This window comes from Aquila chrysaetos, chromosome 1 (genome assembly GCF_900496995.4).
Source record: "Aquila chrysaetos chrysaetos chromosome 1, bAquChr1.4, whole genome shotgun sequence".
Lineage (NCBI taxonomy): Eukaryota > Metazoa > Chordata > Aves > Accipitriformes > Accipitridae > Aquila > Aquila chrysaetos.
This window is the reverse complement of record NC_044004.1, coordinates 16,908,670-17,012,588: the sequence shown is the minus strand read 5'-3', so window position 1 is coordinate 17,012,588 and position 103,919 is coordinate 16,908,670. Positions and strand designations below refer to the sequence as shown.

General features: G+C 39.7%; 1 protein-coding gene across 26 annotated transcripts; it reads left to right on the top strand.

Annotated features, from left to right (window-relative positions):
• Positions 1–23,543: 23,543 nt before the first annotated feature.
• On the top strand, positions 23,544–99,350 carry PROM1 (prominin 1). Of its 26 annotated transcripts, none has more exons than XM_030009874.1 (31): positions 29,107–29,282; positions 35,681–36,094; positions 52,330–52,388; positions 56,451–56,477; positions 58,028–58,233; positions 64,597–64,717; positions 68,060–68,123; positions 70,443–70,532; positions 71,203–71,226; positions 71,849–72,066; positions 72,481–72,555; positions 73,819–73,882; positions 74,496–74,504; positions 75,706–75,865; positions 77,924–78,076; positions 78,908–79,031; positions 79,455–79,558; positions 79,979–80,063; positions 81,425–81,571; positions 81,849–81,920; positions 84,598–84,690; positions 85,433–85,459; positions 85,825–85,878; positions 87,380–87,460; positions 87,553–87,621; positions 88,177–88,269; positions 89,806–89,921; positions 90,351–90,641; positions 91,021–91,089; positions 93,194–93,234; positions 93,459–94,912. In XM_030009874.1, the coding sequence occupies exons 2-28, from the start codon at positions 35,875–35,877 to the stop codon at positions 90,385–90,387; spliced, it is 2,592 nt and encodes an 863-aa protein (XP_029865734.1). In that variant the 5' UTR covers positions 29,107–29,282; positions 35,681–35,874; the 3' UTR covers positions 90,388–90,641; positions 91,021–91,089; positions 93,194–93,234; positions 93,459–94,912. The 26 variants fall into 26 exon arrangements, with proteins under 26 accessions (XP_029865798.1, XP_029865837.1, XP_029865939.1 ...); XM_030009919.1 differs by adding an exon at positions 30,898–30,990 and having other exon boundaries at positions 90,351–91,089; XM_030009938.1 differs by lacking the exon at positions 29,107–29,282 and adding an exon at positions 23,544–23,687 and having other exon boundaries at positions 90,351–91,089.
• The last annotated feature ends 4,569 nt before the right edge of the window (positions 99,351–103,919 follow it).

Here is a 103,919-nt window from a genome sequence, read left to right as displayed (position 1 = left end):
AGCTGTAAGAGGAATCATAAATATATAACACCAAAAAAACACTCTTTAGTAAGCTCGCAGCTCTGATAACAGAAAAATCCAAAATTATAATAGGTTTTAAAAATATTTCTCAATTTTGACTAAAACACTGTTATCATGTTTGCGATGAAGTAAACTCAGATTTTAAAATGTGCCCTTATTGTAAATATGCTGCCCACCTGTACCTCACAGGTACTATTTTAGGCTCTGTAGACTGTCATTTCTTCCATTCATTACTACTTTGTAGGAGAGTAATGCTGTCAAGCAGAGCCAAGGTTTCACTCTTAATTGGAGGCAGTTTTGTCTTACAGCCAAACTGCAGAAAGTGTTGAGCATCCGGGGAAGAGGGAGAAAGAGGAGTCAGTTCTTTGTGAGTACAAAGATGTGGGTTGCAGCAGCACTACCTTGGGTTCTAATTTTTTTAGGGTGAGTGGTGCAGTTCTATTGTAAACTTTGCTAAATAAATCCTGTATTGAATAGGCAAACACATTGCATGTATTATACATTGTATTGCATTTACTACTTTCACATTTTTATATCAAAAATTACTTACTAGTCTTAGATTGGTGGTATGAGAGGGATGTTGCAAGGTAAGTATATTTTTAATAGAGCAATTTTTGGTGTTCAAGAAAGGTTTAGGTTTTATGTTGGTGTTGCTTCTTGCTGTCCATGCTCAGTTTGTTGGACAAAAGCAGTAATAAGTTTGTTGACTACTTTGAGTATCAGGAAGAGTGTGTTCCTGTGATGCCCAGTCCTGACAGATGCTTATATCTGCTGTTCCTGTTGAAAGTAAATTTAAGTATCAAGGTAGCTCAGGAATGACTTGTTTGATGCTGACAGTTTAAAATAGGTAATTCAGAGAAGCGGAATTGTGTCGTGATGGGAATGCCTTTGATTTACTGAGAAGTATGGCAATGAAACTTAAAATCCCACATTGGACAGCACATTCTTGGGCTCGGTACACCAAATCAAAACGGGAGGGTGTTTGAGTTGATGCTCTTAAGTACAATCTTGGTCACAGGACTGACTGTCAGTCCAGAATTTTCCTGCAGATTTGATTTGAGCTTGACATTCTTGTTAAAGGCAGCAATATAGCCATCAGCCAACTTCTTTCTATAGCCAAGGCAGCAGGAGCTGTGCTAAACTAGTCTCTTCTGGAAACAGTTCTTGAAGTATTGTGTATATATATATATATGTATGTATGTATCTAACCTCGAAGCTATGGGACGTTGTTTTCAGGTCAGTTAACACTTTGTGCCCTTTGGGCTCCTGCAAGGCATAGCTGTAATGAAAATGAATCTTGTATGGAGGCTTGGCACTAGCTACTGATTTGAGGGAATGTCCTTAATAGGGTAGCAGAGAACCCGCCTATTAGGCTGATCTAAAAATTTGAGTTGCCTTTAGTCACTTAAAATTACTTTGACATTGGAGAAGGAAAGCGAATTCTGCTCCATCTGAGGTAATGGTTTATGGTGCTTGTTTAGCCATTTAGTGACCACATGCTATTTTGCCTCCATGTGGGCAAGCGTAAATTCTCTAGCTAGTTTTTGTGCTAGACCCTCATTTCTTAAAAGCAAGGACTGATGCCCCAGTATATATTTAATAAGTGATTCTCTACAGTAGATGTTCTGCTAATAGCATCAGAGTCATTTTGTGGAATTGATTTACCTGCTTTGTACATCTTATCTTCAAAGTGGAAAATTGTGCGAGGCAAGTTTCAGCTTTTGATCTGAATACACATCATTTCTTTTATTGCTATTTATTTAATTGATTTACAAGTCTAGTTTCTAAAACATTAAAATTCCAGTAGTCCCGATTTTCAGTAACGTGGATTTTTGTCCCAAGGGGCCTGAGGGCAGTAGGTGTACTAATCTCTTGATATGGTAACCAAACTGCAAACTCTAAGAAACAAAAATACAAGCTCCATAGTTTCATATAACCACTGTAAGGAGCAAGGTAATCTCTAGTTTATGTCTGGTATGAGCAGTCCGTGAGAGCAGGAGAGCACAGTGAGTAAGAGAGCAATACACAGTATACTCAGTTTGCAGGTCTTACAGTTTACCTTTAAATTCTTGTTATAGTTTAAACACCAAGGAAATGAGCTAGATCTTAAATCTGTTCTCCTTGCTGTCATTTTGGATATGTCAAATTTTCATTGGTTATTCTAGTGTTCAAGGCGATAATCTGCAGCTGCTTTTTTTTTTTTTTTTTTTTTTTTTTTAAGACAAAAGACTGACTAAATCTTGTCTGTAGAGGAAGATATTCTCACTGGAATTTAACTTGAGAAGGGAAGGGCTCTTGGACTATTAAAAAATGTTGGTTGTCTTATTTTTATAGTAATTACCTTTTCTTCCTCTAAAGACAACTACTGGCTTTGGGTTTACCATAATGTTCCAAGTAGCTGTCAGCAGCCTGTGGTGAATAGTGAGATGGGTATCAAATTATCAGCATTATGATTTCACTAGTGGATTATATGAGTACGAGAACACCTGGTAACCTTCAAATACAATCCTGCAATGGCTATAAACCAGAGCTCCCTAATTAATGAGAAGCTGTGGCCTAAAAGCCACATGAAACCTGTTAATTCTGTTTAGCATATTGTGGAGCATTTGAAAGTCTTTCCTAGTGTCTTGAAGAGAAATTGTTCAGGATAATGTTTTTCACAGAAAAAATAATCGGTGATTTTTCTCCGTCTCCCTACCGTGGGGTAATGCTCAGCAGACTGGGGCTTTGAAATCCTGTGTCATTTGTATGGTTGCTAATGATCTACAAAGAGTATATATATGACTTTCATTATAAAATAAAGGAGGGAGGGGGCTGATAAATAACTTCGACCACTGGAAAAAAAATGAAATGTTTGAAAATAGCCTCTGCAAATGCAGAACTTCGTACATGAGGTATAACCGTAGGAGTGACGTGCATTTGGGTGCATGTTTTCAGAGGTGCGTTTGTATATGTTCCCAGGGTGGGGACAAAGCACAGGGTAATATCTTCTTTCGTTGTCATTCCACGCTCCTAAGCTGTGCCATTTTGTCACTTTGACTGTCAGCCTAGCCCCTTCAAATCAACCGAACGGTCCCTGAATGAAATTCAGCTGTAACACTAGTTACTGGGTGCTTTTGTTCCCCTGGCTGGACAACAGGTCTTCAACACATGTAGTTCCCTCTGCAAAGGGACTTGCTCAGGACTTGGGGAAGGTCTTCCTTTGAGCAGCATTTTCTGAGATACCAGACGAGAAGCCCTTGCAGAGCAAGATCTGAGTATGTAGATGAGAACAAACTCCCTTGTTCATGGATTGGTGTAATCCTTGACTCACTGAGCTGAGGGGAAGGGAGGGACCTGACTTTGGGCGCTTTATAAGAGCAGATATTTCCTCTCCTTTGTTACCCTGCTCAGGAATTTGGCCAGGTACAGTTTCCCTCTGCTGATGGGTGCCAAGGTGAGGCTATGGCCTGATGTGAACTCCGACAGGCTCTCCTGGATGTAGATTGACATAGAGAACAGAGGAGAAAATGGAGGCCTTTGTCAAAGCCCCCTTTGTAACTGTAAATAATGCACCTTTGTATCACGGCAGAGAAGTTTCCTATTTGACTTCATGTTTTAATAAGTAAATGGTACACTTGCATCCAGAGAGAATCATTTAGAGAGACTTCTGCATCTCAAAGCTGACGGCTGAGCACCCAGGGGAGGGGTGAGGGATGGTGCTGTGGTGATGATGATGATGGCGTGATTTGACTGACGCAGGAAGAAGGCAGATGGGCTCTGTTCCACTTGCCCCACGTAAAACGGGGTGGGTTTGCGTGCAGGAGTGTAGCAGCCTGGCATACGCTGTCGGAGGTGGGGGTACAAACTTCTGAGCTCCAGCCAGCACCTCGTAGAAGACAAAGGAGGCATTTTTAAGAGTTATCCTAAAAGTACGGTAGCTCCAGCCCTTCCACTACTGGAGTTTTTAAGCTACTTGCCTTATGAGGCCATACATTGGCCCAATACTTCAGCCATGCATGCACGCAACAGTCACAGCTTTTAAACAATCAGGGGAGAGTCTAGGCTAGAGCAGCTGCTGGTATTTTGGGGGGGCGGTGTCCTAATTTGGGCCTTTCTGGTTTTATTCTGCTGCCTTTTCCTCCTTGTTCCTCTGTGTTGGCGCTCATCACGTAGTCTAGCACTGGTGGCTGGGTTCCCTGCCACGAGAGCAGCGGAGAGCAGCTTGAGGTTTGTCCTCAGAGCTGTCCAGCTGGTTTCTGCCTGTTTTTTTCCAGAACTCACCACTGCCCTTGCTTGTTTTACTTTGTCTACTTTTTTTAACTTTGTCAATCAAGCCTGTTTTGTGGTATCGGAAGCTGGATAGGGCTACTTGTTCTAGCTCAGGTCCTGTCCAATGCAGTGTTCAATTCATGTACCTCCTGATAAATATTTGCTTAACGTCTTCCTCAGTCTTAAATGACAGATTCCACAACCTGTAGAAAGCTTCCTACTGTCTGATTTAAATCTTCCTGAAATTTAACCCCCCCTACTTTTTATCTATCCTGGGGATGGAGAATAAATTTCACCTCTCCCTCTCCTCTCTCTTTTTCCCTTACATCCTTGGCAGCTGAGACTGATTCATGTTTCCCTTCAGGCTCCTTTGCTAAACAACCCCAGTGAGTTCAGCTTCCCTTTGTGCAGACAGCTTGTCCCATGCTCGTCCTGGGCACACAACTCCAGCTGATGCCTTCCTACCCAGCTGAGCCGAGCCTGAGGATTACATCAGTTGGCTTTTACTTGCCATATCCTGGTATGGCATTTACTTCTTAAAAACAGGATACCACTTCTGACCCAGGAGAGTTTGAATGCACTGAGCACACCATATACTTTCTATGGAACTGCCTAATTGTTCCCAAGCCTGCACTTGGGCTGTAGTGTAGTGCTGCCAAAATGTAAAATCCTGCATTAGAGCGGCTTCGGTTTAATATTTTTACCATCTGTTTCTGTGGTTAGTCAAGTTTGTTTTGAACTCCTGTCGCGTAGTGTATCCACAGCCCTTCCTTTACCTTTCTCTGGCACCAGCACAATGCTACTGATTAAAAACACTGAATGGTAACGGAGCATGAAAAGACCTCTGCAGAATCTTACTGCTGTGTTATGATGAACTAATGATAAATACTCCCTAAGCAGGATTTCCCAACAAGCTTTGTCAACTGCTCCAAGCAATTTTAATCTGTACTATGTTTCCTTAGTTTGAGAATATCACGTGAGAGAGTATCAAAAGCCTCATGAAAATCGACATGTGATTATCTGCTTCTTCTCACCTTATGGTGTATTACGCTGTTGAAAGGAAATGCACTGGTTTGAAATGATCTGACAAATTTATGCTGGTTTTCATTCATCATCATGTTACTCTTCAAGCACTAAAAAGAACAAAACCCAAATCTGATTACTTGCCCAGAAAAATTCTGGAAGACTGCAGTTGGTTTGATCTATCTTTTCCTTTTTCCCTGTTCTAAAGATTGCTCTTTTAAATCACAAGAAAACCGTTAACAACTCTGTTAGCTACTTTTTGGAAATTTTTTTGGTTTGGTGCCCAGGATAAGACCCAAGCTGAGTGAAAAATCTCACATACGTCAGTACTGATGTGGCAGGATCCATGAGTTCCCATGAAACTGCCAGTGGTATATTTGGTAGGGAGAATGGTGGGTTTGTACTGCTGTGTTTAGTCTTCATGTGGTGTTCCCACAAAGAAGATTGATAAGAATCTGGTAAGCAGCTCTCATAATATGTTGTGCAAAGCCTTAGTAATGTGCCTTCAAGTACCTATAGGCATAAAAGGAGGAAAGTGCTAACCTATCACCGGAATCCATGTTTATTGAAGGATCTTAAGGAGAAATAGGGAAGAAATGAGATAAACCTCTGAAGTGTCTTGTGATGTCCTAATGTCCAGTGATGAGAAACAAGAAAGCAGTCCTGTCAAAGTCAGCCAGGCAAGGCAGTGTCCCACCATGACCCTCAAACACAGGGTGAAGGCTGCAGCTCTGCCCCGTCCCTGTCCTTTGCTGGCTGGCGGAGAGGGAGCAGCGTGCAGCTCAGACAGTATTCAGGCATCTAAAATGTTCGGTGGAGGGATTCCCCCATATTCCTTCCTGTCCTTCCCTTGGATTCACAGTAAATACCTGATTTCTTCTGGTCCCTAGACTTGAGTCCAGGTCGAGCTGTTACTGCTTACCAATGGGCTCCTGTTACTCTCTTCCTCCCAAATCTTTCTTAAAGCCTCCTCATCTTGGGAAGTTGGCAGGCAAAGAGGCTTTCCTTGTCAAGAGGATTCCCATCTTCCTCAGCAGCTCATGCAACATCATCCTGTGACTGAGGGTGACAAAGCCATCTTGGAAACATCACCTGTGCGCCTGTCTCCAGGAAGCATCTGGCTGCATCTGATCCTTGAGCAGAAGTATTAGGATTCACAAGCGCAGAGCAACATCACTGCTGCTTTCTCTCCTGTTCAGGCCTGTCTTGAACGTATCTTAGTTGAGCAGCCAGGGTCACTTGGTGCGTGACTCTTGGCTGTCTTTGTGCCTCTCCAGTGCCTTTGAGGCTTGGGTGCTGACAGAGAGCCCATCTCCTGGGCAGGAGCCCTTCTATCATGCCCAGCTGAAAGTCCAGCGGTCCCTGCTGCTTTTTCCTTGCAGTGATGAGCGTGAAATGGTTTTTCGGCAAGGCATTTGTTATTTTCCACAACAAGGAGCGAATCATCACTTGTTGGCAGGATATTGGAGCAGCAATTTAAACCGTCTTTAATCTGGTGGCTACCTCTTAGGAGTGGAAACAGAGGAAGCCTGCAATATGTTCATTTCCTTTCTCCTTACCCTAGCAGGTAGAGCGAGCAATGAATCACTTTCTTCGTAACAATATTTTTAGTGGAAGACTCTTGTCATACCTCTTCTTGATCATCTTTTTTTCTAGATTGAAGTTGCTTAATGTTCTCTCCTCTAGACTCTCCGTAATTTGTCTGCATCTTTGAAGTGTCATCCCCAAACGTGGAGGTAGTCCTTCTGTCGAGCCTTCACTGGGAACAAAACCAACACAATAATGATTTCCTTTCCATGTTATGCTCCTATTAATGTATCTTATAGTTGATAAAGCGAATCTTTAATTAAGTTGTCTCTGTCAGCATAAACTTTGGACATTTCCCATGTAGTGGCACGGCTAACTGCACCAAGTCTGGGCTAGACTTTAAAAGGATTTAGATGCTAATTAATTTTATTTAGGCACCTGAATACTTTTAGAAAACTGATCTCTTGCATATTATGTTGAGATTGTCATTTCTCTTTATTAAGGTGTAAAGCCATAAATATGGATTAATGGTTTTGCTTTGGGACCCCGATGCCTTGATTACAGATAACCAAAAGTCACTTTTTTCAAGGCCTGAAGCAGGCAATTAAGATGCCAATATCGGCTCCACTTACAATGTCACTATCTTGACATGAAACCTAGATGTAGCACTGTAAAGGAGACAGGAAAGATGCAAGCTTTGCCTGGTTTCCTTTGCACTTCAATAATCTTTACATTTACACTTCCAGTGAGGTGTCAAAGATTTGGATGTTATATTTTTGGACGAGAATTGAAATAAAATACTTCAGGCAAGAAGTTAAGTCCCTGAGCCCGTACTCTCAGTGGAAAAACAGCAGACCACAAAGAATCCGAGAGACATACTTCACCCTGACAGGTTTTCTGTGTGATGAATGTATTTTATACAGTGCTAATTTAGTGTGAAGACTGGGGTCTATAACATCTAATGAAAAAACCTAAAGTCAAATACTTGTTTAAAAAACAAAACAAAACCCAAACAAAAACCCGAAACAAAACCAAAACCCCACAAAACCCACCCCACACTGTCTTTTTAAGGCAAATTATAGCAATTGCCATGGCATTGCAGTTTACAAAAATCTTCAAAATTATGTGGGGCAGCTCCTCAGTTCTAGCTGACTTTTCCTAATTAAAACAAATTCAATTAGTAATTCCTAGGTTGTAAGTTGAAAGCACCAATATAGCTTGTCCTTCGATGCAGTAACATTTAAAGATACCTTTAATCTGAAGTACTTAATTAGGAAATATACTATAGTTCCCCCTAGGCAACTCCCCTAGCAAACAACTGGCACTACTTAAAAGCTTGTGTGTGCTTGAAAGTGATACACATATGAAAACGTATACCTGAAATTCTGTAAGAGCTCTCACTTCGGCCACAATCCTTTCTGTGTTTTGAAATGTGCAATAAATCCCTGTGCAAATATAATATCATGCTTTCACATTTCAGCCAATAATCTCAAAAACAATAAATCTCAATTAAGCTTCACAGCAGCACATTCTCCCGCAGTGGGACATAAAAGACTATTTCCACTTAAGAAATTCATGAAATGAAGTACAGGGAATCTAGCTTGCTGGCCCAAAATCTGTCTCATAGTAAGGAACAAGGCCAGAAGGAGCTATAGTGCTGGTCCCTGAAGCGAAGGCAACTTTGTTTTACTGTCATTGTGTTGGGCTTCATCAAGGGAATGTGCAAGGGTATTTCAAGCCTAGGCTTCAGGATTATCCATCCTCCATGGATAAAATTCTGAGCAGGTTCGCCCCTCTCTGAAGCACCATGATTGATACACACCATGAGATTTGAAAAACAAAAAGGTTTGGATACCACTTTCTTTTCTTGGACCTCCAGGACATTATTTTTTCCTGGGGGAGGGGGAGGGGAAGCTTTTGTCTGTAACCCTAAGAGCTGGAGGCTTTTTCTCTAAAATAAATACATAAATTGCGGATTGTCGTACAATCAGAACACCCCAGGAGTTCTAGCCTTAGGAAATACAGCAAGTGTGAGTATTGTGAGACTGGCAGGACTGCAGCGCAAAAATGAGGCTTGCTACCTTAACTAAATGTTTTCTCTCAGGGTGAAATGCTCTTCTACTGCACAGAACCCACAGAAGAAGTTTTGCATCGTATTACCATATAATTATGCGGGCTTCTTAAGAGCGATCATAGTAAGAACTGAACAACGCCTAATTCCCATCTCTGTCATGCGCACACTAGTGAGTGTTGCCTGGGCTGCACATGCAGCTGCCTTTCAAGGCAACTATTAGAGCAGACCCTTTTATGAACAGGGTTAGCTGATATTTGGCTTGCAGAACAATTTACTTAGACTGAAAAGTTGCCACAAGTTGTTTGTTGTGTTTACAGTCACATACAGCTCTCCAGAGCTAATAGTAATCTGATAATGCAGTGAACGCTTTTTCTTTTTCTTTCTTTCTTTAATGTATATCTGAGAATTCTTAAATTTAAGTTTTTTTCATTAAAGAATATGTCTTCCTCTTTCCTGATCTCATGATTTCTCAGCATCCTTGAATGGTGCAATTAGAGGTGTGAAGGCAGGTCTGCTCCAGATCTGATGTTCCATTGGGCCAAATTTGGTATGGTAGTCTAAAAAACAGTTTTACTGCTTCAGTGAGGTGAAGTATACATTAATCATACCTACCAGTTAAGTTCTGACTGTGGCAGCAGTAGTCTACTGGAGCTCCTCAGTTCATCTGGCAGAAGCGTCGTTGGCTGTAGTGGAAAGGTAACAGTAGTATTCAGATTGGGTAAGTTCTGAAAAAGCATCTTTTCTCTATTTTCATTCCATTCGGGCGACATCCTCCAAAACACATCAATCTGTATGTCTGTTGCCCAGTCCTGGCCTAGAAATTGTTCTTAAAAATGTAATGAAATTCAGCGCTCGTCACATGCGTGGAGGATGTGCTCTGAATGCATTTTGCTCACTAGCAGGAGTATTTGTTATTTGATAACTATAACTGTACTGAGTTGAGGCCAACCACTGTGCTACAGTTCAGGTCACATTGTGTTAGAGAAGCTATAAATGTGTTGGGAATGACCATCACTGTGTAGACAGTGGACGATGGTAACTGATGATCTGGGAACTTGGCTTGAGCGAGTACCATTTGCTTCTAGCAGTATTCACCTGCAGAAGTTGAATGGGAGCATGAAAATAAAACAACACGGCCATGTCTCTTGTGCTAAACCAGGCAGTTTTCATCTGTTCATTACTCTATTGAAAAATAAGTTGAAACTATCTAACTCAGCTTTAGGTTGGTGTTTTGATAGGCCGATTCTCTTCAATGAACTCTTTGAGTAAGTTGTAGTTCAAATTTATTTGTTTGCAGCTGAAAGCAGACTAATGCTCGTCTTCATTGTCTTGTTCGTGATAATGCAATGACAAGCCCTAGAGCAGCAGAGGTCATTGTGCAAATTTCATATGGGAATTACTTCGCATGTTTCACTCTGGATTGCTGCACAGCTGAACCAAGACAGTGAAAGATCAGAAAGGTCTTTCAAACTGTTTTAACTGCAGCAGGAAACTGAACATGGATGCATCTTTAAGGTGATGCTGCTTGTTGACAAAGACTCTGGTGTTGTTTAGCGGAGCCTGAGAAAGATCAAACAGGACGGCGTTTCCTTTCTAACATCTCATCAGCCTTACAGCCAGCACCCTGGCCCAGAGCCCTGTCTTTGTAGACTTTCTTTTAGGGTCCTGCTACATGTGCTTTTGCAGCTGTACCCACGGCAGTCCCCACTGGCTTCCTCTGAGTTCTTTTTCCATCTCTTGTGCTCATACCTATGCCTACTGAAGCAATACCCAAGTGAGCTTTGTGGCTTGGCCTTGCCCTTAATAAGATTCATGGAGCGTTTCCTCTTTAAACAGATACCACTTCTGAAGACACATTCTCTTTACTATAGCAGTCCTCTTCCCTTGTTGGGTACAGTTTATATGGGGTAAATCCTGGTAACTGATGGAAAGAAATGAGTTTGAATTAGACTGCCAAGGCTTGCTGTGAGGCTTCATACACACTATCCTTCCTAAACTGTGACCCTCCTTTTAACATCGTCCCCTCACCTCAGTGTGTTTGTTTCCCGTTACAAGGCCATTCTAACACCTGAATAATCTCATTTAATCTAATGGTGTCTTATTTAACCCAGTGGTTTCCACTGTGGGTTTACAGGAGAACCAGCCATGGCAGAGCACAATGATCATCAGAGAAAGGGACAGTGCCCGAGTGTACCAAACAGCAGCTGCCTTTCTGAAGAAGACCCTGTTTCACTGGCAATAGTGAAGAGATGGAGATAAATGCAGCTGTGAATTAGTGTGCAAGCAGGGTTGTCAAGAATTTCTCATTTCCAGTCACTTAGGACCGCTTTTTCCAGAACATCTGGTGTTGATACCAATAATCCCTCCCTCTTTGATCTTCCCATTTCTTTACTGCTTATTTCTCTCTCACACAATTAGTGCAAGTTGTTTGTGCCCTTTTATGGCCACCATATGTTGGAAACCTGAACTCTGCAGGGAGACTCAGGCAGCGCTGCACAAGCTGTTGCAGTGTTTGAACGGAGCTGCTGGAGTTCTGCCAGGGAAGGTTGCTCTGGACCCATCCTGCCGGCTTTGTCTCCGACTGTTTCCCAGACCCTGTAATATTCCTGATAGTTCTGCTGATCAGGGAAGACACTTGTACACACACAAGCAAGAGGTAGTTCATATAATCCCCACAGATTTTTCAACAATTGAGAGACTGAGCTGGAATTTGATATCTGTGAAGGACTCCTGGGAGAAATTTTCCAAGTTTACGTGCTGCTCTGTCCAGTTGTTGTTTGATGTCCAACTCAGAAATATAAAACACTGTTGTCACCAGAAATTCTTTTGATGAATATCTGAGAGTTATTTCTAGTAGGGTCACTATTTCCTCTGAGGTTTCTATTTTTTTTTTTTTTAAAAAAAGTCAAGTTACTCAGAAAACAAAGTAAACCTCTTGCATGTTGTTTTGACAAGAAGCTCAGTCAATTCCCAATGTTTTCGTATGTACTCTGTCCTGAAAAGAAATTTGACTCTTTGCATCTGGATGTATAATTTTCTGCCAGGTAACTTGTCTGTTTTCAAGCTACAGATGCCCTACAGGTGATTTCAGTGTAACTCTGCACAGCCAGAAGTCTCTGAATGAGAGTCTTGGATTCCTTCAAAAAACAGGGACTGTAGCCCTGCACAAGCAAAGGCTGTATCTTAGATGCTTGACAAAGGTACAGGTGGAGAACTGGGCTGACAATTTTTGGATGTCAGACATCCCTTTGTGTGGATCTTTTTTATGACGAGTGCTGGCAAATAAAGGGTAGCGCAATGTGGCAGTCTAACAGTGGTGTTGACACTGCTTCATTCAGTGATCTTGCTTAGAGGTGTCCTTACTTTTGCTTTGGCTATTAGCATGAATAGGCTTGGAGAGTCTGGTATGTAAAAATGTTGTGTAGAACACGGTTGTATACAAAGAAAGGGTTCCTTTGATTTTGAGAGCATGAAGGAGCTCTCCCTCACCAATGAATGCGGTAAGGAAGGCAATATTCACCCTTTATGGGTAATGGAGGGATGTTGAGTGGTGAAGGCATGGTATGATATGGACTATCACATTGAGTGGAAGTATCACGTGAGTGCAGATAAAACTCAAACTTCTCCAGTCAACCAAACTGCAGGTAGAGAGAAAGAAATGGGCATAGAGGACAAGATGCCAAATATTATAAATCCCCCTTTTTTTTTTTTTCATCGCATAAGTGTAACTGGGTGCACCCAGAAAATACTGAGAGAATGCTCCGGGTTGAACAAAAATATCTCTGCAACTGGAAATTAAAAAACTGATTTTTTTTATGCCTTCAGGGTGCATGTTGCTCCAAACCACAGGAGGGAGGATGTCATATTCCCCCTTTAAGCTGCCTACAGACTGGACTGTGAACACCATGGATGCTGAAAATAAGACTGTTGCAGCATGATCCAGCTGCAAGCTGGAGGATGGAGCTTTTTTTTTTTTTCATGTTCTTCCAAACAGGTAATGGGAGAGGTTTTAGCACTGTCATTTTCTTGGAGAAGTTCTTCCTGCTCAGGAAGAATTCTTGGGGAATTGCATGAGTGACACTTATTCCTTTGGGTTTTTTTTTTCCTTTTAAACATTGTTATTTCTGTGCCTTTAAGTGGCTTTGCCCCATGAATCGCATCTATTTTGAAACCTAGAGACTAAGTTTTTTATGAATACCAGTTACAGAACCTGAATCCTTATTAGCAAGACTCAAATCCCATTAGTATTGCTTTTTGCATAAAATATTCAAAATGAATTATATATATTTGTAGGGTAAGGGAGGAGTAAATTAGTAAATAGAAAAAAAAAAATTTTATGCAGGAAACATGGCCTGAAGTGCATACCTGAGACTTGGGAAATTACACATAATCAATAGGTAAGTGTGCTGTTGAATTTGGATATTTTCTGTAGGTGGATGATGGAAATTGTGCAGCACTGATGTGTAAATAATGCACATACACTTAGTAACTCTGACCCGTTGTTTCTGAAACAGAAGAGAATGTACCAGGAAGAGCCTGACAATAACGCTTAGAATAAGTCTCTAAGCCACATGAACACATACAGCTCCCAGCAGCCATTACAAAGGCAGTCTGACAATTTGGGAACTGTATTTTGATGATTCCTTCTCCCCTCTTGCCCTCACTCATCACGAGGGGGTTTTTGCGACTATATGGATGGGGGCTTCCAGTGCATGACTTCTTCAAATACTGAATTTTTCAGTCACTAGAGAGTAAATCCACATAAAATGTGTGTCCTCTTTGTGTGCTACTGAAAACAAATACATAGATCGTCTAATTTGTTTATAAAATCTCAGAGACAGACATGTGCTGCTGTAGATGAATATAAAGAACAGCTGGCTCAAGCTAGATGCTGTGGATTGGAAATACTAATTAATGTTTTTCTAAAGGCTGTATCTCATACTGCAATTCACCCCCGGACTAGGGAAAAAAAGATATTCACAGCAAGAGACCAAGCATTGCAAGTGTTTGTATGCTACTGAAACCTTCGCTTAAAAGCAGCACAAATTTACCCTGAGCTCTTCCTCTGCTTCCACACCCCTAAATGGCTCTTTGCAATAGATCACAGTGTTTGTGTTTGGGGAAAAATTATCGTAAATACAGAAGGCAATACACAACCAGTTTTTCTACATCCCGATATCTTATCTACTGCCTTTCTGCTCTGGTAATTGCCGTGGTCTTGGCAGTGGAGGGAGGAAGCCCGAGGTAAGCCTGCCCGGCGGGAGCATGAAGAACTGTGCCTTCTCAAAGCGGGGCCGCACGCTGGGGCGTTTTTCTTCAGAACCACGCGTAATGTTTTGGTAGGTAAAAGTAACCAAGTCTTGTGAAATGCAGAGAAAATATCTCCTCTGCATATTTTTCCAATTACAGAGGACAAGAAAACCTCATTTGCCTTGTCTTTGATCTCCACAGATTAACTGGGGGGACTTAGTTGAAGGCCTGGGTCTTCCTCCAGTTGACAGCAGTGTTCTGGTCTTTATTTCACCCTCCAGCCTCCGAGGCACCAGGACTCCTGCTGTCCTGGCAAACCTCTCCCAAATAAAATAATGCTGTGGCTTTGGTAGCCTCCCATTAGGCTTTTTTATTACCTCACTGGCAGTGTCCCTTCCTTGCTGTTTGTTGAGAGAGCTTCAACAGCCTTTCTCTTACTGCATGTTAGTAAGACCGATGGAAGATCTTTCCACAGTACAGAACCCAGAGCTCTGTCCCTGTCTGAAATGCTGTCTAACAAAATTGATAAAGGAATTAAATCTCCCAGCAAGCATCTCAAACAGATGTGATATTTGTGTTTGGAGGTGATGTATGTTCTCCTCCACATATGGAAAACTAGCTCCCGTCCACTGCATTCAGAATGGATAAACAAGTTGTCACGCATAATTTTAATGGTGAAAATAACTTCGTGTGGGTGACAGAATGAGGATAAATGCATTTAATATGAAATCCTGTTTTATATATGGACACATAGGCTGTATTTCTCATACATGATAGCATAATTTCTAAAGCATTTTTAAGGTTTTTATAGCTCCAGTTCTGCTCAAAAGATAATTCACCAGACCACGTGGAAACTCTCCCCCTCCTTTAAGTGGCTTAATACCTGAGCAAAACAGGCCGTTGCTGAAGACAGAAGCCTGACAGGGACAGCAAAAACCCTACAAGAGGCAGCCACTGCCTCCTTTGCCTACAAGAAGGGGAATTGCTGCTGGTGGTGAGGGTTTCGGCTGTGTGGGGCACGGCTGCTCCGATGGCAGGGCAGAAGCAGCTCTGCCCGCATTCTTCAGTGGGAGCTGTGTTGGGGAGGTGTTCACAGCTAAGAAACAGAAGTTCAGCTTTGTCTGCTCCATTAAGAAGACTTGCATTGGCCTTGTCCCATCCTGACCCGTGTGAAGTTGAACCTCTGTGCAGGATGCGAGCCTCTGTTTGTAGCACAACATTTTGATCTCAGCTGAGCTTCTCCAGTATTGCGGGGGAAGCATATAAAAGCATGAAATGGTGGCTAATACATATTTGGAGTCTTCTGCCCTGATGCCAATGGCCATGATAGCTGCAAGGTGTCATGCTGAAGGCAGGCTTTCTCTCAATCAAAATATGACAAAAGGAAAAAGCTCTTGATGCTGATGCTGTAATTTCATTTCTAATGAGCATTCTACTATCTGAAGCAAAAGCTCAGCACTGCCGGAGGGCTCTTGCATGGTTATGACTAATATAAACAAGTATTCAAAAGTCATTCTTCCTGTGCAAGCTGATCCCATGGTGTACTTACCTAAGCCATTCTCTTCTGGGGCTAGCTTGGTGGCACACTTCAAGCATAAGAATCACTAAACTAGATTTAGTCATGCATACTTGAGTCACAGTCTGGTGTTACTTAATTTAGTACAGGGCATTAAATATTTTTACCTCTGTATTAGGGTCAGGACAGGAGAACTAATCAAGTGAGATTCACTGAGGCTTTGTATGTCATACAAAGTACTCAAGCTAATCTTCCACACTCAAACTTACTCCCCACTACATGTGACTGAGACAGAAATACATGGGGGTCGCATATTTCACGTATGTACACACATGTTTACTTGTGAGTTTGGTGAGACTAGTATGTATGTGTGCAAGGACAATATTAAACATTAAAACCATCTTCTTGCAAAAGCAAAGCGTTTCAAGGTGAGAATGAAGATGTTCAAGGTGACAGCCAGAGCAGAAGTACAGAATCCCCAGCCTGGTCTGACCCGAAGATGTTTTGCTGGTACAGACACACCATGGATGCACTGCAGTGGCACAAAATACTGCTTACTTCAGCATGGCTACCTTGGTGCAGGATGTGTTCATCGGGGTTTCAAAGCACAAGATTTATTAATATATTAAGAGATAGTTACACTGGTGGAAACATCCTTGTTACACAGAGGCCTGAAGTAAAAAGACACATTTGGCACAATCATTTTAGAAATCTTAATCTATTTAGCCTCTTTAGTATTCGTCTTGTTAAACATGTACAGCACTAAATAAATTGGTGCTACTTAAATATTTATCAGATATCTCTCTGCATGTTTAAATAGCAAGCAGGCAGCTAGTCATAAACATCAACATATTTTTTTTTACTATCCCTCCAGGATCATCTACACTTCTTTTCCCCTCAAAGGCTCAGCATCACGGTCACCCCCGTGCCACTGAGCAGGGAGAAGCCGGGCAGGGTCTGGCAGGCTGCTTGGGAGCGGGCTGGGATGCTGGGATGGAGACCGGGACCCCCCTCGGGGCTGAAACCCAAGTCCCTGGCACAGCAGTGTGTCCCTGTCCCCCAGGCTGCAGCCCCCGGGGCTGCACGGCCAGTGCTCAACTCGGCCACCTCCATCAGTTATCCGGTGCTGTTCGTGGCCCTGGGCAGGCATTTCAGCGCGTTTTTATTTGGAACAAGTTTTGTTTACACACGCGATTCCAAATCTCACTGCGGCTTCAAATTGTTGTATTATTATAACCTTTTGCTGCAAATAAGCTTTAAAAAACTGGTTTGCATCATCGCCAGGAAGCTTAAAAGCAGAGAGGAAAGAAGTCAACTATTTTAATATAAATTACAAAATCATAGCAACAACCATTAACACCGACTCATCCCACACCCCTTTTCCACTGGTGACTGGTACATTCTAATGGTGTGAAAGTTTGTGCCAGGTGCACACAGGGAATTGTAATTAGAATTTGTTTCCAGCCACGTTTCACACAGCACTGGTGCCAGCCAAGCACAAACACGCGTCCTGCTGCCGAACGCTAGAAGAGGAAATCACAGCAAACAGCCCTGACGAGACCATAGCACGGTACAGACCAGGGTTCTGATACCAAGAGTGTAAGTCCTACAGATTCACTGGGTTCAGCAATAGTAGTTTGAACTAGGATGAGTGATGACAGGGCGAGACATACAACCATTTATATTCTGCACTTCAATAGCGTCTTCCCCCTGAGGAACCATGCACTTCACAAGCATCTTCGTTTCCCTTTTACAGACAAGGAAATCAATGAAAAGAGAGGTTATAGTAACTTTCTAACATATGTATTAAAAGTTGGGGACAAAATGAACAAAAAAAATCAAAACTCTCTGACTCCTAGTTTTGTGCTATTACCACAAAACCATGCTTAACCCTGCTCTGCGTGCATCCAAGAAAACTGATGGTGTGTCAATCTTTTCATTGTATGCAACAGGGTGGTTAGACATCAATGGTTCAGTGACAACCTCTGAAGGCATTTCAAGTGAGGTCTTTTGGGACCCAGTTCTGTGCATTCCAATACTTTCCTCAATGATAGAGATAAGGGAGTGGAGGGTGTCCTTATAAAATCTGCAACTGATGCCAATTTGAGAGGCACAGTAAGCATTTTGGAGACAGGATTATTCAAAATAATCTTTATAAACTCAGAAAGTCCTAAATCAAATATATGAAGTTAAAGAAAGCAAAGTGAAAAGGAGGAAAAAAAATCAAACACACGAAAAAACCCCAGGAAATACTTGCCTGGGCAGCAGTACTGCATAAGAGATTCTGGATATTGCAAGGACCGACACACACACTGAGTATGCACCAAGGATGGGATGCTCTTACCAAGAAGGCAGATTCAGCAGTGTGTGAAGAAGAGGCTATGTATGGCATTGGACGTCATTAGGTTGCTTTCGTCAGGAAGGGAACCCTCAGCTAGAGTCGCATGTTTACACAGGGGAACTATACGTTTTAAAGGACATATGCAAATTGGAGAGAGGTCACAAGACAGAAATGAAAACGTGACTCAGGATAGCTTTGAAGAACTGGGCTTTGATCCAGAAAACAGAAGACCAGGGGAAGGACATGGTAACATGTTCCTGTGCATGTTGCAGTATTTATTTCAAACACTGTTATAAAAACAGCGACAATCAATTACTCTCCACGTCCACTGAGGGAAGGATGAGCAGAAATGAACCTAATTTGCAGCAAAGAATATTTAGGTTAGATATCAGGAAAACTTTCTAATTATGAGCATAATTAAGCGTTGGACCAGCCTGCCTGAGGGACACAGCGAATCTGCCTTCACTGGAGGTGCTGGAGTGCAGGTTGGGCAATTGCCTCTAGATGCTCTGGGCAGACTTTGCAGCTGGGAGAGGGAACTAGGGACCCTTCCTACTCTGTTTCTATGCCTATGTGGTATTTCTAAAGTTCTGAGATCCAGTGCCCAAATGAAATGTAATATTCCTGACACTACTATCTGTCTTACCATTCATCTGGTCTTCGTAGCAGCTTCTGGAGCAGAAAAGAGAGGCTAAAAGTTTCCTCCAACTGATTAAGCAACTCAATTGATAAGACTAAGTAAAAGTGCTCCAGAGAAATTTTTTTGGCCACAAATAAGTTCAAAATTACTTCATACTACGATCAAAGCACTGCTAAATCTGTGCTAAACCTCTTCCTGCCCACTGAGAAGAACTGACATTCTGCAGATTTGAAATACAGCAACTGAGGAAGCCTAGATACAAAGGTTAACCTAGACAGATTAATATGAGCTCGTATAAAGCTCTTAATGCTATTCCAAATGCTAATAGTGACTGACATTATAGGGTTTCCTGGAACTGATTTAGAAAGACGAGAACTGTTTGCAATAAAAAGTCTGTTTATCTAATAAGAGCAAAAATTCCTTAATTACCCAGCAATTTAACCAATTATGATCTCATTTAACAGACAAATCATTTCTAAACATAGCATACATCTGTCTGATTTCCCAAGACATTGTACTGTACTACCATACAGTGCTCTTCAAACAGGGCTCCAGAGGCACTTCCAAAATATATGCTGACAGAAAGCTGTGAAAAAAAAGCAAGTTTTATTATAACCATTTTGCCAACCAGTAAAGTGAACTGCAGTAAGTCCAGTGTTTTTCTCAAGGTGAGAGAGAGGGGGACAAGACAGATTCATAGAGAGAGGTTTTGGTTTCACAATGTCCATCCCCTAGTCTTTTGTTCCAATCCTTGGCATACACAGCTCCTGCTTAAGCAGTAAATGATCCTCAATGCTCTTCAGCACATAGGTGCTCTACAGAGATGCTTTTGAAGCTTTTCAGCCATGCACATGCTTTTCCTTTTTATTTCAGCCATGCACATACTTTTCCTTTTTTTTTTCTTTTTAGTGAAATAACAAATGTGAGACTATTGTGAGTCTGGCAAAGGCATAACGGGAATTTTGAGAACCTCGAGGAGCTGAGCCATTTCACTGAGCGTAATCTTAGCTCACAAATAGAACAGCATTCCCTGGTAGTATTGCAAATCCTGCTTCAGCAGCAAAAATGTCTTAGAAGATTTTTTTTTTTCCCCTCTCTAAAATTGGTGAGAAAATGTGTTCTTAAAATCTTTTAGTGCTTTTGCTAAGAAAGGTTAGACCAGATGATCCTTGAGATCCCTTCCAACCCGGTATTCTATGATTCTATGATTTAAGCATCCAATTATAAAAATACCATCCCCCCTCCTCCATTGCAGAACTTCAATATTAAAAAAGAATTGGGCTTCTCAGTCAAAATCAAAAGACAAGATATTTAATTTACTGTCTTTCAGATGTTGCGACGTGACTGCAGAAAATAAATAAATATCAGAATTGTTATAATATACACAAACTTAGGCTGGAAATTCAACTGGGAGGATTTTTCAAGTGTACGTGAAAAATAGAATACATGGTATTCTGTGTCACTAAGTACAAACTAGTAACATTTGATGTATACCAAAATTCAGATTTGGCTGACAGCTACACACACGTATATCTCCTCTTGTTGGGTTCAATGTAAACTGCATTCCCATCCCAGGGCAGATTTTGTTTCCTAGACTTTCTGGGAATTTTCACAGATTTCACATAGGCAGGAAATATTTTTCATGTGATCTCTCTGCTCTTGCTTTGGCAACTCTCGGGCGGAATTACTATGCACACTTTTTATAATGTTTTGCTGGGTTTTGCTCTGCGTATTGAGATATTCTGCAAGCTACTTAAATCCAATTACAAAACCACTGCAATGTGCATGTTTGGTAATATGAAACAGCTGCTAAAGAAAGCTCAAAATACATCTGATGTGCACTTCTTAATTGCATGCCTTTACTGTACCAACTCAGCTCATATAGAATATATAAACTAATGTTTTACTGCAGTGAATTGTGGATTACATTTTATAGGATGATTGCTTCTACAACTACAGCATGATTTGGGAATTTATTTATTTTCCTTACTACAAATAGCAGAGGGTAAAAACTACAAACCTGCAAAAGCAAATATTCAAGCCTGTACAGAGGCAAATGCTAGGATGAGCAAGGTGCAACAGAAACGGAGAACTGGTAGCATTGAGAAAGCTTTACCAAAATATGGTGAAAATTACTATTGTTTGGACTTGTAAAGTTAAATACAACAAAACAACACAAAGACCCTAAGTTTGTGGGAATAATCTGCCTGGCAGGTAGCTGCCATTGATTGTCCTGTAAGGCCTGTCTGTGACTGCCTCTTCAGATAGGCAGGATGAAATGCAGAGGAATTCAATGAAGTGTCCATTTAGCGAGAGGAGTGGGAAAAGGAGTTTGCAATCTCAGCTCAAGTCTGTTAGACCTCCAGCTCTCCAAATGTCTGTAACTCAGTGTTCAGGGAATTAAAGAGCAGAAAGACTGCCACAATATAAGTCGGGCTCAGATTTATAGACAAAGAATTAGAGTAATAAACAATGGCTTCCAGATTTGTCAAAAGACCTTTTCTACCTTAGCAGCTGTGTAGAATTTGCAGGCTTTATAAGCTGAAGAGAATAATGCTCCTTTCAAGTTGGAATTGGCACCAAAATCCCAATCTTCTATCTGTCATGTCCACTTTTGACCACTGCCTCTTCCAAGCACAGACCCTCTTTTTCCACACTGTATATAGCTTGTACCATACTTGATGGCAGGGAAAGCCAACAATCTTCAATCACAGGCACTAGTTTAATCAAGTGACCAGGCAATACCAGTGCTGGTGGGTGTTAAAACATATTCTTTAACATGGTTCTTTCTAATATTTAGGTCAGAAAAGGAGAGAAAAGCATCAAGGTTCTACTTATTGAAGATTCTCTTCAAGAATGGTGCTACACTGTTATAGCAGCTTTAATTTGTCAAAGGAAAAGACTAAAAGAATCTCATAAAGGTCAAATGACACCAAACAGTGTTGGGCCAAGATGTAGAGGTTAGACTTGAAGACTAGTATCACCACTGAGTGGCACCACACCTAATTCTTTTGTACTGCTTGGTCCTGTGGAGCCACTGCATTGGTAATCACCATTATGAGGCTGTTCAAAAGAGTAGAAAAGAAATTGGAAACTGAAACTAGACAAGTCAGGTGAAGGCTAAAATTTTGATCTTTAATAATGAGAGAAGATGGTCCTTCAGACAGTTCACAATACAGCCAAGGTCTACTGTCATCTGAAGCCTAGGTACCTCTCTCCAGGAGTCTGCCGTACCTGATGAGCTTGATGTTGAAACTAGTATGTAAGTCTTCATGGCTTCATGTATGTTGTGCATACGAATCACATGCAAGGTAATCAATCAGAACAGTCCTCTCTGACTTAAAAGAAAAACCGTATGAAACAAAAAGCTTATGAAAAAACACTTGATGATTCATTTCTTCACCGGATGCTGTGCAGACCAAAGAGTGCATGACTTGCTGCAGTCCCTTTTATGAAAGCAGGTGATGAGTACGATGATGAAAGTTAGTCTTTGTTTTGCCCAGATTATGTGTGCAATGTCTCTGTTTTCTGTGCCTGTGTGGGCCTCCATTCCCAGGCCAAAGGGTGCAGACTGCAGGACGTCCTCAATTGAACGACCTGCACCCCAGACTTCACTGTTCCCTGAACTGTGCCAGTCTGGAGACTACACCTGAACTAATACTTACGCAACCAGAGACTGGAAACCTGAGCAAAGAGCAAACCAGCATGACAACATGGATGCGGCCCTGCTGTACACATCAGCTCGACTGTGAACTCAAGCACAGAGGGAGGGAAGCCGTAGCCTGCAGCAGGGCAGAACCAAGAGGCACACTGCGGCTCTTGGAGCATGAGGCTGATTCTTGCTCTGCTGCCTGCACTAATATAGCTATGTGCTGCTGCTTACTCAGGCTAGATTTTAAGACTGCAGATTGACTTTAAAGCAAGAAACCTCAGGTGTCCTCGGACAGTATAAATGTTCCCTGTTCTCAAACGCTTAGTGTTGCCATGGAATACTTATAATATGGAAAATCATTTGACATTCTGCAGTGCAAAAAGGCAAAGGAGCAGAGTTAAAGGTCAGCTTCTCTTTTTTATGTCTTGCATGCTTCAACAGCAGAAATACTTTTCCCTTTCTTGGTCTCTCATAGTTTAATCAGCAGGGAGGGAGAATACAGGAAATAATAAATTAATGGGAACATTAGGGAAAGAAAAAGCCAATCTCCTCCATCAAATTCTGAAAACAGCTTCCTTGACCAAAAAAACCAATTACATTATAGAGGAGAAAATGGCATTTTGCTTGGAGCATGTTATTATCAGGGCTGCAGTCTTTTGCTCAGCCGTAATGAGCATTTTTGTACCAAACTTCAGAAGACAAAGGAGGGAGCTGGAGCTGTGAGGTGGCAAAGGGGAGAAGCCGCACTTTTGTTTTGCATCATAACAGCTTGTGGATAGTAGGCTGCTGTCCCAACCATTCAGTGGAAAGTGGGAGCTTGGGATGGGGAGGGACAGAAATGGTATTTTTTTGGAAGTGTGCAGTTTAACATGAGGAGAGGGAGGGAAAACTTCACCACCTAGACCAGAAGCGTGGATAAGGTAACAATAAAAATTGTTCTCTACCCACACTGCAAGAAACTTAGGGATCAGATGCTCAGCACGCCTCTGAGAAGGGCTTATAAAATGCAGGTCTCTTACTATCCTGGTAATAAATTTTCAGCTGAGGTACAGCCTGTGTAAGATAAATCATTATACCTCATATAGTTCATTTGAGGAGACTTGCACTAGGTGTAAAGTTAATAATAGAAACTAGAGCGAAGGGGCCCTGTCAGGTTAATCCTGCGATGTGTGTTGTTTATGCGCTTCCTGCAAGATGTTGTAGGTGGTGGTGTCATTCTCCCTGAAAACATAATGAACGGATGCCTTCCTTTCTTGTATTTTGTTGTGCTACAGATTATTTTATACTGATATTAAAAATAACCTTCTTCCAATCTTCTTTACTCACGTCAGACAGAATTTACTCCTGAGCAAGCAGACAAAAGAAGGTCACTGCAGCAGCTAAGCTCCTAAGGTAGGATTACATTTTGTGGGAAGCATGGGATAGTTATCCTGTGCTGAGGGGTCTTCTGCTTATCACAGGGTCACAAACAGAGACGAAAACTGATCTTCTTTTTTCCTGACAACTCGCTATTGAGATCAATGACTTTGCTTCTGTGCTAGCTTTCATGAGTGTACTTGGTTTGGCTGATTAATTATTTCTGTAGAGTTTTGTTCTTTCTGACATACAGATACTCTTATTAGATGAATAGCTTGTTTAAACCATATATTACAGCCTCTCTTGCCTCTGTCCAACCAGTCCAGTTCAGGTCCTAGCTTTCAGCAGAGATAAATAAATGCATTGATTAAACTGAAATCAAATCAAATAAGCCACAAGAGAGGGCAAAGAATCTATCAGTCCTAATCTCCAGGTGTCCATGACTGTAGCCAGAGGTGAGGCAGCAGGCTAGGCTGGGTGCTGTACCACATACAGCTGCATCATGTGTACAGGTGACTTCCTTAGCCAGGACTCAACTTTGTGACTGTGCCTGTGGGACCCAGCCTGGCTGAAGCCCGTATGTGCCTCCACAAGATACCAGTATACCACAAGAAACAGCCATAGTGGTAAGCAGCGATTAACTGGACACAAGCAAGGAACTACCAGGAGCTGACAACAGACATTCCCCATGGCCATACCCTCATTTCTGAGGGGAAAGGCAGCAAACTGTGTGTGCGAGTTTGGTAAACAGGAGCATCCTTATTTAAAATCTTTTTTTCTATAAGGTGAAATTACACTTATGCAGGAAGTTTTCAGGACTTCATCTGAAAGCATTTATTTAAGGCCATAAGTTGCTTTCTAACAAACTGCAATGCCCTTGCTGATGGGGCCACATCCTCTGTCAGGCGGCTCGTTACGTACAGTTCCCACAGAGAGAACCTGAGAGCTGCTGTTCAGAACATTTATGTCACCAGAGAAGCATAAGGTGCTGGAGCTGGAACCAAAATCTGGGGTGGTAGTCGGCCGTTGTTATCAATTGTTATCCCCAATCTGTTATCAAATGGCATCAGAACCAAGTCATGCTCCTTTTGTTCCAGTGTCAAAAAGACATGTGCCTTTCCCATTTTAATTTCAAGCATGCCTGACATGGTAATTTATCATGATGTCAAGTGTCAAAGCTTGTGAGCAGAAATAAAACACAGAGATGATGGAAAAACAGAGTAGGGGGGAGCTCATAAAAGAAGCTACAAGCTCCAAGTACATGCCTCGTAATCCCTGTCATTCTGTATCTTTGTTTAGCTGTGAAATCTGTTATAGCAGCTACTAGTGGTTTCCTCAGATGAAAAGCAATGAATATAATTTTTAAGTTCCTTGACGAGTTGTCATGCAGACCTATCACAGTCACGAGAAGGGAGCACAGCAGAGTGTAATGGCAAGACATGTGTAGCTGACAAAACATCAACTCTCTGAAGGCATCCTAAAGTGATATACAGCAGGGTAAATCTTCCGTTCAAATGAAGGCAACCCTCACTGAAATCATATCCTAAACTGGCGTGACTCAAAGGTGTACAATGAAATGTCATGTTGTTTTCTAAGTTTGAGAATGAATGTGAGTAAGATTGTCCATTTCCTTTTTTTTATTTTCCCTCAGGAGTAAGAAATTAAGCGAATACATGGCAGGCTATAGCACACAGCAATTGTGCTGTTTCCCACCATTTTTATGGTTCCTAATCATTCTTTCAAATTTTATGTGTTTTCTGTCTAATACAGCAACACGTTCCTCCTGCCTGCTATAACCCCAGTTCCCTGCTCTCCCAGAGCCTGGCTCCAGCCTGGAAGAGTTCACAGCTCAGAGTTCGGGCTGTGAACTCACACAGACCATAATCCCTTAAGCCTCACATCCCACAGGAGAATTAAGGATGAGGAGGGATGCAGCTGTGGGTGTCGGAGAGGGGAGAAACAGTGCCTATGGGCACTGGGGAGCCGAGCAGGAGGGCATGGGGTACGTGGGTAGCTGGTGGGTGCTGCCGGGCAGCATTAGCTAACTGGGAGGGCTGGCAGAATCCAAAGGGCTAAGCCAGACCCGAAGGTTAGGGTGGCATTGGACGGCAGGAGGGAGGGCAGAGCTAGGCAGAGTGCATGATGGCAGAGGGCAGGGAAGGACTCGGAGGATATAACCCACAGAAAGCTGGGCAAAGTGGGCAAGCATCAGGCTAAAGGCAACAGCTGACAAGAGGGATAGGTAGACTGGTTGGATTTTGAGGTGTTGGCAGAATTCACTCTTCGGCGTGTTCTTGGCAAAGGGTGTAATCACTTTTCTCCATAGCCCTGGTGCAGGGAAGGCACGCTGCTCTTCTCCCCAACTTCCACACACCCTTCTCTCCCTGAACACACGCTCAGGGAACAGCCAGAGGAAGACTAAACACAATATAAGAGGTTTTCTACCGTGACCTTTTTCTTTTGGGGAGGTGGAAAGGTTGGAGTTATAATTTTAGAACTCTTCAGGCAATGCTATGCCTAGCTTAACTCCAACTAATGAAAAAGGCTATTTATCTAATAGACCTTTAATCACAAGCTCTACTTAAAAATCAATTACATGATACAACCATTATAGTTAAGCTCTAAATCTCATGTATCTTCCTGTTATCTGAGGATTTTCCTCTGAGATAACAGAAATGATTGATACGCAGCCAGATTTTCAAATGCTTACCACAGAGTACGGGCCAGGTTTTTTCATCCAGCTGTTCCTGTTTTGGATGCTTATAAAGCAGGTTTTCAAAGGCCTTAGCACCTACTGCGCTGTGGTTTGAAAGACCGCTTCCTCATTATGTGAGCAATTAGGGGTTTAGCTGTCTCAGGAACCTGACCGCAGCTCTGAGTGCTGAGATCATTTAAAATTTTTGGCCACAAAGAATAAAGCTAGAAGGCATCTTGATTAATTTTAGCCCAATCGCCCTAAGGCACAAAGGACCACAGATAAAAGATGGTGCAGTCCCTGGAGGACAAGTTTTCTGGATGCTCTATGAGCCTGCTAAGACTCCACACCGCATTTACGCGTTCCACTTCTCTAACATGACTGCATTACACCGTGCATGGAAACCACATACCAGCACATCGTTCGTGGTGCCCACAGCCAAACGTCAGGCGGGTAAGTGTGCAGCTAAGCAAGCCCGGACACAGTTGTGATTTGGATGGCAGGGAGACAGGGAATGAAGGAAAGGGCTGCAAACTGGTGCAGTATTTCCCACTTTACAGTTGTCCGCCTCTACCTGACATGCAGTTAGCGGAGAAGAAACATCAAGGAAAGGTCAACAGCTGCTTAGAGCACTTTCAGGTCAGGCATATACTTGGGGTTGCCAGCAGTGTAATGGGAGGCAGCTGAAGAGGTCATGCTTCCATTTACCATCTCACAGTGACAAGCTCTGACGTTTTAACTAGGTGCTACTCAGAGAACACATTTTCAGTACCTAATACAATATAAATTATCTTAACCCAGTCACTTCCAGACACCTTAGGCAAACTCTTTGTATCAGGCTAGATACCAATAGTACAAAGAATCTCAGATGTGACTGGAAAGCTTTCTTATATCGATGGCATCATCCACAAAAAAGCAGGAAATCTGTTATACATGGATAATAGTGATCAGAAAATAGGTGTTGGCTTAGTCTGCTGAAGGAATGCATCCATTAATAGTGTTGGTCTTGATTTATTTTCAGTTCTTCTCTGAAAGCTAATATCTTTTTCCTGTAACTCTAGTTGCATGTCCGTGTTTATGCAAACTACAGACATTTCTCACCTAGAAGTCCTGTCTGAGGTAGCCTACCATGAATGGTAGTAAACCTATAACTTTTATTAATTAGTAATCCAAAAGACAATCTTAGTGGCTCTGGCTCCTGCAAGGCAAGATTTCCTGAAACTTCATTCCATGCTGGTCTCTTCCACATTTCCACATTTCCTTCAAGTTCCTACAGATTATTCCACCCTTGCAGTTATTTATCGCTGTAGCCATATGCCTTCGCTCTGCAGTTTAAAATCAGTCAATGAGGCCAGTGAGATTTGGCCTTTCTGCTTTAACCCTGTATGGAAGCAAGGGAATCAAATCTCATTAATAGTGTTGGGCGCTCACAGCCCATTATTTGGAAGGAATATTCTCTTGTACTTAGAACAATTTTCATCCAAAGCTTAAGACAGGAGCTGTACTTCTGGATTTGAGGGCTAGCTGGCTAATTTAACACGTTCTTCTTTTTGACAAGGTGTTCTGTGTTTTCCCCAAGACTACAGCATTGCCCCTCTTTGACACATGGCTTAGGGTGCATATGAGACCTATAACAAGAACTAGGTCAAGAGCCTCTCTTTGAGCTCTGTGCTACTCCATTTTGGGTTGTACCACTGCGTATCCTCCTGCTGAAGAAGTCTGGGATTAGCTGTGGTCAGAATAATTGTTCTTTCCACATGCAGCCACTGTGGCAGCTTGTTCTTTGACGTGCATTGCTGGCAAATGCCCTGAGCTGAAATACAGGTAGAGTTCAGCAACACCAAATACCATCCGTGGGGAAACCGTTCGATGTTTGGCCCAACTCGCATTAGCAATGCAGACTGCTGCCATAGCCGTAGCCTTGGTTTCTTTTTGCCTGCCAAAAAGGAGACTAACTGCCTTCTCCATCAGTGTTTTAAGGACTTCCAGGGAACCGGCATGACCTTGGATCTCCAGCACAAGTTCTTTCTTTGCCTTGATCTGTGCTGCTGAGTAATGGAGGGTCTAGTAAGAGAGGTAAGAATCGTGTTTGTTTTAATATTGCAATGGGGGAACTATATTAGAATATCAAAGCTGCAAATAAAAATCACAAAGGGCAGAAGGAGGCAAGTGCAGGAGCCTTTGAAAGTGCGTGTTACTGTATTGCAATCAGTAAGAAAAGTACTTCTTGTCTTAACCAATAAATCACTGGCCCTCAGAAACAAAAACCACTCAGGATACCAACCCTAAAAGAAATGATAGGCTCATCAGGAAATAAGGACACCCCTCGGGAAGGGTGAAACAAGATTTTTTCCAAAAGCTAATGGGGTAAGTCACCTTGACAGGAAAAAGCAAACCCGCCTGAACTCAAACCAAGCCCTGGGAGGAATCCCCGAAGAGGGCTGCTGGCACGGCCACACTTGGGGGCGAAAGGAAGACGTGCCTCGGCGGAGCCCGGCCGTTGGTCCCGGGGCACCTTCCCGGCCGGGAGGAGAGCGCGGGCCGGCTCCCGCCTCGCAGCCTGCCCGGCCTGGGGAGCAACAGGTCGCGGCGTGCTCCCTCCCGTACGAGCGCGGGGTCAGCCTGACCCGCTCGGCCGCGCTTAAATAGCCGCGGCACGAAGCCCTTCCCGCCTCCCCAGCTCCCGCTCTCCCGGCGGGCCGCTCCGGGATTAAAACCCTCATGCTCCTCCTCTTCCTCCCCCCTCCAGCCCCAGCCTGCCGGGGTGGTCCCGCAGCCCCGGCCCGGGGCAGAGCCCGCCCTCCATAATCCATGCGCGGGCGGCACCGCCGCCACCACCACCACCACCACCACCACCGCCGCCGCGGCGCTCTGAGGCGGCAGGCGGAGCGGGCCGTGCCGTGCCCCGCCGCCTCCGTGCTTTCCCCACTTGGCCGGTGAGTGCCGCCGGGCGGGCGGTACGTGAGGAGGGGTCCCGGGGCAGCGCTCTCCCGCCGCCGGTGCCGCTCTGCCCGCGGTGGGGCCGGGGGAGGCAGCAGGTGGGGGCGGGGCTCCGCCGCCTTCCCCGGCTGCTCCCGCTGCGGGCGGCAGAAGGTCCTGGCCGGGGGAGTGCGGCCGCGGGGGAGGAGAGGTGTCGGCGGGCGGGGGGCAGCTGTGGGAAGCCGGGTGAGGGGGGGCGGCTGGCCGTCGAGGGAGGCTGGTGCTCGAGGGAGAGGGGCTGCCTGCGGGGGGGGGGGGCAGTCGGGCTGGGAGAGCGACCTGTGGGAGCGGGGAGTGGCGGGATGGAGGCACTGAGGGAGGGAGCCCCGGCCCTGAAAGCGCGGGCTGAGGCGGGGGGCAGAGGGGCAGGTCTGTGCTGAGGGGAGCCGGGGAAGCGAGCGTGCTTGCGGGCAGGGGCCCTGCGGGAGGGACGGGTTTGGCCGGGGGGAAGGGGCTGCGGCACGGCGGGGCGGTGTGTGCCGGTCCGCGGGGAGCGAGGGCGGATCCGCCCGCTGAGGAGGAGAGCGGGGCGGCGGGCGCGGCCGCTGCGAGTGAAGCGGCTTTCCTCCCCGGAGGGCCGTATGTGGCGGGGACGGCTGAGGAGAGGTCGGGGGCCAGCTGAGGAGGGGGGGGTCGGGGGCCGGCGGCCGGCTGTGAGTCTCCCGCCGCTGAAGAGAGAGGAGTGGCGGGAGCGGGGCGGGGAGAGCGCCGGAGGTCTCCGGGGAGAGGGGGAGCCGCTCCGCGGGGAGGAGAGGGCACCTGCCCGGGGCCGAGGAGGGGGGAGGCGGGCGGTGGGGCCTGAGCGGCGCCGGGGAGGGGGACAGGGACACCGCGGTGGCCTCGAAATCGGCTCGTCAGGGGCGGAGGAGGCACGGGAGGCAAACCCCTGCCGTGGCTCTGCGGTGAAACCGCGGATGTGAGCGGGGAGAAGGGCCCGTCCGCTCCCGCCGGGGGTCCCCGCTCGGTACGGCAGCGCGCTGCGGCGAATGCCGCCTCGGAGGAGTTACTTGAGGCGGTGCTGCTGGTAGCTTGCTGCTCAGCGCATACCTGGGCAGATCGCGCCAGCCCACCCCGGGTGGTCAGACGTTTTTCTCGGCAGGGGTGAGCTCTGCTGTGAGCTGGGGACCTCATCCGAGAGCGGGGGGAAAGGGGCAGCTGCGGTAGTAAACATGGGCTGTGTCTTCCTCTGCACACAGACACGCAGGGGAGCGACTGAAGAAACTACCGAATCGGTCGGTATTCCAGCAGAGGCAGAGCTGCGGTACCCGCAGCGTGGTAGAGGAAGAGGTCTCTACAGTTCTAGTAATTGGACAGAAAGCGAAGGAAAGACTTGGTCTCAGCTGGCAGTGGGAGTACGTGGGGTCTGTCGTCCCAGTCCCTTGGTGTTGGGACACGTATTCAGCCCTCATCAGTCCACGTTTGCCAAAACCCGCTCTGTTTACGGGCTGGCTTTACTGTGTTTTAAAATTTTCTATGTGATGCTGAAAAGTGCTCTCACAAGGAATGCTCTATGAATACTACAGTAAATTCAGCACTTAAAATCAAGTTGGGTTTTTTGTTGTTGTTGTTCAGTTAGTGAAAATATACTTCAAACATTTAGGCGGTCAGTTAAAAATCAGACCTGCTGGTGTCCTGGGGAAGATACCTCATTTGGAATTTTTACAGGTCTGTTTCTGTTGTTTGCAAATGGCTGTGACTTGTAAAACAGCAGGATTTTTTGGTGTTGCTTTTTAAAAATTTATTTGTTTTCAAATTATTAAGTAGCTGGTCAAAGTGAACTGGGTTCTGAATATCCAGCTTTTCCTGACTTGAGCACTTACTCTTTTTCAGCATATAGCAAGCATGTCAGACACATACTGAGGCTACCTTGTGTGGAAGATTCTATTTGTTTGGGTTTTGTCAGTGCTGCCAGACTCAATCCTGCAGTCTCTAGTACTTACTAGGTTTATTTGCTTCCTACTCTTCCTATGGCAACAGGTTGTAATTGTTGGTAGGCTTAGGACGGATTCTGTAACAGAAAACTGTACCTTTTTAACTTGCCAGCATCTAACTTGGCTTGTTGTATTATGTCTCTTGAATGGGAAGGTGGTGGTGTGGGGTTTTTTTCATGCATACTTAGGAGTTTTAGTCGTCTACCTGTAACACTGTGTTTTGTGGCTGTTTTAATTCATTTTGCACTTCTGGTGGTTGCTCTCACTGGAGCAACCTCATGCAAGGGGATTATGGACTTGAATTTTCAAATTACTGGTTAAAAAACGCAACAAACATAGGCAGATCCCTTGTGTGGGCTTCCTACGGACAACTGCATCTTCCACCATCCCATCGTGGTTCACTGCCAGCAGGCTCCCACATTGAGCTTTATCAACCTGGCCTTTGGTTGATTGAATTTCAGTTCACAGGGTTAATCATCGTTGCATTGCTGCACTGCAGTGTTGTATTTGCATGGATTGCAGCGTTAAACAGGAGGAGGCCAGTCTTGTTGAAACAAAGAGCTGGACATCATGCTGTTTCTGAGGTCTGTTATTTAAAGTTGATGTATCATTGAAGCAGTTGCTGAACTAATGCAGCTCTTGCTCTGTCTCTTTTCTTCCTCTTAAACTTACAGTGGAGTTGCTGCAGCTTTATTGGTTTGGGAAAATATTACAATATTTTTAATAACAGGTAGGATATATCAGGGACATGATAATACTGCAGCATACTTGGTAAAAGGGTGATTGTGTTCTCCACAGATAGCATTTAAAACCCCAGGAATTATGTTTAGTGACTTGTACATGTAGAATATTCGTGACAACCACAGGATAAAAAGCAAAAGCCCTAGTCTTTTAAAGATGGACACTTGCAAACCACACAGAAAATTAGTTAAATGCTTTCATTGTTATGTATCTTATTAAGTACTTAACAGGGTTTGTGGTTGGGTTTTTTAAATTGAAACATAGTAATGAAATTGATATCTTATTTGATAATTAATGTAAGCACTTCAAAGGTTCACACAGCTTCTTTTCATTCACTGTACTTGAACTTGGGGAGAGTTGTACTGGCAATTACTGTAGCTCATGGACTGCAGTAATGCCACGCTGTTTCTGAGGAAATGAGATGGCCACATGCTGCAATGAAGAGTACCATAAACTGCTATGCAATTCTCTTTATATGTGTCACTTGTGTATGTCATTCTTGCAGTTCTCAAAATTACAAATTTCATGGATATATTTTTATTCTTCAATGCTGTTAGTCTAGCATATTTAACTAATATGCTCCCAGCTAAGTTTCTTTTAGATATCAAGATAAGGATAACTGCTGGCAGCTTTTTACATCTGAGTTATTTTTAGGTAGGTTGAATACATATTGAATGCTCAGAGGTATCCCAAGTTACAGGTTTAATAATGTTTCTTCGAGTTCCTGATCATTATTAATGTAACCTTGAAAATATATTAGTGTTTTATGTAGTATAGAGAGGATGTGGTGTCAATCTGGAGGAATTGCCCAGTAAGATTATATATACCATGTTTATCGTCATTTATTTGCCAACAAAGGGAGGGGAAGAGAATATGGTCAGAATTCTGCAGATTCTTTGATTTGCAAAAAACTCACCTGCTTTGCTGAAAAATTCTGAACCTTATAAAAGCTTAACTGAAAATTATGTAGAGTTGGAGATTTCAGTAGCGTCTTTGGAATTGAAAGCTGGTTATGTGTCTCCACTTAGTAGAACGTTGTTTGTATCTGCAGTACAGGTAGTGTCCTTGCAATTGCAGTAGTGTCCTTGTCTTAAAACTGCCAACTTTCTGTCTTGGTTAATACATGACTTCGCATTTCTAGCAGGCATAGTGATTATTTTCCTATATTGGGAGGACATTTTGACAGTGCTTTATTTGCCTGTTTGTACAATTAGATGCACTTTAAATTGTCCTTAACCTAAAATCTAACAACAACAACAAAAAGTTGTATGCACTTTCTCTTCTTCTGCTGTCTCTCTAGTATAACAGAATGCACTACAGAGGACATGCCCTGTCTTTTAGCTTTGCCTTAAGACACCAGTTACAGAGGCCATCTTCCTCTCAATTTCATCTTTCACAAACACACCTAACATTTCCCTGTATTGTACACTTTTGTATCGCTTGGAATCAAGGCTCAGTCACTATGTGTGAGCTTTTTCTCCTGCCTTATTGAAGTGTTGCAACTGTACTTGAGAAATCTCCAGAAAACTAAGCTTTACTTAGAAAAAGTGTTCAAACTTTTTTTTTTAAGAAAACTAAGTTGAACTGTACTGTATCAAACTTGCACATCTTCACTGTTCTGTCATTAAGGCAAATTTTTTTTTTCCACTTAGTTCTGGTCTTGTGATATTTTGTCCTGTAGCGTTTTTGTAAATTTGATAATAAACTGCAGCCTAAGCAATTTTTGGTTTCTGACCATTTCTATGTTCAGCCCTAGAGTAATAGGTGCATAAAAGAAAATTCCACTGAAAACTACCTTTTAGACTGAAGAAAATTAGTCTCAAGAAAAAATTAAGGGAGGAAACATAGTATTTTGGAGCTGGACTCTTTTTTTTTTTTTTTTTTTTTTTGATTATTCTTTAACAAATGAGTCTTTTCCAGATAGGAAAATACTCATGGTGCGATGTGTTCTAAGTTCTTATGTTCCTGTGTTGAGCATCATATTTCAGAGTGGTTGCTAACAGAGCCTTTTTTGGAGAAGGCTTGGATAATTCTGCTATTCATAGCATTATTACTGTTCATTCTTCTTGGTTTTTACTAGCCATGAGGGGGAAAGATAGATTTGAGTTTTTCTTCTTAACTTGATTGGACTACAGGGAAACAAATCTGTCTCTAGTTCTTTGATCTGGTCTTGTATTCCTTTGTTCCATATTTTTCTTGATCTCAAGCTATCCTTTGAATGCAGCATGGACTACTAAACAAGCCTGCAACATGTTTTTTTGAAAGTCAATACTGGTTTTCAGAAATGTAGCCTTTGTTTTACCAGAGACTGTAAAGTATGGGAGAGACTTAAGTCTCACCTTACTGCTGATTTTCAAGTCTTTTGTCTACAGCATCTCTTTGACCTGGAAGCACCTTAGAAGTCAAGGTATTGGTGTAGGATTGGGCTGACTGAGGCTGTGAGATGTTTTGCTGACATTCTTGCAAGTGAATCATCTGAACACCAATGTGGAGATTAAAAATATTTCTATTGGGTAGTGCTGCTGAAAAAGGCAATAGAGGCACAACTGTGCTAAGGAAAGGCAGTTTGTGATGGGTGCTCCCCAGTTTGAAGTGGGCGGCTTATCATGAGCAGCGTGTTCTCGGGCATCCCTGCTGGTGGCACTCTGGTAGATCACCAAAGACACTTCAAAGATAAGTCAGTCTGATGGGTGGGAAAGTCAGTGCAGTGATCGCTGGTACACCTGTCAAGTACATGCGGCTTCCAAAGTCAGAAAGGGGCAGAAGTTTTTCTGTTGCCTTTTGTTTGGGTTTTTTTGGTCTGTTTCCTTGGAGGCCACCATGGCCCATGTTGAAGTGAAGGAGTCTTATACCTAGCCCCCAATAGACGGTGATGTGGTCAGTTGTTTTGTTGGAAGCCTGGGGGGCTTCTTCTGTTTACATTTCTTAAGTGGTGGTTGATTGAACTGCTGTGATTTTTCTAGATTCAGAACATTCTTAAACATGTGTAAGCATCCAGAGTCATCTTAATGACACACAGCTTTAGCAAGCTATGAATACAAATTGAGGTGACTTCTCCAGTTCCTAAGAGGAGCCTTGAGATAGTTTGAGTTAATAGAAAGTAATTATTGACACCCATTGTCACCTGTCAGGAGGGTGAAGTTGTGTTTTGTTGGGGTTTGGGGGTTTTTTTTGTTAGCTTTTCACTGATGAATAATTTAATTCCTCAGTCTTGGAGGACGATTAGGAGTAGCTGGTATCTGGAAGATTTTACTGAAAGGTTGAGATTATAGAAGGTACAGGATATGACTTGTAATGATTGCCATCAACTACAGTAACATCAGGTGGCTGATGAAATGCGTTGTGTAACAGTTGTAACATGACATATTGTACTTAGAAGCGCAATTCATACATTGTTCCTTTAGTTTTGTCTCCCTTGGAGCTGTCCCAATGCTCTGCTTTGTTTGTTTTTGAAAACTCACTGACCTGGAACTATGCATAATTGTTTTTTCCCCCTCTTTCAAGTACAGTGTATGTAGTAGGCCATGTTATTCACAAACCTCAATCTTTTTTTTCTTTTCTATCCTATCTAGCTTGCTTTTACCACTATTGATATGTTCGATTTCCGCAGAAGAATGCAGGCTATCTTGCACTTTCCTGTGTGCTTGCACACACCTTAACGAGCTCTTTCTTGTTTTTGCCAGAGATGGTGCGCTGAGTCATTTCCACGAAAGGCTTCTGTACCACTCCGAAGCAAGAGTACATTGAAGAATAAAGGGCCTGAGGGTGCACCAGCATTTTCCTGGCTAGAAAGCTAACCCCCAAGTGAATGTATTGAAGATATCTAGACTTGGTGGGACAAATATCTCTACCTCCAATTTTATGAATACTGCTAGCTATGGCTGTGGAACTCTGTTTGCTGCTGCTGCTGTTTTGTGGAAGTACTATTTCAGAGGTACAGCCTATATACAAACCGCCTCCTGGGACTTTGGATTTTGGATTTGTACCAGCCAAGACGTATGATACAGGTGCATACCATGAACCTGGGCCAATAGGAATTTTGTTTAAAATAGTACATGCATTCCTGTACTTAGTGCAGCCAAATTCTTTTCCTCAAGGTAAGCAGATAAACTACTTTTTTTTTTTTTTAATAAAGATATGTTATTGATATGTTCATCCTATTGCAGATATTAAGACCATAATCTGGAAGTAGTTGATATGAAGGGCTTTGTTAGTAGCACATGTTATGGCCTGGAAACGTGTACGGTTCCACATAAAGCAATGTTTTTCTGCTAAGCATAGTGGGAGGGAGATTGTTAATGAAAATGAAATGTTGATGAAATCTCACAGACCTTTGCTTATATATCTCAAAGCTGTCACTGATGCATTTGAGGCCTTCTTTTTCTTAACTGAAACTTTTTCCTATGTATGCTCAGAAGCATGAGATAGGAGTAAAGCATAAACTGCTTTGTATTTAATATTAAATCCATAAGAGACAGCTCTGAGATTTGCATATTATGATAAACAGTCAAGTGGTTATAATATTATGAGATTTAGCCTAGGAAATGGAAACTTAGCAACTTGAAATAAATTTCATTTGTTTCTGTAGCTGTGCATCCACAGTCAAGTTTTATATAAGGTCAATTCCCTTACACAGCCACGTGTAACTTCTTGTTCCTTTGTAAGCTGTCAAATTAAGACTTGGAACTGCATTTGTTTTATTGAGATTTTTCTTTTTTCCATTCCTTTCCTACTAAGTTGTCCCTTCTTCTAAGGGAAAACTTAAGGTATCAGAGAAGTGTGTGCTTATTGAGGTTGCATTGATTAAAAGGTGCTTTTGGGAATGCTGTGTGTTTGTGGATGTGGTAGTTGTATCAACTTTCCAATGTGTTTTTTGTTTCATTTAGCTCTTAAAAGAAAATGCTAATGTGTCTGTGTAATATCGGCATTTATAGTTATATTGAGGTGAAGCTTTAATAAAATCTAAGAATGGCTTTGGTTTGTTATTGATTTCTTTTGGTGGTTTAGCTGTAGCTGTATAAAAGGCGTTTGTGTTATTTTGTAGTACATCTTTCAATTTATATATTAAAACCCTTAGTAATTTAAAGTCTTAAATAAATTCTTTGGTCATGTACCTGTATGATACCTGTGAACTATTATTTGCTTGTATTTTTGACATTTCTTCAATAGTTGTAGACGAATGAGCTCAAATGAACTTGAATGAATGAATTCTGTTTAGACAAGTGCCCAGAGTCCCAGGTGTTAACCAAGAGAGCAAAATCCTGGCCTATTCCCTGCAGGATTTGTCTTCTGAGCAGGTCTTACACAAAGTGTAATGAGGGCAATTGCATGAAGCTGACAGTAATGTTACCTTTTGGAGGAATTGTTTCCAGATTATCTCTGCTTTTCTATCCTCTTTCTTTCCATTAAATATGCAGATGAACTATTTGCCTCTCTGTGAGACCTGATATGTTAGGATTATCATCTGCATTCAACTCTTAACAGTTCTTTGTTCTGCCTAAAGCCCTGCTTGAATATTTTATTCTCATACTATTGTGGACACTTGATTTCAGCGAGATGTTTACTGTGTCTTTATACTAACAGGAATTTGGTCTGTAACCTTGTATGTCAAATTTAATATTATGTGTCCTAAGCATGTAAATAATTATGGAGTATAGAATTTATGATCAATATTATAGTCCTGTGGGACTGCTTGTAGTAAGTTGTGCATCAAGTAGGTGTTGTGAAATCCAGCATTAAAGAGAAAGGAGACGTCCAGAAGCAAATCACTTGTTCTTAGCTTGTAAGCTTTGAACATCTCATACCTCTCCTTCCTTTCTTGCAGATACTTTTTGCCAAATCAGTTATTTTTAGAAGTTTGGCTTTCATTATTTGCATTAGGTGAAGTCCTTTTCCCATGCCCCCACAGACCTCACTGCAAAATACAGATTTGACGATTGTGTTGGTTTGAGTCATACCATTTAATTGGTTAATCCCCATAATCTCTTTTGCCATATGCTGTTCTATTTTCACATTTGGTGTATTAATGGTGTAGTTACATATTTGAAATGCCTTTTTTTTTTTTTTAAACTGCCAACTGGAAATAGATTTAATTTTGATTCAGAGATGAAAATAAACATAATCACAAATGGGCACAGAAAGCAAGCCTTTTGATGTTTCTAACTCAAAACTGTCATTCGCATTGGGCTGATGCTTCAGAAGAGCTAGGTCCAGGTTGATGCCCCAGTGTATTGCATATAACCATAACATTGAGGAGAAGTGTAATTCATGGGCAGGACTTGGCATTAGTCACCTAGACCTTTGATCTTAGTAGTCTTATTTTTTTTCCTGATTCTTGGAAGTACTTGATGTTTGGTTTTCCAATCTACTGTTAGTGCTATTAGCTGGGAGGGGAAAAAAGTGGCAGGATTGTCCAATTGCATGTAGATATTCTTGCCTTTCCAAGTCATCTTTGTGCTTCCAGTAGTGCTCTGATGGAGCTGAATATGTTACAGTATAACATTCATACTCCTTCAGTCCCAAGTGTGCCTTGCAGGAAGAAGGCTAGTATGAGGTTTATACTGTTATGATAAAGCAAAATATGATGTACATCAGAGTCTTTGGGAAATGTTGTTCTTGAAGTATTTGCATGCTGGTAAGTCTTAACATATATTTAAATGTTCTTATATGTTGCTTAAAAGTCAAAAGGGATCACTTCATTTAAAGAAAAAAAAAAACAGTCAAGAAATATTTTGTAAGGGTTTTTTTGAATTAAATTTAAGTGACTAATTATTTACTCCTTAATTTGTTCATGCCATCCAGTTTGTGGATATGTAACTTAATCTAAGTTTAGATTTAATAGGTAAGTTATTAATGGGATTGAATACAGTGCTCTCAAAGCACAGTAACAGAACCAGGGCAAGGAACTGTAACTCAAGTTTTTTTAAATTGCTGAATTTTTAAGACCAGCACTGTGCTCTTTGGATATGGCAAGAAACTAGTTTAAAAAAAGTGAACTAGGATATCTGATTGCAATGCTTCAGTGAATGTAAATAGATTCTGCTTTCAACTCCACCAGTCAAATACTTCTGTCCTCACTAGGTGATGTACTGGTGTAAATGGGAGTGAATTTTCTCCCAAGCGTAAACTGTTACACAGGGAAGCAGCCTCCACTTTGAGTTAATGACACACTGGAGTGGAAAAGACTGTGTTTGGTCACTGGTTTGCTATGTGAGGCTCAGTAGGTCACTTTAATCTTGCTGTGCCTTGGTTTCTCCATTTGTAAAATGGAGATGATGGTGCTGCTACCTTTGAGGACTGTGTAGGATAGAGCATCATTATTCTTTCCTGTTAATAGCACCACTTACAATAAATAGATGATAATAGGAAAATTACAAGTTGTTTCTATCACTCAGCTAAGAGGACATCTAACAAAACAATTGTCAGTTTTTCTCTTACTTAGAATTTGTCATAAACTGAAGTGTTAATTTATTAACAAAGTTAAGTCAGCTCATGGTTGTGACATGGTACATGTCACCTGTTGTGTTGGAGACCTTGAGATGTGAACTTGGTATAGACAGGGCATGGTCAGTATGATCCTCTGGCTGCTATGAATATCTTATCATGGTTTTGGTTTTGTTCCCATGGAAACCTGTTGTTAGTTGCAGTAAGACGATGTTAATCTGAGATTCCACTTGCCAGCAGGATGTGCACAACAAATCTTTGGTTTCACAGCTTGTGTCTTGTAACAAAAATGTGAAGAGTTCACAGAGGAAACAAGCAGGGAATAAAGCTCCTGCTCCTGTTTTTAGGTGAAATAAGACGAAAACTTACAGGCCTGTTTACCTTACTCTACTGTACCTGAACATATTGCAGGACAACTGTGCCACTTATGTTAAGTTACAACTGCTTTGTTCCAGCTTCTGCTTTTTATTGTGGATAACCCTGTTTCTGCTGAAGTGGGAATAAAACTTTAACGTAAAAATCAACTGTTGAATGCAAGTACTTCCTGGGCAAAACAGTATGAAGAGTTAAATGTACTATTTGCCTGTGGGGTACAACAACAAGCTGTTCTTTAGACTGGTTCTACACCTCTCAATTCTTTCTGTTGGTGGAGTGTCACTTGTTGAACAGTTTTAAGCATAAGATTGAGGATCAGAACTTGACTATTTTAATGCAGAGTCCTGTCTCTGACCCCTTTTGGTCTTCCTTTCTCCTCACCTGGTCAGTCTTCAAAGGAGCTGCAAATTGTAGAGTTCAGCAAGCTAGTCTTGTGTTCCCTATCTCTGCAATTAATATCTCAGATGAGTCTATTCAGCAATTAAAACTTTAATATTAAAAAAAGAATCACATAACTTGATGTGAAAATAAACAATGTATTTGTAGCTAGTATAGCTGTATGCATATGCATATGAAAATGCATATGCAAAACCCTGTTGTTGTAGGTAGGTTTGAGCTCCTAGGATATTGATTTTTTTAATACATTTAATACATTAGCTGTGTTGGATGTGAGTTTCTAAAGCAAATAATCCAAACACTTTATCACCCCCTCAGTTAAAAACTCAGTAAGAATTATTTTTGTGTGTGTGTAAGACTAGCCTCTTTGCCTTTTGTAACTCTTTAGTTCTTGGTTACCCGTTTCTACTTTAGTTTTGCTTCCTGTTAGTAATAAATCTTCCGCGGCTCCCCTACAACAAAAATGCATGTGTGCGGATGTTGCAGCATTGGAGCTAAACTCAGCTACGGGTAGCTGGTAATGCCCCTTCACTTTTTAAACTTGAGACTTTCCCAGGACTGTCGGGCATATCCATGCCAGCATGCGGTGAAAGGACTGTGCTCTGGCTCTAACTTATGTGCAGATGCTGCAGTCCAGGAACATAAGATACTGCTTAGGTACTCCAAGCAATTATGACCTTTTATAAAAAATTAAATTACAGTATCCTTTTTCCAATTGTGCAAAGTCTCAGTTTTTGTTTGGGTATGAAACTGCACTGATGTGATAGACTGCTTTTTTGAGATAGTGCTTCATAGCTACCCCCCTGTGCATGTGAGTTGGTTTTCTTAAAGCTTACATCCTGGAGCTGGGTTTGGGAGCACAGATGCAATTGCTGGTGCAGGAACTAAGAAGGGAAGAAGAGCAAGACCTGCCCTTTAGTAAGTTAGCCGTTAGATTGGCTAGGCTGTGTTGTGAAATGATGATTTTGGTAAGCTGTAGAGTCAGTGCCTTCACCACATCCCTGTAACTGGTTTTTTTTCCAGCACTGTGGCTACAGCTGTGACATGAATTTAGAGTAGTAGCTGAAGTGTTTATACCAAAAATGCAGGTTTCAGTGACAAAGGTTATATATAGCAAGTAGTGGTGGTGTCATTTGGGTAGAACTGGGATAAGAAGGGGGACTTACAGTGCTCCTTTACTTGATAATATGGCATATACATTGAAAGAAATTTCTTGTGTCTAACATTGGAAATACTGGGGGGAAGATGGAGCAGCAGGAAGATACAAGATAAATTAGCCTCTTCTTTTCTCTGCCCACTCGTATACATTTAAGGAAATAGTGTTTAAAAAAATCATTGCTCATTTCTTGCTGGGAAGCAAAGAGATGCTCTACATGATGACATACCCATGTAAACAAGGAACACTCTGAGAACGTTTCTGAAGCAGATTTAAGGCCTGCTTTTTTATTTTCTTAGGCGTCAGAAGAGTAATTTCATTTTCCCTGAACTATTCCAAACTGCAGACTATCTAACAGATTGCTTGTCAAAAGGATTTTTTTTGTGGACAGGGAGGAGACGGAGGTTTTAGGGAGGGGAGGTTTATACAGATTATCTACTACAGGTTACTGCAGAAAACTACAATTGCAGACTTTAACACTTCTCTGATGTCTTCCTGCCCACTTCTTTTGGATTACGTAAACAAGGAATCTCTTGAAGATAGGTATTATGTGGAAAATATGCAAGTCATTTTTCAGTCAGTGTAGCATAGCAGATCATCTGAAAATCTTGCACTATGCACACATCTGGAATCCTTTCTCTACAGTATCCTCAGTGCTTGCCCTGATCTGGTTTAATACTGCCTGCCAGCTGTGCCTAGGAGAAAAAACATGCCTTGACAGAAACTGGAAAATTACAATCCAGCTTCACAATTTCAACACTATTAGGACAGAAGGGAGAAACTAATGAAAATGGACCTCAAGCAGAGTTTGAGGGAGTTGGGTTACTTTATGTGGGGAGGGTGTTTAGAAGTGGCATTACCACAGATGGCTGTGGTAATAGGCTGGAGGGCACCTCAAGCAGTAGTGCCACTTGGAGGCTAGATTATAATAATAAATAAAATGGGCCTGCAGTTGTGTGGTATTGAGACTCAGCTCACATTTCCCAACCTAAACTGCCTTCCATCCCTTCCAAATTAGACAGCTACGTCCTTTCTGTCTGTTGGGAATGTTTCCTGGCAAGTGGGTTGGGCATTTTCTGGGTGAGGTACTGAGTTGGCTGAGGAAACCTGCTAATAGTTACAGTGTGGGCAGTGCCAGGCCTGTGCTTGAAACTGTCCTGACCCTGTTCTGTTTGTCTATGGCCATTAATGGCAGACACAAGGTATAACCAAAGAGCTGATCAGCAGCATTCCCTGCCTTGGTGTGCAGGGGATGAGTTCTGTGGCAGCTAAATCTAGGGGTGCTGACTACAAGGAAGGGAAGGATGGGAGGTACAGGATGGTATTGTGACAGAAGGTGGCCTTGGTGTTTGTTTATCGTTCTAGGTAAAGAAGCTTCATTGATAGGGTTTGTAGATTTTTAAAGAAAAAAGTAAAGGTACCATGTCCTAAAAATGCATTATGTAGACAATCTAGATAATTTCAGGACATGGTTTATTGGGCATGGTGATGTTGGGTTGATGGTTGGACTTGATGATCTTAAAGGTCTTTTCCAACCTAAATGATTCTATGACTCTATAAATTAGTACTACTGTGTGGTATGTGTTTTGGAGGCGGGGCTTATGAAGCATTTTGAGTTAATCATATGAGATACTCTATGGATACTGCCCGTTATTGGAAAAGCAGTCATTTGACTTTCTCTTTTCTTTGTTATAGACCATCAGAATTAGATAACATTAGCCTAGCCCTCTCATTTTTTTGTCTGACAGTTTGCTTAGGTTATCGTTTACAGAGCAACAAACTCCTAGGTCTTGTTCAGTGATGGCTTTTTCTTGAATTATGTCAGCCAAAGTAATAAGAATTTGATAGATCTTTGCAACAAATCTTTCCACACTCCTCAAATTCAATGTTTAATTACATTGACAATTATGAGAATTAGAATTTTTTCCTCTCTTTTTTCTCACTATTTTCTTTTTTTTGCTTCTCAAGATGCTTTCTGTATCTTTTAGATCTTAAAAAAAGTGATGCTTTTTTCTAAGTGAATATGCACTATTCAAAAGTTGCTGGAGCAAAATAAATGTGTAAGTATTAATTTTAGTGGGTTTTGTAATCCTTTTAACAGTATAAAATCTTTCCATATTGTTATTAAAGCTTTTGAGTATACTTCTTTCTTTTCCACAAACCAGCTGCCATGAATGTCAGCTATTGTAGTTTAAGCTGACTAATCTATCAGTATATACATCTTAGTGTAAGCCTACCAGTTACAAAAAAAGCCCACAAACCTGCTTTGACACTTTTTTGCAATACGCAGATCTATTTCTTCTCATCTAACAACAGTTCTGTGATTAAATTATGACCTGTACTGCATTGTAACATAGTCCAGATCTTTTTTCTGAAAATATACCAAATTATTTTATTTTTGTGGACTTTAAATAGTGATTACAGTTGTGAATGTGAATATTCTTACTACTACTAACTACTTTAGTTTAACTCAGCTGAAAGATGCCTGGGTGTACCTGTACAGACCAAACACAAACATGAGGCCTAATTAACTTTCTTCAGAGTAGCAACCTTTACTTTTGCCTTTTTTTTTTTTTTTAAGTGAGGTAGTGATCTCTGTAGTACTTTGCACCAGTATGCATGCCACAGTTATCAAACATATGTGGAATATTGTGGCCCTTGCAGAAATGGGAAAACAGAGGGAGGGAATTCTGTGGAATCTCAGTGAAGCTGCCAGAATGCCAGTCAGTGAGGTAATTAAAAGCTGGTACCAGCAGGGCTCCAGCGTGTCATTCCCAATTATCTGTATTCATGTTTCCAATAATTCAAGTTATGCAATATATGAGAAGATTTTCTGTGCTTTATTCAGTTTACAGCAACTTCATAGGAGAGAAAGGAGTAGGAAAAATGCTGTTGTTCATACAGTCTAAATATTTACTACTTTGATCAAAGTTACGAGTCCAATATGTCTACACAACCCACACTTTCAAGAAGTTGCTCAGTCTCTGCAGCGTGCTAAAACAGACAAGCATATACAGTGCACCAAGTTAAATCTTTGCCCATAATCTGTTGTAAATCCTTACCAGATGGTGGCCTAGGAAGACCTTTAGGTAGCTACTGCAAACAAAGCAAGTGGCAAAAAATAGTTGCTGTGACACAAACAATGTGCTACAGAAATTTTGTTGCCTTCAGAAAATGGGAGAATGCAGTTTGTGTGGAATACTTCTTCAAAGCTTTCTACTTGACTTTGTGTCTGCGTGATACATGCAAATTTATTATAGCCTCCTAAGCAAAGATTTTTCTAAAGGCTTCTCTCTTTTTGTTCTTTTTTCCAAAACTTCAGCAAGAACAGAACTTTCTTTGTAGCAAAGAACAGCTAGGAAGTCCCTGCAAAGGTTATTTTCAAAGGAGAAATCTTTCATTCTAGGTGTCCTGTAACAGTCAATATTGTGGCTATTTCTTTTTTTCTTTAAACCTTTTCCTGACCAGGCTCTTTAATGCTGTCTGTGTGTGTTGATGGAAAGCAGAATGTGCCTAAATGGAAAATGTGACTGCACTAAAGGAATAACCTCAAGTTTGGGGCAGCTCTAAGGTGTGAGGATTTTCAGTGGAAGACTTAAATTACCCATTTAGTCTTCCTGACTAATAACAACCTTGAGGAAGCTAAATTTATAAAACTTCGATTGTTTCATCCATATTTTTGGGAAATTGGGGAACTTTCTGTGTGCATGAATGAGGTTCATTGACTCTTGCTATTATCTGATCCACTGCTGTATAATTTCTTGAGTGGATCAATGCTATTTTCTCTCAGGAAGGGTGCAAAGGGGGTCATCTTAATTTCATGTCCTAGTTCCTTCAGCAGCTGTTGCTGCCCTGCAATTCCTTGTCTTCAGCAATTGCACCATGCTTAGTCCTACGTGCACTTTGGTTAAAGCTCATTCTGTTTAGACCAATCCTACAGTTTCAATCCTGCTCATAGCTGTTCATCTTTTCATTACCTACTTCATATTGCAGCTTTACCCCCCTCTCACATTGCCCCTCACTGCATCCAATATAAGCTAAGACTCATTTCTGGGTGGTCTAGTAGCTTGTCCTTTCAACTGTGAATAAAGCGTATGTGCTTTACAAGTCTGCTGAGATCTTAAAAATATATTTATTATGTTTTTGCTTGTGTCATATTGTGTGTTGCTGGATTTTGAGACTGAGCCAGAGTACTGCAGGATAAGCATATTTCTCTTGCTTTTGATCAGCATGTAATTAAAGAATGTGGAGTCAGAGAATGGAAATGGACAATGTGTTGATGAGAGGAAATAGCATACTGAAGGCAGAAGAGGGTGAAAAGACAGGTTGCCATAGCAGATGAGAAGTTAAAATACTTAAGCAATTTAGTATGTATTTGTCATTTTTTACCTCCATTCAAACAAGTTCTTCTGGCCACTGTAGAATAACAGGTTCTAGGGCTTCATTTAGCATGTCAGTGGTGAGGTACAGCAACAAGGTTCCTTCCTTACTTGCCTTTTTTTCTTAAACCATCAGCCATGCCTTTGGACAAGATTCTAGTTTTTGCCTGTTATTCTTCAGTGCAGGTGAATAAACAGGTGATTGAACAGAGAATTTCCTTTCACCATCTCTGTAGTGTAAGTAGGTGGTCTTGTGTGTGAGCTTCAGAAGCTCGGTGTTACTCATGAGTTGTGCTCGAAGGGAAGAGGGCCAGAATGGCCTCTTGCAAGGAGCAGAAGGGTGGAAGCCAAACCAGCCTGATGTTCCCAGTAACTCAAGGAATAAACCTGGGAATTGTATAGAGAGATAGCTTGCCTAAAAGTTGTGGTGAGAATTTATCTGAGAAGGCTGGGTTTTTTCTTAGTTTGAGGACAAGGGTTATGGCCCAATATCTGAGGGAGACATTGTGAAGAGGGGAGTGAACCTTTTGAATCTGGAGTTGGAAAGGAACGCTCTGGACTATATGAGTGAATGCATGGATTAGACTCCTCATCTGTGGACTAAAGTGGTCTCTTAGTGTGTGGGAAGATCCCGTCACCTGTGAGACTTCCCACCTGGCCTACAGAGTGAATTTTCTTCTTGCTCTGTGGAAAGAGGGCAGACTGCATGGGGCGAGCAATGCGGCAGGACCCTCTCTGCAGTCTCTGCACCAAGGTGCATGGTGGATTCTTTGGCCATCAACATTACTGAACTCTCACCTTGCTCTGCAGTGGAACCAGAGCCAAGTGATCACTGCAGGATTAGGGACAGTAAGAGTAAACAAAGGCGTTAGGTAGCTAGTGGCAGTAAAGGGGACCAAAGGTAAACTTGGGTTACCTGCTGAAGGAGACCTCTTCAGTGGAAGCTGAATCTGACCATAGTAAGGGCTAATGGCTAGAGGCTTTCTAACTTTGGGGAAGCAACCAAAGCTCGACTCAAGTCAAAGCAAGTATTTTAAAATGTCAATAAACTGAACTTGCAGTGAAACTTGCTTTAAGATACTTGAAAGAATTTTATCTCTAAGTCTGAAAGGCTAATATAGCTTTCCTGGTTTTCTTGGACTTGCAAGAGTTATTCATTTGTTTGAGTCGTAATTAGAGAGGAAAAAGCCCAAGCTTGAAGTCATTTTAATTCATTAATTTCAGACTAATTATTGCTACTTACTTATGACACTAAATGTGGTCAAAGTGACCCATATTCAGAGAGATACTGAACTGTTCAGTGTGTGTGTAGTCCATTGACTCTGTCTATTACAGATGAAGAGGAATGGGATGAAATACTGTTTTATGCATTAGAATGAGATAGCATTAAAGCAGTTATTAATTTATCATGTATATTATCTTGTAATTCTCCCCTGTTGTTCTGAAAAATCTCCATTCATTGTGACATGAATGCTTCAGTCATGGTTCTTATTGGTTTGCTTGAAGTCCTTTTCAGAATAGAAGCCTAATATGTTATATTATGCATAAAAAGATAAATTAATTTCTGGCATAATTTGATTAATGCTGGAGTTGCACTATAACTGAACTGGCTCAATGGAATTGTTTGAGTGAAGAAGCATAGCATTCCCGAAGGTTTTACTCCAACTGTTTTCCTGTCACCTAGATTTTGAAAAGCTTTCTTGGCAGAAGAATTTGTAGCTAATTTATGTTGGTACTTAATAGCCAGACAGCTTATTTTTAAATCTATTATTTTTGCTGTCCCTTTCTGTAGAGCAGTTCTAAGAAGCAAGCCTAGTGATAACCTCATTTTCTTGCCTGGGTAATGAGATACTGAGTGTATGTACACAATACTCATGCAATGCAGGAGTTGGTGATTATGTTTTCTTAACTGGAGCTCCTCAGAGGTGCTTAGTATTTCATCACAAATTGCATTGGTAAATTAACAGTTCATCTGGCTAGTTAAATTTACTAGGGCAGATGGCATTTCACATGTGTGATGAGAGCAGGAAGGAGACAGAGCAAAACAGTAATGTAATTAGCTGTGTAAATGAGCCTCACAAGGTAAATCTCTTTAACCCCAGTGATAAAATGTGTTCTGTGCTAAAGCCTTGGATTACTGGTCCTGTGAAACAATGTGTGCAGCTGGTCAAGCCGAGATTTCAGAAGTAATCCTGTTAATTTGAAAATAGGGACACTGCTTTTTATCACACCTTCTTAGCACTTTTTATTTGAAACAGAAATCAGCCTCAAGGTGGTACTCTACCAATAATGCAGAAGAGAGTTGTGTGGAGTTAGTTAGTTCAATTTTAAATAAAAACTTATTTGAATGCTAGAGATGAGATGTTCTAGCTAGGGAGAAAAGATGCTTCATAAAAGCAAAACAAAATCATAGGCTAAATGTGAGCTGAGGTGTCCCTTCACTGTGCTACAATGAGCAGTGTAGCTGTATGTGAAAACATGATGCTTGTGTTTACACAGTACCTGGCACAGGACATTCCCCTGCTTAAGCCTTAAGCACTGCAGTAGTAACTGTGATTACTATCAATGTGCGTAAAACCCAATAGAATCATAGAATAGCTTGGGTTGGAATGGACCTTTAAAGACTGTCTGCTCCAACCCCCCTGCAATGAGCAAGGAGACTCTTGATGCTGCAAAACCACTAAGGCATGTTTTTGTGCTTACAGATGTGTGGGTAAGTAACTGCAGGTAATCTCACATTCAGTTATAGCCAAATTATTTTTTTTATGGGAATATATATGACTTCCACGTTTCATTTGAAATGAATTAACTGGGAATATGTCTAATTCAGTTGATACTGAAGGCTATTGAAATAGTAAATTCATGGCAAAGACTGGTCAATCACTGTGCTGCCTGGTGAGAAAAACACCCTGAAGCATCATGTTACTTCTAAAAACCATTGCAAAGTAATATAAATAGTAAATCTTTATTCAGCAGGGAAATCTCACATTCCAGAAAATTAAGGGGAAAAAATGGGCTGTGTAATAGTGGCCATTGTGCTATGTATGAAACCTGTATTGTTCTCACTATTTAACTTATTCAATCCATGCGGGAACTTTTTGTACCTATTTTCAGGCTTTCTTGTTTATAATAAACCTAAAGGTGTTTTAGTTTCTGAGCAACAGGCTTTAGAGCCTCTAAATTTCAAAAGCACATTGAAAATGCTGATTTTTGCATCAGTTTGTCATAGTGAATTCAGGTTGATTTCTGTCATTTTTTTGACTGGCAGGCTGTGAATTATGGAAAGAGTATAAATAAAAAACTGTGAGTTGGGAACATAGTGAGCAATTTAAGCATATCACAATCAGAGCAGTTTTGGGTTTTTTTTGTTTTGTTTGTCTTTTTTTTTTTTTTTTTTTAAAGTATTGGATGTTCTCCTTGGAGATACTCAAAACCTGACTGGACATGGCCCTGGGTAACCTGCGGTGGGTGACTCTGCACTGACCTGGGTGGTTGGACTGGACGATCTCAGGGGGTCCCTTTCAGCCTCAATCGTCCTCTGTTTCTCTTGAGTAGTTTTACATATGCATACACATACGCATACAGATGGCCATAAATATGTATGTGTGTATAGATGTATGTAAAACTTTGTTAAATGGTTTGGGTTTGGGGTTTTTTTAATTTTAATTTATGATGGGGATAGACACTCAGCTAGAAGAATGGGTAAAAACTTTCAACTTTTATTTAACAGGAAAGGATAATGCTTTTAAAATTTTATCTTGTACCGATTCCCGACAGCAGGAAAAGTATCAAAGAAAGTTTTTGTCAATAATAAAATTTAGCTTTCTTACATGCTTCCTGGCAGTGCTTTCACTCCTCCATTAAATAACTTATCCTACTATCATCCCGACTTTTTATTATAACTTTGGAATAACTCAGATCAGAAGGGACCTCCGGTTGTCATTGGGCCCAACCCTTTTCCAAAGCAAGATGAACCTCCAAGTTAGGAGCAGTCTGGAAGTGAGGGCAGGTTGCTGGGGGCTCTCCTGCTTGGTTTCAGAGTAGCAGCAAGGAGGGTTATGCCACAGCATCCTGGGCAGTCGGCTCCTGCATTTGACTGCCCACACGCAGTCTGTACTGCTTCATGCCACAGAGGATTGCAGAAGCTATTCCTTTTTCTTCCTTCCCATTGCATTCTCATTTAAGTTGGTAGAGGTTTCTCTTTAGTGGCTGTTCTGCAGTGTGTTGTCGCACAATGCTAAATAGTTGCATAAATATGTAAACAAGAGGGTTGATTTAGCCCTTTACTTTTCCTGCTTGCTAAAAGGCATCTAGCTGTAGAGGAAAATTGATTTCATTTATATTTTATGCACCAATATTTCTTAAACTTTTTTTATGTGGTAGGTATGTAAATATAAACAAGAAGAAAGAAATGTTACCTCTGCTGAAGAAGAAAAAATTGTCTAACAGCCTGTGTGAATTACATCTCTGGGGTTTGTGCAGTTCTGCCTCAGGTGGCTGTATACCTCCTTGCTGCTGAAAGTCCCAGAGGAACAGGGATGCTGCCTGGGATGGTCTCAATACAGGACTCTGCTGGTCCCAGTGTGTGAGATTTCTCAGAGCTGCAGGGGTGGATCAGTTGTGTGTTGCCCATGCAGTTGGTGTGTGCCCTTTCCTTCAGTGGTCTCCTGACTGTCAAGATGCAGAGCTTGAAAGGATTTGCAGGGATAGTACCTCTTGTTCTTCCTGGGTGCTTATTCTACATATGTTTTGGGTTTAGTTCTGTTATGGTGGGATTCAGCCTTATTGTCTACCTTATGTATGGTCTGTCCAAAATGAGGTTGTGTCACCACAGCGAGTCCTTGATCATCTACTGCTAGCACTCTTTCTGCATTACAGAATATAATTCCTGTCTGTGAATGATTTGTGGCTTGACACTCCTGTGATATGTTAACAGATTTTTATTCTTTAATTGGCAGTGTTGCTGGCTGCAGCTTCTTGGCAGGGAGTACCTTCCTTAAAATGTAGTTGTTGCCTTGCTCTTGTGTGTTTTCTTTCCTTGGACACAGTTTTCTGAGAGGAACTCTTCAGGATCTCTTCAACTTGCAGATCAGTTGAGTCCAGGTTCCCTCTGCAGGGTGTTGGGGAGAGAGGGCTATGGGCATTGTTTACTTAGGGCTTTGTTTTCCTGAGTCACGTGCAGGATTAGAGAGGAGTGAGATCACATCCCCTGTGACCTCATTGAACATATTTCACAAGTGTTACAATAAGTTCTGAGAGGGCTTGGATTTTTGGGAGGTGAACAGTCAGTTTTGAAGTCAGTTTCAGGTCCTTTATTGATCTCCAGGACAACCTAATTTACTGGAGGTTTTTACCAAGTATGTTCTTTTGTATATGGGGAGACTAACGACAGGGCAGTAGCACCATGAAGTCCAACTCTGTATGAACATGGGGGTCAGAGTGCTCCTCCTTGAGGTGTAGTGTGCTCCTTCCTAATGTGTTTCCTCTTCGTCAGAGGAGACCAGAAGTTCAGTCGGTCATTCCTCCCAAACATCCAAACGCTGTTGCTTTTACACAACCTGCCATGGAACACACCCAGAGCCGCTGATGCCTCACTGAGGCAGAGGGTCTGCAGAGCTGGTGGTGCCCCTCTCGAAGTGCAGGGTGTAACAGAAATGAGCGGGAGCCACAGTTCCCAGCATAGTTTGCATAGGGTTGTTAAAATCTCAATAAGGGTAGGCTGGTGATGTCCCAAAAAGGGGATCCATTCATTGCAGCTGCTGGGCTTTACTGAAAGAAACTGGTGTGGTGAAATGATATTTGTAATGTTAAGTGGCACTATTTGTGTTAAATTCCTACTTTCTCTTTTTGGTGGTTGCTGTATTTTGTTTATATTGTGAATAAGTAAGAAATGAGTGTTAGATGGAGCTGCGTGCACAGTAAGTTGGCATGTGTTAGCCTTTCTGATTTGTTTTGGTGGTGGTGCATACTCTCGTGCAAAGTCTGTTGGTCCAGAGGTGACCTGTGCTGCCTGCCCTCCCTCAACACACCCCCCCCCCCCCCAAAAAAAAAAAAAAAAAACCAAAGAAAAAAGGTTGGGATAATGTTGGCAAGAGAACGCCCTTCTTCCTTTTCTTCCTTCTACCATTCAGTCAAGAAGATATCGTTAGCATGCTTGTTTTGCACATTACGTATCTAATGCTCTGTGTGTATATATATGCGTATGCATGTATGTACTTTGCATAAACATGAAGCAAAGCTGATACCCAGAACATAGTCCAATCAATAAGTTTGTGATTAACTTTTAATAATGATTTTATGGTACAGAGGATGACCTTGGAAAAACCTTCACTGTATTTCAGTAGGAATTGATTAATTGATAGACAACTTGGTTATCTTCCTGTGAGCTCATAAAATATACAGTTGATTAAAAATGTTGTTACTAGACAGGTTTATGGAAACAACTTATGTGCTAGCCTATCCTGTTGACGTCTGTTCTTAATTTCATCTTGCCTACCTAACAGTAGAATTTATATCATCCTCTGTCCCCCATTTTTAAAATTTATCGTGTTTAAAACTCTGGAATATTCTTGCTTATTTTCAGATCTCATCAGAAAACTAGCACAGCAGAAGTTTGGAAATACACAGGGCGATTATCAAAAGGTAAATTGTTTATATGTATCTGCATAAAGTAATGAAACAATGACTTTGAAATTCACTTTTGTTTCTAAAATGGGAAATAGTATTTTAAAGCTATAACAACAGGATTCAAGAATGAAATTTATGAATAACAAGTCTGATGTTTTCATATAAAACCTTTCAGAAAAATATTACAAAGAAAATTTCATAAGCCACTGTAAAGAAGCTACGTGTTTTAAGGCTCACTTGTAAATTCTAGCTGTAATGTGATTGTGGTGTCTGTTGCACAAAGATTGAAGGCTCTTTGTATTGAAAAATATTGCTTTTATTTAAAAACACTTAGAGAGAACCATTACTGCTCAGCCCTCATGTTAGCTTCAACTATTGTCCTCAAAAAGCTGAATTTATATGCTGGTTCTGGTGCCTCTGTAAAACAGTTTCCATAGCCTACTTATAAAGTATATTTTAATTTGTGTAGCGTGCTAAGCATGTCAGGGATGTTTTCCATGCTCTCTGGGTTTGTGGTTATCCTGTAAGAGTTGAAATTCTTAGGGTATCTGGTAGCAAGAGAAGATAGAATGTAATGTGCATCTGATATTAGGCTGTTCTCAAGGACAGTAGCTTATTTTTGAAGCAGTATCACTGGTTGAGTTCCTGCAGTAGGAACCTTAATCATGACCACACAATGGACAAGTTACTTCGTTATGAGCTACTTGCTTGTAGTCCCTGCAGTATGGTGTACCTGTCAGGAAGACATTGTTGTCAGCAATGTGGACAGTGGGATTGAGTGCACCCTCAGCAAGTTTGCCAATGACACCAAGTTGTGTGGTGCAGTCAACACGCTGGAGGGAAGGGATGCTATCCAGAGGGACTTTGACATGCTTGAGAGGTGGGCCCATTACAAACTTCATGAAGTTCAACAAGGCCAAGTGCGAGGTCCTGCACATGGGTCAGGGCAATCCCAAGCACAGATACAGGCTGGGTGATGAGTGGATTGAGAGGAGCCCTGTGGAGAAAGACTTGGGGGAGTTGGTTGATGAGAAGCTCAATGTGACCCAGCAATGTGCGTTTGCAGCCCAGAAACCCAACCGTATCCTGGGCCGCTTCAAAAGAAGCGTGACCAGCAGGTTGAGATTGGTGATTCTCCCCCTCTACTCCACTCTTGTGAGACCCCACCTGGAGTACTGCATTCAGCTCTGGAGTCCCCAACGTAAGAATGACATGGACCTGTTGGAGTGAGTCCAGAGAAGGGCCACAAAGATGATCAGAGGGCTGGAGACCTCTCCTGTGAAGACAGGCTGAGAGAGTTGGGGTTGTTCAGCCTGGAGGAGAGAAGGCTCCAGGAAGACCTTATAGCAGCCTTCCAGTACCTAAAGGGAGCCTGCAAGAAAGCCGGAGAGGAACTTTTTACAAGGGCATGTAGTGATAGGGCAAGGGGTAATGGCTTTAAACTGAAAGAGGATAGGTTTAGATTAGATGTAAGGAAGAAGTTCTTCCCTGTGAGGGTGGTGAGGCACTGGAACAGGTTGCCCAGAGGGGTGGTAGATGGCCCATCCCTGGAAGTGTTCAAGGCCGGGTTGGATGGGGCTTTGAGCAACCTGGTCTAGTGGAAGGTGTCCCTGCCCATGGCAGGGGGGTTGGAACTAGATGATCTTTAAGGTCCCTTCCAAACCAAGCCATTCTATGATTCTATAACATGAGTATGGTACTTGGCATATGGACACTGAGCTATTCCCTTGAATCAGGATGACCTGAACGATCTTGGGATTTGAAGGAGGAAAGCCTTGTGCTTCCACGTCATCCTGACAACGAGCTTATTGCTCCAGTAGCTTGATAACCTCTGCATGACATCCAAGTGTGTGGGTGGTGTTATGCTGCATCAATGATTCTTGCTGATCCCATATGCTTGTTTAGTGAGGCTCTCTGAGAGTGGTGCATCACAGGTTGTGCCTGCATACCCAGGGAGGAACATAGGGTGGACTTGGTTGGCAGTCTTTGGACAAAACTATTAGACCATAGGTGGTATACATGAGCACAGGTGTAGTACTTAGTAACTAGTACATAAGTCATGAGAAATTTGAGACTAATGACAGCTGTAATCCTGCATAGAGGAGGCACTTGTTAAAATACCGTGTGATTATAGGGTGACAAATACAATATTAGGTGTCCTTAAGAAGCAAAACAGATACAGGCCATTTATAGGTCCTAATTGTGATTTAAATACAATGCAAAACTTTAGAACAAATTTGGAAAAGGAAAATTTATCAGGACAGGCAGAGAGTCCCTCAGAAGACAGAAGCATCAGTGAGAGGTAGCTGTGAAGAGACCTGCATGGCTGTAGATGTGCCCCTGGAGGAGTTTCCAATGGGGATAGGGTAGTGTGAATGTCACTGAAGGGTGTGGGTAAGTAGTTAGAAATGTTGCCTGTGGTTTTGATGACTCAAATTCAGGGAGAATGAACTCAAACTAGGATGAGTTCAGAAAGTGTCTATTAAGGTGATCTGGGAAACATGCAGGTCTTCAGAGGAGACTAGAAGAGTTTGCTTTGCTTAGGAAAAGAATTGATAAATGGTGTGATTACTCTTTTTAAATATATATGGAGAGGAAACACAAGGAAGAAACTGCTATTTGGGCAAAAGATGGTGCTATCACAGAAGCAAAGGGCCAGAAATGGGCCATGTGTAAATCCATGTGAGAAGAAGACTCACTCACCAAGTGTTGGGAACAGTCCTTCAGTAGCAAGAACAGGAAATCTGCTTTTCATATTTATCCTGTTGAATTTCTGCTGTCATTCCTCCGTATCTCACCATCTTTTTTTTTTTTTTTAACCTATTTGTTGAATGTGTTAGTGACCCAGGAGGCTCTTCCTGCTTCTGTGCTGTGTGTCTCAGTGTTCCTAGCTGGACTCTTACCATCGACGCATCACTGTCCCCAGTCAGGGACAGCAATCTGCCAGGAGAGCCCAGCAGCTGAGCACAGCTGCTGTGCCTGCTCAGGGGGAGCCAGCTCGCTGCTGCCGCCATTGCTTTACTTCTACTGGGAGACGTGCTTGCCTAAAACATTCAAAATCATATTTGGTACCAGATTTATAAGGGAGGGAAAACATTTGTTTTCCACCCATTAAAAATACAGTTCCAGATACGATTTTGAACATTTTAAGTATATTGTACAGTAGAAGTTTCATAAAGATGTGTGTGATGCTGAAAAATATTTCCTAAAACTTGAGAAAATTTCTGATTCTCACACATCAGACTTTGGGTTGCGGGGTCTTGCTGTTTTTAGCTTGTCTGCTTCCCTTTTCCACTTATGAGAGAGGGGAAAGCGTTACCAGCTGTGAACTTGTCATACAGAGATGGAGGCGAAAAATACAAGAAATTCTATTTCCATTGTGGAAACAAAGAGGAAATTGGGTTCTTCTGAAATTCCTGTCATTGAATACTTACTTTTCAGTATTTTTCTGAAATTACAGATAAGAAAACAGTTAAGAACCTGTCAAGTAGACTTCTTCAGTCTTTCTTGAATGCCTTTTTTACTTTTGAATAATTTAAAATAAACCTCTACATAATTAGTTAAAAGTGAGGGTGAATTTTGTGTGTAATATGTTAAGATCCCCAAGCTCCTATTGAAGCTGCCAAAATAAAATAAGCATTGAAAAGAAAAAGTTAGTTAGGAATATCATATCAGTTGAGACAGGTGGAATTTGTGAAGAAATCACTAAACCACAAAGTAATGCAATCTCTGGCCTCATCTTCTGTGAGATGTGTTGGGAATTATATGAAACAGATGCTCAGTGTGGAAATAACTGGTGTGGTGTTGTTTTAAGATGGAAATACTTGTTGGACGAATTCTAGATTCTTTTCACTTACGAAGGAAACCAGAAATTATCTGCTATGTATTTTATTGTAAATATTTTTCCATAATTATTTAACGGTGCTTCTATGCATTATTTTACTGTAGTGACTTTTTGTTGTTGTTTGTGTCATTAATTGTTTTGGTCATGTTTAATTGTTCATTATTCACATGATTTGTTTTTGTGCATGCTGCCTGTGTGTTATACACATTCTCCATTTGTTTTGACTTCCACAGCCAGAAAATGTTGTCCTGACTCTTCAGGTAATGTCTTATGGTAGATGTACAGCTTTGAAAAGAAACTAACCATGTCTGTATGCACTACTTCTATTAAAATATCCATAAGTACTTCTAATGTTATTTTAAATGGTGTTCTTCCATCTAACCTATTTTAAAACAATTTATGTTGTCAAATAATTTCTGAAGTGTTCAGCTAACTGGAAAAGAAAACAGTAATTCTTTTCCAAAATCTAGCCAAATTCTTCTTCCAAGCATCTAGTTCATATTCTTCAGAAGGGATAATTGCTTTTAGCCAGCAGTTAGTAACAATAATTAAAAAAATAGGTTTCATCCTAGAATTGGTAATTAGGTCAGAAATTTGCAACTCTGCTAATGGTGGTGGTTGCTGTATTTGGATCAGTTGGTAATTAGGGATTGTGAGGAAGGGCATCAGCAAGGCTGGAACTGGAGCATGATTGATAGCTTGTGAGAAATTGTAACTTAATTCGCAGGACAATATGCAGCCTCAATTTCATCCTTTTACTGCCAAGTTGCCCTTGTGCTGGTGGATTTGTAAAACAGAAGAGGACTCAAAGTACCAGTGTGAGAATTAGTTCTCCTAAAATTGGGAAAGGAAAGGGGAATAGAGATTTATCAGGAAAGAAGGACCACTGGGCCGTGCCCACACTGCGCTGTCTAGCTCTGTGTGCAGACACGTGCCTGATCTGGTTTTGGATGTGTCACCTTGTGTTTGCAGCAGAGGGAAACAGCACGGCCAGCTCGCAGCTTGTCCCCTGGAAACCATGTCGTCTTGTGTAGGGCTGTGCCAGGGCTGTCTGGCCCAGCTTCTTGGTCCTGGGGCACTTGCACTGCTTCCAGTGTAAAAGCTAGTAGAGGTATTGCATTGCATTGTTCCATTTCACTCCTTCTAGCTTTTGAAAGTGTCCTTTTAGTTGCTGCTGCTTTGCTGTTTGGCAGCAGAATAAATGTCTTTACCTGAGAGAGCTTAAAATCCACTCCTTCATGTTTTCCAGTCCCTAAGCAGTTTTAACTTCAGCAGTTTGGAGAAACCTCTGCCATTGCAATCGATCATCCAGTGAAGTACTTCCCTTTGCGGTCCATACGAATCTTTCTACTCATAACTGATTAAAAAGGAGAAAAAGCTAAGCCTTCCTCCCCCTTCCCAGATGAGGTGTACATCTAGTCAGCCTTGCTGACATTTGTGGAACCTTTTTAGAAACAGATGTGAGAAACAGTAAATTTGTGGTCTGGGAAATCAAATGTGTTCATTTTTAACCTATTTCAATTGCATTGATTCACATTTGTTTCTTGTGAGCATATTTCCCTCTTAGCACTCACTCCTGTAGTTTACCTAGCTAATATTCTAGCTAAATAATTACTAGCTATCAGTATCTACAATGTTATGTATCTTTTTGTTAGAAAAGTTGTCAGTTATTGACAAAATACACCAAGTACATAACCTCGGTAACTTGGTAGATGGTTTAGACTGTAGTTTGATTTTAATTATTTGCTCTATATTGATTGCAGTTACTGTGCGATATCTGCTATTACCACTATTTTTGTCTGAATTACAGGCCATCTACTATGAAATCGGTTTTATAGTCTCCGCAGCCTTGGGATTGCTATTTATTTTGTTACTGCCTCTTGTGGGACTTTGCTTCTGTATGTGTCGTTGCTGTGACAACTGTGGTGGGGAAATGCATCAAAGACAGAAGAAAAATGCTGACTGTCAGAGGAGCTGTTTTGCAACATTTCTTTTTGTTGCTTCTTTAATAATAAGGCAAGTGTAATAAAGAGAACAATATGAAGCTTGGTATAGCACTAATTTTGCAGTGTCATATGACAATAATGTTACTGTATTAGCCTACAGGTGCAGAAATTATTTTATTAGACTAAGTAATACTGTTGCTTATAAAAGAAAATGTGACTGCATTATAAAAATGCTGCTGCCATTGTTATCCACAGGTCATTATGTACTCACTTGAGAGGAATGTAGGTGTGAAACAAAAAAAAAAAAATTAAGCTTGCATTTGGCAAATGAAGTTTTTGCCAGTCTCAAAATGGCAATTGCAGAATGTTATGTTAAACTTATGAACATAAGGGACTGTCCTATGTTCAATTACCATCCCATGGAGAACTTAAGCTAAAACATACTGCTTTGTTATTGATAGTGTAGCAGTGGTGAGAAAAGCAATTGTGTGACCTTCAGTATATGCTGTCCTCCAGATTTTCTTACTAGTTCAGAATAATGGGTTTTCTTTTGGGCACTGAGTTGTTTAAACCATGCATGCACTCACTGTAAAATCCTGGAGTTCGGAGACATTTTTGCACTATTGGTGTTAGGAGCATAATCCTCTTCTGTGCTGGATGTGTAATGGGTGATGACGGACTACAATCAAGACTTTTCTTTTCCCTGTAGATGTTTTCAAAATACATTGTTTGCTTTTAGGCTTTTTATTTTCCTTTAACTTCTTCATATTTTCACCTGCCTACTATCCTTACTTTGTGATTATATTAAAAAAATAAATCAAGTCTTTTGATCTATGCTGTGTGACTGTTCAGTCAGGTCACTTTGTCACTTCACTGTGATCTAGAATTTTTTTAAATTTTTATTACTGTTTGTCCTGACAAATTGAGACCTTGCCTATGCTCAGATGTAGGCCACGCTGATACCAGGTATGGGAACATGCTTTTTTCTCCCAGGCATCACTAACAAACATGACACTTAAGTATTCTGAAGACCAGAAACCCAAATGGTATTGTAGGTGGTAGGTGCATCCCTGCCACGATGACAGGAGTACGGTGGTGCCTTGGAGAAAGTAAGTTATTAAATTACCTCTCAGCATGCTGAAACTGAAGGTAGTTCACAGACCTTGCCAGCTATCTTTACACGAAGTTCCAGGATGCTGTGTCGCTGGATGCTATGTTCTGGTTATAATGGCTGAGGAGTGTTGCCTGTCAGCAGAGAAATTAAGAGGTCGCCCCCCTTGTTGATCTCTAACTTGGCATTTGCTGCCAGCTATTCTTGTGGGATTAAGCATACCCAGCATTGGCAAATGCTTCTTCCCAGGTCATGACTGGCAGATCAGTGAACCCTAGTAACATGCTTTCCAGGACTAGGGAAACTGCCTCTTTAACTTATCCTTTTTTTTCCTTTTGTATAAGACATCAGGAGTATCAGCTGCTTACCCTAAGGGAGGGGTTGGCCTGAGCTATGTCTGCAGGCTTCCACAGGTGGAGATAATCTCATATGACTCCCTGGCTAAGTCTCTAATGCTGTGAATGCTGTGCAAGGCAAGATAGGGCTTTATAAGGCTAATATTACTGACCCCAGCCTGACTGAGTGCTCAGGTCTCCCGTATGCCTCTGTACAAAGCAGGATTCTTTTGCCCTTCTTGGATCTTCTTTCACAAGGGTAGAGAAGATGCCGTGCCTGGATCTATTTAAGCCCATGTCAGCTTGCTTACTGCTATGCTGAAACACAAAAGGACAGTCTTGTCAGTAGCCATTGCCCCAACAAAAAAACTGGAGAAAGCCTGAGATTTACTTGCAAGTGCTTCTCTGTTTCTTATACTGTATTCAGACTAAGTCTCCTTGTGGATTTATTCTCTACTTTTTCCCCAAGTTACCATGCTATTTCAGCTTAGGTGGAAGATTTACTTGTAGTTGTTCTTCCCAAAATCATACTTCTCAAGAACTGTGCCACAGCTGAATACACAAGCTCTGACAATAATCAAAAGAGTTTAGTCCTCTGCAAGTAAAATGCTTATGGCTACTTGCAGACAGAGCCAAAAGAAGAAAAACTTGAATGATCTCTGCTAATACAGGGTTACATCCAGATGTGCTATGAAATCACTAAGGTGGGTCCTCTCATTGTTTGGGTATAGTTTAAAGTTCATGCAGGGGGCCTCCTTTGGGAGTGTGTCTCCCAAACCCTTGCCAGGTGATTGGAATACCGTAGACTCCATCAACTGCTGTGCTGCTTCAGAAGATGAATTTAGCAATGCCAGCCATTCTGGGATTCTCTCAGGCAAAGGATCAGAACTTTGAAGAGCAGAAAGCATGAGCCATTTTTTTCTTTTTTCTTTTTTTATTAAACTTTTTATTTTTTTCAGTGCTTGGTAGGGAAAGACGGGTCCAAACTGTCTTTCCTTGGCTGGGAAAGACAGGTCAAATGCATGGTGGAGAGTATTAGTAGGGGAAGGACTCTGAATGTGGAGCTTGCAATAGGTTGTTTATATAGGCAAGAACTCTTGAAAACCCTAGTAACATGTGGATGGCTTTTCTATGTGTCAGCATGCATGCAAGTTCACACTGACATATATATGCTGTTAATGTAGATTTTAGAAGATTTCAGCTAGTAGATTTTAATCACAAGAAACGTTAATTATTCTCACTTTTCCACTGATACAGTGCTCTGGTTATTAGGATGAGGTTTTAATACTAACTTTACTGGAATGATGTGTAAAGGAAATACAAGATGATAAATTATATTTTTACTTAAAAAAAACCCAAAAGCTCTACCTAGATCTGCACTCTGAAGGTGGGGTGTATGTGGGAAGTATGATTTCCTAAAGGAGAGGTATAAGAAACAAGTCAGAAGACGTGATTATGTACACAGTTGTTTATCTTAAAGTAACTAAGCCTTAAGTGTGTCATTTTCCAGTATGTGCGCTTTGTGTTTGAAATATTTCTTTTGGTAGATTGAGCCAAAAATATATGCAGTGTTTTTAGTAATTCACAGTTTTTATACATGAATGTTGTCCTCCAAAGTAGGATTCTATTGCTAAAGAGCACAGGATGTAGAAATAATCTATCAAATAGATAGCCAAGTAGGTTTGATATTCCAAATTTATCATTAGGACAATTATGTGCTTTTTTTTCAAAGGTTAACTGAGAGTTTAGTGATAGAGATCTGCTATTACATCTTATTTCCTAGTCATCTGCAAGCTTAGGCGAATACATGTTTTCTCTGGGAAAGAAATGTAATTTCATTAATTCCTGTACATTGTAAAGGCAAGGTAGGGACATCTGATTTTTAAGAAAGCGTATATTGCAATACCAAATTTAATCCTGGTCGTAGAAAGTGTCCTGGCTATTGGATAGAAAAAACACATAGTCAGTTTTTTGTCCTTCCAAGAGAGCTTGTGTTGAAAGTTCTTTCTTGAAGTTGTGGATGTTATTATGTATGAAGTGAGGGAAAGCCACGTCTGAAGGAAGGTAATGATACTTGTGTCTTGGCAAGTACCTCATGCAGACTTCATAGAAGTCCTCTTGGCTTTGTGAGATTGGTAATGCATGTTGTTCAGAACCTGGGAATCAACATTATCTGAAAGAACTGGTGGAAAAGTTGGTACAGAAATCTCTAGCCCATTATTTTCTTAAATTCATTAGCTAGTAGTGAGGAAGGTGACATTCTTCCAATGTGTAAATCTGTACAGGGTTTCTATCCTGTGACTTGAAATTTTTTGCAAGCACAGCTAAAGGCAAAGCTTGCCCCCCACCCCCCCGCAACTGGATTAGTAACATTTATATTAGTCTGTGAAACCTGACAAGAAATTGAATGTGGAATACCTGACTCCTGAAGAGAAGACACTGTTTAAACAGTTCTCTAATCTGTTACAGAAAAGGCATGTCCTTTTTATTCCTGCTTTATGACTTTCTCTTTGTAGCTGCTTATTGAATGTTGACTCAAGGCTGAGTTATGCAATAAATAGATTTTTCTTTTCTCATGTTGTGTGTTTGTTTAGTTACATTCAGAATGTAGTCGCAATTGTTCCAAGTGCCTTGTCTGCTTAAAGCATCTCTGCTATCTTGTTTCCTCCCACTCCTTCCATTTAGGAGACTGAAGAGAAAAATGATCGTGTTCAAGTCTTACAAAGTACTGTTTTGTTAGCTTCCAGTTGACCTTTCTGCTCTGTGAGCATAATGTTGAAAGCACATAAAAATGCAGCTGTCCAAAGAACAAGGATGTTGTTATAAACTCCGAACCTCAGAGTGATATACAAATGTTTACTTTTCCTGATAGATTGAGATAGTTTTTCTTCTGATGTAAAGAAAAAAAAAATTTAAAAACAATTACCATCACTGTAGAGTGAAAAGAAATAATGTATTACATGTATCCAAAGTGAAACCACTTACTTCTGCTTGTGCTGAAAGTTACTCAGTTTCTTGGCATTTTATGTGTTCCGAGTTCTCATTCCATGGGTGGTAGCTGATGATAATGGCTGCTCAAGTGTTGGTCGTAGTGGAAATAAAACTATGCCATTTGCTCTTAGTTAAATAAGTAGTAAGATAAATGTTGGTGTCCCTTTGTTCATTAGTGACTTCTGGGAAGGTAGTTAAGAGCCAGTTTTGAAGACACAGCTGTGAAATTTTGGGTAGAGAAGCAACCTCTTTATGTCAGACTCTGTCATCCTGTTCTGAATATTTTTGGATATTGAGAAGAATGTTAATGAAGTGATCCTAATAGACCAGCACCTGTAGCATATAGTCTTGTCATCTCTCCCTGTATCATCTTCTGACATCAGAATTTTCCTACTGAGAGTACTTTTCAGAGCAGCAAAAAGTCTTGTACTTGAGACCAGTTTTACTGGGAGAACAAGCCTTTACATTGTTTGGGAAAGCTAAAATAGGAAAAGCAAAATAAAGATGAACATTTGGGTTTGGATCACTGATAAGAGGAGACGAGCATCATCAGGGTGTTTGCTCCCGTCTTGCCAGGATACACAAATCATGCTATTTTAGGTACCCATTTACTTTCCACCATCTCATTTCTCATTTATGTGGCTGTATTATGGCTTCCTTTGAACATATATTCTTTGGAACAAGAATTATACTTACCTTGTATATTTTGCCCCACAGGGAGCCTGGTATGGGTTTTCTCTAAGTCTCATTTAAAAATACTAGTATTTAGGTCGTCTTGACACCCCAGCTCAGGAAGTTTTGACAGTCTGGGAGGAGTAACCAGTACCATTTGTGTTAGTGACTCCCTTCTCCTGTTGTTTGGATGTCTGTAATGGCCTTTCAGGGTACTGCCTCTCTAGTATTGAGCTGTTGTACTACAATGCAAAGTAAGAGACTGAACAAATGTGCCATCCAGGAATTGCCTGTAGTGCACCTGACTGCAGCCTCTAGGCAGTGTTTGGCCTTTAGAGATGTATAGTGCCTGTGTTGAGTGCATCTGTGCTGTCTACCAGTTAAATCTGCAGAAAGTTAGCGCTTAACCCATCAAGTGGGTTTGTAGTCAGCCTGCTTTTGAGGCTATTACCACTCTGGTGGTTACTTTTCATTTTTCTGGTGCTTGTCTGAAAGGTTAGCTGTTGTGAATGCGAGACGTTTAAAAACAAAAAGTCATCCTTCTGTCTAAGTCTATTTTATACCTAAACTGAACAAAAAAAATAAGGATCATGTATGCTAAGAGAGCTTTTGAAGCCTCTCATGGGACTTTTAATTGCCTTTTTACTTACTGTTTGTGCAGATCTGCCATGCTGTAATTAGAATTTTACAGTGGGGAATGATCAGATAGAAAATAATCAGCAACAGTGCTGACTGGAAGTCTAGCTCACTTCCTGCCTTTTGTTTTAGTATCAGGAAATGCTTATATATTATTTTAGCATTAATAGGGACTATTCGTGCTTTTAAAAGATCTATGCAATTATGTAAATAAATTGGGCCATTGTGAGTAAATGTTGCTGAAGTTTTCAAATGTGAAATGTTCCTTTTCACAGTTAGCTTATGAGCATTTGCTTGTAGCCGTGTCAAGGTTAATGATACTTGTAAAAGAGCCTAACATTTCTAAGTCTCATACAATTTACCTAGGCTATGCACATTTTCTGATAGTATCAATGCAAATGGTTAAGTAGTTGTACGTTAATAACTTCTGAAAACTTTAGGTTAACATCGCTTTTTCTGTTCTTTATTTGAATTAATAGTACAACATTGGCCCTTATGGCCCATTTCTTTAGTCTGCCTTGTGGTGCATGTAAGAAATTGTAGTAAGAAAAAGTGAATATGTAAATTTATGGAGACCTTTATTTTAATAACATTGACTCTTTTTTTGCTGTAATTTTTTGGTTCTGTTTTATGTCAGAATGGGCATTTACAGTAATAAAGAAATATCTATTATCTGTATTTTTTGTAGTGTTGGAGTGCTCTGTGCATATGCTGCCAACCAGCATTTAACTAACCAAGTCCGAGGAGCAAAGAAACTGGTTAACAGTAATTTTAAAGATCTGAAAATTTTCCTTAACGACACTCCAGCGGTAAAGAGTTTTTTCTTTATGGGGAATGGGGGTGGGAGGGAAGAGGTGTAAGTAAGAAGTATTGCAGAAAATAATTGTTTCTTTCTGTTTGATATAAATCACACCTGCAGTATTTTGTTTATTCTTTGTGTGTCGGTCTCATGAAGTAGGATAAATGATGCAAGGTAAGACATTTTCACACAGCAGTAAATGTTACCCTGATGGATCAGCATTCTTTGAGCACCTTTTGAGCTGTACTCCTGGAGTATGCTGCGGTGATGCTTGTAGGCCCTTTTCCTCCTACTGAACTAGTGTAGGTCGCTAGCAGAAGATGAATCATTTGGAAAAATATGGTTTTAAAAGGAATACATATTTAAAAAAAAAGATCTTGCATGAAAACTTGGATTCCTTATTGCTCTTTCCTGTTTCCTTGTATTTTGGACTGACTTGTATGTGCTCTGGGACTGAGCTACAACTACTTCTTTTCCGGAGTTGTTTTGGCTGTTTTTTCTTTAAACCAGTGACATACTGTGCCATACTGAGCAGACATTCTCTCCTTTCTACTTTCAAACTTTCCTTGAAGTTCCAAAAGCAGTGCTCTGCATATCTTTTTTTCACTGAAAGAAAGAAAAGAAATGTTAGTAAGGAAGACTTGGAAACTTTCCTGTGTACAAATTTCAATTCTTTATGGATTAGGAGGAAAAAGTCCAGCAGTCCTATTACCTTGGCTTTCATTAATTTTAATTAAATTTAATCTGTTTTACTTCCACATGACTGGTGAGTTAGAAATAGGTGGAATTCACACAGTTATGTGGGATCCACGAGGATGGTAGCATCCTAGTCACAGTAACTCTGGCCTGTGTTTCTGCTGACAGGACTGTATGAGAACAGGAGACATCTGGGGGATGCCATTAAATGTTTCCATGTCTGGGGTTGTTCCCTATACAGTTATTTGTTTGCGCATGGTGTTGTGACAGTCTGGTGATGGAGGTATATGGCAGGAAGTGGAGGTCACACTAACAATCTCTCTCTTGAAATGGAGTGCCCTTTGTCAGTCTGAAGCTGACTCAAGGCACAGAAAGATGTAATCCAGTTGCATCAGAAACCACTAGACTCCCCTTCACAGCATGCTGAGTGCCAACAATAGGAAACGTCGGACTAGAATATCTATTACGTAGAAGTAACTATCTTAACAGAGGAAAAAAAAAAATAGACGCTAGCTAAAAAGTTAATAAAAATGCCTGAATTATTTCATTTAAAAGTGTCAGGACTTGAACACTTGTGCCAGGAGTTCCTCAAAGTCTCATTTAGGTATAGGTTTGTAGTTTCTATGCAGGATTATTAATTTTTCTTTTTTTAGACTTGATGACACTTAATGATACAGTCATCAGATATATCTTCTAAGTCATTTTGTCAGACAAGGTACATGAGTATCACGTATACACACATTTGTAAGAATTCCTTGAAGATAGGAGAAGGACTTCAGCTTCTTGAAAAAATTGTAGAATCCAACTAATTGGCTATAAAACTCTGAAATCCTAACTGATGTCCTTGACTCATCAGTATGAGGTGTACAGCATATAAGAGGATTTGTAAAAAGAAGTCACATGTTAAGAGTTCATGTCATAGAAGATTTGCAGACTATGAGTATTGAGTGATAACACTATTAGTTATACAGAATCGCCTTTTGTCTGTGACATTGCTGGAGACAATGCAAAACCTGCAGCCCTGCAAAGTTTTAGTCCTTAGGTTAGCCTACGAAGACAAAACAAACAAGTAAACAAAAATATACCTACAGCCTTCTTAGTAAGAAACACTCAATTTTTTTCCCCTTTTTAAAAAAAAGGAGGTCTGCCTCATACTTTGTCATTTAATGACATCCACTGCTGTATGATTGATAGGTTGGTTTGAGCGTGGTTTTTCTTCTGTTATTTTTTTTCTTTACTCCACAGAAAGTTTGAGACTGCAAGCCAGATACACTTTGGTACACATCTGAGTCACGTTTAAAATTGGAAACCCATTTGTCAAGTGTATTAACTTTTACATTACTTTAACTCAATTGGGGTAGGATTTGTAATGCATTATTTTAAACATGCAGAAATCAGTGAAGGTTATTTAACATTTTTTCAAAATTAGTATAGTAAGATTTCCACTTGTGTCATGGTTTAACCCCAGCCAGCAACTAAGCACCACGCAGCCACTCACTCACTCCCCCCCACCTGGTGGGAGGGGGGAGAAAATCGGGAAAAGTAAAACTCGTGTGTTGAGATAAGAATGGTTTAATAGAACAGAAAAGAAGAAACTAATAATGATAACACTAATAAAATGACAACAGCAATAATGAAAGGATTGGAATGTACAAATGATGTGCAGTGCAATTGCTCACCACCTGCTGACTGACACCCAGCTAGTCCCCCAGCGGCGATTCCCCGACCCCCACTTCCCAGTTCCTATACTAAATGGGACGTCACATGGTATGGAATACCCTGTTGGCCAGTTTGGGTCAGGTGCCCTGGCTGTGTCCTGTGCCAACTTCTTGTGCCCCTCCAGCTTTCTCGCTGGCTGCGCATGAGAAGCTGAAAAATCCTTGACATTAGTCTAAACACTACTTAGCAACAACTGAAAACATCAGTGTGTTATCAACATTCTTCACATACTGAACTCAAAACATAGCACAATACCAGCTACTAGGAAGACAATTAACTCTATCCCAGCTGAAACCAGGACAACTTGGGATGGTTCTTTGATAGCCTTTTGTCCAAACCCAGGATCTGGTGATAACTAAGCTGCTGGTTTATATTGTTATGGTGTCTTGGTAGAGCTCAAGTTGCGACTGGGCCAAACCCACCTGTGGGTAGGGAAAACTATTTGCATTAAGACAGAGCAGCCAGCTCCTTCCTGCAAGAGAAGTTCTGAGAGGCTGCCCAGATACAAGCCAGTCTCATTGGTGAATTGCTTCAAAATTACCACCCCATCAACTTGCCACATGTCTCTCTGTGAAGGAGGAACTAATGCCACTAGAAAATCAAATAATGGAGGTGAAGACATGCAAAACCTTGCTGGCCTGACTGACTTGAAGCTTTCATAAGGCCACAGTTCCTGCTACTTAACACTTTTAAGCTGAATCATTTACCTCAGAGATGTTCCAATTAAGTAGATTTCCCAGTTAAGCACGTCTTTTATTTTGTGCAGTTCTGTCAAGCAAGGTTTTAAAATATTAAGTTAACTGAAAAAGGTAGAGAGTCAGGATTCTGGGGGTTTGCACAAATATTTTGATTGTTTCAAAGTGGTACTCTGACTCATTATTTTAAAATGTTACGTTTTTCCAATTATTTTAATAGGTTTTTATCATCTTCTTTTCAGCAAATTGACTACTTGGTGAGCCAGTACAACACAACTAAGGATAAAGCACTGTCTGACCTAAATAGTAAGTACTTTGATTTAAAGGGGGTTAGCGATGTATATTTAAAGACTTCAATAAGGTGATGTAAATAGCTTATAATGCAAAGTGAAACTTTATTTATGAGAACATGATTTTCAAGCAGAAGTGCTGTTCTCAGTGGTAAATGAGACTAAAACCTAAAATTCTTTTCACATAAAATGTCTTGGAGCTGGTATAATGCATATTATTTCCTGAAAAAAAAGTCTTTTTTAAAGTTGCTTATACAATAAGTCAGGCTAATATTTTGTTTTCTGTTTTATAGTTCACTAGCCACTAATACTTAATGCTTTTTTAGAATATTATTTCTCAGTTTTTAACTGTGGAGCCAAATGTCAAGGAATAGAGCTACCAACTGTTTTGATGGTTCCAATGAGTGAGATATCTCTGTATTTGTTTATTTTTGTTGTTATACCTTTGTCCTCTACTCAGCTAGAAGTTGAGGTATAAGCTTATCTTCTTTCTAAAGCTGCTTAATGTATTTGCCATTTCAGAATCAGCAGCTGAAGAGCAGGAGAGAAAACTTAAAATACAAATGCTGCACTTTCCCCCTCAGTGGAGTTACAATACAAGGCATCACCTTTATAGCTCTTAGTAAAGAGAAACAACCAAACCGCTGATTTTTTTTTTTTTTTTTTTTTTTTTAAATTTAAGCATCACTTTCCAAAACTGATAATAGAAAGGGCCGACCATATCCACTGCAGATTAGAATTCAAGATGCATTATTAGCAGGTCTAAATAAATATGTACAGGTCTGCATTTCAGACTGAAGTGAAATACAGAAATACCAAAACCCATTTTAAACAGGATTGTTGGTGGGATCAAACTATGCAACTGTGGCAGCATGCCACTTATCATAAATTGACTTGTTGTACCCAGAATCTATGCTTCTCTCTAGGTTTAAAACATATTTTAAAGGTAGTTTTCAATGCAGCCAGCTCAGCATACCCTGAGGTCAATATGTCTTGTCTATATGAGGCTACTAATGCACGTTGAACGTGCTTGCAAAAGTAGTAGAACACTAGTTAAATAGGCTTCCTACTTAATTCTAGGCAGGAATATTCTGGTCTAAAAAAATGTGTGTCATCTTTAAGTCTCTAGTAATAGTAATGATAATAAATTGACATCTGCATTTCAGGTACTAGCTTGTAGCTTCCCAGGTAATCGAAACTGAAATTTCAAATTAAATATTTGTTCTCAATGCCAATTTAATATGTTAGCTAACAGGAACCTAGCTGGATCTGTGATGAGAGTGCTTATCAATAACTAAAACCAGAATTAAGTGTGTGACACCTGGGGATAAAAGCATTTCATTCTAAGGGAATCAACAGTAGCATAAACCTTGAGAGAAATGTAGATGAGTTCAGTTTGCCCACCCTAAGGAAATGCTGAAAAGTGATTTCTGCTTTATAAAAATTCTCATCCCAAGCCAGACATGACACTGCTGACAGTAATGGATGCTTCTGTACCATGCAGTATTCCCATTTCATCAAGACCAAAAAACTCAAAAAGCTGTTTACCATGACCTGAAAATGGAGAGGACCCAGCGACTACCTAAAGGATATGTTACATTAAGATACTTCACCAAACTGTGCTTGGCATTTGACTGTCTTCTTGCTGAACTAAGCTTCATTTCTGTTTGTGGGCAGTGAGACAGGATGGTTTGGAGGTGGGGATAGCTATTGGTAAGCATGAAGCCAGCGCTGTGAGCATCAGTGCTGAATGCACTGCATGAGGGGGCAGGGACTGGAGACACATGCTTAACACACTTAAGGGATTTCAACAGAGATGGCTGGCTGGTCTGGATTGTGGGTGACCTTGACGTTGCTGGATACATGAGGAACAGGAGAAAGGAAAATAATCCATTTTCTTGTTTCTCTTGCACTGTGAAAACATAGTATGTAGTGAAAGAGTATGCCACAAATTCCTCTCCAGATGTTGGACCTCTTTAAGATAGATTGTGGAAAAAAAACCCATAATCTGTTTCCAAAAAGCAGTAAATGCAATGAAATAGATATTTTGGAGTCTGTTGAAACGTTATGTGTCTTTACCAATATGGTCAAGTGCTAGTGAATATGCTCTGCCATGGTATGATTTACTGCTTTCATTTATAGGCCTATAGCTAGCTAAAGGAGAAGTGTGTTCCTGCGTTGTCTTCTGTCACTAAGTTCTGACTGTCAGGCCTTGGAGAAATTTTAATAATATATGTATACTTTGTTAAGTAAGAGTCTGATAGCACCTATGCTAAGAGGTAGTTTAAATTGCACTAGTGTGTAATGGGGTTTTTTTAATCTCTCCATACTACAGGTGTTGGACCTTTGCTTGGAAGTAGAGTTCAAGAACAGCTGGGGAAAGAAGTACGTCCTGCACTTGATGCAGCTCTAACAATGGCAGGAGGTAAAAATGTACATATTGTTGTATTAATGTTCAGTTGTCATGGTAAGCAGACATCATCTTTCTAGTGCACAGCATGGGATGGCTTTATGCAGTACCATGATTCAACTTGCCATTTTTCTACATGCCTTGATGTTTCTTTTAAAGTGAGGATTTCAGATATTTTAAGGCTTATAAATACATTTAAAAACTAAATCAAGATTTGTGTGCTATTGTTGATACCTAGTTTTAGCAGTCATCGAAGAGAGATGAAATCCAAATTCCCTGCTCCAGGTTGTTGTTCCTTTCCTTTGAATGTAAGGGAGACTAGGAAAATTCTGCTTTGAGCTGTGCATAGGTCTTTGCAGGTTAGTCTTTGACAGGTCCAGGAATGAACATGCAGTGGCCTCGTCCTGTACACTGCCAAGCTTATTATGAGAGTGCTAACCATAATTTCTTCATTGCATCTGAGTTTAGGATTGCTCATGCTTAGTTCTGTCTCCCTTTAAAGAAAATATTCCTTTATTATTTTTTCTGTTCAAGACTTTTTTTCAGGAATCAGGTACAGCTTATAGAGCAAAGGGGAAGGCATCTGTGAACTTCAGTCACTTTTGTTTTTTTTACCCATGAATTCTTTCTCATTCACTTGTCATCATTCTCCTTTTTTGCTTTATTTCTCTTATTTGTCTTGAAGTCAAAGTGGAAAGGGCTATCAAAGGTAAAAAACCCGATAAAAACCTTGTGTTGTGTGAAGTGCACTTTATTTTTGTAATTTACATATTTTTAGTTGTATCTGTGTGGTTTTTTGTCTACTAAACACCTGTTCAGTGGTTTGTTTGTTTGTTTGGTGTGACTGGGATGAAATCTAAAGCCAGACAGTGTTGAACACTCATTAATGCTTGGCTGATGCAACAGCCCCTTCATCTTGCAGCTACTTAATTTGTGAGTTGGTTTATAAACAGAATACTGAAAATACTGTTTTGTGGATATGGGCTTTCTTTTAATTTCTAATGACCAAGTGTTAAAGTTCTTTACTGAAACCACTGAGTAAGGAGAGGTAGGGAAAGGGTAGAAAAGAGTAATCTAGGAAGTGGATAGAATCTCAATAAAAGTAGCCTGAGCACGTTCATTTGTTTGTAGGAAAACATGAGTGACGTATTTTTATGTGCAATAAATACGTATTTTGTGCTAGAGGATTTTTCTGGGAAGGAGGCAGGGTAATTTAAATCAGTATTTTTAAGAATATCGTGCACATGCGTAAATGTTACGTTCTCTTCATATCTGTATCTATACACTGGTTTCTAACTAAAGGTTTTTTTAAAAACTTCACATCCTTGCAGCCATCAGAGAAACAAAGGAAGCACTGGAAAATGTGAGTGTCTCTGTAGAGGTTTTGCAGGAGGGAACAGAGAGGCTTCATGCAAACTTGACAGATGTTAAAATGCATCTAAGCAACACCCTCAATGATTCTGCATGCTCTGCAGCTCAGGCTGCCTCAACTTGCAATATCATCAGGAATTCATTAGATCAACTGAACATCAATGCCAATTTTAGTGGGGTAAGAGATTATTTTTCAGACTTTTAAAGTGTGATTGCCTTGAATAAGCCCAGTAGTATCTCTGCAGCTTAATGGCTCAGTGTGTGCTGTCACTTGTGAGATAAGTGACCTTCCCTTATTCTGTGTTTCTGGGTAATTCCAGTCACTGTTTTCCTCTTCTGCATAGAAGAGGATAAAATGTGTGTCAGGCAGCTACATTGAAGTGCTGCTCTGGGCAGTGAAATAATCTGCCCTCCCAAAAATGCTGAGGTTAAGCTTTGCTTTTGTACAGCAAAGGTTTCAGGAGCCTGCTAGAAAGATTATGCTACAAATTATCTTTCTAGTTTCTTTACGCTCTCTCCTACCTTTGAAAAACTTAGTAAATTAGCAAGACTACTACTTTGATGTGACTCAGGAATACTTTTTGCTTCCTAGTTGCCAGGAGTGACCTCACAGCTTGCGAAGGTTAACGATGTCCTTAAAATAGACCTTTCTAGTCTGGTTCAAAAGGTATGTTTCTTGACAGGCTTGTAAACTGTTAATTAATAAACTGGGATACTTGCATATCACTTGTTTTCCCTTGGCTTTCTCAAGCAGAATACTCTTGTTCCTGCCTCATCCTGCCTCATGGTGGATATCTCTCCTTATTATTCCATTGTTTGGCCAAGACTTAATATTTGAAAGTATATTTTATATGCTTTATTATGATTTATTATGATATATAAAGTATGCTTTATATCCCCAGGATACTACAGGTCAAAAATGTATTGCTCATTGTCTGCTTGAAAGAAGAATCCTCAAAAAACCAAAAAGGCAGGAACATGGAATCTACTAGCATGCTTTATATTTTTTGGTTCAAACTAAAAATAAAAAAAAAAAAAAACGTAAATTTGCGCTCTCCTTATTAGTTGCATTGTATTCCAGCTATTTTGAAATATCTTTCAAATTCTTTATGTGCATATTTGATATTTCATCTGGTGCGATGGACCTCATGTGATTACTGTTAGTATTTTTGCAAGACTATCCAAAAACCACCATGATTTTCAGTGAGAAAAAAATGGCTTAGTTTGAGCAGCTTAAAAATCTAGCAATCTGAAAATGTTTGCTAAGAGTAGAAGGCACTTTCTGAAACCAAAGGCTGTGTGTAGGAGGCTTAGACCCTTGCCTGCTTCTGAAGTGATCCGGCCTGCAGGAAGTAAGACTTCAGGCATCCACTGCAGTGGCTTCTCCTTCCTGTCCAGATGAGCTACTGAGCTTGGTCCCCATGGTTTAGACCCTTTCTTTCCCCTTCTCACTGAAGAAAGCATTGCAGTGTCTTCAGAGGCAGTTGGATTTCATTTTTTGTAACATGCATTTCATGTTAAGAAAGCATAGACTTACAAAGAGGAGGTGTTTGACTGGTACGCAGTAAATCCTTTCGCTTAGTGAGTCTTCACATGTATATTCTCAGTTCTATATGAGATAGATCTGACAGGCAACAGTAATATAAAGTTTGAGATGATTGTGACCGATGCATGTATATTTAAATTTGGATTTTTTTTTTTTTTTCCCCCCCCAAGGAATATCCTGGAGAGCAAACTGAATCTGTAATATACTTGAGTTCCTATTTTGCTTTGACCTTTTCTAATGTGCAGTGATAAAAATGTATTTTTCACAGTATTACCACGTACGTTTTAGCATGTGTATACTTCTACTCCTTGTATAAAAGGAAAAAAATTGCAAGTAATTTGGCAATGAGAAACTTACTATAATTTTTCGAACTTCTATTATTAGGGTTATGCAGCATTTAATGATACGCCAGACTTAGTGGTGAATCAAACCAGGAACATTTTGTCAGGTGAGGACAAACTATGTTTTCTCTTTGATTGTTTAATTTTGATGTTTTTACATCACTTACTGATGTGTTTATTTTCTTTTATTGATAATATATTTTCTGGTCTAAAGATCATTAAAAAAGGAAATGTAAAATGTAACATTTTTTTTAATTTGATGCCAAAAAAAACCCCCACAGAAAGCAACTGTTACTTAATGAGGACCCAAAATTAAATCTAAAAATAGACCATACGGTATTTTATAGAGGAGTTTTATTTGTTAGGCATTTAACTGCTCAAGTAACGAGAAATCTTGGGATCCCAACTGCACACTGATGCTTTATTTGGTTGAAAAGCTGATTTTCCTTGACCAGTGTGTCTGACTATATTTAGGAGCGTGATGTTAAAAAAACTGAACCTGCCTGCTGCTGTATTAAAATGTAGTGGATGGTGAAGGGGAGGTAAACATAGCTTTAAGGATAATTTAAATGTCTGTCTTAATTGTTTTGTTACTTGGGCTTTACACTGTTACTCTTTGACAGTACCTGGACATTTGATAAAATGTAGTATAGTGTATGTATACTAATCTGTTTTAATTTTTGTTCTTGCATTGTGGACCTGTTCTGCATATATAAACAGCTGTTCCTTGTAAGTTTTTTGGGGTTTTGGGGTTTTTCTTTTTTTTTTCTTTTTTTTTTTTTTTTCCCTCTCCTGGGCAAAATGAAACACAGTATGTATATAAGCATAGCATACTGTGTGAACTTGCTGAAAAAGAGCCAGTTTTCCAAAACTGATGTTACGCTTTTTATTAGGAAGTCTAGTGCAGATTTACTTGTTTCCAGTATCTGCTATATGCATAAACACAGACAGACCATCTTAATTTATCTATTTATAAATTGTTGGGGTTTTGTTTTCATAAAAACTGAGTTTGAGTGACAAAGCAAATAAAAAAAAAAAGGGTTACTAGAAAAAAATTGCATTTATTTGTAAACTTATAAAAGAAGGGTGTTTTGGTACCTGGTTGAATTTAGAAGTGTAAACATCAAAACAAACAGCCAAAAACATGTCCAGCTGTTGTTTGAGAAAAAGGAAGGTGTTGCCTACTACCAAATAGCAACCTATAGTTATACATTCTGCTGTTTCAAGTATGTTCCAAGTTGAAAGAAGGGGAAGAGTAAACAGAAGCTGCATTTTACAAACAGACAATATGTATAAGTGAATTAATCATGTCTTTGTGTATCTAAATAGTGTGTATCTAAACTGTAAGTATAGTGTAGCATGTTTGTTCATAATTTGAGAAAAAAAAGGCTTAATTGATCATTATCTCAAGAGTGTTGCTAACTAATTGGAATGAATTTATTTTAAGTAGTCTTTTTTAATAAGATCGAAAAGAACTAGTATAGATTCTCAGTATAGGCAGTCTAATTTCTTTCAAAGTGTTGTATTCCCAAGGGAAGGAGTTTAAATAGATTTTGATCTTCTTTGTAAACTTAGTGGCTAATTGTCTTGCTCAGTGTTACCATTTGCAATATTGCATGAAAAGCAAGATTTAAGCTGGCTAGATAAAAAGTGACACATTCATTATAACGAAAGGAAAGAGAGAACTCTGGCTCGACATCTACATCTTTCATCATTAAACTGAATGCTAAAAATAAAGTGTGCGTTTTAAAATGCCATTGTGTTACTTTGACGCTCAATGTTTTTGTTGCCTGCTTGTCTATTCCTCACGCTTGTCTTCATGGCTTGCTTGTTACATGTGGCAAATGGCTTAATAGCATTTTATAATGCGTACATGGAATGTAAATTTCTTCTATGAATCTGTAACAGTGCAATATGCTTATTCTTTTAGATATCAAAAACGTGCTGGAATCCATTGGTTCAAATATCACTACCTTCACAAAAACGCTTCCTGTTCAGAAGATTTTAGCAGATTTGACAATATATCTTACACAGAGTGAAGCGTATGTTCAAGATTATTTTCCAGTAGTGGAGCAGTATGATTTCTACAGGTGTGTACAGGAAATAAGGCAGGAGTAAAGTGCTACCTGTTGTTAATATTTTGTAATATTTTAATGTTCTGTAAAGGCAATTAAACTATTAATGGTGAACACAGTGAAACAAAGATGCTATAAGGCAATTGTTTGTTACTGGCATTTTGGTAAAAGCCAAAACTGCAGCTAATGAACAACAGGGTGCTGTTCCACTACAGAGCAAGAGATAGTTTCTACTCTGTAGGCCCTCAGGTCTTTTTCAGGAAGGATAGACATAGGTAGATGTCGAAGATGTAATGCATAAAGGAATGGATTGTTTCACAATGCCAGGGTGACTTCTTACTTAGGTCGTGTTTTTGCTGAGTTGCAGGTGAGTTGCAAGAGCATAGGACTGGGGAGGCCTTGAAGCCAATCCCTTTTTATTGCACCCTTTCTACCATAGAGGAGGAGTAGCTGGGATTGTTTCACACCTTGTAAATCTCTGCGCACCCATGCTTGTTCCTACTGGCGTAGTACTTGCCCTTGTGAATGCGTGAGTTGATTGTACCTTGAGAAAAACATATTCTTCCTATTTGAGACTTGTGTGACTCCTATAATTGAGTAATAATCTCATATTTTGAAGCATAAAGCTTTTCATTTCATACCATTTAACTTTGTCCAGATTTAGTCATTTCAGTCCTCAAGCTCATCAAGTTGTCCCTACATTTTGTCACTTCAGTTGATCCTATAATCGATAATTGCTTCCTTCTTTTTGTCATAATCAGTTTTACTGCTACAGAATGAGTGTGCTAATGGCTTTAATGCAATGTTAAAGTGAGCAGAAGACTGAACTTTAAGAACCTTACTTATAACCTTACCTTTAGCCCATTCCATATCTAGCAGTTTTTGTGGTGCGCGTTAATTTGACAAATTTATCAATATTTTCTTTGAAGCTCAGATTACATTTAACCGAACAAATATATTGCTTTGTTCTGCTACAGTATGCCATTGTTAATCTTGTATTTAGATTCAAAAAAGTGGAGAAAAACATCTCATCTACATGGCATTTAAATAGCCATTCTTGTCAAACCTGACCTAGTAGTACTTCAAGTACAGATGAAACCAACAAGCTTGTAGTTGTCCAAGTTATTTTCTGTCCATCCCTTTCTTAATTACAGGTGCATTATTTGTAGTCCTTAATAAGTATTCTTTTACGAATGTGCCTCTCAGCATTAATGTTTTTCTTTCGCTTTATTGGCTGTGCATATTCATTACGAGATTCCTTTTTTGGATTTTTCTGGTTCCTGCTTTCTCTCTACAAAGGTACAGGGAGGAGGAAAATTGGACTTAAGAAATATAAGCTGGGAGAAATAATGACAAAAGGGAAGAGCGGAGGGAATTGGGAGAGGGTGAAAGGCTAGAATGAGATATAAAATGTGTGAATAAATGGATGTGCTCCAAATAAGTGGGCAGATAGAACTGTTCTGTGATTTAATTAATAAAAATGAAAGTTCAACTCCTATCCAAGATCTTTCTCCTGACCAAGTTCCATTAACTGCTCCATACATTGAAAGCGTTCCAGCACAGACGCAAGCCTAAGTTTTAATGGCCTTAAATACATTTATTTAGAATTACAAGCCTAACACACTGTGTGCAAAAAGTAGTAAGCCTTACAGTAAGAGCAATTATGTACTTCATGCCCAATGGCCAGTCCACATGTACACATTTCGCCATTGCTTCTCGAATAAATTACTGTTTGAGCATCTGCCTCCCCATAGTCATTGTTTTCTCCACTTGGAGCACTTTGACACTTCCATACAGTCCACCTGCAGTAACTGGGGTTGGGAATGCCTTGTTCCTGTGATGTTTGTTCCCCAACCCTCCAGTAGCAGCTGTCTATAATCCAACAGTGATTATGTTCTGGCCCAAAATACATGCTAGTGTAGGAAGAGCACTTTTTAATTGCTAACACTTGTTGCTCAAACAGAGCCACGAGTGGGCCAGTTGGGAATATAGTCTTGCCTGATGTATTCTGCAGGTCTCCAGTGTGTTCTTTGCATGCTAGTAACCAAGCACTTTGGCTTTTATTCCCCTTAGGTGGCTGGGTTGTCTCATTCTGTGCTGCATGGTGGTCCTGATTCTGGTCTTTTACTATCTTGGATTGCTATGTGGCACCTGTGGTTATGATAAACATGCTTCTCCAACAACCAGAGGCTGCATCTCCAACACTGGAGGAAACTTTCTTATGGCGTAAGTTTCACTTATTGGTGAAAAATAAAATAAAGGTACCTGTAGAAGGTTGTTTTTATTGATTTTGAAGGGCATATGTATGAAAAGAATTTTTTTTGTTACCTATGTGTATGTGCTGAAAAAAATAGAACAAAAATAAATATTGATCTTGCATACTTCCACTGAGGGACTTGGGGATTTGGGGTTGCTCTTTCATTGAGGATAATAGCTGAAGGATAAAACCTGTGATTCTGCTGTTTTAAGGTAAGTGCTGTAGCTAATGAATTTCTATGTAAGCCTATTTGGAAATTGCAAAAACTGGGAACAGATAATTGAAAATTTAAAAGGAATTCATAGCTTTTTAGTACAATTAAGCATTTGCTCAAAAAAAAAAAAAAGCTATGCAAGGAGACAAACACTTGACTTTCTCAGAGCCCTTTAGGAGGTTTTGGGTTGCTCTTGGAAATTCCCAGTAGTGGTTTAATGTCATTTCTGCTGGGTGCAAGAGGCAAATGCATCTGAAATCTGTCTAAAACTCTTTCAAGAGCGCAAGGCTAGAGATTTGAATTTAAAGAAGAAAATTGTATGCTTTCGTGGCTCTTAAACTTAACTCTTAAGAGTTTGCACACCCAATGTGAGCATTTTAGATGCACTTTAGCTGAAGGCTTTACAGGGCTGAAACATATAAAATGTTTCAGAGGGCAAGAACACATTTGGAAAACAGAAGTATTTCAACCATCTACCAGTTTTCATATTTCTTACAGCTGCTAACTGTTGGCTTCACTGTTGCCCCAAGTATATATACTTTGTTCTTAAAAAGCAAAAACTTAACTCAACTTATTTCTTTTTCAGTGGTGTTGGATTCAGTTTTCTTTTCTCCTGGGTGCTGATGATTGTAGTGGCGCTTACTTTTGTCACAGGTGGAAATGTAGAAAAACTGGTCTGTGAACCCTTTGAAGACAAAACATTATTCAAGGTGAAGTTATTCAAGTTATTAAACAATGAATAGAATCCCCATGAGTCCCGATGGTCTTGTCAGTTATGTATGGCATATTATTTTTTATAGGACACTTCAAGCGAGTTTGGATCTGGTTTTACTTTCCCCTTACACACCAAATAGACACATTCATCCTTTCTTGATTTAATTTGCTTTACAGTATAAATACTGCATGCCTGTCTTCCTTTGGAGATAAATTTTTCTGTGAGTCAGCATTTCTTGGTGATGTGGAGCTTTAATATTCACTTTCTGCACCAGAGAGGTTGAATTTGCTGGTTTGCTTGTATTTCCATTAGTGGGTGATAAGCTTAGATGTGGGTATATGTCAAAAGATTGTGTATGAATAAATTACTGAATTGAAAACTCGGAACTGTAGTAACATTACTGTATTTTGTCTTCTAGGTTTTGGATACTCCCTACTTACTAAATCAACACTGGAAAAACTATCTTTCTGGCATCCTGTTTAAAAATCCAAATATTAACTTGACTTTTGAAAAAGTGTACAGGTATTGAAGTTATGGTCAACACTTAATTCAATTTATACATATTGGTTTTGTGGTATCTTCCATGCTTCATATTTTAAGCACATGCAAAAATCACATGTGTTCCAGAAGACATTCTGATTTTGTAGGGCATCACTAGCAAAAGCAATTTTCTCCTATATATGAGTTATTAGAGGTGCTCTTGGCATAGTATTGTATAACAATACGAGTTGAGCTTTTTGATAAAATATTTTGCGTCTTTGAGACCAACAGAAATTGTTAATTACTCGCTTTCTTATAGACTAAGCTTCAAAAAAATATAGCCAAAACATTTTTTTTTAAAGGTCTGATTTTCTTAGAATATGAAAATATTGTTAGTCATTCTCTTAACCCTTGGTCCTCAAGGTGTTTTCTTGGCTGATGTATGTATTTTTATTTTTATAGTGATTGCAAGGAAAATAAAGGAATTTATACTTCCCTTCACCTAGAACACCTGTTCAATATCAATGAATTTCTAAATATTAGTATGGTAAGTAAAGAAAGTATGAGTGAGTGCATGATTGTTTTTGAAGGCTGGAGAGGTATTTACTCTTAAACACAGTATAGCATGTCTGGGTTTTATGGGATTTTGATTTTTATATACAATACGTCCTGCAAGGAGGCAAGAACTGTCCACACTAATTTGAAGGAAAGAAATCTATTTACAAATAAGATGTTCTTTACCAGTCTCAGTGGGTCATGGAAGGTTTTCTGATGTGCTTTTTTTATGGGTGCTGATGATAAAGTTGTTTTTAATTTTGAAACTTGCATAGAAGGCTCAAGTCTAGCATCTTGCAAAGGCTGCTTTCAGTGTTTCATGACCGTAATGCTCTTTATATAAATGCCTTTCTTTGTGTGTTCTCTTCTGATTCCAGTTAGGTTTATATTCATCCAGGATATGATATGCTGTGCTCCTAAGAATGGTTCTGATTTTGGTGGGAAGGGGTTGGGATAAAATAAAATCTTTTCAGTTAAGCTGTAATAATATATGACTGCACTGTCATTACATGACGGCGCTAATTTTGGGGTTGCCTATAATACTGATCTTCACTACAGCAACCCCTAGGGGATCTGTGTTCCATTCTGCCAGGCACTGTACCCACACTTAATAGATACAGTCCCAGCCCCAAATAATCTACAATTGAAATAAACGGGGAAGATTCACTAAGAGGGAAAATTATTTTGAGTTTCCACAACAGACTAATGGTGGAGGCTTGGAAGGAAGTCAGGTTTCCAGATTCCTCATCTCTTGCTCTGCAGCCTGTGCAGGACAGGTAACATTTTAGATTTGGGTGCAGTGCAGGAGGACTTTAGGTAACAGTAAGCAAATCATCTTTAAGCACCACTAAACATATTTAGAGGAGTCTCATCCAGTCCTGTAGCCAATACAGCAGACAGTGTCTGTCCTGCCACAGCTGAGATATTGAATTCTCTAGGTTTCCTTGATTAGGGCCAGGGGTAGAACTTAAAATTTTTAAGGATAACATTTCTGGAGGGGGAAGAGAATTCTGTTTTATCTCAGTCTCCTCTTAGAAGGAACTAACATCTATTTGGAGAAGCCTGCTTAAAACGTAACGGAAGGCAAGTAATTCATTGGTATGAAAGATGCATAGGTAGGTTAGAACATGGCATGACTAGACTGTGTGTGGATGCTGCAAGGAAGGGAAGAACATTACCTGGTGGATTCTACCAAAGTTAATTGAATTAAAGTGATGTAAGCAAAAATCAATGTATGCTTCTTCATGGAAGTGATGAGTCAGCAAAAGCAAGATGCTTTGGGCAGCAGGGCTGGGCAATAGAGGAATATGCACTGGGTGCAAACTACTGTGCTTTATTTTGTTTCCCTCTCAGTATACAGAGGATGTAGCACTTAAAATTGAACATATTCAGATAAACCTCAGCAAAATCATTCTGCTGGATGAAATTGGGAAGGAGAATCTTCTGAATTTCAGCTCTTCAGGAATAGAAGGGATAAACTTTGCAGCATATTTGACAGAGGTGAGACTGTAGTAAACTAGAGACATGACTGGGACAAAGCATAAAATGAAATGTTTCTTTAACAATGGGCAAAATGGAGAAAAATCTGCTTTTATATGAAAGGGTGTGTTTTGAAGAATCACAAAACTTGGAGCAAAAGCACTTCAGAAGTTAAGGTCAATAAACATTTAAAGAAATAAAGGGTACACAAAGTAGGTGTGGTGGTAAGTGCAAACAGTCTGTATATGCAATAACAACATATTTTTTTTCTTTCCCTACTGTCCCCATCTTGTTTCAGATCAATAAAAGTGTTACCAAGGTTGATCTTCTGTCATTTGCCAATGACTTAGAAGCAAGAGCAGACCAGCTGGTAAGTTTAATTCACTAATACAGTAATACATAAAATGTATCGTTTATATAAGTATAAATACATAGCCAAGTATTTAGACTTCCTATGGGAGAATTCTTGTACTTCAGACACTTACATACATGATACATTGTCACGTATGGAAAAAATTTCAAGGACAATGTTGCATATGAGCTGTATTTTAAATATTGCTAATTATTGAATTTTGTATGCTAACTTTTGTACAGTTTCTGCTTTGGAAGGGTAATTTCTTAAATTCCACTGTTTGCTTAAGAATTGAGGGGAATACTCCGAGTATTTCCTGTTATGCTGTATACATATCAGGGTCCCAGTAGGAAGAAAAATTGGTTGGATCATGATGGAAAAAATGATTTGAATTAATTTTCTTTCAGTTGGTGAGCAGAAAATTTTGCAATTAGCAATAAAATTAATACTGTGGCAACTCATAAGGGCTCTAATAAGAACTAGGGCTCCATCGTGGAAGGAGAATGCACAAAAGAGATCCTGTCTGCTCTGAAGGGCTTTTTTGAATGCAGACACATGGACAATAGTCAGAGGCTATAACTACAACATTGCCCACAAATGAATCTGCAGAATGACACAGCTGTGTTAACAGATAGTGAAGATCCAGTTGACATGTTTGTGTGCATGTCAAGTCACTTTATATTTATTTTTCAAAATGAGAGTCATAGTTTGGACACTGGCCCAAGACAGATTCCTGCATTGCGATTTAGGAGAAGGAGTTATGCTGCACACATACTGCAATCGCTTGAATCACTAAGGGACACAGACAGCCGAGTGAGACCATGCTGTTTGGAATTTATTGGGTATCCATTCCTCCAGGGAGAGGAAGGCACCGGTAGGGGCTCCTGGTGTGTTTGCTCCAGCTTTTTGCATCATTTAATCACACCTGTTGTGCTTGCATTCATGTCAAGGTTAGGCTGCTCATGGGGTTTTTTTGTATTGTAGTTAGCATCCTCTCCAAGCACTGAGTGAGCTGCACATTGCCCATTTGCTCATGTAGGTTGTCTGCTAACTCGGACAGATACCAGTAGCTTTCGCCACACTTCACTTCCATTTTCAATTTTTACTGTGCCATTTTGAAGGTTACAGGTGGGGAGTTGCTGTTGTTTTGGGGCTATTTTCTAAGTGAAAGCTGAGGTTCTTCAAACATGTTATGTCTTACATAGAATTGCCTCTGAGATGTCTCTTCAAAGGTGTATTCTACATAGCTCCATAAAGGAAAATAAATTGTGCTGGTAGATTGGTTTTTCATTTTTTTTTGTAATAGAATCTAAAGGAAGCATTAGAATTGAGAATAGATCGGGCAGAGTAATTTCTTCATATAAAAGACAAAGAAAAACATAATATTAAATGTGTTCACTGTCACACTGTTTGTTTTTATTTCTTTCTTGCAATGCTATTTAGTGTAATCTATGGAAATGTAAAAAAAAAAAAAAACCAACAAACAAACAAACAAAAAAAACAAACAAAAAAACCCCCCAAAAACCAAACCAAAAAACCCACAACAATATGACGTATTACAGAAGTTGGATTGTTTTCAAATTGATACTGCTTTCCAAGGATATTTTATAATCCCACTTTGTTATTAGTGATAGCTCTTAAAGTTTACAAGAACAATCAATTTAAAAAATAAACTAAAAACTTTTGGAATTAATTAATGTTGGGTGCATAGTTTGCATTTTCTGGCACCTTGCACAGAATTGAATGTATGTTTTTACGCTGGAAGGAGCAAATGGAATAAAACTTGCATCAAACCAAGGGGTCAGGGTATGGACGATGGAGCAAACCCACAGGTGTTGTTCAGTAAGTCAGTTCAGCTTGTCAGTACAGGAGATGAAGCATCCTGAAGCTGTTCAGTGGCTGCAGCTGGCTGCTTACATTAACTCTTCACAGGAAGCAAAGACATCTCTGAGCATCGAGGTCTGCCATTATTACACTACCAAAACGGATTTAGCAGTGTGTATGCAGGGAGCCAAGTGATTTTGCCACCGAAAGGAAGTGGAAAAGAAGTTCATTTCTGAGAGCAAAATCAAATTGTACAGTATTTTGCAACAAGTGTGAGCTCCAGACAGGCATTTAGACTTGAAAATCAGGGCACAAACTTGTATCTTCTGACTGAAAGGCAGGAGCCGCAAAAATGAAAAATACCCTTCACAGACGCCTTTCCAAGTTACTGGCTGAAAATATGTAAACTTCTGTGCCCCTCCGAAAGCAGAGAGTGCCTCAGGATGTTGTCCACAGTGCTGAAAACAAAAGCAAGTACCCATGACTGGGAAATGCTCGTCCCAGCCGAGGCGTCAAGCTGCAGGGTTCTTGCAAAGAAGTCTGGTTTGTGGCGAGTGAGGGGAGATGTGCTCACTCTTCTGTATTTAAAATGACTTAGTACACCATGTGAAAATTCTTTTCAGTTCAATTTGTGCTGATAATGTTACAGCCAGAAAAGCAGTTTAATATATCTGTTCTGGTTGCTGAGGTTTGAATTATTAATATGGTGATTTTTCCCCTTCTTGTGTTGAGGAATTCAATTTGCCATATCCCATTGTTAGCATCAGCTGTTCTGCAGTGGATGAGTATAATGTGCAACTTTCATTGTTTTTTGCTTTGTTGGAAAGCTTTGAGACTACTGAACAATACTGCATAATTGCATTTTTTGCAGCCAAAAGGAGCACTGGAAAATGCCTTAAAAGGACACGCAAACAACATTCGAATGATTCATAACCAGCAAGTCGTTCCGCTAGAGCAAGCTATGGTAAAATATTAAAGGAATATTAAAACATATTTGTAGAAAATATGAATCTCTAAATCTCTTAAATACAGTTTAGAAAGCTGGATTTTTGCTATTATATAAGCACAGATCGCACTTGCATTGTGTCAGTGAAGAGTAACCTGGTTAAAGTATGTGTTTAGTAAACATTTTTCCTAGTTAAAATACTACTACTTTATAATGTTGTCTAAAATCATGACCTTTTTCTTCCCCATTGTTTTTCTGTGTCTATTTGTGATCATATATGAATAAAAGGGGAAGCAAGGGAGAACTTTACAAAATTCTAATCCTAAATCACTGATTTTCTTTTTTGCTTACCATTTGTCTTCAGTAATAAAAGCAGTTACCACTTTCACATTTTATTTCGTGGAGTTAGCAATCACCTACCAGTATTAGAATTGGAAACTTCTGACAGTAGTATTTAGAGCCAAAGAAAAATCTTTTCTATTGGTGCTATAAAAGATGTGAAAGGGCTGCTTCTGCCTGATTTTGCCAGGCAGTGATTTGTATAGTATCAAGCTGTGAATCTCATACATGCTGGTTGTTGCTTTTTCCTCTATGTAACATGAAGACTTTCAGTTTGTCCTAGCATCTGATACAGTATTTCTACCCCTATCAAAGCCCTCTTGCAGAAAAGCATTGGATCTTCTGTTCCACTCTGATTCTATGCTATTCTTTCCTAATTAACTCCTAATTATTCTCATCTCTTTTTCTTTTTACAAAACTGACTGTCAAGAAATATGTTAAAGCTAGGGTAAGTGCTTTTTTCCTTCTGAAATTGCACAATACAGAATTCTGAATGCTTGTTCTGGTTTTAACTGTTCTCTCTTCCCTCCAGATAAATCTTACTCAGTTTATTGCTACTAACTTTAGTTAAATCTGAAGTCTTCCAGTACACAATTCATAACTACTTAGTGCTGTCAGTGAAGTACTGATTCAACGATTAAAACCACAATATATTAGTTTTAATACAACTGTTGTTACTATATATAATTTGATATGTTGTATTAGAAACAAAATAATCTATAGAAGATCAAAGCATGCATATATAATGTTAAAACAGGTGGGCTGTTACCTGTAGTAATGGCTTGAATTTCCCCCCTGCTTCCTTTCTAATAGAGCACTTTAAATCAGAGCATTAGGTTACTGAAGAGGACATCGTCTGAACTTATGGTAAGCTTTTCTTTCTGGCAACAGGAACATTTTTATGTGTTTTAAATCCATCCGCCACATATGCAGGGCATATATTTTGAGTACAGCTTTTTCTATTTCTAGCTGTTCTGTTATTGGAAGAGATTGTAATCTATTGACGTAGTAACAGGGATTTAGATATCTTTTCTGCACAGCATTTTCTACCCTGGCTTTTCCTTCCTTATAGAGGAGAGAAGGAAGAAAAAAAAAAAAAAAAGACCGTTTGGGATATTTTTTGAAGTATGAATTGTAAACTTAATTGTCATGTGATAAAATAGACTTCAGTACAGTTCCATATATTGTGTTATTCATGTTCCTAAAAATGTAGTTGTTTTTTATAGAATCCTTAAATACAAAACTTAGGGGGAACAACTGAGAAACAAAATACAAAAATACAACTGAGAAAAGAGATCTTTGTGATTCACATCCTTAATGACCTCGTCTGATGTCCAGCTCCCACTGGGGCCTGTTTTGTTAGCATTGTACTCGTTACCTTCCTGCTTCTGCAGCATCAGCCTTGCTGTGGGAACCTAGAGGCTTCCCCAGAGCTGCCCATGTTTCCCTTCTAAGTAGCAGCTAGCGCCTGCACCACAATGAGACCAGCTGCCTTCACGCTCTGCCAGACTCAGGAGAATAAGCAACTGGATGGTTACTTTTCTGGCAGCAGAGCTTTCTGTCGCCACCAGCCTGCCTTGGCTCTGGTAGCAAGAATCCAGCCACACTAGCTAGCACTGAAGAGTCATAGTCACAACAGCTTGATGGGCCATACCTACTTCAGTTCTTCCCATTAAGGTTTTCACCCATCGACAGCAGCAGACCAGCTAGATTTCTTTTAGAATCTGTGATTTGAACCTGGATGGGGAGGTAAGAAGCCATGAAATAAGGTGTTGATAAGAAAAGGAAATGTTTGATCCTTAAGTATATTTAAGAAATGTCTCTAGAGTTTCAGGCTGTATGTACATTATCCTTTGTGTGTGTTCTTTGAAAGACTTTATGGGGTTGTACATATATTGAAGTGTCTCAATCCTTTTGGATATTGATTAGCAGCATATTCTAGCTGTATAGAATGATACTCTAGTAATCAGGAGTTGTGATAGTATATGGCCCACTGTTTTCTTCCTGTGCGCTGTGTGTGCCTGTAGTGTATATACATACATTGATGAAAGTATTTCCATACTTAAGGAAAGGAAAGACAATGGAAGAGAAAGCTGATCTAGTATATAAATTAGTTACCTAGGTTCCAGGAAAAGATACTATTCGTAACCACTGATACCTTCCTTTTTTAGTAGTGAGAAAATTTTGTGAGATGATCATGAATCCTTAAACAAGCTCATGTTCTGTCTGGAATTGCATGTTTTGTCAGGTTTCAACAGGACAGTGACTCTGGTTTATCAAGAGAATAGGCTCCCGACAATGACTGCAGAGCCATTATAACAGCCTGAGAGGCATTTATTTATATTAAACACTGTCTCTTCCTCTCCAGGTTAAGGTGAAAAATGTAATTAGCGCTGTTAATGCTGCTCAGTTTCTCATAAATAACAACGCTTCTCAAGTTATTGTCCAGGTAAGCTCTACTTGATTAAAGTACATTAATTTATGATGTCATGGAGATAGAGGTTCTCTTACTTTAGTTCGCTTACTTTTGTCTGTTCCTAGGAGACAAAAAAGTACATGGATACCATAGTTGGCTACTTTGAGCAATACATTGAGTGGGTCAAGGAGTCGGTAAGGTGCATTTACTTCATAGAGAGAAGCTGCATTTAAAAAAAAACATAAAAAAGCTAAATAATAATAATAATAATAAAAATGTTACTTTGATAGTATGTTTTATAGTTTCAGTTTGTAAGATATTTGTTCTTATTATGAAGGGGAAAACTTGTCTTCTATAAACAGTATTGTTGTCTTTGAAGTAGAGTAGAAATGATGAGTTGTGTTCATTGGAATTAAATGCAAATATAACATAGTATCATTTTTCTAGGGCTAGCCTGAAATCTACCATTGGTCCTAATATTGCACTGAGCCTTACCCTGCTTAGTTCAAATTGATGTCATTAGCATCTTACTTTATTTGTCTTTCTTCAGCTGCAGCCTTTGAGAAAATAAGCTGATGTTTTAAAGATGATCAGTTGATAGCATATCCCACTGGAATTTATTTTGAATTTGGGTAGGGTGAGAGATAACAATTTAGTAAACAGTATCTGTAACTGTAAGCAAGTTTTGAGATTTGTATTATATTCTGTTAGATACTCCAAACTGTATTTTTTTTTAATCTGTCTTTCAGATTGCCATGGAGGTAGCAGCATGCAAGCCTATTGCCAATGTGATAGATACAGCAGTAGATATTTTTTTATGCAGCTATATAACTGATTCTGTGGTAAGAAATATTTTCTGTTACTCAGAATTGGGACATCAAGTGGGAAATTCTTTGAACATAAATCTGCATTTAATTATTCTGGCTAGACTATTCTGAAGTATGATAATAAAGTATCACATCCAAAGTTACGCGAGGAAAAAATGTTCTGATCTGGATCTAGTCCAAAGCCAAACCAGTGCTGGACTTGTTTTAGGTTCCCATTAAACTTAGGTTTCTATTAGCAACAATTCTGTAAAATTAACTGTTCTTAACTAAATTTCTTCCAACTTGAATTGGAAAGTAAATACAGTACTACTGGTTTGGAATAAAAATTCTGGACAGGGTGGGTTTCAGTTTGATTTCTTGATTCTGAACCACCTTGAAATGGAAAAGCATAAAGAACTGAAGTTTCAGCTGTAACCATTTCTAACTTAAGGGAATGGGGCGGGGGCAGGAGGTGAGTGAGAAATACCAAGGAAAAATTTTCTCAGGTATCTTTCCTGGACTCTAGAAAACCTGAATGAGGTTTTTATCACTTGACTTGTAGCAGACAGATCTTGATTCATTCCTGTACAGTGGAGACTTTGAGCATGACTGGTAGCAGTATATAAGGGTAATAGTGGCTTTTTCATCTTGCCAAAAGAGCTTGGAAAAAGGACAGCATGTATTAAAAATGGGATAAGAAACCACCTAAAACATCTCCTAGCTATTATTTAGCTTTATGGCATTTTTAGCCAGGTCCTAATCATGCCAGCAGTAAATGCATGTAATCAATCAAAGCCAAAGCACTCTAACCTTGATAATGCTTAACCATGAAATGCTTAACCTTGATGATGCCTAACCATGAATACCTCCTAACCTGCCGTTGATTATCTCATATGTTACAGAGCTTCTGTTCTCCTTTGTGTAGCCACTAACCATCTGGTGGAAGATGGACCACAATTTTCCTGATGATAGAACTTAGCTGAGTCACTTACAAGTCAAAATGCCTCCAGCCAATACAAATCAAATCTGAAAAATCATCATTTAAACACCTGGTGATAACTCAGTTCAACTGTATGATAATGAAATTAGTTACACAAACAGGCTGCAGTTAGCAAGTTTAAAAGTACCTTGAAAAAGTGCTGGAAACTCAGATTTTGACAAGAACCACAAGACAGACAAATACTTCAAAATATCAAGAACGGAAAAAGAAATAATGTGGCTAGAAAATTAATGCTGAGACACAAAATTACTTTCTTGCCCAAGGCTTGACTACGTTGAAATAACTTTAGGGCACTATGGCTGCGTAGCTTTTAGCAACTTCGGACATATTCCTGTTTGGTTACATTTGTAAGATGGTGGTGTTCTTACTTTAGTTCACACTGACAGTGGAGATTGCTTAACGTGCCCTGTTCCACATTAGTACAAGGAGCCTCAGATAGTCCACAAGACCAGTGCCACTAATTTCTACTGTGTTCTTCAAGTAACAATGCTTAGAATATCAAGTAAGGATTCAGTACTTTTCTGATAAATTTTCTCTGTGATCTTTTTTTCCTGGATTTTGCTGTGTTACAGAATACCTTCTGGTTTGGTTTGGGAGGCTCTTCAATATTTTTAATTCCTGCCATAATTTTTGCTGTAAAACTCTCCAAATACTATCGTAGAATGGATACAGAGGATGTGTATGATGAGTAAGTATGTATTCCTAAGTAAGCTAAATTGCAAATGGATTGAAATGTTTTTTCTAGTATTTCACATGAAGGCACTATAATCCTTAACCTTCTGGGCTGTCAGATTAGAACTGCATGTGCTTGTGAAATACTGCAGGTTTGGGTTGACGCCTGCAAAGTGCTTCATGCAGGTGGGCTTTGGTTGCCTTGACTTGCTATGATTCTGTGCAGATATTGCCAGCTCTGACTTTGAGAAACTTATTTCAGAATGAGATCTTCAGAGCTTTGTGTACAGCATTTATATAAATATCTTCCAAATGTGCAAATGATTAGCTTTGCTAAGTAACCTGTTAAGGTGAATTATGCCTGCTTTGTAATCTCCTTGAATTAATAATTTACTTTCTTACTGTCTTAGTTATTCCTAACCAGTCTTTCCTTTTTCAATTGCAGTTCCTCTGTCTCAGGGACTTGGCATTTTACTTTATGATAACTGTTCTTACATATTTTCCTATCAGTTTTGTTTTTACTGTTTCTTTTCTTGTCTTTGTTTTGCTCATTCATTGTTCAGTTAGCCTGTGCACTGCATTTCTCAGATTTCATACTGGTCATTTTTCATTACACGTTCACAAGTCAGTAGAGCAGAAACAGGCATGTACAGCTAAAATTACTCACTTATTAGTGTCTAGTTAATTACTCCTCCTTTTCTGTGTTTTTTAGTGTTGAAACTATACCCATGAAAACGTAAGACATTTTTGCTGGTATTTGTTAAAATTACTTTATTCAGGTGGGAGGGTTTATATTTTTAATGTAACTTGTTACTTCAAGAGAGGTAACATGTTCTGTTTCACCAGACTTTATAGATAATCTTAGAATATCCAGCTCAAAAAGAATAGCTAATTAATTAATTAATTTTTGGAGAGTATAAAAGTATTAAAAATGTAAAATTATAATTATGCTGTAACTCCTGAGTGTTACAAAGGAAAAGTTAAATTCTATTGTACAGACACATTTTATCTTTGCATATAATACTATCATCCATGTACATGTCTTAGAAGCCATAGTGTACATAGTGCATCTTATAGTTAACATGGTCTTTCTTGGTGTATTTATTTTATTACAGTACGGAAAATGGTAATAATGGTTATCATAAAGAGCATTTATATGGTATACACAATCCTGTTTTTACAAGGTAAACCAAGTCTGAAACTGCATGCCTTCATGGGTCCTTACTTCATTTACTATATTAATAACCTATCCAATTTTCTGCACGTTTTAAAGTGAATCACTTCATTATCTATTTATGGGGTTTTTGCATGATTACTCACTGTAGAAAATGCTGTATGATTTATATTTCTTAAATATTTTTTACATAACAGCAGATACTGTAGTAATTTCCAGCAACTTAACAAAGCAATCCCCTAAATTTGATCTTAAAATCCAGGTAATTAGGTATTTATCTAGGACAGTGGGTGGTCCTAAATTGATAAAAAACATATTAAAATACTCTGATAGCAGTTGAAAGTGATAGGATGGGATGCATTCCTACTCCTGAGTTGTTTTATTTTTTAGATGGTGAGAAGAGCTTTTCCTGTGCAAAAGGCAGGTGATCCAGGGAATGCAGAAAACATGAACAGAGAAAATGGGTGTTCCTGCTAACGTAGCATCACAAAACAAGAAATTCAAGTTGTGTTTAAAAAGGAGGAGATTTGGGTTCTTTTCTGTCTCTACAACTCCTGTGCTGTAAAACCTTAGCTACTTGTGAGACTTTGAGTTTCCATGGGGGTAACATAGGATGTCCTACAACTTCAATATTTGAGTTTGCAAAATATCCAAGTTCCTTAAGGAAGGATCTAATTTATGATTGAAATGTGTAGCTCACTGTGCCTTAACTTGCAACTTCATGACTGAAAGTATAGGTTGAGTATTGGCAGAGAAGTAAGATATCACCATTCTTTCAGTAATAGGTAAATAGCAAGAGAGCTCAAAGTTTGGAAGTCTTGCCGGATTTTATGGCTGGATTAGTTGTATAGTATTATTTATTAGAACCGTATTTTACAATAATTATTTACTGACCAAATCCTGATTCCACATTTCCTTCTGAAGGAAGTATTTATATATAATGATGTTTTTAGTGATATTTATGGTCACAATTGCTATGGTCTGTTCTGCAAATTAAGGGTACTCCCTAAATTAACCTACCTGTTTAATTCAAAAGTACTCTGCACTGGCATATCTAAGGACTCTTAGTTTTAAGGACTTCTGATATTTTACATGAGAGGAAACTAATAATTGCCCAGGCCTTAGAAGTCCCTTTCTGATCTTTGAATCTTTGGTATGATTGTTAATACTCTTCAGGTTCATAGCATGTTTTCTGTGATATTTCAGTGATTGATGAATAGTTTAATACAGTGTTCCTGAATAAGCTAAAAATTACTAACATACAATAATCTTTTAAACAAAGACCTACAAGTTCAGTCCTGGCTTCCTTTTCCTAAATTTTAAGTTACTCAAAATGGCCTTCCATAATAAAAAGTAAGGATTCAGTTTGAAGCAATGCTGTCTTCTGATGTGCTAACTGAGATAATTTGAAAAACTGCTAATTATGAGATACATGCTTTGAATTTCTCAGTCTGGCATTCCCATAGCAATAGAGTCTTGTTTTTAATTTTCATTTCAGCAAACTCTTCGCTTTTATGCTATCCTTGCTTTTTCTCATTTGCTGCAAATTATTTTGGGAGATACTTTGAGAAAAATGACTTTGTATAGATCTCTGTACACCTGTACTTTTTGCAGGTGTAAAGAATCCCATAGGGTGTTTTTTTGTCCTTCAAAATGAGCTGGATTATTTTGCTGGAAAGAGATGCAAATATCTTTCTTTATAAATATAAGATATGTAAACACAAGTGTGAGGTCTATATGAGGTATATTTATATTTGTATAGCTATCTCACACAGGTGTTTTTATATACATGTTGAAGATACAAATATCCTCAAATGCAGCCACCATTTTTGTGAGAGCAGAGTTGGAGGCGGGATTAAGTTCTCAAAGGAGTGGTGTGTTGAATAGGTAATGCAAGCATTTGTTTCTATCGTGAAACAAAGATAACCAGAAAGGCTGGTGGAGAAAACCATGAATCTATTTCCTCTTGTTTGAAAAATTCTTGATTAAATGGGTAAAAGCTTGAGAACAGTTTGTGCCAACTGAGCTTGTCTCACCTTAGTAGACACGGTATTTCTGTTCCATTTGTGGGCAAAAGAAAATGATGGTTTTGGTTTGTGTTTTTTCTTGTATAGCTCTGTGGAACAGTGGTAACACATACTGGAAACATTAAGGGGTAAGTAATAAGCTTTTAAAGTCAATTCTAGGTTTATTACTATTATTTTTAAGAAGGCTGCTCTGCTTTCTGTAACATGAGTGCTGTAAGGTTTAAAAATAAAAAAAAAAATTATTGAACCATATTGATGTTCATATGAAAATCTATGCCTTCATTCTGCTTAAATTACATAATAATTCTGTCTTCATCAAGTTTTCCTGAATTGTTTTTGTGATTATTTCCAGGCTATATAAATGAGGCTCAAGATTCTTCTACGGGAATACATCATTATTCTTCCAAGTGTATTGGCTATTTGCATTCATCTTCCAAATCCTGAGCCACTTGTTTTATGTCACCCGTACTGTAAATCCCAAATGTACTATTGAATGTTATGCCATAAACTACTGTACAGAATATTTTGTGGTCAGGGCACTGCCTCTCAAATACCACTGTTCAAGGCTTGAATTAAAATGTTTTTTGTTTTTTACTTTTTTACACTGGGCTTTCTACCTTATATCACAGTATATAAATTAATTAGATTAACAGCCTTTGCATAGCAATCCTCTGACAGTTGGTCAAGTTCTTAAATTGTTGATTTGTGTTAAATACAATACATAAACGTTTACATAAAGATACATTTTTGTATACAGAGACTTTTGTATATACATTTTTCTTAAAACTTGTGTTTAGTTAAGATTTTAATATTGTATAATACTCTTCACAGATGAATTTACCAGCATGATCAGTGTTGCTATTTGGTGCTCTTGAATGACCACTTTGGACTAAATTTGAAGTGTAATGGGATCCACAGTGTCTCTTTGTGTCTCTGAAAAGTTCAGTTGCAATTTTGTTTTCTCCCTCTTTTTTTAATTATTTAATATTTAGTGGGTTTTGCAGTATAGACCTAAAAGTGACTTTTTGGAGAAGTTTGTTTTGAAACTCTTTGGGTGGGAGGGTTGGGAGTGTGCGTGATGCGTAATATAGCGAAAAAGCTAAGCTGTCTAGAGTTCAGTAGTACTCAAAAAGAGCATGAGAGACGTCATATGTTGGTGATTTTTAGAATGCTTTACATTCTCTGTCTCCCTTTTCCTCATTCACACTCACTTTTGTAATGTCCTTAATAGTATCACTGTTAAGCTGTGGCTCTTTCAGGGGGCAGTGATAATATTTTTGCTAAATAATTTCAAAATATGATTTCCAATATTGAAATTCAAATGTGTTTAGCAATTGGAGTTAACTTTTGTACTATTAAGAGTTACTGCCTTGAATTTAGGCATACAGTTGCGTTGCTGAATTAGTTAACAGCAGAATTCATCAACAAGACCAAAAGTATCTATGTTACTAGTATAAAACCTTTTGGCAGGTGAAGTAATTGGGTACATTGATCTAAAATAGTGTCTCTTCATATATCAGTATTGTTAACTTTGTTTCCAGCAAAGTTCATTGGCCTGAAGTAGGGATAATCCTGTAAATCATTCATATAATTTTAAGGAAATACTGAAAAGTGATACCAGTCTTTGATCTGGAATAACCTTAAGTTTTTCATTTTTAGGTCATAAATGGAAACATTTCTAATTGACAGTATGTAGCATATGTGTATATGTAATGTTCAGAACTGCAGATTTTTAAAAGTTTCTATTTTTAATTTGAGAAAATGTTCCCAGTTCATTTAAATAAAAAAGAACTTGCTTAACTACCTGACATTTGATTCTCAATTGTTTTGTTATGTAGACCTGACTCAGAAGAGTTGCACTGAGTTAAAATCTTATGAAAATGAATTTTTTTACCCTGATTAAAAATTTCTGCTATATTTGACTTTTGTTGATGACTTTAGCTTAAGCAACCTAAGAGACCAAGAATTGGAGCAGGAAGGACTGAAAGAACATTGACTGTGGGTGAGGGAGCTTCCGACTTCCACAAAGGATGTGATTTATGCAAAGATGGTAGGATTCAAGCTAATGAGTTGTGGAGGATATCCACATACCCTGCAAGTGCTCAAGGTGGTGTTTCTGTAGTAGGGACAGCAGAATTAAATGTTTGCCAGTTCTTCAGCTCCCATAGTTCACTGCTGGCATCCTAGCTTAACTTGTAAAAGGACAATTGTTTTCCACTGATATGACAAACCCTGAGCTGTTTCATCTGAAGTGCAGGCAGAGAGAGGACACAAATGTCAGATGGGAGTGAGACAAACGCTTGGCAGTAACATATTAACTGTAATACATAAATATACCAGAGTTCTTGAGTCCAAGCTTTGGTATTTGTCCTTATCCTTGTAGTGTGATTTGTTTTCATGATTACACTTTAAAAACTTTCAGAACTGGTATAAAGTAACTTTTAAGTTGTTTTGAACTCTTTAACAATTGTTAGAACAAGAGAGAGAAATGCCTTTAGTTTCTAATCTAGGAACTGTCAATGCTGTCGTGCATAACCAAGTGTGAATAATATATTTGTTTGTCAAATATTAGGAGGTCTTAGAGTGCTTGCAGTAGGGATTTGAAATCCTTGAAATGAAGTGTGAGGTGGGCAACAAGATTCTTCTGTCTAGCTGGGTGACAGGTGAGAAGACTCCTCAGAAAACAACAGAAGAGAGAATTGTAAATCTTAAGTAGGCATGTACCATTGCTTTTTCTCCCAAGACTTGACAGGAGAGCCACACCACTGTGCTTTGAAAGAGACAGGCAGGAGGATCAAATGACAAGAAGCTAGAAATGAGACCTCTACTAAAAATGTTATTAAATAGTCTTAGAGAGGGGATGAAAAGAAAACAACGTTGTTCTCTCTGTCAAATGATATTTAGTCATGGGGAACTTCATGATACGTTCACTGGAAGAACAAGGTTCAGGCTACTCAGAATGGCTGTTCCAGGTAGCTCTGTCTTCAAGCAGGCAGCTCTTAGACTAGCTGAGGTGCCACAGCAGCTAGGGACTCTATTGTCAAGTATTAGACAAGCATTTTTTTGCAATTTTATTTTTTTGTTCTGCCTCACTGTTTGTTGAATGTTTTTGCCTTGGTATTTTCTTTAGTGACACCTTTTGAGTGGCTAGGTATACAGAATGGTATTGTATTCCATTATGTATGGCCATTCTTAAGCCTAGGGTTTCTAGCACCTCACAGTTATTCAAGCATACCTAAATACTACGATACGCCTTCCAGAAGCTGTTCAGGTCAGGCTGGGTGTAGCATACACATCTTCAAAAGAAGTGCCTAGTGGGGTCTTACTAGCCAGAACAGTACTGTGGCTTGCAACAGCATGGGAGGGATTTTTCCTTATGATCTCCTGAATGCCAAGGGAGTTACCATGATTTTCCTTAGCTCTACTTTTAGTTACTGCAGCGGAAACTGCTAGTACAGGATTCTGCACTAAAATATTTCTATTCTCTTGCCTTTGTTTTATGGCGTTTTTACAGCTCATTTATTATCAACAGGAAAATAGCTATTTAAACAAAAAAGTGAAAGGTGATAAAGCACAAATATCTGTCTGACATGCTCTGGGGTCTGTTCCCTGCTGCTGAGACCTATGATAAGCTAGTTCTGTTGTCTTGCTCTGTTGGCTGAAAGTAACCCATGGTGTGACAATGATGATAAAAATTCCAAATGTTTGGTTTATGTTTAGGCCTGTAATACATTATTTTGCTAAAGCTTTATTCCTTATCTTGCTTAAATATTGCAAGTCTAAAAATCTTTCATGGCTCAAAGAATGTGATTCTTCCATGTGTCTCCACTGCGTGTCATGTGCTGACAAAATGAAGTACTAAAGTTGCATCCTTACTGTGCAAATCCACAGAAAACACATTCCACAAATCAGCCTTTATTAGTAGGACAAATTTATAATCATCCAGATGTAGCTGAATAGATTGCTTTGGCACTTCTATCTGTTTTTACTTCAATATGGTCGTACAAGCTCTGGCATGAAGATAGCTATAAAGCAGCTGGAGAATGGAAAATATCTGTTAAAAATCAAATATGACATGTTCATCCTGGATAGGAATGTGCTTCTCAGTTACACAACTATCGTTCTGTATTTAACTGCATTTACAAGATTTGTCTTGTTACCTTCTTGGGGGAGTTCACAGGTTATTCGACACTCCCTCAGGCTATAAATTATGGGTACATGCCTACTGAAGTGTGATTTATTATTTTTATAAAAAAAAAAAAACCAACTTTGCATCCCATGTTTCGCTGGAAAGAGGCTTCTTTGTGCACCAAGCCTTTAAATTGTGAGCAGCCACTTACTGCTTTCACTTTTTGGATCGTGTTGCTCAAGGATCTCAGTCAACTCCTCTCACCATGAAGAGTTTTGCTCTTCTTTTCCTAGTAGTGATCTGTGGCATGGGAGGATTGGGACAGAAGGTGAAGCCAAAGAAAAGAAGCAATGGTGAAGAAATAAATTTTCGGACTAAAACCAAAGATGTTTGCACAATGAGCATGAGTGGGGACGAGGAGATGAAACTTAGAATTGAATGCAGAAGCCAAGGCATGTCCTACTGGTGCGAATTCACTGGCAAGCCATCAGTCTGTCGTGCTTTCAGAAACAATCCAAAGATTTACTGGAATCAGATTGCTGTGGAACTTAGAAAGCTCCCGCATGCTTGTGAATCCACACAAGTGTTGAAGACCACCATGTGCCAAAAGGCTCCCACAGAGGCTCTCATGAAGCAAATAGCTGCTGGTATGGAGCCAGAAGATCTAGCAAACCAGGACAAATCAGTCCAGAAAACTTCCACTTCTATGAGGGGAGCAGGGAAGAGCTCTGTTAAGAAACTAGGGAAACCTCCAATACTGCCTCTTATAAAACCAACCCAACATGGTCAAGGGTCTGAAAATGAAACGGAAGCAATGAAACTGGCACGGGAACATTGCTGGGAATCCCTGCATGGTTTCTGCTCCTACATTATTGGCATCTTTAGAGGTTAAGGATTTTCTTCAGGTAAAACTCCCATCTTGAAGCACAGCAAATATACCTAAGAGTAATCCTGTTGTAGTTTTGTTTTATTTTGATCTTGAGGGTCTCTCAGGGGTGTGGACAGAGGGAGGTTCTAGGCTCAGTCACTGAAATCTAATGTGGCAAAGCCTGTAACTGTGGCTTCTGAAAGGCTGGACAGCCTAAACTCCCAGTGATGGCTACTAGTTCGGGACTCCCTGATGGCCTCCTATGAGGTCTTTAGTATGTACTGAGATGTTTGTCCTATCTGTTATTAATCCTAACTGTTATTAATTCTAACTGTTTGAACTGGGCTTGTTTTTGGCCTTCTGTTATTCCTTCCTTCTTGTGCTGACTTTTGGATTTAAGCCAGCAAAGTAAGATAAAAACAAATGTATCAGATCCAATAACAAATGCATCAGCTAGAACAATTTAAAACTACATTCAGAATATGAGAGGATAAAGCTTGTTCATCAAAACTGCTACTTAATAATTAACCATTTTGATTATAAAAATTAGTTCATAAACAACTTGCAGAAATGAGTAAAATCAAACAGACTGTCTTGGTTTGTGGGTCTGTTTTCTGTAGGGGTGAGAGGGGATTGAATGTCTGGTAAGTCTCAGGTTTTCAGCCAGGATTTAAAAAGTCAAAGCCCTCGCAGAAGTGATTGGTTTTATACCCACTTCCATTTCAGCTCAGCTGGTGACTAAACCTGGCAAACTTTTGACACAAATGGGAATATATGCAGCATGAGCCAGCAAGTGTTCAGGCTGCTAATGATCTTACTTGTGTTTAATATAGCAAAGTGACTAATTTTTTTTCTTTTTTGTTTTGCAGAGCAAAATTTTTACAACTGAAGAAGGGTCCGTGCTGTAGTTTAATAACTTAGATGTAAGAATTTTGGTTTAAAAATTAGTCATCTCTATAAATCTTGTAGCTGTTTTCTCTTTGCACCCCTAAAATGAAACTTTTTAACAGCCCTGAAAAATGCATGAAACTGGAGTGACTGTACTTAAAGTGTTAGAATGAACTAACTGTTCCTAGGTCTGTTAACACACCAAGGTGTACTGCATTTATGTAACCAAGGTTCCACTTTAAGACTGCTGACCTTGAATAGGTTTTTGTGTGTGCTGCTTCACTTCAATGTGTTAAAGATGAAAGCTGTAAATGATGCTACAGTTAGTGCAAACAATAAAAATAAGATTTTTGAAAACATATTCAGTGTGCATTCTTAAAATTTTAAATGGTGCTACTTGTATATAGTCATGGTATTTGATACTTGTTTCTTAAGAGATTGTTGGTAGAATGTGTAAGAGAAGTTACGGGTCTGAGTCATTACTTACCCACTGTGAACATGTTTTCATTAATATTAATATTTTCAATGTTACTACGTTTATATTACAATGATAAGTTTCAGCCAGCAAGGAAAAAAAATTGGAGAAATAAAAGAGTAAAATAAGAATACATTTCTAAACATAGCAGATCAGAAGTGTTCATCTGTGATGCATCTGCAGAGTTCAGAGTTATTAGGATCTGTTAGCGGTAATATTAATGTTTGCATTCAGTAAATATTCTGAAAGGTATCTCGTATCTGTGCACTTGGGCACTTGCATAAATCTCGCCAAAACACAAAGCAAGACCTAATAGCCTGTTGTCAGAGATTACAACACATTTATAGTCAGACTATTTTTTAACAATGATCCCTTTTGTTCCCAAGGGAGCTTCGCAGCAGGGATATAACTGGAAAAACTTTGTACCACAGAAATTAGTAGTGCTCCATATTTGCCATTAAACAGTTTCTGCAAGGCGTTGTTACGTGTAAGTACTTCTCCAGCTTTACTCACGGATTTGTAATTCTCACTTCATAATTCCAGATCATGACTGTCCAAGCGCTAAACTTTGTGCCTTGTACCAAAAAAACTTGAAATAACTTTCTGTCCCCAAACCTCTTGAAATATATGGAAAGGAGTAGCAAGTAATGAACAAGGGATCAGTGCAGAAGGTTGTATGTACAAGGCAGAAATATAGCTTGAATGCTGATTAAAAAAAAAAAATGCAAGCTCAAGCAAGTCTGTATTTTTGTCAGCCATAAATCTAATGTGGTTAATCTTAATTTTGTAACTTCAGTTACCCCTGCCAGCCTCTTGTGCTGTGAGTAAAAAATGTAGTAGTACACCTATTCACTTATTTTTGTCATAGAAATGAAGGTAATTGTTTGATTTGCAAACATTCAAAAGGCATCAAAGTGATATTTGGGAACTATTTGGAAATGTTAAGGGGAGGTTGAGGGTTTTCTTGACATGTGTTTTTAAAATATTTTAAAACTCCTCTTTTGTATGATGCAAAATCCACACTGCAGAGTGAATATTTTGAAGTAGTATCCACTACAACAGTAATGACCTAAAAAATGAGACGATGTCTAGCATTGAGAAGTCTGGGAGAATCAGTCACCTACCACACTGATAGCAGGAGAAAAGAGGAAGTTTCATCAGTTCAGCAAAAGAAAATGTTCCCCTTCCTGCCCTCCTCTGTGTATATGCACTGAGCACAGAAGGCAGCCAAGTTGTCTGACACATTGTAGAACTCTTGATGATACAGTCTAAAATACATGGCCATCGTTGATTCTGCTTAGTAGAGGACAAATGTCATATACACTTGCTAGTGTGCTATTTCCTAGGAAACTTTATCTCATTTCAGTAGAGCAGAGCTCTGCTGCACAGGGCTCTGCTTGGCAGTGTGTTGTCTGGAAGGACCACCTGAAGCTTCACTGTTGAAGTGGAAACTAGAAATCAAATAGCCTTGCACCAAAGGCCCCTCTTTCATGAAATGCTTTTTGTAAAATATCTAGGATCCAAAATATATAATTAAGCACTAAATTTTACAAAAAGGTGAAGATTTCGATACTAAGGTGATGCGTGGCGGAGATTGCATTTCATTAGGCAACACTATGTACCCTCAGCAAGTCAGTGGACTATGATGATCTTGGTTTCAAAATGTTTGAAAATTGGATGTTAACTGAAATACCCCACCTTAGCATAACCGCCATGATTGTATCAGCTACATTACTGTTTAATTGTGTTAAGCACTACAAATGTACAGTTGTGACATTTCAGTCACCTTGGTATGAAAGTGCTATTCATTAATGAAAGGATGAATTGAGTGGTGTTTGTGGTGAGTTTAATGCAATCTTCAGGTACCTTGTGAATGAATGAAACCTGCTGTTTCATTCATTTTAGGTTAACCTGTTAGTCCCCATATACATAAGTACCTCAGGAAATCCGCTCAAGTGGAGATGGAAGTTGTCTTTATTTTCTTGACAGAGGAGCTGCAGGCAAAAATGTTTGTCTGGATTCCTGCAACCAGGGAGACCCCTAATACCCAGGCCTGCTGTTTCTGCTGCTAATTCAGTGCAGTGTGAGGTAGTCCACCTGCTGCAAAATCCTCACATTTAGGTACCTACAGAAACATCATGAGTATTCACTACTTTGACAAGGTAAGCCTCCAAGAAAAGCAAAATTACGCATTTGGAGAACGTGTGTATGAAAGGATGTGTATTTAACATGTATAGTTAAGATCCAGGAAAGACTGGAGTGAGTCTAATGGAGAGCCACTGAGATGGTTGGGACTGGAGCACACTCCTGTGAGGAAAGACCAAGGGAACGGGTATTGTTCAGCCTGGAGAAGCCTTTAGGGGGGACCCAATAGCCGCCTGCATATACATACAAGGAGGCTATAGAGAATACGGAGCTAGGCTCTTGATTGACTTGTGTGATAGGAGAAAAAGAGATCATGGTCACAAATTGATACAGGTGAGGTTCTGACTTGGTGTAAGGAAAAACAGTCACTGTAAGGGGGATAAACACAGGAGCAGGTTCCCCAGAATGGCTCTGAAACGTTTATCAGTGGAGCTTTTCAAGACCAACTGGACAAAGTTTAAGCAACATAGTCTGAATTCACTGTGCCCCTGCTTTGAGCAGGAGGTTGGACTACAAACCTCCCAAGGTGCCTCCTGGTCTGAATGATTCTATGATTTACAGTGGAAACATGGAAGAAAGCTTAAAAGTTCTGGTTATTTAGTAATGAACACCTCTGTTAGCATCTATGTCTCCTTAAAGTGTAAAAAATGCTCATGGATCACCCATTCTAACTGTATCAAATCAAACAAGAGATGATCTTCTTAAGTATGTTCTGATGGCACATCCCATCCTTAAGTCGAATGCATCATCATGGATAACTTCACGTTCAGTGCCTCTGTCTTTTGGTACCTATTTTTATTTAGCCTGGTTTTGACAGCAGAGAAAATTAACAAGAAATTTGGGTGTTAAGGAACACCTAACATCAGGTCTGTTTGCCTTAAAATCAAGTATCTGAAATTAAGAAAATCACCGTTTGCAGTGTGTAGGTTACTTGTGTTAAAGTAGACCAAATCCACATCTCAATAATAATGTTGCTTAGTCTGCCTGTAAATCATCTCAACTATGCAGTAGTGCACTCTGGTGTTTTCTGATAGAATTGTTTAGGTATGCTGTGTGGTCATACTTGCATGGTTTGCAGTCTTACAGTTGCATTCATTATTTCTCAATAGGCGTTGCAGTTCATATGGCATGGGTTTTAGGGACAGAGATCTTCCACAAAAATAAGACGACAAAGGAAAAACTAAAATTTCCCAGAGTTCCCTGTTGCCATTCCTGCTTCTTTAGGAGCTTTATGGTTGTTGATTTCTTTTTTCTGTTTCTCTTGCTGTTACTTTTCCCAATCTCCGCTTTCTTCTCTGAAGACAAGTCATATGCAGAACAGGAGATTTCTTTCGGCTCTCTCTGCTTTTCCCCTTACAAACGAGAATTGCTCTCATCAGACTTCACAGATCATTTTACAATGACAGAAAGTATGTGATACATACACAAAAACAGGAATAAGAAAACAAAGCCAAAGAGATGCAGTCAGTACGATGATAGGACATTGGTGTTATCTCATGGACACATCATATCAGACATACTGAGAACCTATTTATTTCACTTTCACATCTTGTATACAAAGTTAACTGCATAAACATTAGGCAGGAGGCCAGGTGCTGAATTTCCAGAGTAGCTATATTACGGTATGTATAGAGCAAGAAAAAAAATGAAGCCAATGTCTGATTTGGAGCAGAAGTTCACGTTCCCCTCCCTGCCTCCCTCTCCTCAGCAGGTTATAAAACTGTTTGCATAACCGGCTGCTCGCCATAGGCATGCATCCCGTGGTATGCTCCTCCTGCCTCTGGGCTTACAATGATTGTAGTCAGGAGGGGAAACAGAGGTGTCCTTTTAGGTCTGCTGGATGCAGACGTAAGAAACTGCATTACTCTGTCGCTACTGCTGCCGCCTGTAAAAATTAATGTGCAGATGGTGAAATTGGTTGCCCCTTTATTTGTCTTAACCAGTGTAACATGGTGTGTGAGGGGGCCCTCCCCACAAACGTGGCTGTAATAAAATGAAGAATTTGCCTGGGAACTGAAGAGGGCTAGAAACTTCCCACCGAAGGAAACGGTGAGCAAAATTCAGGCTCTGAACTCTTTGACAGAGGGGCCTTGCCGTTTCCTCTGCCAAACCAGCCCGGCAGGCAGGAGTGCTGCCCACTGTTCTCCCCTCTCGTGTGCCCACCCCTGCCAGGCAGGCGCGGGCCACGTGGGTGCTGTCACCAAGGTGTTGAGATGATCCCCCGTCTTCCACGCTACAGAAATATAACGTGGGAATCCACAAATTCCGGAAATATAACGTGGGAATCCACAAATTCACGTTTGCAGCT

Excerpts from the sequence above, each read along its gene's own strand:
- PROM1 (XM_030009883.1), top strand. The coding sequence starts at position 35,875 with ATGGCTGTGGAACTCTGTTTGCTGCTGCTGCTGTTTTGTGGAAGTACT. Across the intron at positions 78,077-78,907 it reads GGAGGAAACTTTCTTATGGC|TGGTGTTGGATTCAGTTTTC; the intron begins GTAAGTTTCACT and ends TTTCTTTTTCAG. Across the intron at positions 87,622-88,176 it reads TTGAGTGGGTCAAGGAGTCG|ATTGCCATGGAGGTAGCAGC; the intron begins GTAAGGTGCATT and ends TCTGTCTTTCAG.